The 132258-nt window shown below is 40.1% G+C and overlaps 2 protein-coding genes, 2 long non-coding RNA genes and 1 pseudogene across 10 annotated transcripts; 3 read left to right on the top strand and 2 right to left on the bottom strand.

Moving 5' to 3' along the window:
* Positions 1-11544: 11544 nt before the first annotated feature.
* On the top strand, positions 11545-13795 carry LOC123385519. Its single transcript, XR_006598197.1, has 2 exons — positions 11545-11881; positions 13540-13795. It is a non-coding gene; the product is annotated as an uncharacterized LOC123385519 (long non-coding RNA).
* Positions 13796-18681: 4886 nt separating this feature from the next.
* On the bottom strand, positions 18682-20405 carry CALHM6 (calcium homeostasis modulator family member 6). Its single transcript, XM_023254277.2, has 2 exons — positions 19875-20405; positions 18682-19244 (listed from the first exon to the last, which is right to left on the bottom strand). Exons 1-2 carry the CDS (start codon positions 20403-20405, stop codon positions 18822-18824), a joined length of 954 nt encoding a protein of 317 aa, XP_023110045.2. The 3' UTR covers positions 18682-18821.
* Positions 20406-20988: 583 nt separating this feature from the next.
* On the top strand, positions 20989-34697 carry LOC109499856. 2 transcript variants are annotated; one of them, XR_006598200.1, is made up of 5 exons: positions 20989-21128; positions 25157-25241; positions 26484-26670; positions 29991-30093; positions 34211-34697. It is a non-coding gene; the product is annotated as an uncharacterized LOC109499856 (long non-coding RNA). The 2 variants fall into 2 exon arrangements; XR_006598199.1 differs by lacking the exon at positions 34211-34697 and adding an exon at positions 24465-24718 and having other exon boundaries at positions 21012-21128; positions 29991-30662.
* Positions 26512-131594, bottom strand: DSE (dermatan sulfate epimerase). 6 transcript variants are annotated; one of them, XM_045057929.1, is made up of 6 exons: positions 131435-131594; positions 102323-102791; positions 61319-61572; positions 56522-56761; positions 53930-54137; positions 26512-26536 (listed from the first exon to the last, which is right to left on the bottom strand). In XM_045057929.1, the coding sequence occupies exons 1-6, from the start codon at positions 131556-131558 to the stop codon at positions 26527-26529; spliced, it is 1305 nt and encodes a 434-aa protein (XP_044913864.1). In that variant the 5' UTR covers positions 131559-131594; the 3' UTR covers positions 26512-26526. The 6 variants fall into 6 exon arrangements, with proteins under 6 accessions (XP_044913864.1, XP_019686664.3, XP_003986530.2 ...); XM_019831105.3 differs by lacking the exon at positions 26512-26536 and adding an exon at positions 48939-51617 and having other exon boundaries at positions 131435-131582; XM_003986481.6 differs by lacking the exons at positions 26512-26536; positions 131435-131594 and adding exons at positions 48939-51617; positions 131090-131215.
* Positions 35969-37338, top strand: LOC101095661 (annotated as a pseudogene).
* Positions 131595-132258: the final 664 nt, after the last annotated feature.

Below are 132258 nucleotides of genomic sequence, written 5' to 3'. Positions count from 1 at the left end.
CTCTTGATCTTTCTTTTGCCCTCAGTCCAGGGCCTCATCTGTTCTCCTTAAGTTGCCTCCTGATGTGATTTTTAATTTCTATTTCACTCTCCACTCTGGAATCAAGTGAGCTCTATAATATACAATACAGCCACACTGCAAACTTCTCAGTTTTCCTGTCGGCAAGATAGAGCTTCTAGTACATACTAGACTCCTTATCCATCCAGTGAAGTCCAACTCAATCTCTCCTACTTGGTGAAGACTATCCTAAGTGACCCATCTCCCCACCCCATCACTGGACCAAATGAGTTGCCTACTAATTTCTGGTCTCTTTAGTACCTTTTACACGTCTCTACACTATATGCTGAGTATTTGCCTACATGTCTCTTTCTTCCCAACTAGCCTGTGAGTTCTTCTTTGGCAAAGAGCACATCTTTTTTACCTTTGTATTCCCAGCACCTGGCACAGTTCCTGACAATCAATACTTCTTAATATTTTTTGAGTGGCAAGTATACAGAGTGAATGAGTGAATGAATGAATGAATGAATGAATGAAATGGTATTGGCCCATTTTGGAAGATTGTTCTCCATTTCATCTTCATGTGAGCTTCTATTGCTAACGTCAAGCTTTTAGGGGAAAGTTCTCTGAAATACTGTATAAAACACATGGAATGCATCTGTGATACAGACTTCTTTGACCCTGAGGATACCTAGGGTGCCTTGACTCATCAAGCTAGGAACTGTGGACTCTGCTTTGCTCAAGAAGGTGAGATTAGGCTGGAGACCATAACATCACTGCACCTTTGCTCTGCCCCTTAATTTTCTGGTGTAACCAGAGTCTCCATGACAAAAGGGTAAATAAATGTTGGTTATTCTACTTGTCCTTTGGCTCCCTCCAGGGCTCATTGTCCTCAAGGCATATGCTCTAAAATTAGAAACCATACGGGCTATAATAGAATGAATGTGCACACATTATCCAAAGAGATTTTATTCACCCTCATAGGTAAATTGAAATAATCTTAAAAGAGCCACAGTAAAAGTGCTCGTTGTATTACCAAGTCGTGCTAAATAATACCTCTACCTGTTGTCTATATATCTCTTGAATCAAGTTCGCTTCCCTATACACTGCCACTGCCTTTGCTTTCATCCTGATCACCACAGCAGTGATTTTCTCATCCTGCAATCCCTGGAAACCAACCACTATTTTCTTCATTATGTTATGTGTGAGAGTAGTATTGTAGTTATTCAGGATATTATCATCTCTTGACAGATATATGTTAAAAATTTTTGGAAAAAGATGACATATTTGTGTTTTTCTTTAATTCACAAAAGCATTAATCAAATGGCAAAATATTAATTGTAGATGTCTGCACAGGCTATTCATTTGTAATAACTAAAAAATAAAAACAATCAAATGTCTACCTGTAGAGGGCTGATTGAATGAACTATTTCCACATAATGGAGTACTATACTGCCATAAAAAAAGAAATGAGTAATATCTTATTTATTGTATGGCATGATGACTTCTAGAATATATTGTCAAGTAATAAAAAGGAAAGTAGAAAAAAGTGTACATATGTATTTTTTTAATGGGCTAAATCAAAAACATTTTTTAAAAGGGCACCACTGAGAGAGAGAACAGTATGAAAACAATAAGGATAAAAGCTAGATTTCTCAAAATATACCTTTTGGGGTGATTTAGTTTTGTTGCCATGTAATCACTTTACATAATAATTAAACATTTGAAATTAAAAGCAGTTCTTAACAAATGAAAGCAAAATTAAATAAATGAATGTAACTACATATTGAATTAGTGGCATAGAGAGAACTAATTCAGGCGACTTTAAACACAGTAATTTGATTGTAAAACCTTAAAGGATATACCTTAAGGACAAAAAGGAGCAGAAAAACAAAAAAATAAAAATCCTAAACTTCTCCCAAAAATCAAATTGTCTATGGCAGTGTTGGTGTTGTTATTTTGAGTCTTTTGGGTATGTATTGTGGTATAAAGAAATGGAGAGGCTCATTCGGTTCAGCATCCAACTCTTGATTTTGGCTCAGGTCATGACCTCACAGTTCGTGAGTTCGAGCCACACATCAGGCTCTGAGCTAACAGCGCAGACCTGCTTAGGATTCTCTCTCTCTCCCTCTCTCTGCCCCTTCCCCACTCTTGTGTGCTCTCTCTCTCTAAAAACAAAAACAAACAAACAAACAAAAAAACTTAAAAGAAATGTAGTCATCATGTGGTTATTAGGACTTGGGGTTTTGGAAACGAGGAAAAAGAGACAAAAGGTCAATTAGAGTTAAATTTAATTTTTAAAAAGCACTGTAGTCCAGAATTTGAATAGAAAACTATCAGTATATTTTTATTTAAAAAAATCCAGATATGATACCAAAAACACAGGCAACAAAAAATAATAAATTGTAGTACATCAAAATTAAAAACTATGTGCATCAAAGGACACAACAGGGGTACCTGGGTGGCTCAGTTGATTAAGCGTCTGACTCTTGATTTCAGCTCAGGTCATGATCTCACAGTTCGTGAGTTCAAGCCCCAGCTCAGGCTCTGTGTTAACAGTGTGGAGCCTGCCTGGGATTCTCTCTCTCCCTCTCTCTCTGCTCCCAACCCCCCCCAAATGAATATATAAACTTTAAAAATATATATTTAAAAAGGACACATTAACAGAATGAAAAGGCACCCTATGGAATAGTACAAAATATTTGCAAATAATATATCTGATAAGGGGTTAACATCCAGAATATATGAAGAACTCCTACAGTTCAACACCAAAAAATAAACAACTCAATGAAAAAAGTAGGCAAATACCTTGAACATTTTTCCATAAAGGATATACAAATGGCCACATGAAAAGATGCTCAACATCAAACCATTAGGGGAATGCAAATTAAAACTGCAATGAGATAACCACCTCACACTCATTAGGATGGCTATTACAAAACAAAAACAAAAACAAAAAAGCAAAAAACAAAACAAAACAGAAAATAACAAGTATGTTGAAGAGTCAAGAAATTAGAATCCTTGTGCACACACTGTTAGTGGGACTATGAAATGGTGCAGCCCCATGGAAAACAGTGTGGTGATTCTTCAAAAAGTTAAAAATTGAACTAAAAATATGATTCAGCAATTCCATTTCTGGGTTCACACCCAAAAGAATCAAAAGCAGGACTTCAAAAAGATATATCTGTACATCCATGTCCACAGCAGCATTATTCACAATAACCAAAAAGTAGAAACAGCCCAAGTGTTCATCAAAGGATAAATGAATAAACAAAATGTGATATATACTTATAATGGAATATTATTCAGCCTTAAAAAAGGAAGGAAATTCTGACAGAAGCTACAACATGGATGAACCTTCCATGAGGTACCTAGAGTAGTCAAATGCATAGAAACAGAAAATAGAATGGCGGTTGCCAGGGGCTGGGGAAAGGGGGTTTGGGGAGTCATTGTTTAATGAGTATGGAGTTTTGGTTCTGCAAGATGCTGAAAGTTCTGGAGATGGATGGTGGTGATGGTTACACAACATTGTGAAATACTTAGTACTACTAAGTACACTTAGTAATGGTTAAGATGGTAAATTTTAACCACAATTAAAATTTTTCTGAGCAACGAATCAAATGACTAAAATAAAGAACTGATATTTTATTTTTTAATGTTTATTTATTTATGTTGAGAGAGAGAAAGAGAGAGGGAGAGGGAGAGAGTGAGCATGGGGGAGGGAAAGAGAGAGAGAGGGAGAGAATGCCAAGCAGGCTCTGCACCACCAGCACAGAGCCTGATGAGGGACTTGAACTCATGAACCATGAGATCATGACCTGAGCCAAAATCAAAAGCCAGACACTCAACTGACTGAGCCATCCAGGTGCCCTGAGAATTTATATTTTAAAAAGACATTTAAGGGGCACACCAATTTTACAGTATATGGACCTTATTTGAATCCCAATTCAAACAAGTAATACTTTTATGAGGCAAGTAGGAACTTAAATACTGACTGGATACTTGATGATATTAAGAAATTATTGTTGTTTTTTAAGTGTGATAATGATATTGAGGGCTTTGCTTTTTGGAGTAGTTTTTGTTTTAATTGAGACTTTGGTTTTATAGAGCAGTTTTAGGTTCACAGCAAAATTGGGGGAGAAGGTACAGAACTTTTCCCTTTATCCCTTGCCCCTACACATGCACAGCTTTCCCCATTACCAACATTCTCCACCAGAGTGGTATATGTTACAACTCACAAAGCTATACTGACACATCATAATCACGCAGAGTCTGTAGTTCACATAATGGTTCACTCTTGGTGGTGTACCTTCTGTGGATGTTTTACGTATTCTTTTCTAAAATATATACTTTACAGAAGGAATTGTATGACATTTGGGTTGTGTCTCAACATAATCTGGGAATGGAGGGAAGTGTGTTGGAGAGTAGATAAGATTGGTAATGAGTTGATAATTGTTGAAACTGACTTAGAGGTACAAGAGGCTTCCTTATGTTATTTTTTCTACTTATGTTTATTCTTGAAATTTCCCATAATAAACACTTTTTTAAAATGTTTACAATTCTGAAATCTATGTTTATAGTGGTTCATTACACAGAGAAACACATTTCTCTGTGTTTATATAATATATATAATTTTCATAATATCTACTTTAAAAATCCTTCACCAGAATGATCCATCTATATCCAATGGTATCACCAATTTCCTTACTACCTCTCCGTTGTCTACAGGGCTAAGTAAGTGTAAGTTCCGTATGATGACAAATGAAGCGCTCGGTAAGCGGCCCTCTGCTTTGCTGTCCAGCCTGCATTCAGAGCAATGCTAAAGTAATTCGGTTCCTAAATACACAATGCTGTTCGTGCCTCTGTGCCTTTTCACATGGTCTTCCTTGTTCCTGGAATGCTCTTCCCCTGCTTGTACACCTGACAAACAATTCATCTTCCAAAAACCTCTTCAGGGCTCATGTTCTCTAAAACCTTCCTTTATCATCTCTCACAACTCTTTAGTCAGTTTGTATCTTGCTTCATTCCATAAATATCCAATGCAGCTCCCAGAAAAATTATCACTCTACTATTTCTTGGACATGTATAAACATTAATAATCTTCACACAAATTTCATTGCATTATAGTTATTTGATTATGGGGTTGCCCCCCTCACTAGACTATGATAGTATAATGGATGCTTGATAAATATTTATTAAATCAAACTGGCTCCTGCTTCAAAAACTTTTGGGTGACATTGCAAAGAGAAGGCAAGGCTAAAATGAACAAAACCTATTCAATAATTAGAATATTGCTTTCCATACTCTACATCAATAGAGAAAACAAAATAGTCACAAGAACTGATTAAATAGATAACAAAAGATCTTGTTTCATCTCAGAACACAAAAAAATTCTTCTCAAAGAGCAAATCACTAAAAGTCCAGTCATTTTTAATGATTATTTAAGTGATTATTTTAATCACTTCAGAAAACACGGAAAAATCTTAAGCAGAAGTTAATAAGTAGATATTCCTCTCTGTAGATGTGAGAACCTTATTTGGAGGACACCTGAAAGAGAATTTGGCACTCCAAAAGATGTAAAGCACCAATTAGTAACATTGGTAACATTTGCAGATTCTCACCATACATTTTAATGATTATTTTAGTAATTCTCCTGTTTCTCTTTTCTTAAGTTTTACTTTTTAAAAATGTATTCACACAAACAATTTAAAGAGCCAGATAAGAATATAAATCATTTCCTACCACTCCTTGACCTTCACCAGTCCTGCTTTCCACCATTTCCTGCTTCATATCAGCACCTCCTTTCTACTCTTGTCAACCGGTTCTTCTGGAATCTACTTCATTTTTGTCCATAATATGCTTATATAAGCTCTTTCTTGATTTTTCAGTTTGAGGCACCATTTTTTTAAATTTCCACATAGAAATGCAAGGCTTTCTCACACCCAGCCTTCATCCTAACCACACACATATACAAACTTCCTGACCCTCTTCCCTCCTATTATGTGGAATTGGACTTAGACCAGTATTCTGAGGTTCCACTACCATGACTGTGTAAACACTATAGACCACTGGACCATGTAGCATACCAAGAGTAGATTTCCCTGGAGTTAACGATAGAATCATTTTCACATTTTCTGAGCTTTCTTTATTCTTATCACTAGTCTTCAAACTCTTCCCCCATTTGAATATTTCTCAATATTATTCAGTACATTAACTTTTCTATCAATGTATCTTCTTAAAGAAGTCTCAAGCCTTCTGATGTTGTCTCCCTACTTAGCTGTTGCAGTGGGGGGAAAAAACTGACTCAAAATTTAAACTGAGATTTTAATATTGCTGAGAACTGCACACAGGAAGGAAGGAGAGGTTCTCCCCAGCCAGTGGCTGGGCATATTCAAATTCCATTTCCTTAACCCATCAAAGTTATAGCTCTTTTTACTCATGAGTACATTCTAAAACGCTCTTGAAAAATTGCCTCATGGCCAGCAGCAGAAGAGGAGCCTATGATGCTCAGGTGGAGAAAATGAGATGTAATGTCACTTAGGAACGTTAGGGAAGGGGGACCTTATAGTAGTCGAGTTACCAAATTTCAGTAGGCTGTGTATTAGTTACTTTTTGCTGTGTAACCAATATCCTCAAAACTCAGCGACTTGTGACAACAATTTATTATCTCACAGTCTCTGTGGGCCATGAATTCGGGAACAGCTCAGCAGGGTGGTTCTGGTTCAGGGTTTCCCTCAAGGCTGCAATCGGGACATCAGTGAAGCCTGCAGCCAATATGAAGACTTGAGGATTTTACTCTAAGACAAGCCACACCCGTGGCTGTGGGCAGGAGGTTTTAGTTTCTCACCACAGGGGCCTCTCCAGGGGCTGCTTCATGATCCTCACAGCCTGGCCATGAATTCCATCAAAAGAGCAGTCCAGGAGAGAGTGAGAGAAAGGAGGCTGCAACATCTTTTACGGTCCATTCTCTGAAGGCACATATCATCCTTTCCACTTTTTCCTATTCTTCAGAAGTGAGTCAGTAAGTCCAGCATACAACCAGGGGAGAGAATTCATCTCTACCTCTTGATGGTAGGCATGTCACAGAATCTGGGGATCCATTGTAAAGCCACCACACATTGTTTGAAAGAGGTTGCGATGATTTTTTTTTAGTGAAATATTAAAAACTCATAATTTTGTCAAAAATTTGACTTTCTTCCTGTCTAACCCTTGACTAACCCACCCGGGGCTAATCTTGTTATGGAGGGCTGAACTGCCATCATATTTTTTTTTTTTTTGTCTATTTATTTATTTTGAGGCAGGGGGAGGGACAGAGAGAGAGGGAGAGAGAGAATCCCACGCAGGCTCCGTGTGGTCAGCACGGAGCCCAATCTCATAAGGCACAGCACAATCTCACAAGGACACCTAAACCCAGTGTTCCAAAATTGCACCATGATGCACTTCACTGTGGGTCTGTATCCTTCCACTGTACTGATCACTCGATGGAACTCTTCAATCTAGAAATCCGTGTCCTTTCATCTGGGGAAAACATTGAATTATTTCTTTGGTGATATCTTATTCTATCCTACCTCTTTCTCCTGTTTCTCCTAGAATCTTATTAGTAGGGTGATAGATATCTTAGACTAGTTTTCTAATTTTTTTCTTACTTTTCTCTCTCTTGTCCATCTCTTTATCTCTATCCATACTTCCTGTGAGGTTTCCTCCAAGTCTATCTTCCAATCCTTCTACTGAATTTTTAATTTCTGCTGTCATGTTAATCTCCAAGAACTCTTTTGTTCTCCAATTGTTTTCTTAATACTATTCTATTCTCATTTCATACATGTAATGTCTCCTCTTATATCTCTAAAATCATTATGGTAAGGTTTTTTAAGTTTTCTAAAAAATATAATTTCTGCTTCTTCTAAGTAGCCTTTTTCTTTGTTTTGACTTCTGTCTTTCATACTTTTTTCAAATCTCTGGAGATCCTTGGTTAGCCTCTCAAATTGGATAAAATATGAACTTTGGTAGAGTTTGGAGGTTATGGACTACAACATAGGATAATAACTGGGGGGGGGCACTTAAATGTGAATCTTAAAATGTGTTGTTTTATTGAAATATCTTTTCTTGGGCAGTAAGATTTGCTAGATATAGATCCTCTGACCTACTGCCTAGAGAATAAAGGCCTGAATGCCAGTATTCTGGAAACCAGGTTGGGTAAGAAGGCTAGGGGGGAAAAAAATTCGGTGTGTACATTTTAGCTTAATTCCCATTTGCTCAATATACTGACTCTGCCTTCAACTAGCCTAGTGTTCCCCAGTTCAGAAATCTCTTCTAGGGGCATCTGGGTAGCTCAGTTGGTTGAGCATGTGAATCTTGATTTCAACTCTCCTGGTTTGTGGGTTTGAGCCCTGTATCAGGCTCTGGGCCGGCAACAGAGCCTACTTCAGATCCTCTGTCTCCCTCTTTCTCTGGCTCTCCCCAGCTCACACTTTCTCTCTCCCAAAAGTAAATTGGGGCGCCTGGGTGGCGCAGTCGGTTAAGCGTCCGACTTCAGCCAGGTCACGATCTCGCGGTCCTTGAGTTCGAGCCCCGCGTCAGGCTCTGGGCTGATGGCTCGGAGCCTGGAGCCTGTTTCCGATTCTGTGTCTCCCTCTCTCTCTGCCCCTCCCCCGTTCATGCTCTGTCTCTCTCTGTCCCAAAAATAAATAAACGTTGAAAAAAAAAATTAAAAAAAAAAAGTAAATAAACATTTTCTTAAATAAATAAATAAACATAGAAATTAATAGAAAAAAAATCTGCTCAAAAAACTGTATCTAGAGATTGAAATTGCCATCTTTTTCTAGGTTACAGAGAAGCAGTTGTCCAGCCACTTGGAATGGGGACAGAGATCTGAGGGACCAATTCTTAAAGAAGCTTTCAACCAATGCTGTTTTTTGCCCCCAGCACCAGAGGTGACTGGTGCGGCTAATTCCTGAGCTTTTTTTTTTTTTTTTTACAAATTCCATGGTAAAAATTATTTCATTTCTTTTTTAATTTTTTAAAAATGTTTATTTATTTTCGAGAGAGAGAGCACAATCATGGGAGGGGCAGAGAGAAAGGGAGACAGAATCTGAAGCAGGCTCCAGGCTCTGGGCTGTTAGCACAGAGCCCAATGTGGGGCTTGAACTCATGAACTGTGAGATCATGACCTGAGCCGAAGTCAGACACTTAACCAACTGAGCCACCCAGGCACCCCAAAATCATTTCATTTCTTATCTTTCTCAAGTTCTGGCTTGGGATTTAGATTTTTCAAGTCCATTAGGAAAATTGCCATTTACCATCTGCTTTCTAACTTCTAAAAATTGTGTTACTTTCTTCTCTCCTGTTCTCCATTTGCTTTCTGATGTAAAAAAAAGATCTCTACACTTTTGTTTTATTGTGGTGGAATACGTACTTTCAAACCAACAATTTTAACCAGAAGTACCTCTTTCAGTTGTCTTTCACTGCCAATAATCATATTTACCAAGCATTGATTTTAATAAGTGTAAATTGTTCAACCTCAAGTTGGAGTGAGAACATAGAGGACCTGTAATAAAGGTTTAGATTTTAGGAAAATAAAAAACTTTGATAGAAGAGCTTCCTTGTGTATCTGCAGGGAGAGATAGGCAGTTTCTAGCTGGGATAGATGTGATTATGAGGCTGGAAAATTGTGGAATTCTGTTGGTATTAACAGTGGCAAACAGATTTAAAGTTAAAGAATGTGAACTCATTTAATGTTAGTCTTCTTAGGGGCACCGGGGTGACTCAGTTGGTTAAGCATCCGACTTCAGCTCAGGTCATGATCTCAAGGTTTGTGAATTTGAGCCCCACATTGGACTTTGTGCTGACAGCTCAGAGCCTAAAATCTGCTTCTGATTCTGTGTCTCCCTCTCTCTCTGCCCCTCCCCCACTCACACTCTGTCTATCTCTCTCACTCTCTCTCAAAAGTAAACAAACATAAAAAAATAAAAAATAAATAAAGTTAGTCTTCTTGGATTGCATAGGAATTGAACAGGAACAATCATCTCATCAAGAAATCTTGAGCAGAGCTGGGAGCTGAGAAAGGATTTAAGATTATTTTGATTTTTGAGAGGAAAAACATCTGGTTTTGATTTTATGCACTGCCCTCTCTCCAAGCGTTTTTAAGTACCTTTAAAGATGCCTAGACAGATGACGATCTTGTCTCTGTGAAATAAAGTGTCATTTAATGAATCCGGAATGTACCCATCTACTTGTTTGGCCACTGAAACAAGTTGCCCTACAGCTTGACCATGTCTCAGACTTGAGTTTATTCAAGCTGCTATTTTTGGACAGACCATGTGATTTAAGAATACTATGAAGTAAGCCAAACAACAGTTGATTTTCCATCTGCCTCTCATTATCTAAGGTAATGCTTCCCAAACTGTGTCCTGTAGAACATCAGAAACCCAAATTGTTGATGCGTACTCCTTGGGAAAAAACAAACAAACAAACAAACAGAATTTTGTCTATTAAGTTTTGTTTCTTTACTATATGTAAGTAAAATATTAAATATATTTATACAATTATTTTTCTTACTCTATAATCAGCCTTTAAGAAATGCAGTGCCAGAGTGCTTGGGTGGCTCAGTCAGTTAAGGTTCCAACTCTTGATTTCAGCTCAGGTTATGATCTCATGGTTCCTGAGATCAACCCCACGTCAGGCTCTGCCCTGACAGCGTGGAGCTTGCTTGGGATTCTCTCTCTCTCTCAATGTCTCTTTGCCCCTCCCCTGCTCATTCTCTCTGTCTCTCTCTCTGTCTCTCTTTATATATATATATATATATATATATATATATATATATAAACATTAAAAAAATAAAATGTTTTATCTCAATAAGTTTTAAAAATATTTGGTCTTTCTCAGTTGTTTTTATCAGTTGTTTTGCTGTATTGTGACATTTGTAAGACAATCAGTTTTTTTTTTTAAGTCTTTATAAGGCATAAAATCATGCTGAGGAGAGAAAACACAGTTCATATGACACAAAGAGGTATGTGACCAAGTGCTACAGTGAGTTTCAGAGATGAAGTCATTAAGAGCTCAGGGAAAGAAGTTATGTGGACGGATGTCATCAGGGAATGCTTTGAATAGAAAGCGTGATTTGAAAGAGGGCTTGAGGGCGCCTGGTGGCTCAGTTGGTTAAGCGTCTGACTCTTGGTTTCAGCTCAGGTCACGATCTCATGGTTTGTGAGTCTGAGCTCCATGTCAGGCTCTGGACTGCCAGTGTGGAGCCTGCTTGGGATTCTCTCTCTCTCCCTTTCTCTGCCCCTACTCTGAACTCTCTCCCCACCCCCCTCTCAAAATAAATAAACCTAAAAAAAAAAAGAAAGGGGGCTTGAAAGACAGAAAATTATGTGCACGTTCCTACATGTCTCACTAGTATGCCAAGAATGCAAGGCTATGATTGCTTTTTACCCAGGCCATTTCTCAGAGTGTGTTTGCAGCAAGCAACATGGAGAGGTGAAATAGTTTCCTTCTTGGACAAAGAGCAGGCTTGATTACTATTTGTTATACGATGGTGGTACCCCAAGCTCTGTGTTCTCTCAAGTAACATAATCCACTCAGTGTGATGGAATTTGGAGGTGATTAGGTCATAAGGGCAGAGAACTCATTAATGGGATTAGTGCCCTTATATAAGAGACTCCAGAGAGCTCCCTTGTGCCCTCTACCATGTGAGAAGACCCCTATCTATGAAACAGGAAATGGGCACCCACCCGACACGGAATTTGATGATATCTTAATCTTGGACTTCCCAGCCTCCAGAACTGTGAGAAATAAGTTTCTATTGCTCATAAGCCACTCAGTCTACAGTACTTTGTCTCCAGTGACTAAGCTGTTAATCATGGTATTACAAAGACTCCCACACACAGTAGGTATCCTCAATATATGTTTGGATGTTTCTTGAATGACTGAAAATGAATATATTAAGAAGATGATGGTGACCATGAGGGGATTGGTTAATGAGGCCCAAAACTTGACAAGGAGAATTACTTTAAAGTGATTTGCAGAGTTTTAAAAGCAATTTGTAATTATACAATTTCTTTTGAGTATATAAGCTCATTTATCCCATTAATAATCTTATCAAACCAAGTTTTCTTAAATTAATATTCTCCTAGCAAAAAGAAACGAAAAAAAAACTATCAAAAACGTACTAAAGGCACCATAAAAGAACTCATGTACATACTCACACACACACACACACACACACACACACACACACTCATGTACACACACACACACACATGCACACACACACATACACATATACTTTTCACCTGACTTTAATTCCACAGTAACATATGCTATTAAGTCTTGGGCATCATTTTTCTAATTCCAGGGCATCTATAGTCTTTGTTTTAAATGTTTTTTAACGTTTTTATTTATTTTTGAGACAGAGACAGAGCATGAGCAGGGGAGGGGCAGAGAGAGAGGGAGACACAGAATCTGAAGCAGGCTCCAGGCTTTGAGTTGTCAGCATAGAGCCGGACGCGGGGCTCGACGCGGGGCTCGACGCGGGGCTCGACGCGGGGCTCGACGCGGGGCTCGAACTCATGGACTGTGAGATCCTGACCTGAGCCAAAGTCAGACGCTTAACCAACTGAGCCACCCAGGCGCCCCCAGGCCATCTATAGTCTAAAAGGGAGTATCACTTCCTCTTTTTGGAATCAGCATGTTCTTGCCTTCCATTGATTACCCCAGTGTATCCAACGGTCTTGCTCAGTAATCAATTGATTTAGGCTTTGTAGGGAATGTGTGAGGTGGTTATTCAGTTCATTTAGGGTAAAACCCAAAGCGCTTATTCTGGCCCAAATGCTTTTTATGAACTACTGGCTAACTTCTCACCCCTTCCAGTCTCTGCCCAAAGGTGACTTCTCAGTGAGGACAACAACTCTCTAAATTCCAGCATTTCTAATGCCTCTTAGAGTGTTCTCCTTTTTCTTTTTTTCCTCACAGTATTCTTCTCTTCCTTACCTTCAATTATTTGCTTATTTATTATCGTTACTGTTTGTTATCTCTCTCTCCCCCCTTAGAATGTAAGCCTCACAAAGTCAGGGTCTTTGCTGTTGGTTCACTGATGTATCCCAAGTACCTAGTACATGCTGGAAGCAAAGCAGGCGCTAAATAAATATTTGTTAGTCTAAATGAGTGAATAATAATGAAATCATAGAAATCAATACGAAATATTTGCCCAAATTAATCAATATTTGCCCAAATATTAAAAAATGGGCAAAAGGCTTAAATAGGCATTTCATAAAAGAGGATATCCAAATGACTAGTAAACCTAGGAAAAGATGCCGAAAACCTTTCATGGTTAGGGAGATGACAATTAAACACACAATGAGAAATACCATTACATACTCACTAGAATGACAAACAATAAATAATTGGAAATACCAAGTGTGGCAGAGGTGAGAAGCAGTAGGAACCCTCATAGTAGTGTACATTGGTATAACACTTATGGCAAACATTTGATATTATCTAGCAAACTGGAATATATACATGACCTCATGCTTTCATCTATTCCAGGAACACACCTTGAAGCAACACTTGCACATACCTACCAGAATTCAAATACAGGAACGGTCACTCCAGCATTGCTCACAAGCGCCGGAAATTGGGAGCAAACCAAATGTCCATCAGCAGTTAAATGGATAACCAGATTGTGGTATATTCAGGTAGTAGAATACTATCCAGCAATCAAGACAAATAAGTTGTTCTAGGCATACTATGGATGAATCTATCAAATAAAAGCAAAAAAGATGATAAAACAATTCGTAGAGAACCAATTAGAAAGTGATTTCATTCATACAAAGTTCCAAAACAGACAAAAATAAACACTAATAATTTAGGAATGCACACATAGGTGGTAAAACTATAAATAAAAGTAAGGTAATGAGGGCGCCAGGGTGGCTTAGTTAAGCATCTGACTTCAGTTCAGGTAATGATCTCACAGTTCATGAATTCAAGTCCCACATCGGGCTCTCTGCCATCAGCACAGAGCTTGCTTCAGATCCTCTGTCCCCCTCTCTCTCTGCCCCTCCTCTGCTTGTTCTCTTTTCTCTCTCAAAACTAAATAAACTAAAAAAAAAAAAAGTAAGAGAATGATCTCTCCCCGCACCCCTGACCGCCTGCCGCCCACATTTAGGCAGAGAGAGTTGACCCTGTGAAGTGACACTCGGGCAGGTGTTTTCTGGGTTGCTGGAGATGTCCTCTCTCTTTCCCCTCTGTGGCGGTTACGTAGATGTTTACTGTGTAATTATTTTTTTAAATGGACACAAATGTTTCATATACTCTTCTCTATGTTTGATAACCCACAATTTTTAAAATGACAATAAATTGCCCAATTTTATAGAGATTTCTTTCATTCAGAAGTTTTTCATGTTTTATTCCTTGTGGCAAAGGATCTTGATAGACAATACCCCTTTTTTGATACAGGTCTCTTTCTTTAGATAAGAATATAATATCATCAGTTCCACAGCCCTTATATTGCAATTCACAGGAGATATTTCATAAGGCGGCAATGAGGAGGAAGGGACAAAATAAGATCAACTACAGGCTTAGCTTTCAGGGCAGACCCAGTTTTGGACACATGGTAAGCACCCAATGGAAGCTTGCTGCTGACTAAATAGGCAGTGGCGGCTGGGGCTGACTCAGACAGGGAGTATTTCTCAATCTTTGTTTTAGGAAGAATTCTTTACAATAGGCCACCTGGTAGGTAAGATGTTGTGAAACTTAGGGTTCCCAGATGTTTTCCAGCCAGAGACATTTGTGAGGACATTGTGTAGACATCTGTCTACAAATGTAGACAGTTGTATATAATTCTGTTTGCAGATGCTCCCTCAGGACTTGCTTCTTTAGTTTGCAGAGCATTGATATTTTGATCTATGGCTTTGGATGGAGCAAAGAGATCATGCCTAATCTTATGAGGCTCTGTAAACTGTATCATCTTGCCTAACTCAACACAGTGTGGAGTCATCTCTTAGAACAATATGGTTGTTTTGCAGCAAATATTATTAGCAGATGCTGTGTCTGAATCTCTTCTAAGCTGAAGCCTTTAGGGCAGCATAAAGCCAGGGTGATCATAAAGAATCAGTTGGTGAGCCAGCAAATAAATACAGTTGACCCGTGGACAACATAAATATGAACTGCACAGCTCCACTTGTACACAGATTTTTTCAATACAGTATAATTCAGTAAATGTATTTTCTCTTCCTTATGATTTTCTCACCTTATGATTTTCTTTAGATACGGTAAATAATACATATAACATATAAAATGTGTGTTAATCAACTGTTTATGTTATCATGAATGCTTCCAGTCAACAATAGGCTATTCGTACTTAAGTTTTAGGGGAGTCAAGGGTTATACATGGATTTTCGACTGTACGAGGGTCAGCGCTTTGAAGCCCCAATTGTTCAAGGATCAACTGTATACACCCAGTGGAGAAATGCTTCGTAAGCCCATGATGTGGCCTGTTTGTGGCTGGACTCCAAGGAGTAGTGATAGTGGTGACCATGTTCCCACCATGAAATAACTTCTGTGTCCTGATTCCCTATGTTTATTCAAAGTGGTCTCAGGTATCAAGAGTTGCCAAGTTCCTGGATGAGATGAAAAATAGTAGGGGTCACTAAGGACATCTGCATCTTTTCTGCCCACAAGGGCACATGGGCTAAAAAGGGACAAAACTGGCCCAGTAATAAGGACAACAGGTGGCCACTCTGAACCACACTATCCAGACAGGCTCAGTCCACTAACTTTAGTTCTGCCTGCCATTGACTGTATGACCTTGGTCTAGTAATGTAACCACTCCAACCTTCAATTCCTCACTTGTACGTGTGAGTGATGTGTTTTGTGGGTACCCTACAACGTTGTAAAAATGAACTGAAGAGAAAGATATAAAGCTTCCTGTTGACTGCAAAGCCCTACACCATTGTAAGGGTTCTTTTTAATCTTTTCTAACTACACAGGTAACATTTATTATTCATTACAAAAAACATCCAAAGATCAAAAACACCTGAGGTTTTTGTTTGTTTGCTCTGGAGCGGGTTGTTTTTTTGTTTTTGTTTTTTGGTTTTATGTGGGTTTTTTTGTGTTTTTGTTTTTGTTTTTGTTTTGAGAGAGAGAGAGCGGGGGAGAGGGGCATAGAAAGAGAGAGAGGGAGAGAGAGAGAGAGAGAGAGAGAGAGAGAGAGAGAGAGAGAGAGAGAGAGAATCCCAAGTAGGCTCCACACTCAGCATGGAGCCCAATGGGGGCTCGATCCATGACCCTGGAATCATGACTTAAGCCAAAATCAAGAATCAGACGCTCAACCGACTGAACCACCCAGGTGCCCCCAAAACACATAAGACTTAAAGAAAAACTCCTCTGCCTTATTACTAGTCTTTAGAATTGACCAAATTTGACAATTTGTTGCTTATCTTTATATACTTTATGAATGCATGTGTTTATATATATGTAGGTGTATTTTTTTTAACAAAAAAGAAAGCATAACTCTTTTCTAATTCTAAAAATTCTAATCAGCAGAATTTTTTATGAGAGAAACTGTTATATAGGGACATGGAACAATGATATTTAATGTGAAAAAGTTGCAGAACCACATTTATAATACGATAATATTTGTGTAGATGCAGAGCCTATGGCTTCCTCTGGTAAAACTATATTGCAAAGGAATGAGGTAAGTGTACGTTTTACTTCACATAGTTCTCCATTGTTATCATTTTTTTCTTAAGCATATATACTTGAACGATAATTAATACTGTGCAAGAGGAAGTAAACAAAATGGAGACAATATACTGTAAGATGTAAGTGCCCATGTTAGACCAGAGGTGGGGGAAAGCATTGAAAGAGAAGAATATACAAATGAAATGGGAAGATGAAATAAAGGAAGCAAAAATGAAAGTAAGGATGATACGATTTTCAAAATTATTCATTAGGGAATAGAAAATAAAACCGATCTGTAGTTTCTGCCACTAACCTTCTTATAATATAGACTCACTAACAGGATATTCAGTTCTGCTGACAAGTTCTTTTAAACGATCCTGTGCAACAAAGGGCAAATAGAGCCCAAGACAGAGATCTGCTCAGAGAGGAAGAAGGGCTAAATAGGCCCAGTGCTCAATTCCTTTACAGTTTAAAGTTTTCATATTTTATTTTTTTCAAATGCACAAAACAGCCATAAATTTGGGAGATGTGCAGGAATGACAAGCTAATGTCCCCTGATATTGTCAAGCACCCGACTCGATTTCAGCTCAGGTCATGATCTCACAGTTCATGAGTTTGAGCCCCATGTCGTGCAGAGCCTGCTTGGGATCCCCTCTTTCTCCCTCTCTCTCTGCCCCTTCCCCCCACCTCTCTTTCCTTCTCTCTCTCTCTCAAAAAGAAATAAACTTAAAAAAAATAATTTTGTGGGGTGCCTGGGTGGCTCAGTTGGTTAAGCGTCGGACTTCGGCTCAGGTCATGATGTCACCGCTTGTGGGTTTGAGCCCCGCGTCGGGCTCTGTGCTGACGGCTCAGAGCCTGGAGCCTGCTTCGGATTCTGCGTCTCCCCCTTGCTCTCTGCCCCTCCCCCGCTCACACGCTCTCTGTCTCTCAAAAATAAATAAACATTAAAAACTAAATAATTTTGTCTACAGATACTGTGGCTCTCAATAAATGTTTGCCTTCTCTCCATCAACAAATCCTGTCATGTCTATGTTCAAAATTTACCTTGACTCTATCCACTTTTCCTATCTTCATCACGATCGACCCACTTCAAATTCACTCCTACCTATTTTCACTGCAGTGGCCTCCTGACGAGGCTTTCTGTTTCCATGTTGGCTCTGTGTCTTCCCCCATGCCATTCCTTTTTCCACAAGAAAATCAGAACAGTCTTCCGAAAATGCTCATGGGGTGAAAACCAAAACCCTTCGCATGAATTCGAGGACCCGCACCACCTGTCCCTTGTTCCTTTCTTCCAGTCACCTCTAACTAAGGCTTCCAGCTGCGCTCAGGTCTTTCTCACCTTAGTCTTTGCCATGCTGTTCCGCAAACTGAAATGCTCTTCCGTTCCTCAGGTTTCAGTTTCTCACAGAGTTCCCAGCCCCCTCCTGTACTCTAAATCAGGCCACAATTGGTATTTCTATATTTACTTGCATGCTATGGGTTTCATCTGACTTCCCTACACTGTCAAAACTGTATAATGACTATACAGGGGCTCAGAACATGATCCTTTCTACTTTTGTGCATATTTGAAATTTACCAAAATAAAGTTTTAAAATCTGCCCTCTGACCCTACAAACTCAAACCAACAGTTAGGCTTGCAATTGTCGTTTTCCATATTTTGTATTTTTAAAAAATTGACTTTCCTGTTCATGATAATTTTTTGTTTGTTTAGTACCCACATTAGAGCCGTCAGGGCGGTATTTTAAAGTTTGAAACAATGTATTATCTTCAAGAAAGTGAATTTGAAACTAACATCAGATAACCTAACAGAAAGGTCAAAAGTTCAATCATTCTTCCGCCGTTTCTGCTACTGTCTCTGCTACTTAAAGTCTTTCATCTGACAACGTTCTTATTCAGTGAAAAGGACCCTAAACCAGGAGTGTAAAACTTTTGATCTAGTTCCAGTTTGCCCCTTGGACAGAATCATTTGACTTTGCTTCCTTTTTCATAACTAATATAATAAATAGGTAAAGTTCTCAATTTTTTATTTGATTTAAAATTGTTTCCACAATTTGAAAAATCGAAAAAAAAGTCATAAAAATACCAAAGTTGATTTTTTAAAATGAAGCGATAACTCAAAAGAACTTTCCTCATATCCATTAATAAGGTCATAAGTCAGCAGTAGTGTGCATACCAGGTGTATCCACAAAGCCAAGAATGGGAATCACTGTATCTCCTTCTTTAGATTTGATGCTCTCACTCTTCTCTGTTCTATGAACATACTTGTGCAACATGCTATAGTACTGCTCCTTTGGATTGAAAGTATATAGTGATGAAATCTGCTGCCAGTCTCTAATGCTTGGGGTATTGTATTCCTTCGGATGTGAGCACTCAAAGAAACATTTAACATTCTCTTTGGCCAATTCTGTCGCATGCTCTGTGGCTTGACTCTTAAGGATCTGCTGCTCCTGTTCCAAATAGATTTTCCAAAATTTCAGCTGCAGAAAACTAACTGGAGATAGGCATCGGATGATAGATGTAAAAATCAAAAGGAAGATGATAACAACTGCGATTAGGATCCAGCCCAGCACCTGAGGAAAACACAACAAAACAGCAACTTAGTGACATTTTTTCGTAAAAAAATTTTAAATCCTTACATAAAGGTTGAACTACTCACAGTTATGCTGATGAACAAGCAACCGTTTTAGGTCTTAGTCTCTTAAGAGAAAGAAGAGACAACCTCCCAAACGCCTCAACCACTTGACCGGTCATTTTCCAAGTCCCGTCGAGGGCCCAGGGAAAAGCCTACTTACTCGTCACTCGGCTAGAATTCAACACGTGGAATTTCGGCAAATCCAATGAAACAAGCATTCATTTTCAAGAGTCTCCGGGCTTTATATGCCCAGAAGCAGTGTGGGGCGGGGGCTTTAGAGCCAGGGAGGCCCATTTTATTGTAACAATTCTGCCTTCTTCCGGCCGGACAAACAACTCGATCTGGACTTGGTGTACTGGCTAAAAAGAGAGTAAGTAAGGCAGGACGGGAGCTGAACGGCCAGGCGCGGTACCCGGCACAGAGCAGGTGCCTTCCCTCCTTTTCGTTCGTTTTACTGAAATTGTCGCCGTTCCAGCTTGTCGCCCGGGGTCCCGTGTCTGGGGCGAGGGTACCGGCCCAGCCGGCCCCGCTCCCATCCTCCCAACCGCGTCCAGCGCCCGCGCCTGACCTGAGACTGGGCCTTGAGCTCCTTCAGGAGGTCCTGCGCGTCGGGCGCCCGGGCCTGGTGGCAGGGCGCCAGCGGCAGCTGGGCCTCGCAGGCGGGGTCGCGGCCCCGGCACAGCAGCCGCGCCAGTGGGGCGCTCCCGCTGGCCGCGCACTCGTAGAAGGCGCCCCAGAGCAGCGCCACGGCCACCCAGGTGAGCGGCGCGACGGCGGCGGTGGCGCTGAGCTGCACGCACACCAGGGCGGCCCGCAGCCGCGGCCCGCAGCCCCCGGGGCGGGCGCCGCGCGCGCAGCAGCCGGTCAGCAGGCGCCAGGTGCGCGCGCTCAGCACGTAGCCCAGCAGGAAGAGCGCCAGCGCGGGCACCAGCAGGAAGACCAGGCCGTACGGCAGGTTCCAGGCGGCGCTGCAGGGGCACTGGAACACCGCGACGGAGAACAGGCGCTCCCCGCCCGCCGTCAGGAGCGTCACCAGGCCGTAGCCCAGCGCGCGGGGATGCTGCAGGTGCAGGTTTAGCACCGCCTGAAACTTATCCATGGGCCTCGTGCCGTGGACGGGGCGCCCTGGACGGGGCCGGATGCTTCTGCCTCTTCACCGCCCTGCACTTTTCACTGCCCTGCGCTTGCAGTGGTTTGGGTGGACTGAGGTCTAGGGCTTCCCACTCTACGAAGCAGCAGCTTCCGGACAGGGGGAAAGGGCCTCTCCGGGCTCCGAGAGCTTTCGCTTTCTTATTTCAGGCAGAGCAGCTGTGGCCAACACACACCTTTGACGTCCGCAGGACCCCTGGTGACTTCTCTCTCGCAGTTCAGGAACCTGACTGAGGATAGACCCCATTCCATTGTTACCTTTGTTTCCCCCCAACTTATAAGAAACTAGGGGGCTTTCCTTGGCATCCTGATTCAATGCAGCTACCCAAATGAAAAGAATACATTGTATTTGGGCAGAAAGGAAAACACTCCATCTTCCCTTATTGCGGCCACCCTACTTAGTTCCTAAGCCAACTCCAAGTCAGATCAAATGATTACGAAAAAACCTGGTCATTTACGGGAAACATTACTCAAGGACAAATTTTCTAGTTTCTCTTTCATAAGCGAAATCACCACAAAGCCCAGCTCAAGTTCGGGTACCTCTGTGATCTTCTGTTCCCCTCCTGTTCTCCTGGACAGAATCACCAGCATAATTCACACGGACTTCTCTGATCTCCCACAGGTCGTTAGACTGGATATATTGTATTGATTTCTGCCTCCTTTATTCCCCCAGGTATGTGCTAGCATTGTCAGTACTTTGACAAATGTCCAATTTTTACTCAGTGACCACCAAGGTGATCAGAGGTGGGTGGTGAGGCAGCGGAGACATGGTTATTCGGAAAACACTGATTGAACCCCCAAAATTCCAATTGCTGCCACATCCAACTAACATGTTGTTTCCTCCACCTTTCTCAAAAAGCAGCATTGCTCTGACTCAAACTGTCACCATTTCGGTGAAATTGAGCCGTTTTGGTGTGTGGCTGCAGAGTGAGGTGAGAGGTGCTTGAAAGAACATAGGCTTTGGAGTCGGGTGCATCGTGTCTGTGCGTGTATTTAATAAGTGCGCCCTGGGGCGCCTGGGTGGCGCAGTCGGTTAAGCGTCCGACTTCAGCCAGGTCACGATCTCGCGGTCCGTGAGTTCGAGCCCCGCGTTGGGCTCTGGGCTGATGGCTCAGAGCCTGGAGCCTGTTTCCGATTCTGTGTCTCCCTCTCTCTCTGCCCCTCCCCCGTTCATGCTCTGTCTCTCTCTGTCCCAAAAATAAATAAACGTTGAAAAAAAAATTAAAAAAAAAATAAGTGCACCCCTCTGAGACTCTGCATCCCCATTTGTAAAAGCAGAATAGTCCTCACTTTTCAAGATTGTTGAGACAAGTAAATTGAGTAGCATATGTAAAACACCTTTATATATAAGGTGTGCCCATTGAATGTTTTTTTTTAATTTTTTTAATGTTTATTTATTTTTGAGAGAGAGAGAGAGAGACAGAGCATGCGTGGGGGGAGGGTCAGGGAGAGAGGGAGACACAGAATCTGAAGCAGGCTCCAGGCTCTGAGTGGTCAGCACAGAGCCCATCGCGGGGCTGGAACTCATGAACTGTGAGATCATGACCTGAGCTGAAGTTGGACGCTTAACCTACTGAGCCACCCAGGCGCCCCGAATGAATGTTTAATGTGAGGGATTGCCTCTTATATCGCAACGCTGGGAAGAGACAACAAATAACTGTGTTGTACATGATTTAAGAATGCATATTAATGCTCAGTTTTAGACCAAGGATTGTATTCAGTGAGTTGATGATCCTCTCTTGCCTTAGGAGAATTGCTGTGCCCTTTGAGGTCCACCTCACTACAAGGAGGGTATTTGGTTATGGAGTCTGGGTGGACAGGTCATAGTGAACTGGTTACTGTCAGCACCCGTCCACCAGGTTTGCCTTATTCACCTGGGAAGAGTAAGTAGGCTAAAGAACCATGTGGACTGTTAGAGCACGGAAAAGAAATGTATTATTCTTGTCTTAGTCCAGCGTGCCTTCTTAGCAACCTCCCAGTACCAGTGCCTGGCCCCAAATCACCATTCCCAAGCATTTTGATGAAAAGCTGTCCTCTCTGTGTCAGTCTTAAGAAGCTACCCCCAGATCAGAGTCTAAATTGTCATGCAGGACAGTTGGGGACCATTTCTCTGAGATTAAACCAGGTACTGCTGGGCTCCCTGTAAACTTGCAGCAAAAGTCCGTATTTGAGGCACATCGCTTCTTCTATGACTATCATCTCTTTATTCCTACATCTCAAAAAAATTTTTTTTCCTCTCCCGTTGTCCTTCAGGTGATTCTGCCCTTTTACTGCTAGACTCTTCTTCACTCCCACCACACGTCTCCTAAAGATGTTGTCTTCCCCCTCCTCGCTTTCCATAGATCACCATGAACAAATTCTTTTATATACACCTTTATGCAGATGGCTTTACCGAAATCTCCCTTAACTGTAACCAAACTAAAATGTGCCCCCTCTGTCCTCTTGAGTGAGGTTTATTTTATTCTCCCACATTTCTCAAAACAAGGAGGACGGTTGGCTGGCATTCTCCCATTACAATGTCCAAACCCAGGCTTTCCTGTCATCTTCTAATACTTTATTCTCCACTGAGAGTCAAGCTATTCAGCACAACTTCCTCCCCCACTTCACTCCTGCCACCCGTGCTCATTCCCTGCATTTATCAAGACTTTCGCATCTGGTGACAGCCTTCCTCGTCTCCCTAGCTCCTGTTATTTAGTCAAGGATTTGGTTTCATATCTTTTTAGTTATGGAAACTTTCATTTTGCCAGTCCCCTATCTGTCTAATTTGTTTATTTAAACAGTTTATTTGTTCATTTGTTCATTCAGTCGCTCATCTAAAATGTGTAATAAGCCCCCATGATACGCTAGGAACTTATAAAAGTGCCTGGTATTATTGGGTACCACAAGGAATAACACAAATAGATACCCTCCTTTCATTGAGCTTGTATTAGTGAGGAGATAGATAGAGGAGGCAAGTCTCAAGGGTATGCAAATAATTAAAATGGAATCATGTAGTAGAGAGTCTCCTGAAAAAGCCTTTGTAAGGGGAGGACATTTAAGGGTCCATCTGAATGACCAAGGCTCTGGGGTTCAAGGGATCTTGGCATTCTGTGGTTGGAAAGAAAGCCAGAGTGATGGGACATTAAAGGTGAAAAGGAGGGGCGCCTGGGTGGCGCAGTCGGTTAAGCGTCCGACTTCAGCCAGGTCACGATCTCGCGGTCTGTGAGTTCGAGCCCCGCGTCAGGCTCTGGGCTGATGGCTCAGAGCCTGGAGCCTGTTTCCGATTCTGTGTCTCCCTCTCTCTCTGCCCCTCCCCCGTTCATGCTCTGTCTCTCGCTGTCCCAAAAATAAATAAACGTTGAAAAAAAATTAAAAAAAAAAAAGGTGAAAAGGAAGTTGGCACATTTTGAGGGCAGAGGTGCAGGTGAGTGGTTGGGTTTAGGGGCTTTATAGACCAGAGTATGTGGCTGAGAACCCTGCCCCTGCAACTCATTACAGGCTGAGCTGCTTCCTGACCGATTATCCTATCAGCTTGTGTCTCCAAACACTACCTCCTGGGGTTGCCACCACCGTACTCCCCAACTCTGCACTTATTACACGTTACCGTAATTGTGAGTCTGGGTTCTGCCTGCCAGTCTGAATTTTCTCCCAGAACCAGCAGATGAGTCTAGTACCCTGATATCTATCCCTGCCATCTCTGGAGCAGCGGGTGGTTCTAGTTCTGAGTCTATTGAAGATGGTTCAGCCCTTTATACCCAGCTCCGTTTGGAGAAAATATTGCTGAGAAGTTCAGTGTTTAGTGGAAATAGAGTAACATCCTAATGGTGTGGAGAGGATTCAAGAATTGTCTCTTGAAAGTAGACTAAATAATATTTGAAAGACCTTTACACTTTGGGAAATCTGTAATTTAACACCAATTTACTTTAGCTTTTAAAAAATGCATGAGAGATTCTCATGGTAAGCATGTTGGAAAACCAATGGTTATGGGGTTTGTTTTGTCTTGTTTTAACTGTCATACTTTCTTTCTCAGCACTTTCATTACCACTGTCAGGAATGGGTTTCAGAAACCACAAAAAATTTCATGGAAGAGACAGGAAAAGAAACTTGAAGGAATTTCACACTGAATGGAAAAGTTCCTTCTAGTCGTCTTCGAGTGAGCTAGTTCTCAAACATTATTCTCTGTAGTCTTCCTGAGAACTCAGACTACTGGTATAACCCTGCTTGGAATATGACTGCTGGATTCTAGCAATGTGTTGATCCCGGCCCCAAGACCCGCCCACGAAAGTAAAGTCAAATCAAAATTTGTCTAGATTTTAAGTATCCACCATGTACAAGACAAAACTTTAGATGCCAAAAATAACACGTAAATTTAGAAAAATCTGACAATCTTAGAGAATACCTTTCTGTGAGCTGTAATTTATGGATTTATTATTTGTTATGTATTTGAAAATCTTAACCTGATATTATCTGAAGATTTTTGAATGTTTATAAAAGTTCTTCCAGTGGAAGTTTAAAGCCGAAGGAGGGAAAGATCATACCCTTCCCCAGACACAGGATGTCGTTTGTTAAATGGCAATCCCATGACGGTTCAAGTAACCTTTTTACGGATTATTTTCTCTTTTTCTTAGCATGAATTTTCTAAACCTGTCACAAAATTTTAAGTATTCACTGATTCACACACTAAGAATACTTTTTTTTTTTTTTTTTTTTTTTTTACAAAAGATGATTATTTTAACCCTGAGGACCTAGATGTGGCCAGTCTTTGCTGGGACCACTGTCGTCATCGTCATCGTCACCATCTGACACTGTAAGTCTATTAAAGGTTCTAGTTTTCCCACCGTGGTTCTTAGAACCTATGTCTATTAAGGATTTTGGTAAATTAAATTATGTTTTTCCCTCGACTCAAATTATTTCACAGGTGATTTTACTGTGTGCTAGAGTTTCATGGTCAATGGGCACTTACTTACACTTTGCTTCATCCCGAGCCTCAGTTCCCCTGCCGTGCCGATTTGGTTTACCAGTTTGCGAACTATGATGAAAGGTTTGGATTTCCAAAGATAATAATGGTGAATCGCAAATAAGATTAAAGGACAAGAATAAAGAAGAAAAGTAATTTAATAGGAGGAAATTTGGGTTTCTTCAAATTATAAATAACATTATCGCAAAGTCTCAAAAAAATTTACATTAATGGAGAACTTAAAAAGTGTTGTGGAAGGTCTTTCCTAAAAGAATATATCACATGAGGGGCACCTGGCTGGCTCAATTGGTAGAGCATGCTACTCTTGATCTGAGGGTCATGAGTTTAAGCCCCACATTGGGTATAGAGGTTACTTAAAAATAATAAGATAGATAAGATAAAAAATAAGTCACATGAAATACGCCACATATTGAAAACACTCACATCTATGCAAATGGAATACAAAGTAAGTACACATGATTGAGGTAGATCTGTATGTGCTAGTATGGTGAAAAGGCAGAGTTGACCTGTTAATTGGAAAAGGTAAACCAAAATTCTGCCTGTCATACATTTGTGTAAAAAAAGGAAAGGAAAAGAAAATGTATATATGTCCCTTGCAGATGTGTACGCTATTCTGCAAGATTAAAAAAATACTGTCAAGGGATGCCTTGATGCCTCAGTTCGTTAAGCATCTGACTGGGGCTCAGGTCATGATCTCACGGTTCGTGGGTTTGAGCCGCACATGGGGCTCTGGGCGACCAGCACAGAGCTTGCTTCAGACCCTCTGTCCCCCTTTCTCTCTGCCCCTCCCCACATCTCTCTCTCTCTCTCAAAAATAAATAAACATTAAAAAAATACTGTCAAATGTTTACCTCTGAGAAGTAACGGAGACGGTTGGGAATGAATGCAGGGAGAGAGACTGGTTGGATATCTTTCTTCACTGTTTGCCTTTTTAAAAACATGCATATGTTTCTTCTACAATTAAAAAACACTAACATGAAATGTCTTGATCTAATGGAGAATCTCTGAGGAACAAGTCTGGAAAGAGGCTTTTTCATAGGCTCTTCTTTGTCCTTCCTTCTCTGTACACAGGGCTTTTATCAAGGGTTGCTCCCCGAGCCTGGATGCCAATCATTCACCTCTCCCTGGCAAAAGTAATAAATCATAGCGAGAAACTGACTGCTTTTGAAGAATATAGAAGATAAAGAAACTGAGTGTTTGAGAACTGGAAGGTGGCAAAAAGCAGCAGGAGGCGAAGAGGAAAAGATCAAGTGGAAAGGTTGGGATTGGGTGACATTTGTCCAAATTCTGAGGGAAACATTTGTCCAAATTCTGTCTCCTTCAGAGAGGGCTTCAGCTCTACTCTGTAGAGTCTCCTATGTATCCATTACTGTCACAGAAACAAGGCAGAGAGGAAAGCCAGGTGGTAAAGAAAGAAGGTGGGTGAGAGTTTAGATTGTGGAGCTTTTGAAGGGCAATAGGGAGTTCAGCTTCCAGCAGTTTAGAAACCACTATTGCTTCTTTTAAATGTTGATCCAGACAAGTTTTTCCTGGGTTTCCAGGAGCTACCTGTTTTGGTCTAGCTTCCTTAAAAACCATGTATGTACGGGGGGAATCCAGAAAACCAATAGTGTTTGGTGAGTTAAGATATTGTTTAATGGAGGCTGGGAACTGCTCCTAACTGAGCAACAGATTTAAGGAAAGAGAAGTGATTCCTAGTAAAGAGAATTCCAATTTATCCCAGGATCTCTTTCCTGGGGGGCTATTATCAAGTTGCAAGAACAGTAAGAAAAGAAATACCATTAAAGCACTACTCTCTTTCCATGGAAGGAGGAGGAAGTTGGAGCAGATATTAGAAAGCACTCTGGGAATTGATTACTGAATTGAAATGGCTTCTTATCTGTACACACTGACAGATAATCTTCAGGGATACTAGAAAACCAGGTTGGAGGGACACCACTGTCTTCTAGATGGAGTCTTGGCTTCTTCCCAGGAACCCCACACTCTCCTTCCTCCAGCTCTGGGAGCTGAGTACTCTGCTCCTATAGGAAGCAACTCTCTCCTCTTTAGGGATTGCTTTTCAATGATGAACATATAGATCATCTTCTCTGTGTCTACATTCTTCTACTAGGCAGCGTTTGCATCTTGGGAAAGTTTGGGTAATACCATAATATCCTGTCTCCAAGACATTTTCTGTTCCTTCTTTCTGTTCATTATAGACAGTGATGTGATCAGAATATGTCCCCCAAAATTCATACATTGAAACCCTAACCCCCAAAAGTGATGGTATTAGTAAGTAGGGCCATTCTGAGGTGTTTAAGTCATGAGAGTTTTTAAGAGTAGGATTAGTGCTCTTATAAAAGAGGCTCCAGAAAGATCCCTCGCTCCTGAGGGGTGGGGATCTCCCAATAGCTATTAAATACTTCAGTGAATTCTTGTGGTCCACTTTACTGTACGGGGACAAGTACATGTAATCTTTCCATTTGCCATAAGGAAAGGAAGGATCATTAGTTCTACTATAGGCTACTCTTTTGTTTCACTCCTCTTCCCACCCCAGAACTCACAAACCTTCTTTCCACCCCTTCTAACTGCCCCCCCCCCCGCCACAATAAAAACACAAAGAACAAAAAAGCAGAAGTCCAAACATGGAGCTCACAGTCCAGAGTTTGGGTAGTGCATGGTAGTCTCTACATTAGGTCTTCATGTGGCCCTTCTTGGGCTACAGACCCATGAACTCACAGTAATAGATTAATCTGTCCCTCCACAGACAATGTAGAGTGGAGGAACAGGGCCAGAACAACCACAAGAAATACTCCATTCTGAAAGGGAAAAATGGAAGCCAGAAGCAGGCACTGATTGACCTCTTATGTTTCTGGGCAAATACCAGAAAGGCCTCTACCCGAAACAAGGCTGTTGAAAAATGTTCCTTGAATCTCGACTCTACCCTCTGGAGAGTCTTCTTATGTTACTGTCCTTGGCCACATATTCAATGAGTATATGCTCTTCTGGGAGCAGACTAGTGTTCTTAGTTCATGTGCTACTTGTACAATGTTGGAAGACCACAAGTCCAGTTGGGTTTTTGATTCCTTTGACTGTAAATGTCTCCCCAAATTATTTAGTAAGCTTCTTGTCTCTGATTTCAGTAAAATATATTTGCCAATACTGTTACTCACAGTTCTTTTCAAAACATAGTTCTCAGATATACTATATGCTTTTGCTTTCTTGCCCCATTCTCTCTCTTCTTCCCTCTGCCCCCACTAATTTGTACATACCTGTCTTTTTCTCTTGCCAGTACAGGTACTCTGAGTAAACATGAGACTATAGTTTTCTGTGGGAAAGCTACACCTTTATTTTGATCTTTCTGTGGCTCTTTGCCAATTGAATACCTTAATTTTATCTTTGCGCCAAAGTTCTGAACTTACTGAGAGGTATTGCCAATAGGTGTAGAAGCCACACTTAATTTGGCCTTTCCATGAGTTTATTTTAATGGACTTGGTCTTCCAAGGCTTCCCCAAATTCTCTCTTTGAGTTTGGCGTCTAAAACCTGTCAGGTTTTCCGGTTTTGCAAGTCCTCATTTTTCTGAAATATTTCTATTCCTTGTTATTTCTTCTTACAAATCAACCAGTTCTTTCTTAAGATCATAAAGTCTTGCCAAAATGTAGCCAGCAGCAATCAACACACACTAGAAACATTGTTTTCTAATTTTTTCTCCTAGAGCCACATTTTCTTTAGCTATATATATATATATATATATATATATATATATATATAATCTTTATATATATATATATATATATATATATATATATATATATAATCTTTCCAAATTAATGCAGAAGTTCATTTTATCAGCAACCAAGTAAGAACTGTGGCCTCACTGGCCTCCATTATCAGCTTCTATGCTGTTCACCACTGGCTTGCTAAACTAACACCACAAATTTTAGGAAGGGAAGTGAAACTTTTTCAAGCAATCTAACAATAAGAGATAGAAAAAGTTACTTCCTTTTGGTTGTTGTCTACAGCTGAAGTAAGAAAGAAAAATGCCTCCCTTATTTCATCCTCTTCTGTTTGGGTTTGGGAAGACAGGGGAACAATGGGGCAGATAGTGAGGACGATGACAAATGATTTTTATCATGGAAGTGCCCCACGTCAAATACCAATATTTGGTCCAAACTGGTCATAAGGCTCCACCAAACTGCAAGGGAAAGGGGGAGTATGGTCCTCTCCTGTGCCTTAAAGGTGAACAGAACTGCACAAACATGAATGCGTGAGGTCTACCGTGCGTTACACGATCAGTTTTTCTAAATTCCCCCATCCACCCCTGAATCTTTTTAAGCCTCCTATTTGTCTTCCTATTACATATGACAGTTTTATCATCTTTTATTTGCTGCTTACGATTTTTTCCATCTCCCCAACTAGATTATAGGTTTCGTGACAGCAAGATCTAACTCCTCTTTGGTTACACAAGTCTTAGCACAGTACCCAGGACATTATAGGTGTTCAATAAATATCTGTGGGTATAAGGAGTGAATCAATGGATGAATGAATGAATGAATGAATGGGAAGCAGACTTGGATTTTTCTCTTCTCTTACTGCAGAGTCAGCACCATGTGTACTTTGCTCAGCTCGGAACTTGAACCCTTCTACAGAGATCACGTCTGTCTGAGCCTCTTGAATCGCCAACCTTGTGAAAAACAATAGGTAAACGTATCCAGGGAGAAATAGGGCAACACCAAGGAGACAACAGGGCCATAGGACAGGTTCCAGGTACAGCTGAAGGGCCATCTGGACACCCACTCCCACCCACTTTCGTCAGAGTCACCAAGCACAGTGGGGGGTCGGGGTGGAGCCACAGGCACTGACAGAGTAGTGACTCCCCCACAACTTCCTCCTTCCTGTCCAGCTCAGCCTGTTTACTCAGCAGACTTGTCTGGTGTAAAGCTCTCATCTTCCCCACAACAGGCCCCATTTCTCCACCACCTTCCCATACCACACATAGCTGTATTTCTTAAGGGAGGGATTTTTCTTTTTACGTTAGCTGTAGACAGCAACCAAAGGTAAATAACAATTTGTCTATATTTTATTATTCGATTCCTTAAAGAGGTTTCACTTCCTTTCTTGGGAGCAATGAGCCAAGCATGAATAGGTTTTGTGGACACTAAGTCTCAAGTTTGACTGTGACTCCACTTTGGCACTCTACCTGACCTTCTCCGGTAGTGCTGGGCACCTGCCTTACCTTATTAAGTTAATTAAAGTTTGGCTACTAATGACACTCTTCTGGTTCTCCTCCTAACTTGGTGGCTGTCCATCTAAGTGTCCTTCCCAGGCTCCTCCTCCAATCATTAATATTGGTAGTCACTAGAATTCAGTCCTTTCCACATACACTTCCCAAATAATCTCCTTTTGGTGCACCACTAGCTAGATGTGTGACCTGGGGCAAGTTATTGGCCTCTGTGTGCCTCAGTTCTTTCATCTGTGAAATGAAAATAATAGTATTATGTGCCTCCTTGGGTTGTTGTGAAGATTACATGGGTTGATATAAGTAACATTCTTTTTTTGAATTTTACTAAGTTTTTAATTTTAATTCCAGTGTAGTTAACATACAGTGTTCTATTAGTTGCAGTTGTATGACACAGTAATTCAGTAATTCTATACACTACTCAATACTTATCATGATAAGGGTACTCTTAATCCTCATCACCTATTTCACTCATCTCCCCACCCACCTCCCATCTGGTAACCATCTGTTTGTTCCCTATAGTTAAGGGTCTGTTTCTTGGGGTACCTGGGTGGCTCAGTTGATTAAGTGTCTCACTCTTGGTTTTAGCTCAGGTCATGATCTCATGACTCGCGAATTCAAGTCCCACATCGGGCTCTGCGCTGACAGCACAGAGCCTGCTTGGGATTCTCTGTCTCCCTCTCTCTCTGCCCCTCCTACCCCCTCTCACACTCTCTCTCTGTCTCAAAAATAAATAAACATTTTTTAAAAACTGAGTCTGTTTCTCGGTTTGTCTCTCTCCCTTTTTCCTTTGTTCATTTGTTTTGTTTCTTAAATTTCATGGGTGAAATCATAGGGTATTTGTCTTTCTCTGACTGACTTATTTCTCTTAGTATAATACTCTTTAACTCCATCCATGTCATTGCAAATGGCAAGATTTCATTCTTTTTTTTTTATGGCTGAATAATATATATTCTATTGTATATAAATATATCACCTCTTCTTTATCCATTCATCTATCAGTGGACACTCGGGCCACTTCCATAATTTGGTTATGGTAAATAATGCTGCAATAAACATAGGGGTGTATGTATCCTTTCAAATTAGGTTTTCATATTCTTTGGGTAAATACTTAGTAGCGTGATTACTGGATCACAGTGTAGTCCTATTTTTAAATTTTTGAGGAAACTCTATACTGTTTTCCACAGTGGCTGCACCAGTTTGCATTCCCACCAACGTGCACAAGAGTTTCTTTTTCTCCACATCCTCACCAACACTTGTTGTTTCTTGAGATACATGTAACGTTCTCAGACTAGTGCCAGCCACGTGGTAAATGCTCAGAACGTGCTGTCAATTACTTGTTACTCTCTTTTCCCATGGCTTTGACAACCAACTGTATGTTACCATTGCCAAATCCCCATCTCCAGTCCTTCCCTTTCCTAAGTTCTCTATGGGTATTTCTGATTTCCTATAGCAGACATTTTTGCTTATGTCCAGCAATCATCTCAAACCCAAAATAGAACTCATTTTTCCCCAAAACTTACTTTTCCTCCAGAATTCTGATGTCACTTAAGGATATCAGCCTTTCAAGCTGGAAAACTGAGGGTCACCTGTAAGTGCCACTCCATTTCCTGTGCAGCTCGGTGCTGCCCCAGGACCGTCCCTCATATTGGACCTCTTCTCCACCCTCACTGAAAGTGGACCGGGCCCTTATTCCCTCACTCCACTCTAGCTGATGCCACACGGTCCTATCAGACAGAATTAACTTCCTGAAAGAAATCTGATTTAGGCTGGAGAAACTGTTGTGCACATGTGAAAAGTACAAAGTACAAAAGCTCATAGCAGTATTGTTTGTATTAGGAAAAAACTGGTTTAAAAAATGTCAATAAGTATCCAACAGTGTCACACAGGAGAAATTGCAAAATATTCAAACAGGAGAATGCTATACAGCAGCGTAAATAAACGCTGACACAGCGACAACCAACAAGGATGCATGTTAAAAACGTTATGTTGTTGGGCTGTCTGGGTGGCTCAGTCAGTCAGTTAAACATCTGAGTTCAGTTCAGGTCATGATCTCGCAGATCGTGAGTTCAAACCCCATGTCCGCCTCTGTGCTGACAGCTCAGAGCCTGGAGACTGCTTCAGGTTCTGTGTCTCCCTCTCTCTCTGCCCCTCTTCCCCCCTCAAGAAGTAAATATTAACAAAAAATATTTTTTAAAAAACATTATGTTGAGCAAGAAAAATCAAACACAAAGAAAAATTTAAGTATGACTCCATTTATAAAAAGTTCACAAACAGTTAAAATGAAATTTTATTTTCTGAGGATGTTTATAAAAGTCATGAAACAGTAAAGAAAAAGAAAGTGTTGAGGAAGAATCACAGACACAGTGATTACTGTCTTTGGGGCTTGAATGGGATTATGACTGGGATAGAAAGAAGGGGGAGTGTTCACAAAGTTCTATTTCTATACCAGGGTGAGGGGCACAGAAGTATTGGCTTTATAACTATGCTTTATACAGTATATTTCTTTTACTAGTTTTCTGACTGTGGCTTATGTTTCTTAACTTATCAGGCAGAAAAAGAAAGAAATACAGTCACATTATTTTCTGGTTGAATATCCTCAATATTCCCATTGTCAAGAGGACAAGTTCTGTATTCCCAACTATATGGGATCTCTTCCCAGTCGTGCTCCAGACACCTCTGTCCCCTCCATCCCGTGCACCCCAGTTTCCCACAGCGCTGCCCCCTACATTACCTGTACTGATTATCACAGTGTTCCTCAGTTGTGTGTCTTTTCATTAGCTCTGCTTGCTGCTTGGAATGCTGTTTCTCTGTTCTTCACCTGGCAAACTACTCTCCTCCTTTAATACTTAGTCCAATGTCATGTTTTCATTGAGGCTATCCTTAAAACCCCCAAGTGGAGTTAGTAGTTCTGTTTCCTTGCTCCACACTATTAAATAAATAAATAAATAAATAAATAAATAAATAAGTCTGCAACAGTCCTTACGGTGCCTACTGCAGCAATCCTTTCCAGAATTCTGTCTCCCCTATTAACCTGGGAGCTCCCAGAGGGCCAGGGCCTCTTCGTATTCATCACTGTGTCACTGAGCAAAGTCCGTCGTTGCCTGTCCAGCGCTCTTCTCACTCCTGAGGGAGCTCTCACCACACCACATATTAGCTGCCTCTCTTTACTTGGCTGTCTCCGTTGATCATACAATTTTTGTGAGAATTGAAGCGAGATGGTGGAAAGAACCCAGCACAGTACTTAGGTCATTTTGGTTTTACAGTTAGATTTTATAAAAGATTTTTTTTTAGCAGTGGTGACTCAGAAATGTGCTAGAGGGCGCTAGTTCACTGCCATAATAGGCTCTTAGGCTCTACGGGGTGTTAACGTTTGACTTGATCATCTAACAGAGAATCAAAGACAGTTTAGTAAACAAATTATCAGCCATCTTTATTCAGGGAAATAAATGAATACAGCTCAAAAATTTAAGTCTGCAACTTGCTTGAAATTATTTGGGGGAAGAACAATCCAACAGCTGGATTGATGGCATCATAAACTTGTTTTCATCCCTGTTTTGTTTATTCTCCCCAACCAAGGGTTGGTCTAACTTACAGTTGGAAATGTCAAAGCAGGCAATGTTGGTTTTGGTGACGCCTTCACCTGCACCAAAGTGAAGAAATGCCAAGCAAGGTGACTCCTTAACTGTGAAATTAAAGGATTGGACTAGATCATCTGCAGAGTCCCTTTCAACTCTAACATTTTGTAATCCACAATTCTGGTTCTGGAAGGAAACAGGCATGATCTCCAGAAATTACAAACATTCAACCAAAAAGTGCCAAAATTCAATCAAAAGTAAAAAAACAAATAATTCTTTAAATCTTCCAAAACAGGAAGATAAAACAAAACAAAACAAAAAACAGTTTCATTCTTTCCTTCCATTGAATGCTGGGGTTTAAAAAGCAGTGTGAGCATCCCCAAAGGCAAGGGAATTAAAAGCAAAAATGAATTACTCGGACCTTATGAAGATAAAAAGCTTCTGCACAGCAAAGGAAACAACCAACAAAACTAAAAGGCAACCAATGGAATGGGAAAAGATATTTGCAAATGACATATCGGACAAAGGGCTAGTATCCAAAATCTATAAAGAGCTCACCAAACTCCACACCCGAAAAACAAATAACCCAGTGAAGAAATGGGCAGAAAACATGAATAGACACTTCTCTAAAGAAGACATCCGGATGGCCAACAGGCACATGAAAAGATGCTCAACATCGCTCCTCATCAGGGAAATACAAATCAAAACCACACTCAGATATCACCTCACGCCAGTCAGAGTGGCCAAAATGAACAAATCAGGAGACTATAGATGCTGGAGAGGATATGGACAAACGGGAACCCTCTTGCACTGTTGGTGGGAATGAAAACTGGTGCAGCCACTCTGGAAAACAGTGTGGAGGTTCCTCAGAAAATTAAAAATAGACCTACCCTATGATCCAGCAATAGCACTACTAGGAATTTACCCAAGGGATACAGGAGTACTGATGCATAGGCGCACTTGTACCCCAATGTTTATAGCAGCACTCTCAACAATAGCCAAATTATGGAAAGAGCCTAAATGTCCATCAACTGATGAATGGATAAAGAAATTGTGGTTTATATACACAATGGAGTACTACATGGCAATGAGAAAGAACGAAATATGGCCCTTTGTAGCAACGTGGATGGAACTGGAGAGTGTGATGCTAAGTGAAATAAGCCATACAGAGAAAGACAGATACCATATGTTTTCACTCTTATGTGGATCCTGAGAAACTTAACAGAAACCCATGGGGGAGGGGAAGGGGAAAAAAAAAAGAGGTTAGAGCAGGAGAGAGCCAAAGCATAAGAGACCCTTAACAACTGAGAACAAACTGAGGGTTGATGGGGGTGGGAGGGACGGGAGGGTGGGTGATGGGTATTGAGGAGGGCACCTTTTGGGATGAGCACTGGGTGTTGTATGGAAACCAATTTGACAATAAATTTCGTATATTGAAAAAAAAAAATAAAATAAAATAAAATAAAAAAATAAAAAAATAAAAAGCAGTGTGAGTAACAAGTGATTGGCTGTCTCAAAGATGTATTGATTGTGAAGTATTTTCTAGCTTCTTTTATATCTCCACACCTGTTAATAATTATTTCAGACAAATATTTGTCTTTAAGAGAGGGAGATGAGGTAGTCTTCTTTTATATAAAGTATTAGCCAGCCAATATAAGCCAGCATTATAGTTTTACAATGACTTCATTCATTTCAAACAACCTGAAAAACCCACAAACATTTATGAGTAAGAGCAAAATCCAGATAACAATATTAAGGGATGAATATGAAGAAATCAGTAAATAATTTGTTTTTATGTTTATGAAGCATTGCTACTTCATAAGAATCAAAGTGACTCGCAGTTTGGGTGTAAGATGAGACCAGAAACAAAAAGCAGAAGTCTGATTTTGCACTGATGATATATCTGATGCCCTGTGCAAGCCGTGCTGCAGAATCTTAAACTACGACAAATAGTTGTAATTTCTAGAATATGGGGTTGTCTTTTAGAGGACAAGCCAGGCTGGGACCCGAGAAGGTAACGGGGTAAAAATAGTGCTCTGGTGGGCAGCGAGGTGCAGGTTCAGAAGGGCATTCATTACAGTGTTGCTGAAGCATGGGGAAAATCGAACTGTGGCAGAAGATGGGAAAGAGCCCAAGACTGAGCCAGAAGTCAAGAGGAGTAAGGCAGGAGCAAAGGAAAATGGAAAAAAGGCAGCAGGAGAGGGGGAGTCCTGTACGAGGACCCCCATCCCCACAGATGGGAAAACCTTGCCCAGTGGCAAATCGGACATGTTCAAGATCTGCACCTGGAATGTGGGTGGGCTTCAAGTCTGGATTAAGAAGAAAGGTTGAGACTGGGCAAAGGAAGAAGCCCCAGATATCCTGTGCCTCCACCAGACCAAATGTTCAGAGAACAAACTACCAGCTGAACTTTAAGAACTGCCTGAGCTATCCCATCAGTACTGGTCCGCGGCGTGAGACAAGGAAGGTACGGTGGCGTGGTCCTGCCCTCCCACCAGTGCCCACTCAAAGTCTCCAAGGGCATCGGTGAGGAGGAGCATGATCAGGAAGGCTGAGTGACTGGCTGAATTGGACACCTCTGTGCTGGTAACAGCCTAGGGACCTAACCCAGGCAAGGTCTAATGCATCTGGAGTACCAGCCACGCAGGGGGGAAGCCTTTCACAACTTCCTGAAGGGCTTGGCTGCCCGTGAACCCCTTGGGCTATGTGCGGCCTCACTGTGGCTCAGGAAGAAATGGACCTTTAAAACCCCAAGAGAAACAAAAAGAATGCTGGCTTCTCTCCCCAAGAGCATCAAGACTTTGGGGGAATTGCTACAGGCCGTACCACTGACTGACAGTTTGGGGCACCTCTGGACCTACATGATGAATGCCTACCAAAGTGTTCGTTGGCAATCTTGATTACATTTTTTGTTGTGTCACTCTCTGTTACCTTGCACTGTGTGACAGCAAGTTCTGTTCCACAATCCTGGGTGACCAGTGTCCCATCACCCTATACCTAGCACTTTGACACCTTCCCTAAATTAAGCCTGGGAAGTAAGTTCCCCAAGCTAGCCTTAAAACTTAACACCCATCCCCAACTTCTTTAAAAACTGCTCTCTGAAGAGGGGTGCCTGCGTGGCTCAGTCGGTTAAGCACTGGGCTCTTGATTTCCACTCAGGTCATGATCTCCTAGTTTGTGAGTTTTAGCCCCGTGTGGGGCTCTGTGCTGACAGTGGGAAGCCTGCTTGGGATTCTCTCTCGTGCACATGCTCTCTCTCTCTCTCTCTCTCTCTCTCTCTCTCTCTCTAAATAAACTTAAAAAAAAACCCGCTCTCTGGAGAAATCTGCACTGTATTTCCCTTCTAAAAATGTGAATCCTTCAACCAGGCTCTTAGTGATACTCAGGTTTCCTTTAAACCCAAAAGTTCTCTCTATTTTGGTGGGTTTTTTCTCCTTCTCCTTCTCCTTTTCTCCTCACCCTCCTCCTCCTCCTCCTCCTCCTCCTCCTCCTCCTCCTCCTTCTACTTCTCTTTCTTCTTCTTTTTGCATTAAACAAAAGCTACTGATGACTTCCTCTGAACTGTCCACTTGAAAATAAAGAGCCGTAGTTTAAAAAAATAAGTAAATAAAATACGGGGGTGTCTTTTAGTCTTTTTTTAATGTTTATTTATTTTTGAGCGAGAGCAAGCAGTGGAGGGACAGAGAGAGGGGGAGACAGAGGATCCAAAATGGGCTCTGTGCTGACAGCAGAGAGCCCGGTGTGGGGGCTCAAACTCTAGAACCTGTGAGATCATGACCTGAGCTGAAGTCACTTAACCTACTGAGCCATCCAGGTGCCCCAAGTCTATCTTATTTTTTAAAGTCTACTTTGACAAAAAACAAAACAAAACAAAACAAAAAACCCTTTTGTTGCTGTTTTCAGTTTCACAAGATTAAAGGTAGAAACTGCAGTGACACTTTAGTTTTCGCATGATTATGCTCATAACTCAATTAATAGTTTAAATTGTTACAATGAGGCATTTTGAACATTTCAAGTATTAGAAGCAAATATTAAAATATTGTTTTACCTTTTTGATTTATTTTGAGAGAGAGAGACAGAGAGAGAGGGGGAGAGAGAGAGAGAGAGAGAGAGAGAGAGAGGAGAGAGAGAGAGAGAGAGAGAGAGAGAGAGAGAGAGAATCCCAAGCAGGCTCCTCACTGTCAGCACAGAGCCCCATGTGGGGCCTGAACTCACGAACCACACAAGATCATGACCTGAGCCAAAATCAAGAGTTGCCATTTAAATGATGAGCCACCCAGGTGCCCCAAAACATTGTTGTATTTTGAGGTTCATAAAATAGTCCATAATGATTTCTGTGCATCTCTAGTCCCATTTCTTAACTTTGCTGAGCCTAGCTTCCTAATTTATAAGATGGGGCTATAGCTTATGTCTTCCTTACATCCTTACCGAAGTGGTGTGCAGATGTCTGCAAAATTCTTGCTCTACAGGTCTCGGTAAGATGGCTATTATTATCACTGCTCGCCCATATGCTTTAACATAGTAATGGTGAAAACATGGAGAGGACAGTGTTTTCATGAATTGTGGGCTCTTTATATCTATCCTATTTAAAAATATTTTTTTCAAATGTTTATTTATTTGAGAGGGAGAGAGAAAGAGCAGAGGAGGGGCAGAGAGGGAGACACAGAATCCGAAGCAGACTCCAGGCTCTGAGCTGTCAGCACAGAGCCCGACATGGGGCTCAAAACCACGAACTGTGAGATCATGACCTGAGCCGAAGGCAGACACTGAACCGACTGAGCCCCTCTGTCTGAGCCCCACTGAACCAACTGAGCCCAGGCGCCCCTCTTTATATCTTATTTTAAAAACAAGACTTATTTTACAGAATTATCAAATGCCCTTTCATTCCCTATTTCTTCCTCTGGCATCCAAATTATTTTTTTAAATAAAAAAATGACCTCTCCTAAGCAGTAAATTCACAAAGGTCCTCTCATCATCTATAAGACTTTTAAAACATCCACTAAGCAACACAGAAACTCTATTTAGAAGTAGAGAAAACATGCAGTAACTTATATGAGCTCCTCCGCTTGCCAGTTTTCTCCAGGAAGTCCGATGTTCTCCTAGGTGCCCTGGCGTGACTCTCCACGTGTGTAGGTGTGGCTGCAAAGCCAGCTGAATAATCAACCCTCCTGGCCACACTGCCTGCCCACATCCCCTGCACCCACACCACATTGTCCTGTGTTCTCTAGGAAGTCAGCTGTGCTGGCGTTGCCTTGCTTGCTGCATTGCACAATGTCGTGAACTCAAAAGGCATTCTCCTGGGCAATTCCTGAAGCTTAGCAACACTCTGTTGATTACTGGTGGTTTACAACATCCCACACAAATGGTGTGTTATTTTAAGTCGTGCTTTGGCATCTGGGCTTTCTATCCCACTTGGGACCACCACATGTATTACAGCCATAGCGCAGCAGTTCACATCTGTCTTTCTCATGTGGCTTGTCCTGGAGATTGAATTTTAGAACCACCACATAGCCCAGAGATTTCAACGCTGAAACAGCTCTAGGGTCTAGTTGGAGCATCTCTCAGGGCCAAAGTTCACAGCGATGTGGGAGGTTAGTGATGTTAGCTCATTGCACCAGCTGGAGTTCTATATGTTAAGGTCTTCTGAGACTACGTTCCATTCATGTATTCCGTCAGTCAGTTTGTCAAATATTGTTTGAATACCATGGATGTGCCAGGCACTGTGTAACAATCATGTATATACAATGAGCAGGACGGGCACCTGGGTGGCTCAGCTGGTTGAACATCTGCTTCTTGATTTCAGCTCAGGTCATGATCCCAGGGTCGTGGGATTGAGCCCTGTGTTGGGCTCCCTGCTCAGCATGGGGCCCGCTTGAGATTCTTTCTCTCTCTCCTTCTCTCTCTCCCTCTGCCCCTCTCCCCTGCCCCTCCTCTCTCTCTCTCTTTCAAAATAAACAATAAATAAAAATTAAAAAATAAAAAACACAATGAGCAGGAGACCTAATCGCTGCCCTCAAGGTTTGTAGTGTAGTGGGGAAGTCAGAGTAGTGATTTTCATGTTCTCTTTATGTCTTCTAAGTGTGAGGTACCCAAGGGCAATTTTCAGTAATAGTGATGTTTTCAGTTGTTATTTCAATTTACAGTTCAACTTTGATAAAAAGTTCTGTGAATTCATCTTTCAAAATAATCACATTTTCCTTCCTTCAGTCCTTTTTGTATAAGGAACAGAGCTTTAAATATATACAGTGCTCCAAGAATTCTCCTCAGAACTCGAATAAATGGCATGGATATGCTTTGTCACTAAAACAGATTCCTTAGAGAGTGGGGTGAGGGAACTAAGGAATCAAGATTATCTGCATAGGAAGGCAATAAATGAGAATTTCCTGTATTTTACCTGTGGTCTCTTACCCTGGACAAAATTAAAAAGTGGTAAACAACAAATGCTAAAAAGTGAAAAGCAGAAAAGACTGCTAGTATGTCCCCTTCACAGAGAAGGGTAATTCCAATATCCTGTTCTTACACTTTATTTGAAAGGAAAAGAAGGTGCCTAAACCATTGGAAACTTTTTTTATTCAGAAAATAATTCCTAAATATATACTAAAATCACTTCTCCTTGTTTAATTTGGAAAGTGTGAGCTGACTGAAATGTTTTTAGAAGCTCTTGCCTTAAGAAAATCCACCTTGGGGCGCCTGGGTGGCTCAGTCAGTTAAGCGGCTGACTTTGGCTCAGGTCATGATCTCACAGTCCATGAGTTCGAGCCCTGCGTCGGGCTCTGGGCTGATGGCTCAGAGCCTGGAGCCTGTTTCCGATTCTGTGTCTCCCTCTCTCTGACCCTCCCCCGTTCATGCTCTGTCTCTCTCTGTCTCAAAAATAAATAAACGTTAAAAAAGAAAATCCACCTTAAACCAAAGCTTCAATAGCCCATCCCTAATCATTCGTGTTTCCTTTGGGGCTCACCATTAAAGTCACATGATCCTTCCATGACAAAGTTGCCCTATAACTTCCAGAGACAGCAGGAGGAGGAAGGAGCACCTCTAATTTTCCCATTTAGAAGGTATTTCGACTGCCTGCATTAATCAAAATGCCCATACAATTGGTACTATTTAAAAAATTAAGGGGAGAGAAGGGGCATCTCCTCTACCCCACTGTCTAATGTTTTTAAATTTTTTAATGTTTATTTATTTTTGAGAGAGAGAGAGAGAGAGAGCAAGCAGGGGAGGGACAGAGAGAGGGAGACACCGAATCCAAAGCAGGCTCCAGGCTCTGAGCTGTCAGCACAGAGCCCGACTTGGGGCTCGAACTCACAAGCTGTGAGATCATGACCTGAGCCAAAATTGGAAGCTTAACCGACTGAGCCACCCAGGCACCCATCACTGTCTAATTTTTTAGTCTTGTTTTCCACTACCCTCCATCGTACACCCTCTACCCCAACCACACCAATCTATGTGGAGTCACTGAAACAGGCAGGCTGAAAATAGAAGTGGCAGGAAGACTTGGACAATTTCCGAAGCTTATTAAGGGACAGTCAAGAGGATCGGAGCAGAGGTGTGCCAGGCAACTGTGCTCTTCTACAGTAAATGGGACGCAGAGACACATACATCCTGAGGGCCCCTGGATTTATCATCTTTTGACCTATCCTTCCACAAAATATATATCCCTTTGGTCACATGTTTTGCCTGTGAGCTGGATCTTAAATATTCCCTCTCTAGACTTAAAGAGCGAATTATCTCCTACCTATGGAAGGACTGTGCAAAAAACTTCCTGTCTCTTCCCTATTGGGTCCATCCTGTGTTGAAGCTAAAGCTGTCTTTCTAAAATGCAAATCTGTGAGGTGTCTGGGTGGCTCAGTCGGTTGAGTGTCCAACTTCAGCTCAGGTCATGATCTCACAGTCCGTGGGTTCAAGCCCTGCATTGGGCTCTGTGCTGACAGCTCAGAGCCTACAGCCTGCTTCTGATTCTGTCTCCTTCTTTTTCTGCCCCTCTCCTGCCCATGCTCTGTCTCTTTCTGTCTCTCAAAAAATAATAAATAAATGCTCAAAAAATTTAATGAAAATAAAATGCAAATCTGTCTATTTAAAAAGAAAATCTTTCAATGGTTCTCCATTGCTTGCAGTGATTTCCAACTAGAGGGAAAACTTCCACTAGAGTGAATGGGTGGGAAATGGGGCATATGAGCACCACTTCAAGGATTTTTCAAAACCTCACACACACACACACACATACACACATGGATGTGTGCTATCATTACCTCCCTTCCTTCAAGTCCCCTTAGCCACCCTATCCACACGTCCCACCTGGTAAAAATTACTGCCATGTTGGTTCAGTAATAGGCATTGTTTGTATCCCTCAGTTATGCTGAAGCATAAGAAAGGTTGAGGAGCCCTCACTGCAGAATGAAGTCCAAACTCCTTAACGTGCCATACAAAGTCCTCTTTACTTATTTATTTTTTCAAAGTCCACTTTAATATTCTCCCGGCTTTCCATTCCAGTCTCATCTTCAACCACTCCCCATTTCATGCCCTATGAGCCAACCACATCAATCTGGGTCAATCCTTGAATAGGTCTTGGTTTTTCATACATCTGTTTATGCTATTCCACTTACCAAGAATGCATTTCTCCCCTTACACAGCTAGGGATTTTCCATTTAACCTTTAAAAAGATATCAACAACTGAGGCGCCTGGGCGGCTTAGTCAGTTAAGCGTCTGACTCTTGATTTTGGCTCAGGTCGTGATCTCATGGTTCGTGGGATCAAGCCCCACGTCTGGCTCTGTGCTGACAGCATGGAGCCGGCTTGGGATTCTCTCTCTCTCTCCCTCTCTCTCTGACCCTCCCCCACTCTCTCTCTCTCTCTCTCTCAAAATAAATAAACTTAAAAAAAAAGGCACCAACAACTCTATCTACAGCCACAGCCTCTTCCTGGATTCTAGGACCATTTGGGTGTCTAGAAAATATACAAGCTCCTGGACTCACCTCTCCCTGGCTATTTCTCCTGCAGCTGGCCACATCTCCCACTGACTTCTCCCCCTCAAAATCCAAGGCTTTGCTACAATCCATGAAGGAATGTATAATCAGATCTTGCTTCCCAATATTCTCCCCTTTCCCATTCTGCTCCAGCCACACTGGCCTCCTGTTCTTGAAACACATCAAACACATAGTGACCTCAGGGCCTTTGTAACTTCTGTTCCATCTGGAACACACTTCTCCTAGAAATCTTCCTTTCTGTCAAGTGTCTGCTCATATGTATCACACATGAAACCACTTTTTATAGAACAGTACCAGCTCACCATCACTTTACATCCCTTCCCATTATTCTCCATAATGCTTACCCTACTGGACATATTATATTTTTATTGTGGTTGTTACTTGCCTCTCCCTCTCACCCCCTCATATCAGAACATAAACTACCCAAGGACCAGGTTCTATTTTGTTGTTCTCTACCAAATTTCTAGCTCCTAAAACAGTACCTGGAACATAGTAGGTGCTCAGTAAAAGTGTGCTGTTGTCATTCTTATTTACCAACTCACTTAAAAAGTGATATGGTGCTTCCAGTTAAACATACTGGGTTCAATATCAATTTATATCTGTTTCTTCCTGAGACTCCACTAAATTGACAGTAAAAGCATTTTAAAAATGAAAAGGAGAACGGGAGTGGGGACATCAATGGAGCCTACCCTGACCACCCTATTTAAAATTACACCCTTCCCTTCTCAGTCTCAATTACATCCTCCAGCACCTATCATCCTTTAATAGGCTATGTAATTCACTTATAAATTATGCTAATTTGTCAGACCCATCCCTAGAACATAAGCAACAAGAAGGCAGAATCTTTGTTTCACTAATGTAATATTCTAAGTAATAGAACAGTGCCTGGCACTAAGTGGGTTCTCAAAAAAAATAAATAAAAAATAAAAAAAATAATTATATATATATATATATATATATATATATATATATATATATTTGTAGAATGAATGAATGGAGAATGGAATAAGACTGTGGAAGCTGAGAGAAGATGGATGGATGGATGGTAACTAAAGAGGAGGCTGGAATCCAAGCAAGAAGAGAATGGGGTTGTCAACAGAAATAAGCCAGTTTGCTCTGCAGCACTGCAAGGGGGCTCAGGAATTGGCAGGAGGCGCCCCTGATCGGGGGTGGGGGTGGGGGAAATGCAGTTGGAAGTGGAAAATCCAACCATAGAGCAGGCAGAGGCACACTTGGACTCCAGCAGAAGATGAGGCTTTGCCTCTCCAGAGAGACTGAGAAGAGGGATTCTGAATTAAAGACACGACACAGCTGAGAGTGGAGATGCTGAGCTTAATCAGAGACTAAGTGAGACTTCTAGCTCCCTTCCTCCATGACCTTGAGAACACAGTTAGTTAGGTTTACTAAGCGCCTCCTTCCCCCAGCATCCCTCCGCTGAAGTAACCAGGGAGGAGAGTGGAGACTTTGCTGAAAATTGCTCTGTCCAGGAGAAAACTCAGTAACATTTGGGAAGTCATGGAGCTACGCCATCACAATTTTCAGTAAAAGTTATTTCCAACCTGCAGTAGTTGTTGGCTAAGTGATTGATCAAAAGGAGAGAATAAAAATTTTTTTCAGATATGCAAAGGGGCAAGATATTTACCACTCACGTGTTCTTCCTCAGAAATCTCAGGGAGGAGGGGCAACTGGGTGGCTCAGTCTGTTAAGCATCCAACTTCAGCTCAGGTCATGATCTTGTGGTCCTTGGGTTCGAGCCCCACACCGGGCTCTGTGCTGACAGTTCAGAGCCTGGACCCTGCTTCTGATTCTGTGTCTCCCTCTCTCTCTGTCCCATCCCCACTTATGCTCTGGCTTTTGCTCTATCTCTCAATTCTTAAAAATGAATGTTTTTAAAAAAAGAGATATTAATGAAGAAAAAGGAAGCATGAAGTTCAAGCAGCAGAAGATCTACACAGAAAAAGGCACACAGAATCCTCAGAATGATGGAGAAAAGAGATCTGAGCACAACTAACATGTAAGGAGGGCTGGTCCCAAGAACACAAAGGGCTATCCGATTACATAGAGGTGACTGAACATAGAGGGAGGAGAGTCCCACCCCTATTGGAAAAACTGGGAGATGAAATGAAATTGCTTGACAACTAAGCAAATGGAAAAAAGAAATAGTCATTAACCTTGGGGAAACTTTGGTTTCCAAGTTCTACATGGAAAGAAGCAAGATAGTGCTCTACATGGCTAACCCGCAGGTCCTACTTATGGTGGTAAGTATGGAAATGCTGAATGGTGACTTAACCAAAAATTATGATAGCTCTGTTAGAAGGTTGGGGGTGAATGAAACAGGTGTGAAGAGAGAGGAGATGGACAAGGGAGCTAAATCCTCTTCTTCACTGGTAAGAAGTTTTAGACCTTATCATAAACAAGGACATAACGGACAGGGCAGCTAAGACAATCAAAAATTAGTTACTTCTGGAAAGCATGAACCTAGAGTGAAAAACGAGTGGGCAGGATGTGTTTAAAATTACATGCCTTTTGAGGCACCTGGATGGCTCAGCTGATTAAGAGTCTGCCTTTTGTTTTTTTAATTTTTAAAAAATGTTTATTTATTTAGGGAGAGAGAGAACACGTGTGGGGGAGGGGCAGAGACAGAAAGGAGAGATTCCCAAGCAGGCTCCTTACTGTCAGTGCAGAAGAGCCTGACACGGGGCTGGATCTCACGAACTGTAAGATCATGACTTGAGCTGAAATCAAGAGTCAGACGCTTAGCCGATTGAGCCACCCAGGCTCCCCTAAGTGTCCAAGTCTTGATTTCAGCTCAGATCATGGTCTCATGATTCGTGAGATCAAGCTCTGTGTTGGGCTCTACACTGACAGTTTGGAGCCTGCTTGGGATTCTTCCTCTCCATCTCTCCCTGCCCCTCCCCCTCTTGCGCTTTTCTGCACACTCTCTCAAAATAAACATTTAAAAATAAATAAAAATGCAAGGCTCTTAGTACGATTTTACCTTTTTAATCATGTATGTGTATAACTTGGGGAAAAAATCTAAAACTAAAAAAGAAACCCCCAAAAACCTCTTTCCCCAAAAGAGAGGGAAACTATACAGCCCAGAAGAACAAGAAAGTCACAGTGCAACTTCGACCTTTGTTCTTCAAGTGGTGATGTGTCTGAACCTGTTAAAATAGAGGACCGAAAATTAACTATTTAGACTATGGAGTGGATTGCATGATTCCTTGCAGTCATTTCCTGAGAAATGTCAGCAGTTCATCTGTGTTACAGCATAAAGCAAATAGCTGAAACACTGCTGGGAAAGTATTTATCTTTGCCAGTAAGCTAAACAAGCTGCAGAAACTGACCTCTTCTCAACATGATCCTAAAGACAGGAGAATCAAGCCAATGGACTTGGCCAATGGAAATGGAATGAGCGCAGGAATAAGCATGACAGGAAGTGAGAGAGAGGAAAGCCCCTTTGCTGAAGACTGTTTCCCCACCTGTAGAATTTGGAGGCACAATCAGATCATCTCAAGTTCCTTTTTTAGCACTAAAGTACAAGTGAGACCTTTGCACGCACCTCCCTAACCTCTTTCATTTCCTGAGTTAACTAATTGTCTATGGCATAGATGACCATATGTCCTAGTGTTCCCAGAACATTCTTGGTTTATATCTGTAGTTTGCTCTTCCTTTAACTCTCCAAAGTGCCTAGTTCAGATGATAAATTACATGGGCCTATTCCCCATCGTCATATCCATTTTAATCTTGTTTATATTTCTAAGGAAAAACATGAATGTAGTTTTTAACTTACAAATACAACATTTCACAACTTGGTTTCTCTGAAAAATTTGGAGAAATCTCAAATTCCTTTGTGGGCAGTTTTGTAAACTATCAAGATTTTTTTTTTTAACAGATTAAATCATAATGTAAATTTTTCTTTCAAAAAAACATTCAGTGTGCATGATATTCTGTTAAAACTATCAAACTTAGGACATTTGCTACTTCTTTAAAATCATGACTAAATATTCGTGGAAGAATTAATTCAATATTCTAGGCAATACAGTAAGTTTTAATCATTAAAACAGTTCCAGAACAAGGCCTGCCACCGACTTTATTAACAATTATAACAATGATCTCAAAAGAATGTTCTTAGTAGATACGTCTCATCCATCTTCATGGCTGTTTGTAAGCTAATCAGTTACCAACCAGGGAATACGCATGCCCCTTCCACTGCACAAAATGTGTATGCTATTAATTCCCAAACTTTTTTTAAGGTTAAGGCTAGAGTCCTGCCAATCCCCTGAAAAACAGCTTACATATTATTCAGTGAACTTGAAACACTCCTTTCAGTGAGCAGCCCTGAAACAGATTCCATAATTGATTACTCCGTTACAAGGGAGATTTAACATTGCTTGGTTTTCTGGGACAAAGAGTTGCTTAGTTTTATTCAAGTATGCACTATCCCTGATATAAAACATGTCTCACTATCAAGAGCTGTGATTTGTTTCAGCATTTTCTTTTTTATTTAACCACTTAAGACACTGCCTCTGGAAGTTTCTTTTAAGTGAAATATGAGGTCCAAGTAGAAGGGGAAAAAAACCCAGTTAATGAATTTTGCTTCGAGGACGCATGATTACCATATTTTTAAAAATTGCTTAAAAAATGAGCTAATGTGTTAGACTGGGCCATGCTGTGATGACTAATTCACTGTCTGCCCCAACCTAACGAAAACAAAAGGAGAGCTGAATGTGGCACTCGCTTGCGCTTTTAATCGGTATTAGAAAGTATGCCTTGAGTTTTTGGATCTGAGATCAGGTTGGCTTGGTAGCCTCAAAGAGCAATTTTCCCTTTTTTTTTCTTCCTAAATTTGCTTTTGATCATTTCAGACAATTCATCCTTTTGAATGAAAAACAGAAGAGAGGAATCTTGAATGAGGTTAAGTAAACGGAGAAACTGTCACATAAAGCAAGTTTAAATCCCAGTAACAGCATCCATGCAGGACAAACGGAAGCATTATTCTTTTGAAAACATTATTCTTTTAAACAGTGTGTAATGACATCCTCCCTAGAGACTTCTTCCATGAAAGAAGGAAAAATACTTCCTCAGAAGTCATTTTCTAGATTCCAAGTGTAATGAGTGAAACACAGTTAAAAGTTAAAACCTGGGTTTACTTTACGTAAGAAGGTTCAAAATTGAACCGCAAAAAAGGTGATTCTAAGAGTTTCTCCATTTCCTTGTTTTCTGTTACTTACTGATATGTCCATGAACGAAAGGGACAAGGAAAAAGACCGCCATTACTATTTTAAACCTACAAATCAGTGCATGCGTTCTTACTGTAAACTTTGAGCTAAGCATATTTTCTGTTTTCAAGGAGGAAATCTGCAAGACTCAACTATGTGGAATGTCAGATAATTTACTCGTAACTTCCCTGGAAGTAGATAATTTTCTTACGCTGAAATATAAACTGTGGAATATGTTTTCAAGTACTCTGTGCTCCTGTTACCACCTGAGAACTTAACTAAAATAACTATAGCAAGTTTATGTTTTTAAGTTTGGTATTTAAGTATCAGAAGTTGGCTTTTGTTCCAAATGTTTAAAATAGGATTAGACAACAAAAAGGTACATAGCAGAGAAAGTACTTCTTTCAATTCAAACACTACTTTATAAGTGATGCATGGTCCAAATAAACAGCTCTCTTCAAAGATTTCAAAACTGTTGCACACACATTTAATGTAATCCAACAATGAAGAAAGACACTACAGATAAATCATAATTATGATGTTTATTTAGCAAAATAAACTTAAAGTTTTCTATTAAAAAAACATAAGAATCATATCCAAACTTTAGCTTCCCCCATCTTCTTTGGTATTGAAATCAACGTTCGGGGTATAAAATATTTTATTCTGAAGTTGAGTCACTGGGTCTATAACAGTTTTCCATATAAGGAAAATAGAAAATTAAATTGCCTGTAACTGTCTTATTTATTGAACAACAAATGGATGCATTATGTGTGCGCAGAGACCAACATCAAGGAAATATTCATTCACTGATGTGTTTTCTACAGAAAAATATATTTCAATTTTTTAATGATCATCTGTCATCATTTTATTATGTTGTCCGAATAGTAATCCATTATGCAGATCCTGCTGTCACTTCCCTGATGAACTACCCTCCAAGGAAGTGAACACTGCCATCCCAGGACTTAGCAATACTTATTTTTCAACATGATTCCACCATTAAAATTTTTCTGAATTTCTCATTATTGTGGGCTTCAGTCTTTGCCATAAAATAGTATCTGGAAACTGCTAAACATCATTAAATTAATATTAATAAAACCCAAATCTATCTAAATCCTTTTCTCTCAAGAAAAAATATCACTTAAAATCAGACTTGTTGTTTCTTCTAAGGGTAGTATTATATGCATTGCTAACTTAGCCAAGCCAGTTACTTCCAGAAACACCATGGGACAACCAAGCTACTCTTCTTCCTCTGATAAACCTTTGCCTTTCCAATTCCGATTTCTCCATATCCCTGCTTTCTTGTATGAAAAAATCTTCCCCTTAATTTGTTAAAATGAATCTGAGATAAAAATTCCAGTAACAAACTAGGGCAATTTTTTTTTTTTTTTTTTTTTTTTTTTTTGCATAGACTCTTGTGACCACACAACGATCCGGCAACGCATGGCTTTAGCGCTAACACTGTGACTGGGAACAGGACGAGTACAACCACAGTAAAATACAGCTGTCTATGAGAAGGACTGCGTAAAGGCATCTTTGGCCATGCAGGCTCTGGGCCCTCTGGAAATAAGTCAGCTGCATTGCCAACATGACAAAGAAAATAGCGATGTTCAGGATCAGGAATAGTTTGGTGTACGAAGCGGAAGGGGCTCTGCTGCGAGTTGTCATCATCCGCGTCTGTCCAAACCGGCCTTTCATCAAGCCCCCGTTTTTGTGTTTCTCATACGTTACATCTGCAAAATCTAAAAGGTCTTTCATCTCTTCATCTTCATCTATGGGCAGTTCTTTCTGTGCTAGAATCTGAGCTTTCTGTCGAATCTTTTTTTCATTGACCTCAATCTGTGCAAAAATATCAGGGACCGCGTCCACAAATTTATAGCGTTTGCCTGCCCTTCGGTTTTTCTTTGACTTGCTCTGCTGCTGCTGCTGCTGCGATATGGCAAAAATCCTATCAATGGCCTCCTCCGTCTGCCTCTTGTCTGAAAACCTCAGCAGGCGCTCAGCGGTCTTCCGAAAGCTAGCTGTGTTCCGGACTCGGGACAGGATCTGCTTCTCCAGCAGCTGGAACACTGGCTTAAAATGCTGCAGGTTCTGTTCCACAATAGCAGCGTAGTCCTTCACCTCGGGCACAGTGGTGCTCTTGATGGCTGAACTCCGGTCGAACAGAATTTTCTGACGATCTGCAATGACCTGTGCAAAGGCAGACTGTCCCGTGGTCTCTCCTGTCCAAAGGTAAGTGGCGTAGGCATGCTGGCTGGTGGCTACGAACACATCCAGTTGCTGGGAGTCCCCGTGGATGCTGAAACTCTGAACATCTACAGACGGCCCTATAAAGAGGTAAGCGGTCCTGGTGATGGGACTCCGGAGGTGCATGGTGACATTCACGTAGTTTGTCCCGTTGTAGGGATAGCCCCGAGGGTATGTCACTGAAGCAAAGGTTGCTTTCTCACTGTAGCCGGTATCATCCATCCAGTACATTTTGTACAGACCATCCCGTTGCCTGATAAAAGCCCCGTGGACCCCATCTACCACTGTTTCCTCAAAGGGAACATCCACATTGTGGAAGAAGCTTGCGGCGGTCTCCAAGGGGCTGTCCTCTCCCAGGTGTATTTGGTCCACGAGGAGGAGGAGCTGTGGATGAAGGAGGATCAGATTCCTCTGCACACTCCTCAGATTAAGCTGGGGGTTATAAGCTCCCACACCTTCCCCTCGGATGAAAACCACTCCATTTTTCTCCACTGCTGCAACCACTCTCCCCTGGCAGCTGGCGGCCAGGTCATGCTTGTATTTAGACCATTTCGATGAGCAGTCTTCCGTGACCTGACCCTCCCAGGGAGAAAAGCAGCTCTTTGACACAGCTGGGGAAAACATCAAAACGTTGTTGAAGAAGGTGTACTTTGGCCCATAGAGAGCCTCAGTGATGAAAGGCACACCATTGGGAGCAAAAGTAAATGAGTTTTGATCAGGATGCTCGTGCCCGGCATTAAAATTTCTCCATCCTTTGATCCAATCTTTGTATTTGTTTCTGTGGACAATGTCATATATTGCACGGCCCCCCAGTTTTCCTGACTTGAAGGAAAGAAACGATCTATTGATTTCTGCAGGCAGGGCACTTCCGTAAGTCACAACACCCCAGTCTTCAAAATAATGCAACGTAGGGGTGCCAAAATCCGGAGGAGGAACAGATTTCAAGCTGGCATCATACCTGAAAGGATTCATTTTTAAACAATGAAATGGGTTTCTGGTGGAAGTTAAAATAACACATCAGGACTGTGATGCCACTTTGTGACGTGGCTGGAGGAAACAACACAATGCTCCCCAGAGGGCCGGCAGTGTATTCTGTATTCGGGACATTTCCGGAAACACCCGTGGATAAGCATGCACAGGGGAGCACCCTTGCTGAGTGGGAGAGGAGTACTTCACACCGTGGGATCCTCGGGCTTGAGCCTGAAATGGCTGCTGCTGTTCATACTACAGGGACGTTCTTCACGTAACGATTTCAGAACTGCCATCCAAATGACCAGGGCTCACAGAATTAAGTTGCCATCTAAACTAGTCCAGGGGTGCCTATTCTAGAGAACCCCGTGTTAGGATCTAGACTCTAACAAGCCTCAAGTTGTTAGGAAGTACTGTTCTGTCATGGCTGATATTACTGGAAGTTTGGTAGAGTACTTTCACCTTCTAAAAAAATAGATTTAAATAGAATTGAATTTCACACCCTAGATAAAATTTACTACCAATACCACACGTAAGAATGTAAGTGGATGACAGGCGCCTGGGTGGCGCAGCCGGTTAAGTATCTGACTCTGGATCTCAGCTCACGTCATGATCTCATGGTTCATGAGTTCGAGCCCCACATCGGGCCCTGTGCTGATGGGGTGGAGCCTGCTTAGGATTCTGTCTTTCCTTCTCTCTGCGCCTCCCCCGCTTGTGTGCACTCTCTCTCAAAATAAATAAATAAACTTAAAAAAAAAAAAAAAAAAAAAACAAATGCAAGTGGATGAAATTCAAGAAACTATTAATACCAGGAGATTTATAATTGTGGCTACTAGTACCTACCCATACTCACAGGTTTTGTTTTAATCTGCAGATGATGTCATGCATTTTGGACAATAAATGGCCTCTCATTTTTTTATTTATGACAAATGCTAATTGTCAAATTTATACAATAATTAACATTAAACTTTCACAGTGATTAAGAACACAGGTTTGTGGCTCAGAGAGGCCCCCAAAGTAATCATAAACAAGACTGTTTGCTTTTGATGATTTGAGATAACATTTCTGACAGGTCTGGATGATTTACTGCTCAAGGGAAGAAAGGCAGGCCTAGATTATTAGCTCTTAGATACTTTTCTCTGAAATGAATCAATCACCAATGGTAGAGTTAATCTTACTGGTGTTTGGTTTTGGCCGTTTTGTCTCTTGTTCTAGAATCTCAGGCCATCAGAAATTGTGTCTCTTTTCAGGTCTAGTTAATAATGTTGACTTAATTATTGTGATTTAACAAATCTAGATATAAAACAAATTGGTAATACTTCTCTGACTTTGGTCACTTTGCATATTCCTATAAATGGCAGAATTTGAACCAAGTGAGATTTAGCATCAATCTGACTCCTAGAGTCAGCTTTATAGGGCTCTCCTGGTCATATATTTAGGGTAAGTGAAATCACATCAAATTACTATTTTATCTGTGACAACAGTCTTTTAAAATGCTGGTTAAAGGATAACCAGTTTTAACTTTATTAATGTCTTTGTCCTCTCTTAATTTTTTAAATTAAAAAAAAAATAATGAAGAGAAGTAGAGCAAACCACAGAAGCTGATCTTGGAGTTGAATACACATTTCAATAGCTTGAAAAGACATCAAGGATTAATGATTAACCAGTTCCCTGTAATTTTTATTTTAACTTATTGGATGCCAACAATATACTTGGCAGAACTTTAAACAGGAGGCCCTGGCTTCTCTTTCTGGGCTTAAAAGATTAAGGCAAAAAAAATTACATGGTTCTTTTATTATCAAAGTGAAACTGTCAAATACTGTCAAACACTTTTAAATAGTTTTGAAAATTTAGTAACAGCTTTGCTATTAGAAGATTATAATGCTCCATTTACTAAAACAAAACATTTTACTACCTTTATTTATTTATTTCTTTGGTGTGATTGTCGGAGTAAATTCCAGTCTAAATTTTGTGCTTTTCTCTTTATATGATTTCAAAAATGATGGAAATCAAAACATGCACATCTATTAAATATGTGAGCCCAAGACATCTCCCAGCATGAGAAAATCAAAAACCGCAAACAGTGATGAGATCTTACATGTAAGGAACTGTTTCTAAATGTTTCTAGCAGTGTCAAAGGCTGTGATATGAATTGAAGCTGCAAGGCGGGAGGGGGCATGGAGAAAGGGTTACAAAGTACTTTAGATAGTTGTTCTTTTTAATTGCAATAAACTAGCACCCTGTATCCCCAGGGCCCAATTCCCCCCTCCCTGCCCCCCTAGACAGCCCCACGTGTCATACCAGAGAAATTCCGTGTGAAGAGTGCACCAACGCTGGCCTTTGGATGGTGTTCCTGGACCTTCCACCACACGGTTCCTCCTGATTTGGTCAGCCAGCCAGTTACCACTGCCATTACGCATGACAAATTTATCCAGGAACACTAATTGGCTTTCTGGACCATAAAACCAGTTGTAATTGGAGTCTGCAATAGCCACAGTTCTTTGAAACCCTGGGGTAAGAGGTTTGACAGAATTAAGATAAATGTAAGACTGCATATTCCCATGAAGATCTAAACAATGATTTTCAATGCTGGTTGCAAATTAGAATCAATTCTGTATCCTGGATTAAAAAACCCAAAACACAATGTCCAGGCTTTATTCCAGCCCAGTTAATCAGAATCCCTCTGAAGCCCTTCCACAAATCTTGTGTACAAGTTTGTGTCTGTTATGTGGCAGCTTATTATAGGTAATGGAAGTGCCACAATTCCTAATGCACATGTATACGGCCCCCTTCCTCATTTTCCAATGTCCATGCTACGTGTAATTATATTTGCGTAGACACACAGGCTATCTATCCTCTGGTGCATGGTGAGCTCCAGAACCTGGAATGAACATCAGCTCTCCTACCAACTCAACCCACGTTCTACGCCAAGATAATGACAGAAGGTGCTTCAATCTTGCATCCAATAAAGTGGAAGTGATAAGGTTTAAGGGAGAAACTCCAGTTCTATAGGAAGAAAACAATTCCCATAGAAGAGCCTGCTAATACATACTGCTGGAAGTTAGAAAATGCAAAGATCATACAGGAATAGGTCAGCAAAACAAAAGCAGGTAAGACTGGATATGATCCAGGTGTTCTTGAAGAATGGGAGGCAACTCTGAGCCAGACAGGAATAATTGGTACTAGAACAGACATTGTAGAGGGAACAAAAAGAGAAATGCTGTTGAGAACAGGCTGACTTTTAACACACAATCCCTCCTAAAAAGATGCCATGACTGTATTTACAGAATTTACAGCTAGTGTTTTCACTTCTACCAGCTTCGTAGATGCTACTGCAAATAAGTCTTATGATAAAATGTGACTTCTGAATCTTCTATTAATCTGTGAATTCCCTGAAAGCAGATGATATGCTTTATTTCTCTTTGAATCCCCTGCCTTGGACAATGCCTGGCATGTAGATGTTTAATAAAGATTTGCTGGATTAATTGGCACAAATACACGCATCTTTCTCTTAGAGGTATTTATACTGTCTTCCAGTTTAGGATGCAGTCAGGGACACAGCTCACAGCAGTGATGTGGCTGGCTGTTAGATCTCAGCTCAAATTACAAAGCAGTGAGACCTCTTCAAGATCCCTTGCTTTAGATGGCCTTTGTTTATCAAGATAAACTACAAAACAGACCTCTCCTCTATCTAAGAATATGCAGTGAAACAATAGGGTTCTGAATGTTAAGTCTCAACTAAACTTTAAGAATCTTAGGGTTCTTTTGCTCTGTAATGTTTTCTAGATAACTAATCCAATAATGGAAGTACTATTCAGTTCATGTGTAAACAACCAGAGCAAAAGATTTAAAGACTGGATTATTTACTAGAGGTCTAGAATCACCATCTAAAAATTGCATTTCACTGGGGTAAAAAAAAAATCCCCATCCTGATGAAAATCTACATCCTAAACTTTTTCAAACATCTTAGTCTTGTTTAGAAATGAGAGTTATAAGGCTGTCCTAGAAATGAATGCGTTCTTGAATCAAATACATCTGTTTTTAGAGCCAGTTCTCTTAGAAGCCTAAGCTACATAGCAACACAGAATTTAGAAGTTTTATAGCAATACATTTTTTTTGACTTTTCAAATGTTTATTTATTTTTGAGTCATACAGAGAGAGAGAGAGACACAGCATGAGCAGGGGAAGGGCAGAAAGAGAGAGAGAGAGAGAGAGAGAGAGAGAGAGCGAGAGACAGAATGCAAAGCAGGCTCTAGGCTCTGAGCTGTCAGCACAGAGTCCAACGTGAGGCTCGAACTCACAGACCGTGAGATCATGACCTGAGCCGAAGTCAGACCTGACTGAGTCACCCGGATGCCCTTACAGCAATTCATTTTTTTATTTTTTATGTAATTTTTTTCAATAAACTGTTTAAAGAAAACACCAAAGCTCTAGCAAATACATAGGTGTAATCTTTCATTTTGAATATATATATAGTTCGGAAATAAAAACTAAAAACTAAAAAATGAAAGAGACTCAAGTTATGATCATACGTCAAGAAAAATTACCATGTAATCATAAATGTTTATATTTTGTGAAGACTCATGAAAAGTAATTTGTATACGTACCCAAGTTTTACATCTACAAAAATAAAAGTACTATGGGGGCTATGAATTGTATCTGATCCATTATGCTCCAAGTTTTAGAGTGTGTAAATCACAAATCCTCGCATTAATTCCCCGAATGTTCTGGTGAGACATAACTCTTGAATTCTTTATTTTTTTGACAACAAGCCTAACCTCAATATGACTCAAACCTCACATTTCTTCTCCTCATCTAGCCCATTTTCATAATCAGAAACAAACATAATAGCTAATGCTTTCCCACTTTCCCACTTCTGATTCCTCACCGTACCTGGTAGGATGGTTCTATACATAAACGCAAAGTGTTGTTTTAGCCATGGGTGGCCAAAGTGGTTGATATCAAAGTGCCTCTGAACGAGAAACATATACTGGAAGAGGGATCGAGTGGTGTAGCTGCCATAGGCAACTCCTTCATAGAGGGAGCCATCCGTCACCTCTCGGAGCAGGACCAGAGACTTCTCCATGATGGTCAGAACTTGTTTGGTCCATAAGTATGCTTCTTGGAGATACCCTGAAGAATGAAAACACACGGATACAATCACTATGGCTCTAATAAAGCATAAACAAAATTTGGCAAAATGATAGCCGAATAAAACCCTTTGAGTCATCTGGCTAGTTTATATTACAAATGGCATTTTGCAAAACTCATCTGTCAACATTACAAACAGCGTTCTGCTAATCTAGGTTTGGGTCGGGTCCATGATGTGGGTTAAAAAGTTCTTGAATACAAGTCCCTTATTAAATGAAGATAAACCTTGAAATGAGTACCGCTGTTAAATAAACTGAAACCTCATCGCATCTAAGATAACTTTATGTCTGTATATAAAGATCTGTATATTGAGATTTAATTCAATTTTTCTAAATTAAAAAAAATGTATCTATTTGTTTTTGGGAGAGACAGAGTGTGAGCGGGGGAGGGGCAGAGAGAGAGAGACACAGAATCCGAAGCAGGCTCCAGGCCCTGAGCTGTCAGCACAGAGCCTGACGTGGGGCTCGAACTCACTAAGTGAGAGATCATGACCTGAGTCGAAGTCGGACATTCAACGGACTGAGCCCCTCGGGCACTCCTTCAAGTTTTTTACACTTGATCTTAGCCAAAAGGCCGAGAAGCGATACCTTCAAGTTTTTTTAAAAACTACTACTTGAAAATATTTTTGAAGCTTAATACTTCATACAACCTGCACCATTATTTTATAGGATTTTTAATAAGCTGCAAATACGATAAAGCCTAAGCAGACAGTCTTCAGTTTGACCTGTCATTAAAGACAGTTTCTCATTCTTCATGTGCTTTTAGATTCCAGAGGATCTCAGAAGGCAGCACAGCGGGGTAGAGAGACCATTGGAGTGACAATCTCATGGTAAAAATAATCAACTTGGAGTCCTGAACCTACCTAAAATGAGGTCCAAAATTTGGTTCAAGCGCTCAAGCTGTCACATTTTTCAATTTCTGCAACTGAAAATTAGAGGCCTACAAACTTTATAAAATTCTTTTGACTCAAAAATGCTAGTTTTCTATAATTCTTGCAAGGCTAGCATTTTGGTAACAGTAACAACTCACATTTCTAAAACATTTGTAATCTCCACAGCACTGAACACAATCTTACTTAATCCTTTTAACAATTCAATTAGGCACTGTTACTCCAAAATTACAGAAAGCTTGCCTTGTTCAAGACCTCTGACACATGACTAAAAGTGAACAGTACTTTGATCTGAACCTAGGTCTTTAGATTTCAGGTTTGTTTTGTTTGCTTATATTTAAAACATAGAACCAGTGAGGATAAAATTAAGCTCATTGCCTCCTGATGTGGATGGAGTTTTGTGGCTTCACCCCCACAGACATGTGTGTGATCACCAGTGCCAAACACTGCCACAGCTTACTACATGTGCTGGGGGTGAGGGCTTCCAGGGGCCCCGGGACCACAGACCCCAGCCTAAATCCAAGGTCCCAGGCTATGCAGGACCCGGCTCCCATCTCATGAGGGCAGCCCTGTTCTCAGGCTCAGCTTTGCAGAGGTGACTGTTAATTGTACATTGACTCCTCCTATCCAGCTCTACACCTGACATGCCAGTCTTCTGGAGAGTTTTCAGTTTCCATTCTCTAATCATTAGGGTTTAAAATTCCAGGGGTGTCCGGGTGGCTCAGTCAGTTGAGCATCCAACTTCGGCTCAGGTCATGATCTCACAGTTCGAGGACTGCTGGAGCCCCACATCAGGGGCAAAATACGCCAGCACGGAGCCTGCTTCGGATTCTCTGTCTCCCTCTCTCTCTGCCCCTCCCCTGCTTGCGTGCCCTCTCTCAAAAATAAATAAACATTAAAAAAATAAAAATTCCAGTCATCATCTTTTTCTTCTCCATATCTACCATCTCCAACCAGACACTAATGTGATGCTTAAAATCAGGCTGGCTAACTTACTGCTCCCTGATATCGCATTACCTAGCTTTTCCTTATTTTTTCCTTACAACAACCTTGTTCAGGAGACATGAGGCAATGTTCACCTTTGTGAACTTCAAATCTGTCAATATGAGGCGCTGGGATTGTTATTGATGCTATGCTCTGTGTTTATCTACCATCCATATAGACCTTGCCTGGAATGTGCTTCATTATTTTCATTATCCATACACCCTGTCAATCTTTCAAAGTTCTATGAACCTTCTCTAACCCACCTAAAGAAGACTGTTTTCCTGAATTCAAACTTAATACACTCAATTGATATTTAACCATAGCCTCATGGTACCTCTTGCTTTATTCTCTGTTGCTATTATAACTATTGCATAATCACTTAAACATTTCACATCTATCTTCTTTGCAACTGATGTGTAAACTGCTTATGTGTGATCTTGCGGTCCCTGTGCACCAAGTTCTGATTCTCCCACTTTTGAGATTTTATGTCAGTCTGCTGAGAACTACCGATACACTAAGCTACCTAGTCAGTATCTACGAGGCTGGTCTGGAGGACGCAGGATTGTTGAAACAGCCTGTGAGGTAGCCCCTAAAGGTAGTGGGTATGCCAACAAAGCCAGGACTGTAAGCCTGATTATTAACTGAGATGTGCAGGGCCAGAGATTTCACCTCTTCGTCTGTCCAATCGTCTCATAAATGTGTACACTGCTGGGGCACCTGAAAGGCTCAGTCGGTTAAGCCTCCGACTTCGGCTCAAGTCACGATCTCACAGTTTGTGAGTTCAAGCCCCGCATCGGGCTCTCTACTATCAGCACAGAGCCCACTTCAGATCCTCTGTGCCCTTCTCCTCTGCCCCTCCCCAGCTGTCTCTCTCTCAAAAATAAATAAACTTACAAAAAAAAAAAGGCGTACACTGCCTATGTGGGGGTTCTGTAAGACTGTATCCCATAGTTCTGAGCAACCAGAACTGTAATCACAAAATAAATGCACAATGAAAACTCCTGCCAGGGGAGAACTACACATTTTGATCCAATCTGAACCAGTATTTTCGATGCCTGCATACTTTCTGGAACAATTTTATCTACCACAAAGAATGAAGAAGTAAGCTCTCTTCCTGCTACTAAAGAACTAAACATTTATATAAAGAAATAACACTATATTGGGCTAAAACCAAGGACCCGGGCTGAGACCTAGCTCATCTTGGGTTCCTTCCACCATTTCATGATGATGTCATTCCACAGGCATTGGGATTTATAAATACTTTGAAGGTTTGCATTTTAATCTTTCATTTTTTTAATTAATTAATTTGCATTTTCATCTTTTAAATCTTGTTTGTTTTTGTAAGAGTAGGGGACAAAGGGAGCTAGGATGAAACTCTACCCTCTTAAAGCTTTCCTTAAATTACTATAAATTGAATCTCTATTCCAAGAGAGGCAACAAAATGTAATGGAAAGAGAGTGAACTTTGAGTTTGGCCAGAACTAGGTCCAAATCCCAGCTACCTTATATGGCTAGTGCGATAATTAAATAAAACAGGGACAAGGATTAGCACGTGTCATATGCTTAGGCAATGTTAGTTTCTTTTCCTCTAAGACTAATTAAAAGTGATGGCTGGTTGGTAAGACAAGGCAGAAAGCTAGACTTGAGGAAATCTGATGTTGGATAATCTACAAAATGCATACTAAATCTCATGGGGAAGTAGTCAAGAGTTCTGTTAGATTTGCCTATTCCAAGTATATATTTAGTATCCTAATAATTCACTGTGATCTTAGGGCTGCTTTTCTTAAATACAGTCTTATTTAATCATTTGTAGACTTTCACAGGTGTTGTAATTAAGTCAGAATTATAGAAGCAGAGAAAATGTAATATCAGCAATTACATAATACGTTAATGCAAAGTAGCTATGTGATCCACAAAAGTCACTTCCAAATTTGAGCTAAAAGATCTAGATTGGTTGTTTCAAGTCTTTAGAGAAAAAAAATAGTGTTGTAATGATAGACATCTATTTGCAAAGAACAGTCATTTCAAATAATAAACCACCCACTTAGGTTTTAAAAAGATGAACATATGGGAAGGGAGAAAAATAAAAAGGGAGAGAGAGAAGGAGATCACGAGAGTCTCTTAAAGACAGGGAACAAACTGAGGGTTGAAGGAGAGACGTACGTGGGAGACGGGTAAGATGGGTGACGGGTATTATGGAAGACAGCACTGGGTGTTATGTTTAAGTGCTGAATCACTAGGTTCTACTCCTGAAACCAATATTATACTGCATGTTAACGAACTACAATTTAAATACAAATTTGAATGAATGAATGAATGAATGAATGAATAAAACTAAAAACTCCATTTATCCAGGACAGCTGTCTTCACTGTCAAAATTCTCTGGGAAAATGAATTTTCACCACTGACGGTGCGCTGTAAGGATATGGCTTGGCACAATCAGAAGCCTTACTTAAATAACCTGCAGGCTAATATAACTAGCAGAAATGAGGAAAGAGATGTGTCTCAATTCTCTAAGGGATGTCCTAGGTATTACTTCATCTCATGAACTTAGTTGGGATCTGATTATGAACATATATACTAAGGCTAGGTACAAAAATGCTCTGCTCTCAAGGCAACTGTGACTGATATTGGCTTGGGCATCCCCTCGATTGTATCCACACGCACCTTGATTCATCAGAACTAGGCTTCCCGTGAGCAAGGCCATGCAGTTGGTGGGTTGGTGATTGTGGAGGTACTGAAATCCCCATCCTCTTCGGTATGAAGTTTCATACATATATCCCGAGACATTGGCAATCACTTCAAGAAACTTCTCCTGCTGTGTCTTACTCAAGTAGTTGTACAAGAAGTCATAGGCAGTGGCAAAACCAACCAGGGAGTGAGCAAGCGGGACTTCATCCCAAGGAGCGTCTTTCACCAGCCTGCAGAGGAAAAGCAACCACGTGACTGAGTGCAAGGGTCTTATAGCGTTCATCCCACTTTTCGAGTATCTGTTTCTTAGAAGGAAAGGGCACCACTGAAGACACAATCCAAGAGGTTTAGTGCCTCACAATTAGCTTCCTTCCACAGTAGACACAAGCATAAGGCTCATCTCATGGGAAACTTACAGAACAAATGATTTTTTTTCTCTCAGATTTCTGGCAACATCAAGATGCTGAGAATTTTTACTTTCGACTTTTTACTTTCGACGAGAGGTAGAAGGATATGGTCAAAGAGATCTAAAGCATATAACATGTAGTGGCAGGGCAAAATTCTCAGGAGTACCCATTTCACCAATACTCACCCTCCCCTTTTTACCTGTGTAAGAGGTTCTCAGTTTTATTCTTAGGGCTTCCTTGCCAAACCAGTGGAACATGTACATCCCATCTCATTTCCCCTAGGCAGGTCAAGGTGAAGGTATCACAGCCTATGAAATCTAGTTAAAGTGAGTGAAATGAACTGATTCTAACTCAGATTTCTACATCTTGTTCTTTCTCTTAAGATGAACGGCACTGCCTTTAGGTCCTCTGAGTAATAACTTCCAGAGAAATGTAAAAGCTGACCTGTGAAATATGAAACCGTCACTTTCTAGGAAGCCAACTTTCTGCTTAACTTGCTACATTATTCTGCAAGTGTTTTAATACTGTGTGGCCCGCATTACAGAGGAAGCTTTTTAAAAGGGATCTTTCACAATCACAATGCTACGGAACTATCCAGAAAGCCCAAACCATCTCAAGATGTATGTGACTAATCTCTAGGAGAAGGACACAAGTGAAGGAAGTGCTGTACGGTTGGGAGGTTGAAGAAAATTTTCGATTGGGGATTAAATGAAAGCTTAATATTTCTATGCCAGGAACCTCCTGACCTCTTGGCAATCTGGTGAAGCCTCAGCCTCTTTCTCAACGCTCTAAAATTCATAAGATAGAATACGTAGGGATATAAGGAAAACTATTACTTTGACATCTAACTATTAATACAGAGTTTTTAAAAATTGCCATCTCTGTGCTTCTTTATTATGGCACTAAAAACCAAGATTTAACAGTAGAGATAGGAACTACCATAATTTGTAAGTCGTGATGAGCATAAGCAAGAGTGTCTACAATACCTATAATGGGACACGAAAATATCTCTCTGCAACAAAGTTACAAGTTCTCCCAATATTACTATAGCGGTTACCTATGTACATCATTTGGAAGAAATGCTAAACTTCAGTTAGAGTCCATGAAAACTAAGATGCAGCATTTCTCCCATGCAAACCCCAGAGATCCCAGGACAAGGATACTTAAAAATGTTCTGAAAGGGGCACCTGAGCAGCTCCGTCAGCTGAGCGGCCAACTCTTGATTTCGGCTCAGGTCATGATCCCAAGATGATGGGTTCAAGCCCCACATCAGGCTCTGGGCTGACCATTCTCTCTCTCTTCACATACACACAAATGTCCTGAGAGACCACTTCCTCTAGACTATAGCCTTCTTTTAGGAGTTTGTATGAAAGACATGATCTTATGCTGGAGAGGATGTGGAGAAACAGGAACCCTCTTGCACTGTTGGTGGGAATGCAAATTGGCGCAGCCACTCTGGAAAGCAGTGTGGAGGTTCCTCAGAAAATTAAAAATAGACCTACCCTATGACCCAGCAATAGCACTGCTAGGAATTTACCCAAGGGATACAGGAGTACTGATGCATAGGGGCACTTGTACCCCAATGTTTATAGCAGCACTCTCAACAATAGCCAAATTATAGAAAGAGCCTAAATGTCCATTAACTGATGAATGGATAAAGAAATTGTGGTTTGTATACACAATGGAGTACTATATGGCAATGAGAAAAAATGAAATATGGCCTTTTGTAGCAACGTGGATGGAACTGGAGAGTGTGATGCTAAGTGAAATAAGCCATACAGAGAAAGACAGATACCATATGGTTTCACTCTTATGTGGATCCTGAGAAACTTAACAGAAACCCATGGGGGAGGGGAAGGAAAAAAAAAGAGGTTAGAGTGGGAGAGAGCCAAAGCATAAGAGACTGTTAAGAACTGAGAACAAACTGAGGGTTGATGGGGGGTGGGAGGGAGGGGAGGTGGGTAATGGGTATTGAGGAGGGCACCTTTTGGGATGAGCACTGGGTGTTGTATGGAAACGAATTTGACAATAAATTTCATATATTGAAAAAAAAAAAAAGACATGATCTTAATGTTGCCTTCTATGGTCACCCTGCAGAATTCCAACTAACAGTATCTCATTTCCCTTTGTCACTTTTTTTGTCCTCTTAGCATTTGTGTATGTATACATGTATGTATGTGTGATTGTGTATGTACATGTACATGTATATGTATGTATACATATACATATGTATATGTATCCTCTACCAGGTGTTAAGTTCTACAAGTGCAGGGTTTTACTTTTGCCTCTATTGTATTCACTATAGGATCCCTAACCCTACAACAGTGTCTGACACACCGCAGATACTCAGTAAACATTTTTGGAAAAAAAGGAAAAAAGAAGGAACAGGCCTACAAAACCAGGCCACACTGTTAACAGTGTGAAGAGTATGAATGCAAGCTCACTGTTAGGGAGTTAGGAACACAGTCTTCACTGACTCCTGGTGGTTGCTAAGCAAGCCAGGCAGAGTCCAGGCCATTTGTTTCCCAGCCCCTGTCTCTGCGCCATGTCACGATGCATCTATAAATGACAGCATACGTACCTGGCCATGGTAGAGCCGACATCAGTGAACCGCTACCATCGCCCCAATCCTGACACATCTGATTGACCAGGGAACTTATTTTCGTAGATCAAAGAACACTTATTATTATGACTCATCCTTCAGGAAGTATTATTATGCAATTTATGAAATTAGGCAAACTATGAAATCCCCAAGATGCCCCCATATACTTGCTTATTCCAGGCAGTTCCCAACTCAACAAAATGCTAGTATACTGACTTTGAAAAAAAGCTGATACCATCCAGCTCATCACTGTATCATTATGAAATCTGACCTGTAAGAGTTATATTTCTAAAAGGTTATCTAAATACTTTACCAACACAATTTGACCCAGCCACAGATTCAAGGTGCAATGATGGGAGAGAGCATATTTTACTATCATGGAAACCAAAGGAAATTTGCTTCTAGCACATGGATAGCCGCAAAGTAACTATCTGATTCAATGTGACTCTCACTACTGGTCAGCAAATCTACTGGAAAAGTTGGTTAAGTGGTGAATCATTAAAAAAAAAGATACAGGTATTAATCTATGAATTTTACTTCAGATTAACATATCCGTATGTACATACATTCATTAATCTTTTGAAGGTGAGATAAAAGCCTTTTTTAAAAAAAAATGTGAGGGTCGCCTGGGTGGCTCAGTTGGTTGGGCGACCGACTTCGGCTCAGGTCATGATCTCACAGTCTGTGAGTTCGAGCCCCGCATCGGGCTCTGCGCTGACAGCTTGGAGCCTGGAGCCTGTTTCAGATTCTGTGTCTCCCTCTCTCTCTGACCCTCCCCCATTCATGCTCTGTCTCTCTATGTCTCAAAAATAAATAAACGTCAAATGAAAAAAATTTTTTTTAATTAAAAAAATAAGTAAATAAATAAAAAATAAAAAAAAAATGTGAGTCTAAAGATTGGTTTCATTGTTCTTTCCTGCAAAGAACACACACAACACATCATCATAATTGCAAGCTTTAGTTTCTTTATAATATAGAAATCAAAGATATTTGTGAAGGAATGCAGAATCCTTCCAGATTTGCATGTTTTTCCCTAACCTTTTACAAATCTCATCCACAGTAAATTATATGATAGCAATCTTTTACAGTAAGTCATTCCAAAGCATTTAAGTTAGTTTTAGAAACACTAAGTTTTTTCTTTTTGAACTCCTACTTACTCACATAATATTAAAATTGTGTAACTAAAGTATTGATGGCATTGGCATAAAGTCATTTGAGAATACAACTGGTATTTGCAAAAACACTTCACTCTGCTGGTGGGAACAGAGATGAATGGACATAGCAGAGGACAGCTGACCAACCTTGACATTTAGCATTTTGTGAGAGTTGCTGCCAGATGACACAAGGAATGGAGGCTAATTTCACTGGCGAGTCAGTTAAGAGGGGGGTTAGAGAAATGTTTACTGTAGCCCTCTTTTTATAAACTATACCTTCTTCCCTTACGGGCCATTCTTAAAGTAAGGTCCATGGATCTCCAGGGCCTTAGAGACTCTTTGAGGAAATCCTCAAGTAAAAATTAGTTTCCTGATAATACAAATACATTATATGCTGACATTTGCACTGATGGTGCCACAGCACTTACAGGTTAAAAACACTGGCACCTTAAGCAAGAGTGCAGCAGAGGTACCAAACTGCTCTAGCAATCCTTGCCTGATTCTGCATACTGTCATGAACTCTAAGCTACACACACAGACACACACACAGGCCAGTTTCACTTAAGAATATTCTTCATAAAGGGGGCACCTGGGTGGCTCAGTCAGTTAAGTGTTTGACTTAGGCTCAGGTCACGATCCCACAGTTTGCAAGTTTGAGCCCCCTTTGGGCTCTGTGCTGACAGCTTGGAGCCTGCGTGGGATTCTCTGTCTCCCCCGTTCTCTGCCTCTCCCCTGCTTGTGCTCTCTCTCTCCCTCAAAAATAAATAAACATTAAAAAAAATTAAAAAAAAGAATATCCTTGATAAAGTGTAAAGATGATTAATTTTATCAAATCTTTGAGTATATCTCTTTTCCATATTCTGTGTGATGAAATGAAAACTATGTAAAAAGCACAGTGGACACCAAAGTGCAGTAACTATCACAATGAAAAGAAACTATGCATTAAGAGCTGAAGTAGCTCCTTTTTTTTTTTTTCCATGAAACATCATTTTTTAGGTGAGAAAATGACAAACTGACAAATTGCAATTATTTAGACTTAGGTATTTAAGTGGAAGTTTTCTTGAAGATGAAGAAGCCTGCCGGCTCAAAGAAAATTGAAAGCCTTTGCTGCCAATGACTAAATTGGAGCTTCCAAGAGAAAATAAGAATTTTAGAAAACGTGTATCTACCATGTACTTAAGAGTTTACCAATGCATAAAAGTTTTTCTGATGAGGTCAGTAATAACAAATGTGATTTTTTTTTAATTTTTTTTTCAACTTTTTAATTTATTTTTGGGACAGAGAGAGAGAGAGAGCATGAACGGGGGAGGGGCAGAGAGAGAGGGAGACACAGAATCAGAAACAGGCTCCAGGCTCCGAGCCATCAGCCCAGAGCCTGATGCGGGGCTCGAACTCACAGACCGCGAGATCGTGACCTGGCTGAAGTCAGACGCTTAACCGACTGCGCCACCCAGGCGCCCCAAATGTGATTTGTTTTTATACTGTATAACTAAATACATCAACACTTGGAAGGCTGGAATAACTCAGCAAGCAAACATTCAAAATAAAAAAGGCAAGGTATTATAAAACCATGCACAGATAAAAGATCCCCTGGACGTGCAAAATCTACCAATGGATTAGTCTACTAATTAAAAGATGGGAGTTCATTAACATGGCTTCAGATCCCATGCTTTTATGAATCAGAGTCCATTTAAAACCAACTTTTATGCAACTACTACTTGTCAACTTCTAGTATAGAATCAAAGAATGTCCATAATTTTCTGAAAAGATTCTTAAAAACTCTGTCCTTTTCAAGCACATACTGATACGAAGCGGTTGTGTTTTCTTCATATACAGAAACCAAAACACCACACTGCGACAGACTGAATACAGCAGACATGCAAAATCTGCAAGAATGAGCAACCAAGATCTCTTTTGTGCTAAATGCTTTGTTTTAAAAAAGCATAGTTATTTCTTCCTAAAATTATGTTAATGCTAAGACAAAATGGACCTCTCACCCTAAAAGGAAAAAAAATGAACCTTTAAAATGAACACATACATATTTTAAACATCTTTCGGCTTTAATTTTTAATATAGTAAATATCAATAGGTATAGTCTTCACAAAGCTCTTTGATGTTTTCATTAATTTTTAAGAGTGTAAAAGAGTTCTGACTCTAAAAAGTTTTTAAAAAGCTGCCTAGACCACTTTCAGAGATAAGTTTAAGTGAATTTATGTGAAACAGAAGGATACGAACACAAAAATGAACTATCAATGGCCTGGGTTGGGGGTACGGTGTTGGTGAGGAGAGGAACAGAGGTTATCAAGATGCGCTGCTTCCATGAATCAAGATGGCTACAAAAGGAAGAAAAGTGGCATAAAAATCTTTCCAAAATGCAATAGCTTCATTGATCCAAATTTTTATAATAGTTTTATATGAACAGATTGCCTCCATTATCATAAACGCCTTTTGAACCATCTATTATGCACAGAGTACAGTGGGCATTCTAAGAAGTCATACTTAAAATTGGACAGTTCACTTGATAAAACGAGTAAAAAGAAGCTTAATAATAATATTGGCAGCTATTTTTATTTCTATAGATTTATGATCAAATGACTGCATTTAAATATTTTTCTTATAGCTCTAATAGATACATAGTCTTTCAAAATAACCATCTGTGAAAAGATTAACATTTAGTATTACAAGGTTCACAGAATACTCTACTTTTATGTTATTTCACTTACACAAACACTGTTAAGGTAAATGCTTGGAATAACAGAAGTTTGGTGTTTAAAATCTAAGAGGGGTCAAAAAAATCACTGATATTTATTTAAATGAATCAATAGTATAGAAAAAATAAATACTAGAAACAATGGGACAACTCGTAACTCCCTTTACAATGTTATCATGGTTATTAGTCCTGTTTTCTAGCACATTTTACAGCCTAACAATTTTATGTCATACTTTTCCATAGGTAACTATATCTTGAAGGTCATGATTTGATCCATGGTATAGGCAAATTCATACATTTTTATAAGCATGTTTAAATGAAGCTCTACTGCTTGTTTAGCTTTTACAAAAAGCAGAACTCAAAAACAATCCTTTTTCTCATTTTGAGATAACATTTAGTTTTATTAACCTATAAAATATTTAGTAAATTCATACAGAAAATTCATGTTAAAAAATCTGGCTTAGGGGCTTTCGGGTGGCTCAGTCGGTTAAGCATCCAACTTCGGCTCAGGTCACGATCTCACAGTTCACGAGTTCGAGCCCCATGTCAGGCTCTGTGCTGACCCCTCAGAGCCTGGAGCCTGCTTTAGATTCTTTGCCCCTCCCCCGCTCCTGCTCTGTCTGTCTCTCTCTCTCTCTCTCTCAAAAATAAACATTAAAAAAATTTTCTTTTTATGTTAACAAAATCTGGTTTTAGACACTTGATATTTATAGCAATATAAATTTAAGAAAAATGAAAGAAGCTTTAAAATAATTAGGAATTTAAATGTAGAACATAGCAATGAACACTTCAGAAATTATTCCCAAGGGTAAACTTTACAGGCTGGAGCAGTACCAACTTCACTTTTACCAGCTTCACGGCTGTTGTGTCTACTGTATATTAGCCACACCTCTGCCTACTGGGTGCCCTGGGTCACACCACCCAAATATGCCAAAATAAGGTCAATTCTACCTTAAGATGTAAATTAGTCTATTCACTCTAAAAGCACCCTGAAGACAGTAATCTGATAGAAAGTCATTCAGTTTTCAATCAATTGCCTTTGTGTGCTTAGAAACAACTTCCAATAAGTTAGGAGAATCATGTAGTACCACTGTTTTTAAAACATGACTAATGGCAGCTGTGATTCATCTTTTTTCCTTCCGTAAGTTAAACATGAAAACTAACTATGAATGTTAAATGTCAGTAATACATTAAATATTGTAACTTATTCCTATAAAATTTAGCCAAAGGAAGTGGATTTCTAAGCCGTGTGGCCTTGCCTGTGAAGCACACTGGGGCCTCGACAGTGACTTTCCAAGGAGAGCAGAATAAACCTGGAATTTAGAGAGACTTGATGTGGGGGCCTCTGAGTGGGTGGCCAGGTATCCAAGGGGCACATTCAGCTAAATTCTGGCCTGCCTTGGTGTCCATATTCCAAGTGTTTGATCAGGTGGCTAAGAGTGGCATTTGCATCATCAAGCAAAATTCACTATTTATACCTGGGAGGAAACAGAGATGTTGTACTTCATATTAAGCACATGGCATGTGCCAAGCCCTTTATGTACTTTATTTCATCTAATCTTCAAAACTCACATTAGGTATTACATGTCCATTTTATAAGCTGTAAAAGTAGTATTTAGAGACAGGAAAATTACATGCTTAAGATCACACAGTTAAGTTAAATGGGTGGAGCCAAGAATGGCATCCAAGATCATCTGAATCTAAAATCATTTTACTTCTTTGTGAGGAAAAGCACAGTGCTTTCAAAGAAAAGTCACCAAGTTTGCAATAAGAACCCGGCCAAGGGACGCCTGGGTGGCGCAGTCGGTTAAGCGTCTGACTTCAGCCAGTTCACGATCTCGCGGTCCGTGAGTTCGAGCCCCGCGTCAGGCTCTGGGCTGATGGCTCGGAGCCTAGAGCCTGTTTCCGATTCTGTGTCTCCCTCTCTCTCTGCCCCTCCCCCGTTCATGCTCTGTCTCTCTCTGTCCCAAAAATAAATAAACGTTGAAAAAAAAAATTAAAAAAAAAAAAAAAAAAAAAAAGAACCCGGACAGAAGAAAGTTCTAGAGTTAATAGACCTACCAAGAGCCAGGCAGAAGGGCACTTAGGCTGAAATACATTACAGGGTTCCAAGTCCTGCCATTTTCATGACACCAAGGCAGATACAAGGCAAGAAATGTGGGGGGGAAAAGGCAGACATTAGAAGAGATACCATGATTCTGTGTCTATATGGTTGCTCAACACCCACCCAAGGAACATGAGATACCAATCATGAAGAATGCCTGAAACAACTCTTTCTCTCTCCACAGACATCCACTGAGCCTGGGGCTCCCAATATTCTACTCCAGGTACGGTTGGTGAAGGGGATAGTGGGCCTGAACTTGCATGCTCAGAACCTTTAGCCCCTTAAGCAGGACAGGGCTACAATAAACAGAAATGGTCAGTGAGCTTCCTTTTTAACATCTACTTTATTCCCTACTTGGTAAAAAGTATTGCTGGAAGGAATATATATACATTAAGAGATCTTCAGGAAAAATATCTTATCACCCCTAAAAAATAAAAGACATTTTCTCCCACTATCTGTATTTCTATATTCATTAAGTTACTGGATTCAGTACAGCAAAACATTACCACTTAATTTCATTTTAAAGATGAGAATTCAGTATCCCAAATTTTAAAATCTAAAATACAAAAATTTAGTTTAGGTTGGCTTCACTCAAGCAGAATATTGAGGAATCACTTATGTGAAAGCAGAAATTAAAGAGAATATTCTTTTTTACTTAAGAAAATATTCTAAATAATGTGTAGAGAAAATTAATTAATTTGAATGTCAAAATATACCAAGCTAAATGAGTAGTGTTGTTAAATGGGAAAAGGCACTGCTATGCCATTATTCCAATGTTTAGTTCACTGACACAAGTCTTAACCAAACATCCAAGTGTGCCATCCAAGCATAATCTATTTAAATAGAATCAAATAGCTTTTATTATTGTAATCCCTTTTAGCTGACCAGTGGGCTAGTGTCCAGCCTGGGCTAGTGTCCAGCCTGAAAAGATAAGGGGGAGAAACATGATAGGCAAGATGATTCGAATTTGATAACAAGACCTCTGTTTCATTGGAATGGCAGAGCTCAAAGGACCCTAGTCCTTACCTATCAAATTCTAATGAGAAACTATCAAAGAACCCATTATAATGGAAAAATTGTGAAACCTACAAAGAATAGGAGAGAATAACACAGACTTGCCTATATTGTTCACAAAGTTTATTCGAATGATTTTTGCACATTTAAAAAAGTATCTTGGTATTTTATAAGTAGAAACACACTTATATGTTACACACATACACATTTATACGTTAACAATGTAAAATACGTTTCAAAGGGTTCAGCAGGACAGCTTATTGCGTCATTGCTTCAGTCAATGACTATGCAAGCATACAACGATCATGTAAGAAACAATGCCTTAAAATCGTCAACTTGATTACAAAAATTAAGCATGCAAGAATAGCCAAGGAGGTCAATTAAAAGAACAATGATGGAGGGTAACTAGCTCAGCAGAGAAGAAAACATGCTCTAAAGATTCACTAATCAAAACAGAGTGGTACTGACATATGAACAGAAAGACACACAAATGAAGCAAAACAGAAATGTGGAAATTTGGCACATGATAAAGGTGGCATCAAAAATCAACAGGAAAAAGAAGTATCTTTAAACAAGTTTCTTGGAACAACTGGACAGTCATTTGAAAAAAGATAAAACTGAATCCAAACCTCATGGAATACAACAAAATAAACTCTAAATAAATTAGGCCTCTAAATGTAAAACATGAAATCACAGTACTCTTAGAAGAAAAAATGGATGAATTCCTTTGTGACCTAAGGAAGGAAAACCTTTCCAACCATGACTCAAAAACAGAAAGCACAGAAAAATAAAGTGATCGTTTTGGCCATATAGAACTTTAAAAAGAACTTTTGCATAGGGGAAAAAAATACCACAAGCAAAGTCAAACACAAATAACAAATTGGGAAAAAATACCTGCATCATATACCTTGAATACAACTACACTTATCCAAACATACAAAAAACTCTTAAAATTAAAAAAAAAATCATAATGTCATTAGAAAAATGAACAGAAAACAAGACAGTTAACAAAAAAGAAAGGTAAATATATCTCCCCTCCCAAATTCTCATCTCATAATAAAAGAAATGTAAATTAAATCAACAATAAGGTAACATCCAGATTAGTAAAATATCAAACTATGACAAACACTCTAGTAAAAGCTGTAGAGAAATGAGGTCACTGTCAAAATGCTGTTAGAGGTGCAAAATAGTACAAATCCTATAGGGTAGAGTTTAGCAATAATTTAACAAAATTATACAAACATTTTATCTTTTGACCTACTTCTATTACTTACAGAAATACAGCTCCACAAAGACAAAAGCACATATGTACAAGGTTGTTTTCTCAAGGATCGGATGTAATAGGATTCTGATATGGCACATTGTGAACTATGTAAATGTTTCAAATATTTCAAATTAAATATATGTCAAATAAATACTAAAGTGAAATGAATGTTTGGGATTTGATTCAAAACGAAATGAACAAACAGGGCAATATGTTCCCCAAAAGAATGAGATAAATCTCTAGGAAGCAATCTTAATGAAATACAGATGAATGCTTGCCTGATAGAGAGTTTAAAATAATAGTCATAAAGATGTTTACCAAAGTCAGGAGGGCAATGTATGAAATAAGTAAGCATTTCAACAAAAAGAAAATATTAAAAGTACCAAACGGAAATCACAGGGCTGAAAAATATAACAATGAAACCGAAAAATTTGATAGAAGGATTCATCAGCAGACTAGCTCAAGTGGAAAAAAGGAACAGTAAACTTAGAGACAGGGTAGTGGAATTCATCCAGCCAGAGAAGAAAAAAAAAGAAAAAAAGGAAAGATAGCTTAAGGGACTTCAAGGACACTATGAAGAGGACCAATAGAAACATTATAGTGGTATCAGAAAGAAAAAAGGGAGAAAGGGACAGAAGTTTATTCAAAGAAATAATGGCTAAATTGGGGGAGAAATGAACAGACATCCAGATACAGATAGCTCAAAGGGTTAAAAAAAGATGAATCTAAAGAGACCCACAAGATACATTTAAATTGTCAAAAATAAAAGATAAAGAAAGAATCATAAAGTAGCAATAGAAAAGTAAGTCGTTAACATACTTAGGAACCCCCCTAAGACTATGAGCAGATTTATCTGCAGAAACCTTTCAGGTCAGAAGGGAGTGGGATGACATATTCAAAATGTTTTAATAATAATACTAACAACAACAACAACAACAACAACAAAGACCCTGCCAATCAAAAAATACTCTACCCAGCAAAGTCATCCTTCAGAAATGAAGAAGAGATAAAGCTGACCAAAACAAAAGCTGAAGGAGCTCATCACCACTAACCAGCCTTACAGGAAGTATTAAAGGGAATTCTTCAAGTTGAAACGAAAGGATGCTAATTACTAACACGAAGACATAGGAAAGTATAAAACTCACAGGTAAAAATAAATATATACCCAAATTCAGAATACTCTAATGTTGTAATGGTTGTGAGTAGATCACTTAGAACTTTAGTATAAATTTTAAAAGAACATAAAAAATAATTATATAATAATTTTTTAATAGATGCACAATATTTAAAAATGTAAATGGGGGTAAAGAAATGTAAATTTTGACATCAAAAACATAAAATGTGGTGGGGAAGAGTATAAAAATGTAGAGCTTTTGTATATGTTAAAAGTAAAGTTATCAGGGGTGCCTGGGTGGCTCAGTCAGTTAAGTGTCCTGACTTCAGCTCAGGTCATAATCTCACTGTTTCAAGTTTGAGCCCGCGTCAGACTCTGTGCTGATGCCTCAAATGGTAACAAGAGACAAAGAAGGTCGATACATAATGATAAAGGAGTCAATTCACCAAGACGATATAACATTTATAAGTATGCACCTAATGTAGAAACACCTAAATGTATGAAGCAAATATTAACAGATCATTAGCAATACAGTAATCAGCAATGAACAGCAATACAGTAATAGTAGGAAATTTCAATACCCCACTTTCAACAATGAATAGATCATCCAGACAAAAAAAAAATCAGTAAGGAAAATTGTACTTAAACTACACATTAGACCAGATGACTCCACATATGCATCTAGAAAACATTCCATCCAACAGTAACAGAATACACAGTCTTCTCAAGCCCATGTGGAACATTCTCCAGCATAGATCATATGTTAGGTCACAAAACAACTCTTAATAAATTTAAGAAAATTGAAATCATAGTAAGCATCTTTTCTTGTTTTAAATGTTTATTTTTGAAAGAGAGAGAGACAGAGTGTGCATGGGGGAGGGGTGGAGAGAGAGGGAGACACAAAATCCGAAGCGGGCTCCAGGCTCTGAGCTGTCAGCACAGAGCCCGACTCGGGGCTCGAACTCATGGACCACGAGATCATAACCTGAGCCCAAGTCAGATGCTTAAATGACTGAGCCACCCAGGAGCTGGAGCAGTAAGCATCTTTTCCAACCACAATGGTATAAAACTGGAAATCAATTATAGATGGAAATTAAACAACATGCTCCTAAGTAACCAGCGAGTTAAAGATGAAAACAAAAGGAAAATAAAAAAACACCTTGAGACAAATGAAAATGGAAACACAACATACCAAAACATATTGGATACAGCAAAAACTGTTCTAAGAGGGAGGTTCACAGAGGTGCCTAGGTGGCTCAGTTGGTTAAGTGGCCAACTCTTTATTTTGGCTCAGGTCATGATCTCATGGTTCATGAGTTTGAGCCCCACATCAGGCTCTACGCTGACAGTTGTGGGCCTGCTTGGGATTCCCTCTCTCCCTCTCTCTCTGTTCCTCCCCCACTTATGCTCTCTCTTAAAAATAAATAAACTTAAAACATTTTTTAAATAAAAATATAAGAGGGAAGTTCACAGCGATAAAAGCCTACACTAAGAAAAAAGAAAGCTCCCCAATAAACAAGCTAACTTTACATCTCAAGGAATTAGAAAAAGAACAAATTAAGTCCAAAATTAATGGACATATGGAAATAATGAAGATGAGGCAGGAATAAATAAAACAGAATAAAAAGACCATAGAAAAGATCAATGAAACTAAGAGCCGTTTTTTTTTTAAAGATAATATTGTCCAACCTTTAGACTAATAAAAAGCAAGGAAGACTCAAAATCAGAAATGATAGATGTTACAACTGATGACACAAAAATACCAAGGCTCATAAGAAATTACTATGAACAGGGTGCCTGGGTGGCTCAGTTGGTTAAACGTCAGACTTTGGAACTGGTCACGATCTCAGGGGATCATGAGTTTGGGTCCCGCATTGGGCTCTGTGCTATACTGACAACTCTAAGCCTGGAGCCTATTCCAGATTCTGTGTACACATGTCCCTCTGTCTCTCTCTGCCCCTCCCCCACCTTTGTCTCTCAAAAATAAACATTAAAGAAATTTGTTTTAAAGAAATCACTATGAACTATTATACACCAACAAATTAGATAACCTAAAGGAATAGACAAATTCCTAGAAATACACAACCTACCAAGACTGAACCATGAAGAAACAGAAAATCTGAACAGACCAACTACTAGCAAGATTTAATCAGTAATCAAAAAGCTCTCAGCAAAGAAAAGTCCAGGACTAGATAGTTTCACTGATGAATGCTTTCAAACATTTAAAGAATTGAAACCAATTCTGTTCCAACTCTTTCAAAAAAATAAAAGAGAATGGAATACTTCCAAACTCATTTTATGAGGTCAGCATTAGCCTGATACCAAGGGAAGACAAGAACATTGTAAAAAAAAAAAGAAAATTATAGGCCAATATCCCTGATGAACATAGATTCAAAAATCCTCAACAAAATATTGGCAAATTGAATTCAATGGCACATTAAAAAGATCATCACCATGACCAAGTAGGATTTATTTTAGGGATGGAGGGATGGCTCAATATGTAAAAATCAATAAATGTGATACACCACATTTACTAAAATGAAGGTAAAAATCATATGATCACTTCAACAGATGAAGAAAAAGCATTTGACTAAATTCAGTATCTTTTTATCATAAAAGTTCAACAAACTGGGTATAAAAGGAACATACCTAAACATAATAAGAGCCATATATGACAAGCCCACAGCTAACATTACACTCAACAGGGAAAAGTTAGAAGCTTTTCCTCTAAGATCAGGTACAAAACAATGATGCCGATTCTCACCATTTTTATTCAATGTAATGTCAGAAGTACTAGCCAGAGCAGGGGTGCCTGGGTGGCTCAGTCAGTTAAGCGTCCAACTTCGGCTCAGGTCATGATCTGAGTTGGTAAGTTGGAGCCCCACACTGGGCTCTGTGCTGACTGCACAGAGCCTGGAGCCAGCTTTGGTTCTGTGTTTCCCTCTCTCAGCCCCTTACCCACTCAACTTTGTGTGTGTGTCTTTCTCAAAAATAAATAAACATTAAAAAAAAAGAAGTACTAGCCAGAGCAATTAGGCAAACAAAAAAAAAAAAAACAAAAAACAAAAAAAAAAAAAAAAGAAAAGAAAAAGAAGAAGAAGAAGAAGAAAAAGAAAAAGAAAAAAAAGAAAGAGTATCCAAATCAGAAGGAAGTAAAGCTGCCTCTATTTAAAGATGACATGATATTATATAAAGGACACTTTATAGGTATCTTTTAGGGATACTTAAAGATTCCACCAAAAAAAACCCAAAAAAGCAAAAAAACAAAAAACAAAACAACCAAACAAATCTGTTAAAATTAATAAGTGAATTCAATAAAGTTGCAAGATACAAAATCAATTTATAAAAATCAGCTGTTTCTGTACACTAACAACTATCAGAAAGAGAAATTAAAAAAAACATTTATAATAGCATCAAAAAATACTTAGGAATAAATTTAATCAGGTAAGTGATCTCAACACTGAAAATTATAAAACATTGATGAAAGAAATTAAAGAACATACAAATACATGGAGAACTATCCCATGCTCATGAATTGAAATAACTAATATTGTTTAAAATGTCCATACTATCCAAAACCACTCATAGGTTCAATGCAATCCCCATCAAAATTCCAAAGGCATTTTTCACAGAAATAGAAAAAAAAATCCTAAAATTCATAGGAAACCACAAAAGACTGAATAGACTAAGCAGTCTTGAGAAAGAACAACAAGCTGGAGGCATCATCACACTTCCTGATTTCAAATAGTATTACAAAGCCACAGTAATCAGACAGTATTGTCCTGGCATAAAAACAGACATATAGACCAATGGAGAATAGACAGCCCAGAAATAAACCCATGCGTATACAGCAAATTAGTTTCTGACAGAAGAGACAAGAATATACAATAGGGAAAGAATAGTGTCTTCAATGGATGGTGTTGAGAAAACCGGATAGCTTCACGCAAAGGAACTATACTGAATCTCTATCTTATACTGTACACAAAAATCAACTCAAAATGGATCAAACTTGAACATAAGAACTAACACCATAAAACTACTAGGAAAAAAACAGCAAAAATGCTCTCTGATACCGGTCTTAGTAAGGCTATTTTGGATTTGACACCAAAAGCACAAGCACATAGGACATCAAAACCAAACGCTTCAGAAAAAAAAAAAAAATAGCAAAGGAAACCATCAGCAAAATGAAAAGGCAACCTATGGGATTCAAGAAAATATTTGCAAAATACTTATCTGATAATGGGTTAATATCCAAGATATATAAGGAACTCACACAACTTAAAAAAATAATAATAATAACCCAATTAATAAATGGGCAGAGGAACTGAACAGACATTTTCCCAAACAATGTATAAAAACAGGCAACAGGGGCGCCTGGGTGGCGCAGTCGGTTAAGCGTCCGACTTCAGCCAGGTCACGATCTCGCGGTCCGAGAGTTCGAGCCCCGCATCGGGCTCTGGGCTGATGGCTCAGAGCCTGGAGCCTGTTTCCGATTCTGTGTCTCCCTCTCTCTCTGCCCCTCCCCCGTTCATGCTCTGTCTCTCTCTGTCCCAAAAAAAAATAAATAAACGTTGAAAGAAAAAAAAAATTAAAAACAGGCAACATGTAAATGAAAAGGTACTCAAATCATTAATCACCAGGAAAATGCAAATCAAAACCACTACGAGACATCACCTTACACCTATTATAATGGCTGTTATCAAAAAGACAAGAAAAAAACGCTGGTGAGAATGTGGAGAAAAGGGAATTTTCCTACACTGCTGGTGGGAATGTAAACTGATACAGACACATGGAAAATGGAATAGTTTTTCCTCAAAAAATTAAAAACAGAAATACCCTATGATCTACCAATCCCACTTCTGGGTAAATATGCGAAGGGAACTAAATCAATATGTTGCAGAGATATCTGTACTCTCATGTTTATTGCAGCATTATTCACAATACCCAAGGTATGGAAGCAACCCATGTCCATCAGCAGAGGAATGGATAAAAAAAATTTGACACACACACACACACACACACACACACACACACAAGAATATTATTCAGCCATAAAAAGAAATTTATCATCTGTGACAAGATGGATGAACCTGGAGGACATTAAGTGAAATAATTCACACAGAGAAAGACAAATACTACATAGTATAACTTCTATGTAAAATCTTAAAAATAAAAAAGTCAAACTCACAGGAACAGGGTAGAATGATGGTTGCCAGGGTCTAGGGAGCAGGCAAAACAAGGAGAGGCTAATAAACAGGTACAAATTTTCAGCTATAATATGAATAAGGTCTGAGGAGCTAAAGTGTAACATAGGGACTATGGTTGACACAACTGTATTGCATAATTGAAATTTGCTAAGAGCGTAGAACTCAAGTGTTCTCATTTTAAAAAAGGTAAATATGTGAGGTGATGGATGTGTTAATTAATTGGATGATGGGTATTTTTCCACAATATATACGCATGTCAAATCATCATGCTGTACACCTTAAATACATTACAATTTTACTTTTCAATTATACCTCAATAAAGGTGAAAAAAATTGAATGTGAAATAAAGAATTTTAAGATAAATTAAAAGGTGACAGAATTTGTTACCAGCAAGCTTGTGCTAAATGAAATGGTAAAAGATTTCCTTCAGGCTGATGGAAATGATAAATGAAAACCAGACTCTATTCAGAGGAATCAAGAATACCAAAAAGGATAACCATGGGGGCAAATATAAAAAGACATTTTTCTCTAATATTTATATTTATATATGTGTATGGATAGTCATTCATTCTAAACTTTTAAGAAAGATGAGTGTCTGTTTGAAGAGAATATAAGTAACAATGGAATGTGAAGTCTGCAACAAATGTAGAAGCATAATATATTATAGGAGCAAAAAGGGGAGGGGAAGTAAATAGAATTATACTGCTGTAAGGTTTCTACATTTTTTCTGATGTATAATTTGTATCTTGTAAATAATGTAATTCATAGCAAGCACTGGGGTAACTCAAAGTAGTATAGCTAAAAGCCAAAAGAAACAATAGAACGAAATACTAAAAAATGCCTTACATAAAAGAGGACAGGAGAGGAAAAACAGAGGAACAAAAACAGAAGGGATAAATAGAAAACAAATACCAAGTTAGTACACTTGAACCCAATCATCAATGATTACAGTATACGTAAACAGACAAATCCACCATGTAAAAAGATTGCCAGGCTGTATTTAAAAAAAGCAAAATGGAAACTTACAGATACAACAAACAGATTTTAAGCAAAGGATGAGAAAAGATAAACACTGAGAAAAAATGTGGGAATGGTTATATTAATGTCAATGTAGGCTTTGAGATAAGGAATATGACCAGAAATTAAAAAAAAATGTTTTATAATGAAAATGTGTTGATTCGCCATGAAAATATAACAATCCCACATGTTTATGCACCCTATGAATTGGCCTTCAGAAATATATAAAGCAAAAACTGGAAAAACTAAAGAAAGAAAAAATAGATCTGCAATTGTGGTTGGAGATATTAATACTCTTCTACAGACTGATAGAACAAGAAGGAAAAAACTAGTAAGGATATAAAAGATCTGAACAGCATTACCAACCAACTTAACTTAATTGACGCTTTTATTTTTTTTATTTTAAATAGGCTCCATGCCCAACATGGGGCTTGAAGTCAATACCCTGAGATTAAGAGTCACATGCTTACACTATCAACAATAGTCTAAGTATGGAAAGAGCCCAGATGTCCATTTACTGATGAACTGATACACACACACACACACACACACACACACACACACACACACATATGTATGTATGTATACATACATACATACAATGGACTATTACTCGGCAATCAAAAAGAATGAAATCTTGCCATTTGCAACAATGTGGATGAACTAGAGTATATTATGCTAAGCAAAATAAGTCAGAGAAGGACAAATATCATATGATTTCACTCATATGTGGAATTTAAGAAATAAAACAGGTGAACATAGGAGAAGGGAAGCAAAAAGAAGACAAAATCACAGAGGGAGACAAACCGTAAGAGACTCTTTAATACAGAGAATAAACTGAGGGTTGCTGGAGGTGAGGTGAGGAGGGGATGGGCTAAATGGGTGATGGACATTAAGGAGGGCACTTGTTGACATGAGCACTGGGTGTTATATGTAAGTAATGAATCACTAAATTCTCCTCCTGAAGTCATTATTACACTATATGTTAACTAACTTGGATTTAAATTAAAAAATTAAGAAATTTTTTAAAAATGAAAAAGAGTCACATACTCAACCAACCAAGCCAGCTAGGTGCTCCTTAATTGACTTTTATAAAACACTACATCCAACAACTGTAGAAAGCACACACATTCTTTTTTTTTAATTTGATGAAGTTTTTTCATTTTAATTCCAGTATAGTTAACTGCAGTGTTATATTAGTTTCAGGTGTATAATATAGTGATTCAACAATTCTATACATTATTCAATGGTCATCATAAGTGTACTCTTAATCCCTATCACCTATTTCACCCATCCCCCTGACCTACCTCCCCTCTGGTAACCTTCAGTTTACTCTCTATAGTTAAAATCTGATTCTTGGTTTTTCTCTCTCTTTTCTTCTTTGCACATTAGTCTCTTAAATGCCACATATGAGTGAAATCATATGGTATTTGTCCTTCTCTCACTGACTATTTCACTAACATTATACTCTTGAGCTCCATCCACGTTGTTGCAAATGACAAGACCCCACTTTTCTTATGGCTCAATAATATTCTATTTCATACACACACACACACACACACACACACACACACACACACACCCCACATCCTCCCCATCCGCTCATCCATCAATGGACACTTGGGCTGCTTCCATAATTTGATTATTGTAAATATGCTGCAATCAACATAAGGGTGCATGAATTAGTGCTTTTGAACTTTGGGGTGCAATTACTAGGTCATAGGATAGTTTTACTTTTAACTTTTTGAGGAACTTCCATGCTGCTTTCCAGAGTGGCTGCACTAGTTTGCATTCCCACCAACAGTGCAGGACGGTTCCTTTTTTCTCCACATCTTCACCAACACTTGTTTTTTCTTGTATTTTTAATTTTAGTCATTCTGACAGATTGAGATGGTATCTTATTGCTGTTTTGATTTTCATTTCCCTGATGATGAGTGATGCCTAGCATCCTTTCATGTGTCTGTTGGCTATCTGGATGTCTTGTTTGGAGAAATGTTCATATCTTCTGCCCATTTTTTAATTGGATTATTTGGGGTGTTTTGGTGTTGAGTTGTGTACGTCTGTTATATATTATGGATACTTTATTGGATATGTCATTTGCAGCATCTTCTCCCATTCAGTAAATTGCCTTTCAGTTTTGTTGATTGTTTCCTTCAGCTGTGAAGAAGCTTTTTTATTTTGATGTGGTCCCAATTGTTTACTTTGACTTTTATTTCCCTGACCTCAGAAGACATATCTAGAAAACTGTTGCTACAGCCAATGTCAGAGAAATTACTGCCTGTGCTCTCTTTTAGGATTTTTATGGTTTCAGGTCTCACATTTTAGGTCCATGACCCATTTTGAATTTATTTTTGTGTATGGTGAAAGAAAGTGGTCCAGTTTCATTCTTTCACATGTTGCTGTCCAGTTTTCCCAACACCATTTGTTGAAGAGACTGTCTTTTTCCCATTGGATATTCATTCCTCCTTTGTCAAAGATTAACGGACCATATAACTGTAGGTTTATTTCTGGGTTTTCTGTTTTGTTCTATTGATCTGTGTGTCTAAGATCTGTGTGCCAGTATCACACTGTTTTGATGACCACAGCTTTGTAACATAACTTGAAGCCCAGAATTGTGGATTTCAAGCTTTGCTTGAATGCCTCCAGCTTTACTTTTCCTTCTCAAGACTGCTGTGGCTATTCGGGGTCTTCTGTGGCTCCATATAAATTTTAGGACTGTGTGTTCTAGTTCTGTGAAAAATGCTATTGGTATTTTGATAGGGATTGCGTTAAATGTGTTAGACTGCTTTGGGTAGTATAGACATTTTAACAATATTTGTTCTTCCAACCCATGAGCATGGAATGTCTCTCCATTTCTTTGTGTTGTCAATTTCTTTCATTAATATTTTATAGTTTTCAGAGTGCAGACCTTTGACCTCTTTGGTTAAGTTTATTCCTAGGCATTTTATTGCTTTTGGTGCAATTGTAAATGGGATTGTTTTCTTAATTACTCTTTCTGCTGCTTCATTATTAGTGTATAGAAATGCAACAGATTTCTGAACACTGATTTTGTATCCTGTGACTTTACTGAATTTATTTATCAGTTCTTGTAGTATTTTGAGCACACACATTCTTTTAAGGGTACATGGAGTATTCACCAAAACCTACTTAATGCTGGGCTATAAAAACAAGTCTCAATCAATGTCAAAGGACTGAAATCATTTTAAGTATGCTTCTGCAACAAAGGCAATAAGAAGATAGCTAAAAGTTGAATGTATATAAAAATCAACCCACTTCTTTTTTAAAAAATTTTTTTAACATTTTTATTTATTTTTGAGAGAGGGAGAGCAACGAGTGGGGAAGGGACAGAGAGAGAGGGAGACACAGAATCCAAAGTAGGCTCTAGGCTCCAACCTGTCAGCACAGAGCCCGACACGGGGCTCGAACCCACAAACCGTGAGATCATGACCTGAGCCGAAGTCGGACACTCAACCGACTGAGCCACCCAGGCGCCCCAAAATCAACTCACTTCTAAATAACTCATGGGTCAAAGAACAAATCACAGACAATTATAAATTAGTGCAAAAACAAATGATAATGAGAATAGAATGTATCTGAATTTGGGGGATGCAGCTAATGCAGTCCTTAGAATAAATTTTATGACACTATAAAGTTTATATTAGGAAACAAAAAGGTATAAAATCAATGATCTAAGCTTCCACATTAAGAAGCTAAAAAGGAATTAAATCCAACATTAATAGTAGTAAACAAATAATAAAGACAAAAATCTATGAAATACAAGAGACAAGTAGTAAGAGAAAATCAACCAAGGGAAAATTGACTCTAGAAATACAAATAATTGTTGAATACAGGAAATGAATATGTAAGTAGATATAACTACATAATTCCTTAACTTCTATGCATTTATGAAAGTTTTCAAATTAAGTTCAGAAAAAAACAAAAATTTATAAATGTTGGCTCTGACAGTGGCTCATCAGTTATAATAATTGTGTTTATCTTTATATATTTATTTTTCTTCTAAAATTCAATATGAATTTCATGACATACAAAATTAAAAATGTCATCTATTGCAAACATAACATGATACATAAAGCTTAAGTACTCTATGACCTAGATTAAAGATCTAAAGATTCTGACATCAAAGTTTCCAAAGGAAAGAGACGGAACCAAATTGTTATCAACCTTATAGTACATGAAACTTCCTCCCCAACACAAGCATAGAATGGATAATCAGCTGTTTAGAACCTGTGGTAGGCAGAACAATGGTCCCCTCAAAGATGTCCACATCCTAACTCACAGATGGTGTGATTAAATTAAGGGCTGTGGTGACAGATTATCCTAGTTTATCAAGATGAACCAAATCCAATCACATGAGTCTTCAAAAACAAAGAACCTTTCCTGGCTGTGGTCATAGAGACATGTGACCAGAGAAAAAAATCAGAGAGATGCGATGTTGCTGGCTTAGAAGATGTAGGAAGGGAGCCAAGAGCAAAGGAATTTATGTGGCCTCTAGAAGCTAGATAAAGCTCATCCCAGAGCCTCCAAAAAGAAATGGAGTCCTACTAACACCTTAATTTTATCCCTGTGAGACCCAAGTCAGAATCTAACCTTATATCTTGTCTTGTGTAAGATAAGTCTGTATTGTTTTAGTCACTATGTTTGTGGTGATTTGTTTCAACCACAACAGGAAACTAATATAAAGCTCCACACATATGAATAGGCAGTCAATTACTACCAGAGACTTAAGGAAATCCCATAATAGGAAAGAGGAGGCCCAGATTAACAAAATGATAAATGCAGCTAGAAAAAATTTTAAAACAAAAAGGAACTCTTGAAAATGAAAAGTAACAGAAAGACAAGCTTAATTAGAAAGGTTAAATGAAAGTTGAAGAAATATCAAGAAACAGAGATATGAGACAATGACATAGAAAACAGAAAAGAACATCAGAGGATTGGTCCTAGAGGTTGAATATCTCACCAAGAAGAGAAGCAAGCAAGCAAGCAAGCAAGTAAGCGAGAAAGAGAGAGAGAAAGAAAGAAAAACAAAGAGGAAGAAATCAAACGTATCAAGAAAATTTCCTAGAACTACAATGCAGGAGTTTCTAGACTGAAAGAGTCGGTCAGGTGCAACAGGACAGGGATGCAAAGAGAACCATTCCAAACCAACACCCAGAATTTCATAACAGTGGTGACAGAAAAGACCCAAAAAAGCCTCAGAGAGAAAAAAAAGTTTCGTTCAAACCATCAAGAATCAGAGTTACATCAGATATCTCAACAGCACACTAAAAGTTCGAAGACAATGGAACAACACCTTCGAAACTCAGGGAGACAATTTCCAGAGTATAATTCCATACCCAGCCAAGTTACATTAAGCTGGAGGACAGAATAAACACATGCAGATATGTGAGGCTTCAAAATCTACCTCTCGTGAACACTTTCTCTGGAAACCAATGGAGAATTGCTCCACCAAATGAGGATATGTACCCCAAAAGAAGACAGCACAAGGAATCCAACACAAGATAGAAAAGGAGAACAAATCAACAGCTTTACAGCAGAGCCACATCATCACAAGTCAAAAGGCTCTGGAGGCTACTTCTTCAAGATCAATGGTTAAGAATACAGGCTCCTTCCATCTTTCCAAAGTCTGAATTATGCAACTTTACTTTTACGAAAGACCTACATTAGTACGCATTTTTTGCTAGCTGAAGGAAATTTCAAGATTTTCCCTTTGACAAAAAAAAAGCGGAAAAGTCAAAATAGCGTTCAGCACTTGTCTTGTAGCAAGCCATTAGAGGCAGCACACGCCCCAAGCAGCAAGAGTGGCACCACCAGGATCCTTCCCTGGGAACCACACTTGGTATCTCAGCATCCACATGCCAAAACTTGAATTGTGTCTATGAGCATCTTTGCTTTATTTGGATGTCTTTTGCACATCATTAGCAAGACGTGCCCTAAGTTATCAGAACAGCCTAAGACAGGTTATTTTTTGGGTCTGGGAACACTAAAAAATATTTCCATATAAATTAATGGAACTGGTTCTTTGCTTTATGCCATTCCAGCATAAAGAATTCAGAATTTCATAAAGGATTTCAGATCCTTTTCTACCTGAACATGAGGTTACTCCCATTTATTTATAAACGTTTTTTAAAATTATGTTTATTTATTTTGAGGGGGGGGAGGGGCAGAGAGAGAGAGGGAGACACAGAGTCCGAAGCAGGCTCCAGGCTCTGAGCTGTCAGCACAGAGCCCGACGTGGGGCTCGAACTCACGGACCGAGAGATCATGACCTGAGCCAAAGTCAGATATTTAACCGACTGAGCCACCGAGGCGCTCCTAGTCCCATTTATTTTAAAGAGCAATCCCCTAATATTCTGACAACACCACATGCAAAAAAGTAAAGAATTATTTGCAATAGAAAGTTTAAAAAGTAAAGGACACCTTAACAATGGCAAAAACTGCATTCAAATTGCTAAATCTTGTTGCCCTAATGGTAGGAAAATATCAAAACCAAAATGAGGCAGACTTTAAGGTGTTAGGATACATGAAAAGATATTTAACTTTCCCTTATGATTTCCTCAGTAAGGTTAATATTTACTCCAAATTCCCATTTTTTAATGCTTTGTCAAAATTTTTCTATTTTACAGTATGCCTTTTTAAAGGTTTTATAACAGTAAATGAGCTGTGGCTGATTTTATTCTGGGCACCAATTGGAAACAATGTGCTGCAGAATTTATTCCACTTAGTGCTGGAAACCTGAAATGTAATCATTAATCACAGATTTGCACTCTTTCCTAATGAATAAAAGATCCTTCCTAATATATTTTAGGAACAAGTACTCTAAACACTCAAAATAAGGAATAAAGAGGCCACCTCACAGAGTGAAACAGTCCCCTCACTGGTGATATTTACGAAGAAGGATATTAAGAAAGGGTTCTCTGAAAAGGAATCATGTTTATCAGAATGTTAGGGAGAGTTTTCAAATCTTAAATCAGAAGCTATTAACAGATTATGAAGTAAATACAATGGGCTATGACCAACACATTTTAGTGGAATTTAATGAAATGGAACAGAATAGAAAACTGTCGAGTGCGAAGCATGACTTAAATGCAAGGGCCAAATCGTGCAACTTTCACTTACATATTTACAAATGTGGAGTTAAAGGTACCTGTGTATTGAGTTGTGATGCCAACATTTTTTTCTTCCTATGCGTCACAGTCAGAAAGGTTTGCAAAGGTCTCAGAGGATAAACTCCACACCAAACAAGCAGCTGGCCAGATGCATCCTGCAGGCAGAGAGGACCTGGGCCCAGGGCCTGCTTCAATGGGTGGAGCTTGGTTGAGACCCAGCCTGCCCAGAACACTTTCCAGCACAGGGCCAAGCCAACACTGGGAAATCCCATCGTGAGATCACCAGGAAGGAACCCAGAACACTAGACAAGTTCAGTCGGGTTCAAAGCAGAGGGCAGAAGGTACCGTAGGATAAAGGCGGACAGAATACACCACACAGGCACAGGCAGTCAATTCAGGAATGAAAAATAATTTATCACTATGCAGAAAAACATCTCTCATCCTCCCCAAAGCAATTGTGTTTTGCTTTGAAGCCAATTACATTCAAGAGAGACAATGAAATAATGCCTATGAACAGCGGTCGGTACCAATAACGTTTATTTTATTTCATGTCCTCAAGACACAGCTTAAGTACTTCTTAAAAAGTAATCTGGCAGTAAAGTGGAAAAAGTCACTTTAAGATTTTTCTTTGTGAACCATAACAAATTTGGAAGATGTGCTAGCTCACATGTTGCCAGAAAACAAAAGTAATGAATAAACTAAATTTCAATTGTGAGCCAAACTTGTAAACTATAGACAACATGCCATGAGCATTAAACACTCCCAAGTTTTAGATCGAGAGTTACATCATTTTGAAAATAAAAGTTGACCCCACCCCAAATGCTGAAAGCAACCACATCCCCTCCATCTTCTGTGACCAGTGACAGGCCATAGTAGAAAAGCAAGAGGAAAAGATTCAAACTGGATTCACTAATACTTCAAAATCTCTCCCAGGTCAACAAACTCTCTAAGGAAGGTAAAATACTAAACTCCATCTGGTTTTTCAAAATTATGGCCACAAGTTTAGGGCAGGAAGATATTCAAGTTAATATAAAGTTTTCAGAATATCTCTGGATTTATTCTTTTGTTTTGTTTTTAGTTATTTTCATTTCTTTGTGTGTATTTATTATCTTTTTCCTTTCCCCAGATTTTTTTCTTCTAAGAGTGAATTTCCTGTAAATGAATCAACAGAAACGAACTCAGAATTGCTCACTCAATTGTTATAAGCCCAATGGTTATCCACACTTCCTCAAGAATCTTTTCTTTTTCTTTCTTTAACTTAAAAGAAAAAAATTTTTTAATGTTTATTTATTTTTGAGAGAGAGAGAGAGAGACAGAGTGTGAGCTGGGGAAGGGGCAGAGAGAGGGAGACACAGAATCTGAAGCAGGCTCCGGGCTCTGAGCTGTCCGCACAGAGCCTGACATGGGGCTCGAACCCATGAACCACGAGATCATGACCCGAGCCAAAATCAAACACTTAACCGACTGAGTCACCCAGGCGCCCCTCTTCCTTTAACTTTAGAAGAAAGAGGCCAATCCGCGCCAATTGATGCTTTCCTCCTGCAGTGCCGCCTGTATGATGTTTCATTTTGGCTTCAGCTCCAAAAGAGCAACGTGAAGACACCCAAGTGGCTATAATGCTCCATTAGGGCCTTGCCTTTTCATTCTTCCAATTGTTATTCATTTATTTATTATGGTAGGCCTACTTTAATTACATCTGACCTTCTTTGAACTTTCCTTCTACATTTTTTCTATCATCAACAGAAACTGTATATTGTACTTGAAGCGCATTTTTCTCTTGGAAAAAATCTTTTTTTGTGGTGACATTTTTTTTTTTTAAGTCACAATACACTGACGATAAACTGGAAGTGGCTAAAAACATGCTTGACAGTGGCAAACTCGACTTCTCCTCTTGGGCTCACAGGTGCTTCATACTCAGTATATCTAGAACCAACCTTTTATTGGCATTCTCTAACAGTTCCAAATGTTGCAATCTCACTGAAAGGTCTGGCCATTCTCTCAGCATCCCAGAAAGAAATTCCTCCGTCCTGTCTTCCCATACAGTTGTCAAGTCTTATACACTTGAATTCTTGAGATTTTCTGGAGCCCAGCATTGCTTTCCATTCTCAGAGCCCCTATTCCAGGCTCTCATCTGGATACACACAAAAGGCCTAACTGGTCTTTCTGGTCTGACCTCTGCAAGCTAGTCTCCACATGTGGCCAGACTCTTCCTAAAACACATATCTGTCACATGGAGAAAACAGCAGCCCTTTTATGTCCCCTGATGAGAAAACAACCACCACCTACGCTTGTGTCACAGGGATCACAACAGTTGGCTCCAGCTCAGCATCCTGCCGTCAGTTTCAAGAAATACCCAGGGTGGAGGGACTCCTTGAACATACAATCAGCAACATCCAGACTGCGGGAGGCTGCACAGATCAAAGGGCCCAGGTTCTTCCACAGATGAATTGTAACAAAAGTACAGAGATGGTGGAGAAACGGCACACAGAAAAAGACTGAAGACTGAACTTGTACCTAGGGAGGCACAACTGAATGAAGTATAACAGAACACGAGGGCACGATGACTGAAGTCAGGGTAAGCTTTGTGGGGACAGCTATGACTTCTCAGCTGTGGAGGCAGGCAAAGTGCTATTTCTGGGTCTGTGCTGTGGTTACCAGGGAATTTCCTTCAGTTGCCTTATGAAACTACACACTTGTTCATATGGTATTCTCTTTTATTTTGCACTGAACAGGTTAAAACATGCACACACACAAATTGGACCATGTCACTGCCCTGTTAAAACCCTTCAATGGCCTCACAGTGCTTGGGAGGAAAAGTCCAAGCTCCTTCCTTCACATGGCAGAGGAGGCCTTGTAGCACCTGGCTTCCTACTCAGAGCCTCCACACATGCTAGTCTCCTCCCTACATGACATTTTCAGTTCTTCAAAAGCATTGTGCTTTCTTATGGCATGGCCTCTGAACATCAGTGACTTCTGCTTGAAACAATCAAACACACTCTCTTTCCCCTTCACTTGGCTGATTCCTATTTGTCTGCCAGCCCCTAGTGTGAAAGTCTTCCCTGATGCTCTAATGTTGAGTGAAAGTACCTCTCTACGTACCCATTACACACTGTACTTTCCCAGTCACAGCACTTATCATCTGCATTCATACTTGTTCACTAGTGGCTATCTTCCATACGTCAACAACAAGGCAAGATGTAGAACACGCCCTCAAATTTTCATATCCCCAATCCCTAGCACGATGCCTAGAACAGAATAAGTACACAGTACACATACATAAAATGAATATGTACATATATTTATTATAAATGAAAATTACCTTTGTTGGCATCAACTTATAAGAAAACAAAATATAAGCAAAGTAATAAAGGTAACAACCTTATGCTAGGTAATCTTTCATTAACTCATTTAATGCTCTGCTATGACGTATTATATTTATCATCAATTCATAGGTGAGGAAACTGAACCATGAGAAGCCAACTAACATGCTACAGGTCACAGAATCCATAAATGGGATTAGAACACAGGCAGTCAGGCTCCCCAGCCCTTGCTCTAATTCCAATAAATTATCACCTCCCACTGCCTAATATCACTACCAAACATTTAGAAGACTGAAGCGGGTGGCTTTAATGGGAAAACAGAAACAAAAACAAAATGCCTACTGAGGTTACCTGAGAGGGAACACCCATGAATATTACATACATATTAAGATGTCAGATGCCAAAATTTGAGGACCTGGGGAGAAGAGAATACCAGGTTCGGGAGCACTTCAAAGAGCAGGTAATCTGACTCTCCTGGTAAACTATCCACTGAGATGTCAAATCCTGACATACCTTCTACTGGCCTTCAACTGGGCCAAGGAACAATACCTCTGTGATTACAGGCTGATGACATGCAGGCCTGAGGAGCTAAAGTGAGGCAGACAAATGTGAGCATCCACGGTGTACAAGATGTGTACAGATGCAAAGATGTGTACAGATCCAGGACTTCAGCTCTTGGTAAGCTCAGACTCTCAATAAAAATTCATTCATTCATTCATTCATTCATTCAGTATAATTTATTAGCATCTTGGTGACCATATTATAGCTCTCAGGACTCAAAAGTAAAACATGATGATGGTGCTACCCTCATTAAGCCTATGTGCCAGTGGGATAGGCAAACAAATAAAGCAAGAATTACTGGACAGACAAAACATCCTATAAGAAGTCTGCATGGCTCCCTTGGCATATCTGAATCAGTGGAGAAGGTATGGGTAGAAGCTACAGCCCCGCATGTTTCTGGAAAAACACTGTGAGTAGGCTGCATCTTGAAGATATATATTCCTGATCAGAGAACCAAGTAGTAAACAACCCACTTACCATTGCAAACCCACAAGTCACATGAAAAGTCATAACTGTGGGATTTGAGAAGGATAATGGGCTAGAGAAAATGTTATGGAGAAAGGAGAAATTAAACTGGATTTTGAAGTCTGGGTAGGGTTGGAGGGAAAGGAGGAAGGAAAGGAACAGATACATCTTTCTGTAGGCAGAAAGACCAACTCAGAGCTGGTTTGTAAATTTACTGCCAGTAGACTAAGGGCAGAGTTGAAAATGCCGGTCACGTATGATCCAAGTGGACCACAGGGGAAATGCACATCAATGCCTGTCAGTGAAAAGCTTAAAACGCTAAAATCACAAAATTCTAGGAAAAATAAGACCAAAAATCTGTAAGCTCTGGACAGGGACATGTTTTATGATGACAATAGGTTGACCTTTTTTTTTTGACACCTAAAGATATTTTTTCCTGAGAAGCTTACCCACATTCAACAATGACACAAACAACGATAGCAAAATGCAATCACAGAGTGGCAAGAGTGAACAACAGAATAAACGAGGGAGGAGTAAAATGGTGGAGGTAGAGACCAGCAGCGGCAGTGCAGAAGCCACAGGACAGGTGAAAGTGTAAGACACTGAACTTACAGGAGGCCCAAGTATGTACAGTAATAAATATACACAAGATATCCACCAAGGGTATCTCTGAGCCTCTGTGCTGGTTAACCGAGGCAGAGGGCTTTGAAATGCATCTGTCCACATCATTGGCTGATATCAACAGAGACAAAGTGAGACAGATAAAGTAGACAGAAGAAACAGTGACGCCAAAAGATGTGAAAAAGTGAACTATCTTCTCTCTCCCATATTCCCTAACTCATCTGGGCATCGGTGTGCAACCATTTCACCCAAGACAAAAGCCAAGTACCATTTTTTAAAACGTCCCTTTCCTTCCCTTTTTAAATTTTAGTGTGTCTCAGAATCACATGGGGTTGGGGGTGGTTTGGCTGGCTCCAAGAGACGGTGATTCACGGAGTCTGTGTAGGGCCCAGGGATCTGTCTTTTTAAGAATACCTATATGTTACCTCATATCAGTCAGAATGGCTAGTGACAAAAAGACAAGAAATATTAAGTGTTGGTGAAGATATGGAGGAAAGAGAACCCTCATGCACTTTTGGTGAGAATGTAGTTTGCTACAGCCACTATGGTATGGAGGTTCCTCAAAAAATTAAAAATCAAAATGCCATATGATCAAGTAATTCCACTTCTGGGTATTTGCCCAAAGAAAACAAAAATACTTATTCAAAAAGATGTATGTACCCCATGTTTCTTCCAGCATTATTTACAATAACCAAGATCGGGAAGCAACCTAAGTGTCCACTGATAGATAAATGGATAAAGAAGATGTGGTGTGTATAGAGACGGACTATTACTCAGCCATAAAAAGAATGAAACCTTGCCATTCTTGACAACATGGATGGGTGTAGAGGCTATTATGCTAAGTGAAATAAATCAGACAAAAAAAGACACATGAATAAACAAACACACATACACAAAACAAAAACAGACTCATAAATACAGAGAACTGGTAGGTACCAGAGGGGAAGAATGTGGGGGGGATGGGCAAAATAGGTAAAGGGGATTAAGAGGTACAAACTTCTAGAAATAAAATAGTCACAGGGATGAAAAGTACAGCACAGGGAATATAGTCAATAATATTATAATAACTTCATATGGTGACAGATGGTAACTATACTCCTTGTGGTGAACATTTTATAACATATAATTGTTGAGTTATTTTGTTATACAGCTAAAACTAATATAATATTGTATGTCAACTGTACTTCAATTAAAAAAAAACTTGGGGCACCCGAGTGGCTCAGTTGGTTAAGCAGCTGACTTCAGCTCAGGTCATGATCTCACAGTTTGTGGGTTCAGGCCCCACATCAGGCTCTGTGCTGACAGCCTGGAGCCTGCTTCAGATTCTGTGTCTCCCTCTCTCTCTGCCCCTCCCCTGCTTGCTCTGTCTCTCAAAAATAAATAAATGTTAAAAAAAAAAACCCTAATCTATTTGTATATTTGTTATAAATGAATTGGACCTGTAGTATGATTTTTTGCAGATATGAAATAGACCATTGTTTAAGTTTTCATTTTTTTTTTAATTTTTTTTTTCAACGTTTATTTATTTTTTTGGGGGACAGAGAGAGACAGAGCATGAACAGGGGAGGGGCAGAGAGAGAGGGAGACACAGAATCGGAAACAGGCTACAGGCTCTGAGCCATCAGCCCAGAGCCTGACGCGGGGCTCGAACTCCCGGACCGCGAGATCGTGACCTGGCTGAAGTCGGACGCTCAACCGACTGCGCCACCCAGGCACCCCATAATTTTTCATTTTTTAAGTAGGCTCTGTGTCCAATGTGATGCCCAAACTCATGACCTAAGATTAAGAGGAAATAAAGACAATTTTTAACTCCCCCTACCCAAAAAAAGGACATCTATAGAATTCTGATGAAAGAACTACATGGTGAGAAAGTATCTCGTATCCAATCAATCCCTGTGCAGCTTCTCTGTCCTAAGTGTCTTTTAAAATCATTCCTTCTCTCCACCCTCACGGTCCTTTTTTTTTTTTTTTTTATTTTGTTTATTTATTTTGCGAGAGAGGGTGGGGAGAGAGAAAGAGAGAGAGAGAGAGAGAGAGAGAGAGAGAGAGAAAGAGAGGAGAGAGAATCCCAAGCAGGCTCTGTGCTGTCAGCACAGAGCCCAATGCAGGGCTCGATCTTGCGAGCTGTGACGTCATGACCTGAGCTGAAATCAAGAGCCAGATGCTTAACCAACTGAGCCACCCAGGTGCCCCTCTCCACCCTCACTGTCTTAACTGTGGTCTTCATTTCCTTCCTGGACTAATATTATAAGCTTCTACCTATTTTCCCTCCTCCTGATTCCTCCCCTCCAAGCCATCCCACACACAAAGCTTCTTCTAAATCACAGGCTTATGTGGGATAAGCAGTGATCTGGAGGCCCCTGACAATGTCTCCTCCTGCTGTCCCAATGCAGCATATTGACACTGGAAAGGAAAAGGAAAGATGGATGAGGCAGACTGTGTTAAGCATGGCTAAAACATGTTCCCTCAATGGATATGGCAGAAGGAGAGGAAGAAATAAAAAGCCACTCTGAAGATCACTAAGGTAAAATGAACTATTCACTTATAAGAGACTCCACGGGCATACTCATGTCATTATTACTCTCTAGGAGTTAGAAATATCTGTACGGCGTTAGTAAGAACCTAATGTCGGCAAGACCCCCCCCTTTTTTTTTAAGATTTATTTATTGTTGAGAGAGCATGGGGTGGGGAGGGGCAGAAAGAGGGAGACAGAGGATCCAAAGCGGGCTCTGTGTGGACAAGCTGACAGTAGAGAGCCTGACATGGGGCTCGAACTCATGAACTGTGAGATCGTGACCTGAGCAGAAGTTGGATGCTCAACCAACTGAGCCACCCAGGTGCCTGAAGACCCTACATCTTAAGTAGTATTAAATTGATTGCTATTTTACCTGACAGAGAAAGCCAACCTTTAAAAAAAATGACTATGAAGCATCATTGGAACAGAATACAGACACATGAGCAGCACTTGTCAATTAATGTTTTCCCTTCAGATAAGGGGCAAGAAATGCACAAAATTCAAACATCATGCTTGGCAAGTTTCTCATATTAGAAAAATTTAAGCGTCCAGATTGTAAAGACCACATGGACCACTTGTGTTGCCCCTGTTTGTATATATGGGGTGAGGAGCACTGACTTAGAGCTCTATCAAAAGATGAACAAGAATTCCTCTGGCCTTAAGCATGGCTCCCTCTGGGAACTCTAGAAGCCCATGTTACACTTAAAAAGGCAAAATGACACTAAAAGGGCAGGAGGGGTAGGAGAGAGAGTCACTCATCACCAATACGGACTCTGAGAGTCAAACAACAAGAAAACCAGAAAAATTAACTTGGGATTTCTGCTCACTTGTGTATGATCATAGCTGCTGTAGAACGTCTAAAGTTGTTGTTAGAAAGAAGCATTGTTAAAACTACTTTATCCCCACCAGCAGTTGAAATAATAGGTGGAGAACGCTTTGCTTGTTGTGTATCGAACAATCATACCCCAAAGGAGATGCTCGGCTAACCCGCACACCCGATGTCACCTCTCAATTAGCCACTCTTCACATGCTTCCTCCCACTATGGGTCACCTGACCTCAATCCTTACCCAATGTCTTCGTTTATTATTATACCGGCAACAACCCGCTTATTAAATAGCCTTCAAGAAGAGAATTCCCAGTGGCCAGGTTCCTAACATGTGTTTCTATACATTGTTAAGAATTTGATCATCGGGGAGCCTGGCTGGCTCAGTCAGGAAAGCATGCAGCGCTTGGTCTCAGGGTCATGAGTTCAAGCCCCACATTGGGGGTAGAGTTTACTTAAAAAAATAAATAAATAAAATAAATGTAGGCTCTCTTTTATAAAACATCTGACTATCATCAAAAGCCTCATAGTCATCAGTTTTAGCCTTCTATTTCCAAGGATCTGAAGTAGGGTAAAAAGGGATCACTTCTTTTAGATCACAGAATGAGAAGAACAGAGAAAAAGAGCGGCAAATCGATAAGGGAAAGGGTAAAAGGAAGGAGAAACAGGAATGACAAAAAGGCAGAAGAACTGGGGGCTGGGTTTTCTGAGAGCCCAACATTTGTTTCCCAGGAATCCAATGGTTTCCAGGTGCATTCTGGGCTAAGCCTCCCAGTCTTCACCACTGTAAAGTCAGGAGAGGAAAACCTGATCTTTTTACTCGCTGTGCCGTGGCTCCGCGTGTTGGGACCCAGCTACACCCTCCCCCTTCCTTTGATTCCCAGCCTTACCGAACAACTTAGAAAAGTAAAAAGTCTGCAAAACAGCTGTAGGGAACTGCACTCGGAGCCAGCAGGCCACACTGAGAAAGACAGGCACACACTTCATTTTGGAATGTACAGGAATAAGACTGATTGGTTCATTTCCATATGCCAGAGGCTTTCCTTTCTTTTTTCTTTTTTCCTCTCCTTCATTTTATTATTTTATTTTATTTTATTTTATTTTGCAAATACACTCTCGGATATCACTGTCCAGAAGTTGCGATTCATAGGCAAGGATTTAGTACTCAGTCTGTGGCAAATCAAAGTACAATTACTTCTCTGTCCCAAAGTTCAACTTTCTTTGTTTCCCTCACCAGTTCTGATTTCCTGTAGCTGACTGGCTCCAATGCAAGAATGAAGTAATTTCTTTCCTCTGTGATTTATTTTCTGACGATAAGTAAGCAAAAATACTATAAAGAAAGGAAGAAAGCATGATTCACAATGAATCCTTCTCAAAAACACAACTCCGGAGTGACAGAGCAGGTAAAACGGAGTAGTGTGTATCAAGAAACTTGAGAATCAAACTGCATGTTCATATCTAAAGATAATAGACTTTTTAGTAAAGCTACAGGCCAGGTACATAACGCTAAAAGCTTTACATGCATTATCTCATTTAATCCCGAGAACTATCTTGCACAGGAAGGCTCATCCACATTTTATAGATGAAGAAACTGAGGTTTCTACAGGGTAAAACACCTGCCAAAGGATGCATGGCAAATAAAATGGCAGGTTTTTAAACCTGTGGAAACCTCAGTTTCTTGCCAGCACTGTTTTGCCTCCAAAGACCACTATGCAAGGCCCGTTCCCCAGGGTGTACAATGCTTAGACAAAAAAGCCTGTTGCCTGGAAATGCACACAGGATCGCTATATGCTATCAACTAGAGCTGAACAACAAATCCTTTTTGTTACAATCTTATCTTAAATCTCTTTTAAATGCATTCCTCTCTTCACGTTATTAAGTAAAATAGGATCAACTTAACTGCACGTTTCTTAAGCGGTTAAGGATCTGTAGTGTTTTCCAATAATCACGAGTGAGTTTTTTTCTACTTCCTTTGTTTGTTTTTAGCTATAGATCCCTGCAAGAACTTCCTAAGGAGTGTAATGGTATCTACTGATCGCTAGCTTGAGTGAGGTACACAATGTACAGGGAGCCTGCCCGATACATATACAAAATTCTACTGAAGGATTAAGCTAGACTAGGGGAAAAAAAAGTGGTCTGAGGCTGAACCATACATCCCTGTATTTCAATGAACTTCACTTTGGAGATGCTTTATCCAGGGATGCTATGGTATATTCATTCACTGGACAGAAATCTACTTCATGCCATGCTACGAGCTGGAGGATACATGCGTGAGCCAAAGACACAACCCTGCCTTTAACATTAGTCTGGTCTGGCGTAAAAAACAGCACCATGCAAGCAACTCATCACACGTGCACTGTAAGGGTGTTCATGAGATCATTGGGAAGATTCTTCCCCCAAACCCCAGGAGACATTTCTGTCTGGCGCTTGGCTCAAAGGTAGTAGTTCTGTAAAATAACTGATCCGTTTTTGATATCATGGACACCCTACACTTCAGAACTAACGAAGCCTACTCTCTTTGCTGTCAAAAAACGCCGGGCCCACTTTGGCCCACCCATGGTCTGTGAGGGACAACATTTTACAACGGTCTCATTCTTAATTCAGCTGATATCCCCAACCTTTTTCTTTCCCTTTCTTTCTCAGCTACTTCTAATTTCAATCTTATATTTTGTATTTTGTTTCCTCAGTCTTGTGGGAGGAAAGGTATAATAGAAATAAGTAAATGAAAATATACACATGAAAATTTTAAGAAAGTAGAGTAATATATGCTGACTCCCAAAACTCCAAAAATTGACTTTCTGGATATTTCTTTAAATCCCTACTAAGAACTGCTTTTATTTTTTTCCTACCTTAAATTTTAAGCTTCTGGGAGGTGGGGTTGGGGGGGAACTGAAGGAGAATATTTATTTGAAATCTAGCTGTGTTCTTTTTTTTTTTTAATGTTTATTTATTCATTTATTTTTGGGAGACAGAGACAGAGAACACAAGTGGGCAGAGAGAGAATCCCAAGCAGATCCCATGCTGTCAGTGCAGGGTCCAGTACGGGGCTCAAATGTGGGGCTCAGACTCACAAACCGTGAGGTCATGACCTCAGCTGAGATCCAGAGTCAGATGAGTAACCAGCTGAGCCACCCAGGCACCCCCTGGCTGTGTTCTTTTTAACTATGTAAGGTCTGAAGGCAGAAAGCAACCATTTATAAATGAGAATACCCCCACAGGCCAATTGACATACACAGAACTTGCTCTAGTGACTAGGTGACACTATATAAAAACTGAATTATATAAAAAATGAATTTACTTTAAATGAATCAATGCATTTCTATTGTTACCAGTTCTAGATTTAGGGTATCAGGTCATTAAGCTTTCTCCAAATGATTTCATATTAAGTTTTTTTTTTTTTTTTTTGAGGTAGGGAGGGGCAGTGAAAGAAGGAGAGAATCTCAAATAGGATCCACGCTCAGTGCAGAGTCGGATGCAAGGCTCGATCCCACAATCATGAGATCATGACCTGAGCAAAATCAAGAGTTGGATGCTTAACCGACTGAGCCACCAGGCATCCCAAGGTCTCATCAAGCTTTCATCTAATACAGAGCCAACTGCAGCCCAAATTCTAGCTCTCATTTGGAAGATGAGATCTACAGCTGAAAATGATTTGCCACTTTATATAGAGGTTAAAAATGACATCTTTTCAAATTTATTTTATTTAAAAAATTTTTTAAACATTTATTTATTTTTGAGAGACAGAGACAGAGCACGAACAGGACAGGGACAGGGAGAGAGGGAGACACAGAATCCAAAGCAGGCTCCAGGCTCTGAGCTGTAGCACAGAGTCTGATGCGGGGCTCAAACCCACAAACTATGAGATCATGACCTGAGCTGAAGTCAGACACTTAACTGACTGAGCCACCCAGGGGCCCCTAAATTTGATTTTTAGAACTAAGTTAAGAACAAGCTTAAATTACTCTGCTACTTTTACTACTATGAAGAAGTCAGAAGAACCAAGGAGAGTGTGAGAGAGAATGTGGCATCTCTGCAAAGGCACATACAGCACACAGACAGGACTCATCTTTCTGTGGAGCCCACGCATTGGGGTACTGGGAGACACACGCAAGTATGATGCTAAAAGAAGAAAGAAGTTTTTTTTTAAAAAAAAATTTTTTTTTCAACGTTTATTTATTTTTGGGACAGAGAGAGACAGAGCATGAACGGGGGAGGGGCAGAGAGAGAGGGAGACACAGAATCGGAAACAGGCTCCAGGCTCTGAGCCATCAACCCAGAGCCCAACGTGGGGCTCGAACTCACAGACCACGAGATCATGACCTGGCTGAAGTCGGACGCTTAACCGACTGCGCCACCCAGGCGCCCCAAGAAGAAAGAAGTTTTGCACGCTCTTGTTTTTCAATCACTACCACCCTTGGGATCAATCTTTCAGACTCCCTTTGTACTTTATGGTATGCATTATATAAAATGGACACGTAACAGTTATATCAGTATAATTATATTAGTATTATATATTATATCAAATATATAATTATATATTATACATAATATTATATATCAGTATAATTAGTATTTTCCTGTAAGTTTTCTTTTGCGATGGCCCCAAAGCCTTAAATAAGTGAATATAGAGATGTTACCTTTTAGCTCTTTACCTACAAAATACTCAACTGAAAAATAAACCACATTAAGAACTTATGTGCATGTACACCTCAGATGTACTTCTTCTTAATACCAGATAAAAGACACACCACCATTATGTTCCCCTAAGCCTTCTTTGTTGGCGTTACCTTCAGATTCTTATAGGCATAAGAAAAGGGCCCAGGGGAGCATCACTGAGCATTTTAATGGAACAAGGCCAAAAGGAAAACTTTGTGAATTAAACAGATGTTCTAGTTTAGAAAGTCATTTGAACAATGAGTAAAATCTCCAAATAAATTTCAAACACAGGGGCGCTGGGTGGCTCAGTCAGTTAAGCATCCAATCAGGTCATGATCTCGTGGTTTGCGGATCAAGCCCTTGTCAGTGTGTGAGCTGACAGTGCGGAGCCTGCTTGGGATTCTCTCTCTTCCTCTCTCTCTGCTCCTCCACTGCTTGTGCATACTCTCTCCCTCTCAAATTTAAATAAACATTAAACAAACAAACAAGAAAGGGCACCTGGGTGGTTCAGTCAGTTAAGTGTCAGCTCTTGACTTCAGCTCAGGTCACGATCTCATGGTTTGTGGGTTCAAGCCCCACATCAGGCTCTGTGCTAACAGTGCAGAGCCAGCTTGGGATTTTCTCTCTCTCCCTCTTTTTCTACCCTTCCCCATCTTGTGTGCTTTCTCTCTCTCTCAAAATAAATAAACTTTTTTTAAAAAAGAAAAGAAAAACAGCTTTATAGGCAACAGGTTTTTTTTCCTAAATAAAGTATTTAATGGGTGCCATTTTTAACCAATGGCACAATGTCAAATGAGTAATTATAACATTTGATAATATAATCTTGTAGTTCAAATATCAAATAAATTTCACACATATTTTGTTTTCTTTCTTGGTGTCAGGAATAGAGTAAAATCAGTTAATTAAAATCAAAATCAGAAACAGCTGCATACATGGCTCAATTTTGAAACAAACCAAATAAAAAGGTTGTTTCCAACCTAAAATATTATAAGCTTCAAAATGATTATACACACCTAACAACGAATCTTAAAAAGTCAGCTCTGATATGGATTTAACACCAGGTCTTCCATAATGTTCTTCATTAAGAAATTCCAGAAAACCCTTCAAACTCTATAAGCAAACAGCATTCTTGATGATACTGGCAGAAATTTAGGAAGAATTAAATTTCATTAGCATATTGACTGAATTCAGGAAGCTTGCAAATGACCATTTTTTACCCCTGTGATGTGTGGGATATAACTCATCACAGCATTATATGTATTCACTGATTTTTTTCTAAGCATTTAAAAATGAGCTGTCTATAGCCCTATAAAAAAGTAGCAGCCTCTGTAATTTTAAAAGGATATTTCATATAATTTGTATTTTTTTGGTGCAATTATACCATGAATATGCATTAAAACACAGTTTAAGTATGCAAGTGATGAATCACAGGAATCTACCCCCAAAACCAAGAGCACACTGTATACACTGTATGTGAGCCAACTTCACAATAAATTATATTAAAAATAAATAAAATAAAAATGTGGTAACAGCAAAAAAGAAAACAAAAAAAAAACACAAAAAAACAAAAAACACAGTTCAAGTAAGAATACCCACAGGATCCCTAATCAACTCATTGCCTATCTTTCTGACAGCAGGTAGACACATTCACTATAAACAAATAAAATAAATTTAAACTAGTCAACAAGGAAGTAGTAAGTTTGTTTTCAAATCTTGGAAATCTGAAGTAAATTATTATGTAATTAGAATTCCTCACATAATTACACAACACTGGTTTTCCTAATGTTGGTAGTTCTTGGATAAGTATAGTTTGGTAGTTATTGGATAAGATCTTGTTTATAAATTGCCAGTTAATCCTATCACATTCATTTTAGCTCCTAATTGTCATAAAATGTAAAGAGATCTTAACTGGCTAAAATCTCTTGTTGGCAAAAGTCTTAATCACTTGGGGCTCAAGCAAAATCTAAAGCCAGATGACCATAATACATGCTTGTTAAACAGGGGGGAAAGAATTCTCAACAATCGAGATGATAGTATTTACTCAATTCAACAAATTATGTTTTCTTTGGCTAGGCTATAGCTAAATATTTTCGTGCTAACTTTAAACATGGATGTTACTGGGTCTTTTGAAACTGTGGACCATTCATAAGCCGCTGACACCACAAATAACAAGCAACTCCTCCCCTCCACTCACACACACCTATGTGAAAATCTGGCCTCTGAAATCTCAACTGAGTATGAATTCATTTCTTTAAATTACAGAGTTAATACAGTAAGAAGAAAAAGACAAAAATCTACCAACTAGGCTGAGCTGCCATCCTCTCCATGTAGTCTTTGGCCATGTCTCGAGCTTCAATGTTTTCAGGATACAGCACACAGAACATTGCCAAGGCGCCCAAGTTGTTGCCGTAAATTTCATTCCAGCGGGCGCTGTAGTCCTTGGGGTCCCAGGGAGGGAGGTACTCCAAGGGGCTGGACAGCATGGTGTGCACGGCCTCGGTAAGCCGGGCGGCAATGTGCTCATGGGAGCCCGCAGCCCTGAGCTGGAGCTCCGCCACCTCGTCCCTGGAGAAGAACAGCATCGGGTGACTGTCGTAGTGGGCATTGGTGAAGGGAATCATGACTTCTGGGTTCTCGTCGGTGACGTAGGCTGACACAAAGCAAAACAAATATATGAAAAACACACTGGGAGCCCCCCGTGTGTGAGTCCTCATCGTGGCATCAGATCTCCAAGTCTCCAAGGCAGCCAAACCATCTTCGAAAGATCCTACATGAGGAAAAAGGAAGAAAAGGGTATGTCAACCAGGGGAACATGACCAATAGGAAACACAACCTTGCTTGTATTATGAGGTCTAAATATCTAAAAAATAAAGCTTATGGATTTAGATTTTTTTAAAAAATGCAACAAAAATCTGAGCTAGGAAGAGACTTACTAAAACCTAATAATTTAGTCATGGGAATAAAAGGTACAACATAATAGGTAATACGGTCAATGATATTATGATAGCGTTGTATGGTGACAGATGGTAGCTACGTTTGTGGTGAGCACAGCATAATGTCCAAAACTGCCAAGTCACTAAGTTGTTCACCTGAAACTAATGTAACACTGTCTCTCAACCATACTTAAATAAAAATAATCTAATTTTATTAATTAATCAATTAAACATGATACATCAGATATATATTCACTGAGGGAAACAGAACTTTGGACTTGGGGAAACCATGTAATATATTTGCTCAAGCAGGGAAGAAAAACTCTCCTTGGTATTTTTCTCACACTTTGTCATACAAAAAAAGTTTAGATTTTATGGTATTTTTTAGACATTAATATGAAAACCACAGTAACCAAAAGCTGGTGGTGAAATGTTGTCTGGGAATCTGAATGGACATTAGGAAAGAAGAAAAATCCTGTCTTTCCTTCTTTTTTTTTTTAAGTAGGCCTCACCCCCAGTGTGGAGCCCAATGCAGGGCTTGAATTCACGACCCTGAGATCAAGACTTGAGCTCGGATCAAGAGCCGGATGCTTAACCCACTGAGCCACCCAGGCATCCTAATCCTGTCTTTCTTCATATAGGCTCCTTTACTCTGGCCTCTCCCAGCTTCCTAACAATCTGCATTCTAAAGCAGGGATTAGGATCAATACATCTGTAAGAATGTGAGCAGACAAAATATTACGAGTAAGGCTATATTCTCTTTGTGTCAGCAGAAGGTGGGGACGGAGAAGACAAAGCAGGGTAAACCGTCAGCCAAGCCCTTGCAATCCCTGGGCTGACATCAGCCAAGTATGCAGTGAAAGACCAGACAAGGAGCTGCTGGGACTAGAAACTGACAGGCCTTCACTCAGAAAATAAAACCCCAGAATCAAAAGGCTGAAAGAACATGTGTGCATTTTCCCCTTATTATTTGACACTGCTGCCCACTTTTTCATTTTGCACATGGGATTTTGGTATGTCATCCAGTAAGTCAGACATTGAAACCAAGCTCATATTTTCTTAACCACTTAACTTTCTTAAAAACCCTTTTTTTCAGTGGCACAGGTTAAAAGAACATCTTTCAAATACAAGAACATTTAAAAAAAAGAGAGAAAAGAAAAAAGAAAACCTCAGCCTAGTCTATGTCCTACATCTGGGATAAAGCAGGCATAAAATCCCCCAGAGGAAAGTCAGGGAATTCTTAAAATTCTTCAGAGGGGAAAGGTTATAGAAAGCAGACCAGAAAAAGACAGTTTTATGTAAATAATGAACAGTAGTTTTCAATTATTAAAGAGAGAAACTGATGGAGAAAAATCAACCTCCCCAGCTGAACATAAACTATTTTTCCAAGGAAAAACTGCCTCATCAAATTCACAAGAAAGAAAACTAAAGATTTAACACACATTGGAGATCAATCCACATTCTCAGCTTGCTGTATCTCCAAGAAAAAAGCAATATGGCATCACTTATGGACGCTGCCATTAATTCTAATATTCTTTATTTCTGAATGTGTTTTAGACTATATGTATGAAATTCAATGGCAGCAATTTTGCAAAGCATTTTAGATGTATTTCAAGAGTAGAACTTGTGATGAATTAAAAAAAAATTAGTAGAGCCATGCTAAATAAAATATATGAAATAGAAATAACTCTTGGAATCTACTCATATTATGTCTAGCACCCAAAGCTTCACGGCGGCTGGCTAGACCCTTCAAGGTCAGAGGCCTGGCCAAAAGAAATAGTCCTCCGTGGTTATGTCTGAGGAGGGGTGTGGTCTCTGGCAACACAGAGACATGGCTGGGTCTGAAGTCATGCTTAGTCCCCACTGCCCCCACCTCCACTCCGAGGCTTATTTTTTGCTCTTTTTCATTGAATATCCGTGCAAACAATTAAAAAAAGAGCTTGCATATGTTAAATCCCCCCAAAGTCTAAGACTGGATGCAGTTACCAATGCAATTAACACTCTGGAGGTTTTAGGCACCCAGTGTGAGGATGGATTAGGAGTTTTTCCTTTGATGCTTAATTGAAGATCTTCTCTCAACTACTCATTTTTGAATGTGTAGCTCACGTTCTAGGTGTTTGTGAGGTGCTGGATTTTGCAGGGATGGCTAAGAACCCACTGGGAGACTAGAATTTGTCTTAGATCCTATACCAACATTCCCTAAACGTAGCTACAGGCAGACTGGTTTTATTCTCTTCCTCCTCCTGTTATCCATACTATCCTCCTACTCAGGTCCAGAGTTACTGAGGTAGTGGGGCGCTCCAGAGGATCCCTTACAATGTAGGACTCACGCTGTGATCCCAGGCACTTCTGCCACATTGCGTCCAGTTACGTAGGTCATGGCTAAGTGTATTTAAGCAAGAAGAGTTGCTCCTGAAGCACAGGACCTCATTAAGATGTTGTTTTGGGAATGATGCCATCTCAACATGCCAACTGTTATTGAAAGTTCCCTAGTTATTGCTTCAAATTCACATGCGGGTATGAGGGCAGAAAGGCCGTGAGCTACCTACCACACATTTAAGACATTAATTCTTGTTGGAATACCATGTGGACCAATGCAGAACCCACAGAAATTCCACAGAACAATCACAAAGACTGCCTGAAAAGAAAGGACCACAGCGCTCATCATGTCACAGACTATGTTGCCTTCTTATTACATTGCACTCAACCACCCAGCCTTCGCAGCTCTCCCGGTGATTAAGGCCTTTGTTGACCTATCCAAGAGTTCATTTCTTCTGTATTTGGCACATCCTTGTATCACATGGAACTATTCTGGCGGTTTATATGCTGTGCCTCACAGAAGGTGGGACCATAGCTTCCTCTTTGTATCACAGGGCTTAACACTGTGCTTGACGAGGAAAAGGCAGCTCCTGACGCTGGCTGAACTGAATTAACCCTTGGGCTTAGGACTGGCAGAGTAGATATCATCACTAAAAATGAGAAAGGAGAAACCTTATTCCCCCTTATTTGAAGCCAAAGCAAGTTTAGAATTTTTCAGAAAAAAATTCTGCTAGGAAACTTATAGAGGAAACAAACTATTTACAAGGCCTAGAAACTCCTGCAGCCTAAAAATAATTTTGAAAGAAAGATAAAAAAGAAATTAAACCTAATTAAAGCCTAACCCAAACTACTGAGGCTGATAACCTAAAAGGATACGTCTACCATCTTAAGTCTGTCTAGAAAATTCCATTGAAAAGCCCCTATTTCTAGTCTTTGGGTTTCCTCTTTAAACTTCTACCTTCTGGGGGGCACTTGGGTGGCTCAGGTGGTTAAGCTCTGACCTTAGCTCACATCATGATCTCACAATTCGTGGGTTCGAGCCCCTCATCAGGCTCTGCATTGACAGCTTGGGGCCTGGAGCCTGCTTCAGATTCTGTGTCTCCTCACTCTCTCTGCCCCTCCCCGACTTGTGTTCTCTGTCTCTGTCTCTCTCTCTAAAAAATAAATACATATTAAAAAAATTATTTTAATATATACATATTTAAACTTCTACCTTCAGCATTCTGTGTACCACTCTGTGAAGAGTTGGAATAACATGAAAGGAACATTTCTCAAGATAATTTTAGGTAGACCACAGATGGACAGGTTTTATGCCAACTTATTTCAATGTATGTTAGGAAAAACTATAACTAGTACATCTAACCTGAATTTTTAACAGCAGATATAAAATTCCTATTTACAACAAATTTAAGTTTAAAAGTTTATATTAAAAAAAAGTAAATAGATAAGGCAAAAATTGTTGAAGGTGATAGCTGAATGACTACTGGAAGATGTTGAAATGCTGAGTAAAACAATGGCCACTGAGTTTACCAGAACGGCCAACTCGGAGGCATCTAGGGGGCTCAGTATGTTATGCGTCCGACTTTGGCTCAGGTCATGATCTCACAGTTCCTGAATTCGAGCCCCGTGTTGGGCTGTGGGCTGACAGCTCAGAGCACACACACCACACACACACACACACACACACACACGCACATGCACGCGCGCGCGCACACACACACACACACACACTCATTCACACACAGACACACAGACACAAGTCTATACTTTCAGAGGTCTGTGGATGATCTCTCAAGCCATTCTCCCCCCAGTTCAGTGTGTTGCAGACACAGCAGAGCACTGTCAACTCCCTTCAATCTTCAGGCTGCATTTGGCCCAGCTCAGAGCATAGCATTTTCAATACGGCAAAATCACGAGCAACCCTCAGCAGGTGCCGCTAATATTTCAGTTTACCCATAGTTCAATTCTCAGGATAGTTCTAAATGACTCTACTGAGCCTCATTTCCCCTAAAAGTCTTTCTCTTCTCCTATAACACACTAAGTTTCCTTATCCAGCTTTTCTTCCCATTCTTTTGTCTCACTCAACACAGCTCGGAAAGGAAAACATTCCTAAATTTTGACCTAATCAATGACTGTAATATACTGTAGTCATTTAAGAATTAACCTGTCACTACCAGATAATTGAGACAGCAATTTAATCATCTCCACCCTGCTTATATCAGTAGCAGTCCAAATTTTGACATTATGCTTAGGCCAAGCCAAATAACACAACAGGTGTCTAAGAAGATGCCTGAATTCTAATTGTTTTAAGTAGGTCCTCACAAAGCAACAATAAGCCTAAAATTATTTTGCTTTAATCCTGGTTCCAACAATCCACTGCAGCTGTTATGGTTACTGACACACAGAGAAATTTTGTGTAAAATGCTTTTCACACATTTGATCTTTAATTTATAATAACTTAATATTACAAACAGTATTTAGAGTTAGTGTCTACTGATACTCTAACAGTATCTTACAGGCAAAACTAGAACCCAATCTCTTAAATGCTAAGCCAACATTCTTTTCTTTAATGAAATTTTTAACAATATTCAGTGACATTAAAAGTTCCATTTTTGCCATCCTTACACAAAGAAATCACAGAAAGAATATGCTGAGAAGAAAAAGAACTAGAAACTAGACTAGTAACATGGAGTTTCAAAAATGAAGGTTTCCAAAAGGTCTGGGACAGTTTATAAATGAAACACATGATGATACAAAAGGTCTTTCAATTTCCTTGGCTTCAGAAAATGTAGAAAGTATAAGGATTGAAGACTGAGATGACCCTGTAGAAAGTAAAACATGTCCCAAATTAAGATGGATTAAAAACACTCTTACATTATGATTAACACCGGGCATGGAGCTGGGCAGACATGAATATAAACCCCTGCTCTGCTGTCTGCTAGTTTTGATCAACTGACTCCTGCTCTCAAAGTCTCCATTCTCTCATCCATCAATGATCCCAACTTCACAGAGTGATTAAATATTATGTGATGCACTTCACATAGAACCTGACATGAAGGAAGGGCTCTATAAATAATTTTTCTAATGTTTATTTATTTTTGAGGGTGGGGAGAGAGACAAGGAGACATAATCTGAAACAGACTCCAGGCTCTGAGCTGTCAGCACAGAGCCTGACACAGGTCTCGAACCCGGGAACTGAGATCATGACCTGAGCCGAAGTCAGACGCTTAACCGACTGAGCCACCAGGCACCCCAGAGCTCTATAAATATTTTTAATAAAAGGGAAGAAGTTTGGGGCATGCAAGGTTATATTAATCCATCCATAAAAGTTTTTTTGAAAGAAAAAGGAGCAAAAAAAGGAGAATCACAGATATTAACTGACTGAGCAAGGTCGAGCGCTTGTTAGAAACTTAACTGAACCTTGGGGCGCCTGGGTGGCTCAGTCGGTTGAGCGTCCGACTTCAGCTCAGGTCACGATCTGAGTTCGTGAGTTCGTGAGTTCGAGCCCTGCGTCAGGCTCTGGGCTGATGGCTCAGAGCCTGGAGCCTGCTTCCGAGTCTGTGTCTCCCTCTCTCTCTGCCCCTCCCCCATTCATGCTCTGTCTCTCTCTGTCTCAAAAATAAATAAACATTAAAAAAAAAAAAAAGAAACTTAGCTGAAACTCAAACACAATGCTCCTGACTCTAACACATATTTCATTAGCTCGCTCAATACTCACTGGAAAAGAATGAATATAACCCTTGAGATTTTCAAGTACTGGGCAGGGGTTTGGCCCTCAAAGAAAAGAATAATGATTAAATAAATGATTATCTGAGTTTGACTGCCTCCCAAGGTCTGTAATTCTTGGGTGTATAAAAGGTGACTGCTTCTTACTGTATTCTTTCAAAAGGGCCAGAATATAACAGGGACTAGAAAAGAAAATCTCTGGCTGGGGAGTGTTTCCTAGTAACAAATTTATATGACTGAAGGGATGCGTGAGTACTTGGGAGACATCTGTTGCCACTGCCTGAGTTGATAAGACCCTAACCTCAAGGGTCTGCTGTTGGCTCAGGCAATGTCATCAGTATTCCAGCTGATCATCCTGGGATGTGCTATCTGATGATAATAAAACTAAAACCCTTCTCTCCCAGGATATCAGTGCATTCATTCATAAGAAATACAACCACCAGTCAGATTGGGAGATATTTTCTGACTTCATCAGAAATGTACACAAGGAGTAAAATTATTAGATAATTGCTGGGGGAGAGGCCCTGGGATTGGGGTAACTCAACCAGTCAAGAGCATAATTTGCTTGAAAGGAGGCTGTGTTGTCAGCATATATCACAGATGCCCTTGGGGTATCATTAAGAACAAACATTTTTTAATTGAATCATTTAGGAAAGAAGAGCAAAATACACATGTCCCACAGCTCCTGCCACCAAGCCCATCAAGCTCAGCTCAAGAGTACTGGCTCCAGTTTGCCCAAGCCAATGGATGGGCCCAGCAGTCAGTTAGTTACGTGATTAGGACAAATACCTCCCACAGTAGAACTGGATGTGCCCATATCCATGAAGGGCTAAAGCAGAACTGCTGACCAGACAACAGAACACTCTTCCTTGGAAAATGCATAGACACTGTAGAAGTCAGCAATTCTTTCTCGTGTGTTCTTCCACTGAAAACCAAGTTCCCTCATTTTTAGGCCTCTAATTGGGTTTTAGACAACTCTGATGCCCTGAGAGCACTAACGTATTGTAACATAGCCGCACATTTCCTTCTCTGATCTATTTTGGGATTTAACTCTCAGAGAAACCTATATCCAAGTATTTGAGAAACAACTTGCTGTGGTCTCACACACACTACTCCACTGTTTCCACGGATTTTTTAACTAACGGAATGTACATATTTTTAAGGTTCTCCTTACTTGTCTATTTCAATTTTTATTAAATGTATAATTTGGATAATTTTTTGAAAAATAATTTTACCTCAATATCAAAATAAAACCTTATATGTCCTTCATAAATTTCTGTAGTGAAATAAATCTAACATTATTCTTACATACATCAAATCCTAAGAAAACATATGGTTTTGGTACTATACAATCATTCCCTAAAATTATACTCCCTGATGTGTAAAGCCTATAGACTCAGCCAAAAAAGAAAAATTTCAAAACCAAGGGCTCTTAATCAAATTGAAAGTTCCTTTTACTGAGGGCTTATTGTTTTCCTTATTTAGGATGAAATGAAATATATCTCCCCAAAAAGTCATTTCTAAACAAAAATCCACGATATGAAATTACAGCATATGGAACCCCTAAGAATTTACACGCACTACTGAGGGAGTAATTACAACCCTGAACCCACACAGCAAAACCACACCATGTATAATCATGGCACACATCACCTTCATGCTCAACACTGGAGGAACTTGAAGTTAGGTTTGTAAGTTAAGTGCAGCTCTGTGCAGTCCAACACTGTCCCCGGGAAAGTGTTTGTGAAGATAACACATTTCCTCACAATATAATCTGGACCTCACTTCTTTCTTAGGCCAACAATGATAACTATAACTTTCTTCTGTGAGAATGGTTAACCGAAATTATGTTTAAAATGAAGGCTCCAGATCCCATTCACCAGAGGGCTACTTGAGTAAGTAATTTAGTGGTTCTCAAACTGAAGGCATCATTTAGCAGTAGAGTTCTGTCTGCCTGGTGCACCTTACTACAAAACTAAGAACCATTAAGATCCAGCTTTCGGGGCACCTGGCTGGCTCAGTTGGTAGAGTACGTGACTCTCGATCTCAGAGTTGTGAGTTCAAGCCCCATGATGGGCATAGAGCTTACTTTAAAAAACAAATAAATGAAGGTATTACCTAAATAAATAAGCGAATAAGTCAGATCCAGCTTTTGAGAGCATGGCTGTCTTACAGAAAATAGAAAGAAAGTAAAATCTGTACTTTCACGGAGGCAAAGTGAAAGCAGGGTAGAGGTGTGGTGGAGGATCTACAAATCACTTGGGAGAACACTGAAGTAGCTAATTTTGCTTACAAAGAGGAAATGAAATGGTTCTACTTTTTTAAAAGTTGTACTTATTTAAGTAATCTCTTCATCCATTGTGGGGCTCAAACTCATGACCCTGAGACCAAGAGTTGCATGCTCCTCTGACTGAGCCAGCCAGGAGTCCCGAAACGGTTCTACTTTCTAAGCTATAAATCAGTTGTAATTTATCTAGCAGTCTAACAACTGGACATCTTCTAATTGGTACCTCTTCATTACAATTTTGATTTTCTTTAAAAAAATTTTTTTTCACATTCATTTAATTTTGAGAGAGAGAGAGAGAGAGAGAGAGAGACAGACAGACAGACAGTGTGCGAGCAGGAGAGGGGCAGAGAGAGAGGGAGACACAGAATCCAAAGCAGGCTCCAGGCTCTGAGCTGTCAGCACAGAGCCCAACACAGGGCTTGAACTCATGAACCATGAGATCATGACCTGAGCTGAAGTTGGACACTTAACCAACTGAGATACCCAGGCACCCCTTGATTGATTTTAATGATGGTATTGGAATACCATATCCTACAGTATTTTCAGAACTTTTTACTCTGATACTATTTTCAGAATAATATAATGTTGAGTATAATTAACTCTATTTCTTTTTGGTATTCCAAAACTTTTAAGAAGTAGTAACTTATGAACATGAAGTTTTCCAATACACTTTTTTCCACAACTGGAATATCCATGTAGGGGCTAAGAATTACTTGTAAACATTAATTAACTCAGTTATGTATTGAGCAGCTATTAAATCAAAGAACCATGCTAGGCATGGGGTAAAAACTAAACAAGACAGGTGCCCAGGTGGCTCAGTTGGTTGAGTCACTGACTCTTGATTTGGGTTGGGGTCACGATTCCCACGTTGTGGGATCAATCCCCACACCAGGCTCTGCACTAAGTGTGGAGTCTGCTTAACATTCTCTCTCTTTCAGGGCACCTACTTTCGTGGCTCAGTCGGTTAAGCTGTGAGTTCAAGCCCAGCATCAGGCTCACTGTTGTCAGTGCAGACCCCACTTCAGATCCTCTGTCCCCCTCTCTCACTGTCCCTCCCCTGCTTGTGCTCTCTCTCTCAAAAATAAATAAACATTAAACAAAGATTCTCTCTCCCTCCTCTGCCCCTCTCCCCGCTGCTCACATATTCTCTCTTTCTAAAAAAAAAAAGACAAAAAACAAACCAAAAAAATGTAAAAAAGAAAAACTATGCTTTTCAATTAATAACTATAGGATAAAAGTCTAAAAAAATGTTTCTGAGTTGTGTTTTTTTAACTGCAGAGCTTATATTACTCTGACAATAAAGATGAATAGAATTCTCCCTTAGTCCAACATAATTTATTTAACTGATTATTGACTATACCTGGTCCAAAAAGAAAATTAAAAATATTTTTTTTTCCAAAATTTTTCTCAACAGTAAGTAACCAAAGCTTTCCTGGAAGGGTATGCAAAACCACCTATGGCCTTCCCAGCAATAGCTTTAACCATGAAAACACTCTTTTCTGGCATTACTAGCTAAAAATATAAAGCATAGAAAGGAAGATAAAGATACCGAAGCCCATGGCTGAATGCAACTGCATATAGCTTCAAATAACAATTAAACTAAACCATAAATACTCATGAAAACTAAAATACAATTTTTCTTCTTGCCATAGATTGATGAAGGCAGACTGGTGAGGTGGCTAAGAGGGGTATCAGAGTGGCCTCGGTTTACTGCTCTGTGACTCTGGACAAGTCAACTATAACTATCTAAAAACCTAGTCCCTTATTTCAAATGAAGATGAAAATAGTATTTGTGTCATATAACAGTTGGGGGATTAAATAACACCTATAAAGCATTTACCACTTTCTGGTAAGAGTTCCCCCAAAATACTTGTCCATCACCATTCACCTCAGAACATGGTTAGTGGCTGAGCACCTGGGTGGCTCAGTCATTAAGCATTTGACTGGCTCAGATCATGATTTCACAGTTCGTGAGTTCAAGTCCCACATCGGGTGTGCTCGAGCCCTGCTTAGGGTGAGCTTGAGCCCCGTTTCAGGTGAGCCCCACTACTCTCTCTTTCCTCCTCCCTCTCTCTTTCTGCCCTCCTGGTATATTCTCTTTCTCTCTCTCTCAATCTGGCTTTCACTCACTTGCACCTTCTCTCTCTCTCAAAAAAAAAAAAAAAAAGGAAAGAACATGATTGGTGGCTGTGGGCACAAGTTGGAACCAGACTTCCAAGGTCTGAATGAATCCCAGCACCACCACAGCCCTAGCTATGCCCCTGTTTTCTCTTCTGTAAACTGGATAATACCTTCCTCATAGGGTTTCTGTGATCTTTAAGTAGCTGATTTACTTAAAACATTAAAAGGGTGTCTAGGATTTAGGAGGTGTTCTGTAAGTGCTAGCAGTCATCATCTTCTTATCGATGAGACTGCCAAGGTCAGTCCAACTGAGAGCAAGGGGGCCATGACAGCAGGAGGAAACGCTCACAGAACTAACACACGAAGAATGTTATTTTTAAAATAGGTACAATGCATTGTGTGTTCAGAATCTTGCAGAGTCATCAGGAGCCTAAAAATATCAAAATATTTTGACAAATATAAAGTATGTGAAGCCAAGAGGTTTCTCCTTCCTGCTCAACTGCATATTTATAATTTTTAGGCGACATATTTCAAGTAACTGAACACATCTGAGAAGAAAAGACATCTTCAAATCTAACACAATTTCTTCATCAACCAATTATTTATATAGAGAGATAAAGCTTACAGATATACCATAATGACGCATGTGTTTACAGTCAGAAAAACATTCTAAACCTAGAAACCCCAGTCTTGATGAAATTTAAAAGATGAAAAAAATCACTTCTAAACCTAAATACAACTTCAAAAATCTGATGTTTGATTGAAATACATTTTCTACTTCCCCTAAATGGCAATATGCACTAACTTTCAGTTGTTAATGTAATTCCTTGTATTTATGGACCTTTAATTCTGTGACCAATGCTCCCCTTTGATTTTTAGGTATGTGACTTCCTTTCTTACCATTTGTGATGGTTAATTTTATATGTCAACTTGACTGGCCATTTCTGGATCGTCCGTGATGGGGTTTCCACAAAACTTAGCATTTGAGTAGACCAAGTAAACGAGACTGTTCTCTTTGATGTGGGTGAGCCTCAGTCAATCCACTGAGGGTCTGAACCGAACAAAAAGGTAGAGGAAGGGAGAATTCATTCTCATTCGTGTGCACACTCACTCTCCTGCTCTCTTGTCTGCCCGCCTGCCTGAGCTGGGCCATCAGCCTTCTCCTGTCCCTGGACTGGGGTTACACAACCAGCCTTCCTCGGCTCCAGCTTGCAGACAGCAGTTCATGGAACTTCTCCAGAGTTGAATGAACCAATTCCTCTGCCTCGACATTAACTTCAGGGCTACCTTCTTCCTTTCCACCTCTTCCCTGATCTTAGGCAATACCACATGTACTTGCAGGTTCATTCTTCTAGTAAACTTCTGTATCTGCAAACTTCTGTGGAATGAGTCATGACATCAATTATAGATTCTCAGGCTAAGTACCACAAAACACATTTAACCTCTCACGTGTAATCTACTTAGTTTCACTCATTTATGAATTTAGCTAAGACTGTATATTTTGGGTATGTCCTTATATCATTCTCCTCCAAGATCAGGTCCTAGAGGTTTACCCTCTTAATGATAATGACTCTAAGAAACACTAATACCATGTTCAAAGCCCTACCACACTATGCAGGAATGGGTTAACTCAATAGGCCTTTTACTCAAACCCTACAAAATTTCTAAGAAAGGCCTGTCTTCAGGATTGGCCCTTGTCTGGCTCATAGAAGATGGGCTCTGAGCCTTTGTAATATTTTGCCTGATAAAAAGCCTTTGTATACCTGATGCCTCAGGCCATCTAGTACCCAGCATGACCAGATGGTTTGTACTAACAATGTGACTTATGACAAACTCCTATCTTTGCTCTGAGGGGCTAGAGTCTGAAGAGCCGAAGTCAGCCAAGCAGGTGCTGCACGTCTACATGACTGGACCACAAGCTGGGGTGAGCTTCCCTGGCTGGCAACACTTTGCACCTGCTGTCCCATACTGTTGCCAGAGTACAACTCCACTGAGAGAGGACACCTGGAAGCCTATGCCTGGTGTCTCCTGGACTTTGCCCCATGTACCATGTCCCTTTGCTGATTTTAATCTGTATCTTTGGCTTTGTTAAACCATATTCATGATTAAAACAGCTTCTTGTGAGTACTTTCTAGTGGATCACTGGGCCCAATGGTGGTCAGCGGGAAGCCCCCACCCAACCTTCTTTTTAGTCCAATCATCTAAATTCCCATTAGAATCATGAAAGTCTTGCCACACACTTTGCCCCATTAGAAAATGTGGTGATACTCTTCACCAAATCTTCTTTTCCACTCAACTTTTGCTGATTTTTTCTCCCCAGGAAAATGATTCTGTCTCTGTCCAAGGATGTTGCCATTGAAGCACAGGACACAGCAGACTATACAGTGTTGTACTTACCGACCGCCTGAATGCTTTAGGTAGTATCTAAAAAAAGAAATACACAGGGGCGCCTGGGTGGCTCAGTCAGTTGAACATTGGACTTCGGTTCAGGTCATGATCTTGCGGTTCATGAGTTCGAACCCCGCATCAGGCTCTGTGCTGATAGCTCAGAGCCTGGAGCCTGCTTTGGATTCTATGTCTCCCACTCTCTCAGCTCCTACCCTGTTCACACTGTCTGTCTCTCTCTCTCTCCAAAATAAATATTTAAAAATATTTAAAAAATAAAAAACGAAATACACAGAAGTTAGGCAAAAAGCTTAAAAGAATTTCATGGGAAAGTAATTTGCTGGCATCAAACCCATAATTCCAGCATAATCAAAATTAAAATTTCATTTACTGGATACGTATATACGTATATACATTCATGAGTATGTCTACTGAGTATATACTGCAGAGTGATGTTTTTCTCGCTATATTTAAAGTTCTTTTTCATTCCTTACTTATATTCAAGCACTCTTCCATGTTTCCAATCTTCAAATACTCACCAATGACAAAATTTAATTTTTTCTTTTTACTGCCTTTCACATTCTCAACCATTTTTATATGTACTTTTTTTGATTCTCATTTTTGTCTCACAGATCATAGTTCTTTGGCACCAAAATCCCTGAGTACTTTCCAAATGTCCTCTCATGAATCATAATCAAAACTCAGAATACCACAGACTTGGTCTGTGAAACAATGATACATACATGTAATTAACCCAAAGATGCAGGCACTGTCTTCTCAGGACTTGCCCATCTCAGTTATTGGCAACCAATCCTGCCAGCAATTCAGGCCCAAACTCCCACTCCTTCCCTTACCTACTCTGTCTCTATGTTTAAACCATCAGCCAATTTTGTTGACTCCATCCTCAAAATATACCTAGAATCCAGACACTTTCGCCACTGCCATAATGCCTAAGCCACACCGTGTCTTGCCTGAATCACTGCAAAAGCTTCCAAACTAGTCTGCCTGACTTCACCCTTACCTCCCAATGGCCATTCTCAACACAGGAGCCGGAGCCATCCTTGTTCGATCACAATTCAGATTATGTCACTGCTCCATTTAAAACCCTCCAACGGCTTCCCCATCATTCAGAGTAAGAACCAAAGTGCTTACAATTGCTCTCAAGATACAACATGGCCTGGCCCCGTTGCCTCTCTGCCTTCACAACCTACAGCTCTTTCTCTCTTTCCCCATTCTAGCCATGTGGCATCCTTGCTCTTCTGGTACACATGGGACACGCTCCCTCCTCAGCATCTGTGTGCTTGTTCTTTCTGCTTAGAACGCTACCCCCAGACATCTACATGGCTTGCTCTCTCACCTCCTTTAAGTTTTTGTTCAATGTCACCTTCTCAGTGAGGTTGGCTGTGTTCATTTTACTTAAGTCAATCATCACCATCCCCTAACTCCCTTCCGGGTTTCATTTTTTCTTTATAGCACTAATAATCTTCTAATCTACTATATAATTTACTTATTTCTTTTGTGTGCCTAGCTCCATCCTCTAGAATTAAGCTCCAGGGGATCACTTTGCTTCCTGCTATATCCCTAACACCTAGAAGAGTGCCCAGCTCTTAAGAAACATGCAAAGATCATTTACTGAATAGATTAACTAATGTGTCAAGATGTAAACCTTTAAAAACTGAGGGATAATTATGTATATAATCATATAACTATACAAACATAACTACATATAGAGAAGTGATAAAATTCTTTGTGTACCAAGACAAACCCTTTGGAGGTAAAATGTACTACAACCTTGACCCTTTCAAGGTTACGCAGGGCAATGATTACGGTTTACTGACAGCTGGCACCATAGCCTCTGCCTTCTCAACCCTCCCTTGAGCACAAAGCTCGCACTGTAAGTGAGAGGTGCTGCTGTGCCCCTAAGTCTTGCCACGTCCTTGTTAAGGTGCCTGGCCCACCTCAGATCTCACTCCTCACCCAGAGTATCTCATTTGGTTTCCCAACAGTCCATGGATGGTTTGCATGGGTTTTTCTCAGAGCCTTTTTCTAAACACCACCTCAAAACTTTCAGCCCATTTTACATGGGGTTAGACATTCCACCACTTTTCCCATCCGCTCCTGCCCAGACCGGGCAGGCCTCTCCTTCCACTGGCTAGTTGTCTTGGTGCTAAGACTTTCACTGAGGTTGTTCTGTTTTGAAATTTAGAGTGATTCCCTTCATGTCCCTCCTTTTAACTATATTCCCAAAGATTATTATTATTATTATTTAATGGTTTGGTCTAAGGGCTTTATTAGTGCTGCTATTTACAAATTAAAAAAAATTTCCTGTACTGCTGACATTTCTTTTACCTGGAGAATTTAAAAGAATAAAGATGCTTTCTAATGAATTATTATTTCTTGTACATCTATACCACTCCTGTTAGTTTGTGCTAAATATCTTATTATGGTGAGTTTCTAGACATATATAAAGTGTTACTACTAGGAAACAATCTTTAAGGAAAAGAAAAGCTTTACTAAACTGCTGGAGACTCTGATAACTGGGCAGAAAAGAATAAGCACTGGCCACAGATCCACAGGCCAAAAAAAAAAGTGTCCTGCCAGAAATACCCCAAGTCAGAGCCTATAATATGGCCAGATAGTTAACGTTTGTGTCTGTATGTCCAAGGTCATGCATGCTTAACTGGGTATCTTGGTGAATATCTAGTTGACTTGACTGTCTACATTTCGTACTATCTTTAGCATCTGGGAATCTGGCCCCATTCTCCACATCTCCTAATCTACACATGTGCCTCTCATATCTGCCCTACCCATTTCACCCAATCTCTGCTCACAGCCAGGTCCCACCTAGCTGTTTCTTTTGGTCAAACCTGATGGCATTCTCTTCGTTGAGCTGGATGCTGGAGAAAACGCCTTTTGTGCTAATCCTTTTGTAAACTTTCTTCTCAGGTCTAGTCCTAAATGAATGTGGAGGCTAGATGACCACTTGTCAGGCAATTCCTGAGGTAAACGAGGCAGGGGAGGGGGACCAGGTGTTCATTTTACCTCAATCCCAACTATAAACCTGAGGCATCAACTTCTATCTTACCTCTGCATATCTACCCACTCACTCATCTCCAATCGACTCTTTAGTAAAATCCTTGCTGTTGATACTGTGGATTTTTGCCTCTTTCCAAAAGTATTCACTTCTTCCTTTATCACCTATACTTTGGGACAGTGATATGTCTTTCAAATTTATAGGAAAGACTGAAATTATCCAGTGCAAGTATAATGTCCCTAAACTTATCTCTAATCCCCAAATGGAAAGAAGTCACAGAGACTGCCATGCTGAGAAGAAGAAAGAAATGCAAAAGATCCTTTCAGAAGACAGGGACATATTGATATCCCAAGGCTCTTTGTGGCATGTCCATCACTGTGACTATTCAGGGAATGGTGCAGGTCTAAGGCAAAGAGGAGACAGAAGAGCCAATGAAAGCCTGTTGTTTCTCATATAGACTTACAGATTCCTCCCCTTTCCCACAATCCTTTTGGCACACCATGGTCACTGTATGGTAGACTCAAAAGATCTGACTTGGAATCTGTTATGAGTTGAACCATGTCTTCTAAAAGTTCACTAAGTAAAAGTCCTAATCCCCAGTACCTCAGAATGTGACCTTATTTGGAAACAGGTTGTTGCAGATACAATTAAGATAAGGTCATACTAGAGTAGAACGGGCTCCTAATGCAGTATGACTGGTATTTTTAAAAAATAGGAAATTTGGAGACAGACACACAGGGAGAATGCCACATGACGATGAAGGTAGAGATAGGAGTGAAGTATTGCCAAGTCTAGGAACACCAAAGATTGACAGGAACCACCAGAAGCTAGCAGAAAGCCATGGAATAAAGAGTCTCTTCCATGGCCTTCCCAGGAACCAAACTGATCAACACCTTGATTCTGGACTTCTAGCCTCTAGAATTGTGAGATGATAAATTTCTGTTGTGAAAGCCACTCAGAAGCACTTTGTTACAGCAGCTCTAACAAACTAACATACAGTCCTAGCTCCACAATTCTCTCATTTCTAAAGTAGAGGTTGTATTTCTTATATCTGAACCAGAGGCTGCTATAAACAATAAATATATATAGCGCTTACCAAATTCCAGGAACCATGTTAAGTATTTCACATGGATTAACTCATTTAATCTCACCACAGCCCATAACGTAGATACTAATATCATCCTCTTTTTACAGATGAGGAAACTGAGGCATAGGTGGTTGAGTACGTTACCCAAGGTCACATAGAAAGCGAAGGAGCTGAGAGAGAAACCCACAGTCTGACCATACTACCTACAAAACAAGTATGTTTGTAAACTACAAAATTCCTTATAAATTAAAGAATCACCATTATACCACTTTCCTACTCAAGAGCCTCTATTCCAACAACAAAACAAACAAATTTCTCATGCAAGAGCTTCCATAACCTAACACTTACCTACCTTCATTTCATCACTCATTTCTTCCCTATACAAATTCTCTCTTCACACTTACCTGCTCTTCCTTGAGTACAACTCACATTTTGTTCTTTATTCCCACTATCACTCTCTTTCATGGGGCTCCCCCTCTGTGCTGCTCCACACCCGACCTCTTTTCTTTTTCAAAGAACACAAGGTTCTTGATGAAGCCTTCCCTGGCAACTCCATCCATAAGTGGTCTCCCCTGTGGCCTCATACCTGCATTGTTCAATATTCTTTGAGAAATCAGAAATAATGCCAGCCAAGAAGATGCTTACACCATCTTAGAAGATGGCAAAAGAAATAAAATTTTTACACACACCACTAAAATAAAAAGGAGGATGTATGCAAGAGAATGACAAAGTACTACTGAGATTTAGAGAAGTTGACACATCTGGCTAGGGTGGAGAAAGAAGGATGTACTGAGAAGGGGGTACCTGAATTGGACCTAAAAAGGTGTCAATAAAAATGTCTATAGCTTTATATGTGTTTACTAATGTATGCATTTAGTACTAATTGGTCTTTTCCTATAGTGTCATGTACCACTGACTACATGCAATACGACCTTCAAGAAGTACTTGTGAAAACAATGAAAGAGTAGATGCAGAATGAAGAAAGGAAACAGAATGTTATAGGAGAAGTGAATTCCCACACTTCTCCCATGTTCTCCCCAACCTTCTCCTTTCTCAGCCACTCCCTTTCTCTGCTGACTCCTCTTCCAGTGCTTTGGTTCAGCTGCCCTGTTTGTGATGCTTTCTCCCTTCCCCTTTTTGGCATAAAGTCCCCTGAGGCCCAATTCATTCTCCGCTCCTAGATGGGTATTCTCTGCCCATGTAATCCTACAGCTCTCTCCTTCCTGCAATTCTACTGCATGCATTCGGCCCTTTCAGCACTTAGTTGTTCTCATAAAGTTTCATACTTGATTATCCTTCTCCAACCAGATTTTATAGCTCCCCAAGGCTGGAAACCTATGTCATATTTATTTTGTATGTTTCCCCTCTTCGCCTCCACACAGACGTCCCTTCAAACACAGAAGTACCTGGCAAATACTTGCTGAATGACTAAACCCTTTCAGTATTTCTATCGCTAAAGTATAATGTTCTTTCATCTAACTCTCCAGGTTCAAAAGTACACTGGAAGAAGTTATATATCAAAGCATTCATTCCCAAGTAACACAGACTTATCTCTTCTAAAACTTGCAATCACTGAACCAAACTTCAGTGGCTTCACCAACAAGAAAAAAAAGGTGTAGGCACACAAAGAAGGATCTGTTATATAACCACCCTGATGCTGCCAGCTCAATTCAGCTTCTTTAGGCACAGGATTTATCATTTTATGGCAATTTAGTAGTATAAATACTATGCACATTGCTTCCCCAAGAAAGAGATACTGAGTAGACCAACTTAACCTGAAACTTGGAAGATGAAATCCAACAAGTAGAAGTGAAATTGAATTTGTAAAGTTCCCACGTTCCCACAGCAGATACTCAAAATACTATTAGTTAATTTGAATCTTATATGGAATAATTCTATACAAGTCACAGTAAGCCTAAAAATGTTAACGGTGAAAATCCTAGAACTCAAACATAGCACATGGTTATTAACATGTGATGAATCCAATCTGAACAATGCTGATTTTCTCAGAGGAAACAGAGGTGCTTAAAATTTCACACCAGTGTTTAAAAACATTTTTTAATGTTTATTTATTTTTGAGAGAGACAGACAGACAGACAGACAGAGTGCCAGCGGGGGAGGGGCAGAGAGAGAGGGGAGACAGAGATTCTGAAGCAGGCTCCAGGCTCTGAGCTGTCAGCACAGAACCGAACACGGGGCTCAAACTCAACCAACGTGAGATCATGACCTGAGGCGAAGTAGGACACTGACTAAGCCACCCAGGCACCCCTAAATTTCACACTAATGTTTAAGAAAGGACAAATTGGGAGTATTGCATAAAAGCAACAGATTGATTCTTATTTTGCTCTCTACTTCTACTGGGTTTCTCAGTAGAATCAATAGGCTCTAACTTGTGGAAGACTTAAAAGTAAAGATAAAGGAGGGAGAGAAGAAATTAACCTTACCACCAAAGGGGCAGCAAAAAGACACTTGTACCTAAGATAACTCTGCAGGTTTTTCAGTGCTTCCAAGAATCAGAGTTGTCTTTGAAAAGGGTCATGGTGAAAACATTTCAAAACTGCTTTAAAACCATGGGCTGTAAAAGTAAGTTGAAACACTTAATTCCAATTGCCTAAGACACTGACTTTGCTGGGCTTCACTTCTTGCCCAGTGACCCAATAATGGCTGAGAGTGCTTTTTCCAACACCTAACGTCGCAGCCAAATGAACCTGCTTTTAAGATAATTACATCTTAAGGACTAATTTTAATATTGAGAAAAAACAGAACCACCGGCCTGACACCACAGAATCAATTCTCTTGGAGATTCTATCTTCCTAAAGAAAAACGAAGTTCACATTCTGTTTTTATAAATACCATTATTATTTTTAACCATATATACTGTAATAAGAAGTCTGGTAAATGAGGAAAGTTTCCAGACTCTTTCCGACATAGGCAACCTCTGTATTTTGACCAAATAACTGATGAATGCCCCATATGTTCCTGTGGCCACTACTGACAGTCTAGTTATACTATAAAAAATGGAGCAGAAAAACAGAAAAGATATTACTGAAAAGCCCAAATGGAATACTAGAGTCTGATGCCAAAATCTTTTAAGGTTTTCTAGATTAAAAAAGAAGTGTGGGGAAAACCGACCTGTTTGGGGGAGAACAGATTAAGCAGAGACAAGAGGAATTTTCAGATATTACAATGTGTACCTGAATAAAGGCTGCGGGACTCTTACACATGATCAACATTTAGCCAGTGAGCAAATACTTTGTTCTAATAAACAAAAATGCTAAGTAGAAACTATGAAGGCAACTTGTGTTTCAAACACAAAAACTGACCATTTCTTCTATATTCCTATACTTAAATCCTTTTTAATTCCTATGATTTTCATATCCAGATGAGCCAAACTCATAAATTTAGAACCTGAGAAGACAAAAGCTAATATCCCTCCAGGATGGCCTCACTTAAATCTTTCTAAACACAGAAAAACTCAAAGGCCTCCTTCAGAAAGCCATTCTAAAGGTTAAAACATTCAGAAAAACTTCCCTGTATTTAGCATAAATCCCTCTTGATGCTTGCTGTAAGTCGATTTCCTCTATTTTTTCTTCAGGGAAGATGGAAAACAGCTGTTCAACATTCCCTTTCAGGCTACTTTTTCCTTCCGGCCAGGCCCATTCCCCCCCAGGGAGAAGTGTAAACACTGCAGGTGATTCCAAAATGCAGCTGGCCCCCAGGCTGCATGGTTGGTGAGTCTGGCCCCTTTTGTACCTCCTGGAATGATATCATTAAACAGCAAAGGCCCCAAGAAAAGTTCTTCACCAGAATTTGTGGAATTCTAGAAATCCATTACTTACAGTCTATTCTCAGTAGACTCTAACAATAAAAGTGCTGTTCAAGAAGAAAGAATTACAGTCAGAACTGTGAAGAAGGTAAGCAGTATTGTCCCGCAGCCAGGCTGTCTTCACTACTGCTCTACCCGGTGTGTCAGGGTGTTGAGTGTACCTTGGCATGGGACACTTTTAAAGTACTTGGTGATTTTTATCATGCAATTCTTGAGTTTCTTGTCACTGACGCAACTTTCTGGATGCAAGCTAACTTTAGCAATGCAATAACCCTTTCCATACTTCAACCTAAGGGAGTATCCTAATTTTTTAAAATTTAATTTAAGGAAGGTCCACATCCAACATGGGGCTTGAACTCACAGCCCTCAGATCAAAAGTCACACTCTCTACCGACTGAGCCAGCCAGGCGCCTAAGGGAGTATCCTAAATCAAAGTGTCAATCTGTAGTCTGTTACTTTTGTAAATGAGTAATTCCTGCTAGATTCACAACATAATCTAGAGATTACTATGTTTTACACTAAAACTTATATAACCAACCTAATGTTTTTACCTCCCACTTCATGAATTGCTAACAAATACCCCCATTTTTCTTGCAATAGCCATTAGACTCCCAACAGTAAAGTCAGTATATGGCCTGTGTACTTCATCAATAAAAATATTATAGACCCACAAGCTTGGTAAGCCCATTTCCTTTACAAATTCCTTTTAAGAGTTATGAAATGCTGATTCAACTTTGTTGTGGTATAACATCTGCATGCATTAAGTGCCTTTTGCTTAGTAGCTAAGTTTGTTACACATGAGAAAAATGCAGAAGCATTGATTTAATCAACAAATACAAATTTACAACGCTAAGCCATCTGCGTATGCAATGAATATTTCAAATAGAAAGATTTCAATGACAGCAATTTAACTGATTGCGGACCTATTCAATTTCTATTAAAAGAGCAATGTGTACCATTTTAAACACACACAGGGAATCCTACTAGGTTTATCTTGCTACTTTTTTCACATTAACTGGGGGAAAGAGAGGCACTATTAATTCCTTAAATAATATGAAAAAAATTTGGTGGGGTTGGGGGGCACCCGGGTGGCTCAGTCTGATGTCTGCTCAGGTCATGATCCCACAGTTCATGGGTTTGAGCTCCACATCAGGCTCTCTGCTGTCAGCACGGAGCCTGCTTCAGATCCTCTGTCCCCTCCGTCGCTCTCTGCCCCTCCCCTACTGGTTCTCTCTCTCTTTCTTTGTTTCAAAAGAAATAATAAACTTAAAAAAAATTTTTTTTGGCATGCAGACATATGCGTTCAGTTGCAAACTCTCTCTGACCCTGTCTAGTAGGAAGCAGATGGACACAAATAACCTACAGTGGATACGTCGTATATATGTTAATTAACTGTATATATGCCTTCTATTTTTTAAAAACAGGACCATACTTACCTGATGGTTATAACCATTCCCAAATATAAAATGTCAAACAAACTACACTTATTATCAGTATGTTTATAGTTCTACCTATTACTGAAGAGGCAAATCTGTTCTTTCAGGAATTGTTTACTAACATTTGATGACACCAAGTTCATGCTTACAGAATCTCTCAAAGGAGTTGAAACAACTAGAAGGAAATCCAGTGGTAATCTTAACACACATTAAAACTCACAGTGTTATTCTGAATTAAGAACTGAACAAACTATTTTATTCAAGAAATAAACAGATGGCTTCAACTCTCTTTTCTTCTCTTGCCAAATTAAAATCATTCCCTTTTCTCCTTTGTGATCTCCACCAGGCTCTGCAAACACTCTGCCTCCTGCAGGTTTATACTCTTCTGGGCGTCTGAAAGAGGATCTGGATTCCACACCCTCAACAGGCTGGAGCTTGCCTTGAGAGGCAGGAGCAAGCCACGCCATGGGTAAAGCACCCAAAGACCTGAAGTCAGCTAATGAGGACTGAGCGGTGAGCCTAGGGCTCTGCAGGAATTCGAGAATTAGAAGAGAATTCCATTCCCACAATGGAATCCTTACAAAGCCCAGAGTGGAAGTGGAGGGAGCTGTAGGAAGGGGGTCTGTAAAAACCAGTGTACAGAAGTCTGGAAAGCACATAGGCATTTGACAGGAGCTGACAGTCCCTGGACAGTAGTGAGTAGTAAAGGAGATAATAAACTAGATCTGTAGGAAAATGAAATGTAAGAGTCTTTAATAACATGCACTTGGAGTCATAAAGGAGCAAAGTAGAATTAAATGTGTAACATAGTTTCCTCTCATGTTTAAGGTAGACCACTAATTACTTGTAAAATGATTGACAAGTCTCTTACCCTCACAGTACTTTCATTTCCACGTCCCTAAAATGAGGATAAGACACCTGCTCTATATCACTCTCCATTTCCACTATGCTAAAATATGAAAATATAAAATTTGAAAAAAAATTTAAAGTACTAAGCTATTTAAAAAAAATTTTTTTAATGTTTTATTTATTTTTGAGACAGAGAGAGACAGAACGTGAGCAGGGGAGGGGCAGAGAGAGAGGGAGACACAGAATCTGAAACAGGCTCCAGGCTCTGAGCCGTCAGCATAGAGCCGGACGCGGGGCTCGAACTCACGGACCGTGAGATCATGACCTGAGCCGAAGTCGGACCCTTAACCGACTGAGCCACCCAGGCGCCCCCTAAGCGATTTGTAAATGCAAGTATTAGTATAGCCATATGATCTATCAGGGACTTTTCCATTCCTTCAATTGTCTACACACATATGAATTTGTAAGCAAGAATTTATTAATCCTAATGGCCCCTCTTGACCTAATACATTCCACTGGTTTGAATCTTTTCTGTAACACTTCTCCACTGCGAGCTAACCAAACCAATCTTCTATACGAAACTAGAAGTTCTTAAACAGTAAGTTTAGATGGGCCAGAATATGGGACTGAGTTTATTCGGTAACAGATTTTCTTCAAAGAACAATTACTTCAATTAAAGATATTATCCACTTAATGCAGAGTTTAATTTTTAAAAGGGAATTTCCTCTTAGAATTGGGCATTAGAGTTGGCAAGACTTTTTGAAATTCATCCATTTCCAATTATTGCTGTCACCAAATGGACGCATGGATCAGTGCCTCAGGAATCTGGGATTTTTAATCTCTATTTCCTATTCTGCCACTACTAACTCACCAAATGAATTGCATGGGGAAATAATTTCTCTTTATGGTACTCTGGGCTTATACACTTGCCTAATTGCTATGTTGGGCACTGATTCTAGGTTTAGAGAATTTTATTGTGTCATCCAAACATCTGCTGGTAATTTGGTGACCCCCAGTTAGGGGAAGATAATGTCATTCCAAGATGAGAAAACCCTAAGGCTCAGTAACAAGAACTGTTCTGTCCTCTGTTTGCACACACTCCTTCAGAAGGCTGACCATCGAACCTCATCACGTGCCCTACCCAATCCTTCAGAATAGTAAAGGTCCAGCCCCTTTCAGTAAATAAAATACCAATATCCACCATGATGATGCTCTTCACCTCCTCAAAAACCTGCCACAAACACATCCCAGGACAATAACAGTATTTCTGTTTCACTGGGGAGGAAGGGGTGAAAAAGAGTAAGAATACCAATTATATTTTAGACTCAAACATGTTAATGGTTAAGTAATACTTCACATATGCGGCAATGATGAAATGCTAGTCTTTTACTAGTTCTTTACCCCCTTTGAAAACATTGATTACTGATATACTGAAATGCAAATTTAAATATTTTATCCTTGGGGCGCCTGGGTGGCACAGTCGGTTAAGCGTCCGACTTCAGCCAGGTCACGATCTCGCGGTCCGTGAGTTCAAGCCCCGCGTCGGGCTCTGGGCTGATGGCTCAGAGCCTGGAGCCTATCTCCGATTCTGTGTCTCCCTCTCTCTCTGCCCCTCCCCCGTTCATGCTCTGTCTCTCTCTGTCCCAAAAATAAATAAATGTTGAAAAAAAAAATTAAAAAAAATAAATAAATAAAAATAAATATTTTATCCTTTATTCCTTTCCAATCATTGCTGTAATTGTAATACTGAATGGGAATAATGTAATATCATTCACACAACACAGTGTGATCCAAAGCAGTACAAATAAATACCAAAATAATCCACTAAAGAGTACATTAAGATATATATAAATATTTTATTATGTAATTGCAGAATGCATTTTCACCTATGATACAAAACACTTTTTCAGAAATTAAATAATCTTTAAAAAAAAAGCACAGCAGGGGAGGGTGCCTCGGTGGCTCAGTTAGCTAAGTGTCCCACTCTTGATTTTGGCTCAGGTCATGATCCCAGGGTCATGGGATCAAGACCCACATCAGGCTCAGTGCTGAATGTGGTGTCTGCTTGGGATTCTTCCTCTCCTTCACTCAAGGGCAAGCATACACACACACACACTCTCTCTCTCTCTCTCTCATCCTCTAATTGAAATAAATAACAGACAAACAAAAACAAGTACTGGAGGAGGAAGGACATCTGTAAAGTTAAGAACTTCATGGATGACCACCATGTCCCCTCCAGGCAGCACTGCAAGATACTGAGTAGCCAGACCACAAATCTCATTGAAAACCTGTATTTGCTAATCTGTGGACTAATTTTATAAATACTAAAGTAGTTGCTCACGTAAATGTTAGTCACTATAATGGTCCTGACCTCATGTGGCCAACCCAGCTGACTTCTCACCAGGTGTCTTCCCACACTAGGTCCCTAACCTCAGAGGGAGGAACATTAAACAGCTTTCACCCAGCAGAACCAGCAAAATCCTAATAATCCTCAGGGTGGCAAAGGCCTATACTGTGTTTGTTGCAAATTTCCCTTTTTGTCCAAATTCTTTTTTTTTTTTTTTTTTTGGAGAACTCCCTTTTATTTGGTGACTGTACTATCAATAGTTATTAATCTGAATGTAAAAATGTACTTTGCAGGCCACTGTTTTTATTTAATTAGCCAAAAATTGATGAAACTGATACTGACATGATATGCCCATCAATGGACAATGACACTTCCCAAGCTCAAACTCTCAGGTGCTTTTTATTTATGTTTTCTCCCTTTCCACGTTGGAAGCTTCAGGAGAATTAGGGCAGTTTCTTATACATCTCTGTATATCCCCTCAATTACCAGCAGTGTCTTGCACTTTTTGCTGTTCTCACACAAAGGGGTCACTAGATGCTGGAGGCATTAAATTTCATCTTTTCTCCATTTTTACTAAAACACATACACACTTCATAAAAGGACTTGTGCCTGTATGGTGAACTTGAAAGAAAAAAGTTAACACATGACAGACAAATGGTCAGATAATCCTGTATTTTATTCTTTCATGAGCATTACATTTTTGTGATCCCATTTTGGGAGTACTGTCTGAACATTCTACCAAATACTGCACATATAGCATTTCAGAGGTTATCACTTACTAAGACATAAAAAAAAAAAACAAAAAAAACAAAAAAAACAAAAAAACTGAAGGGGACTCCCGAAAAATTAAATTCTGTCAAAATTCTAAGTGAGAACGTCCATTCTCAAATTTAATGTATCATTAACTAAGCCATGACTAACAACAACAACAAATTTAAGAACTTCATTACACGAAGATCCCTAGAAATTAAAAGTGTCACTTCCTGACCTAAGGAATTCCAGGTAAACTAGGCTCACCTCCTGCTTTTAAGCAGTGGATTTGGTTTCAACCTTTAATGCCAGCCAGCCAGCCTAAGCGGAGGCTGCTGCCTCAAATGAGCGATGAAAACGAGAAAGTTCTCGGGTCACAAACTTAGCTCGGATTCCAGCCGCGACAGATCTCGAGCCCATGTGGCATTGCTTACAGAGCTTCCCAGCCTGTGAGTCAGGCGTCCCACCACCACCACCACCACCACCACCACCAGGAGCTGCCTGCGAGTGAGGTTTACCCACAATTTCTCCCGGTTCGGGGGAGCCAAGCGGCGCTGGAATCCAGCATCTGGGGGGGGGGGGGGCGCTCGGGACAGGCTCCCCGGGCTTCCGCAGCCGCACAGAGAGGCTACCCGCGCCGGGGTCCGCACACACGACAATCACCAACCCCTCCCCAACTAGCAGGGCACGCAGGGAAAGCAGGGCGCGAGGCTGTGCCACCCAGCCGGCCGAAGAAGCTGGAGCCCCGTGGGCTGGCCGGGAAATCGCGGCGCCGAGGCACCGAAAGCGATCTCGGGGTCCTCACCGTGCGCCGACTCTGCGCTGGGCGCTCAAGGGCTGGGAAGGGGCTAGGAGCTGCCCGGACGCGGGAAGCCCACGGCGCCGGCTCCACGCCTCGCGCGCCCTCCAGCAGCCCAGCCGCGCAGGGCCCGGGCGCGCAGCCCGCGCCGCTCCGCGCGGGGCAGGGGACGTGGCTTTCCGCCTCCCGCCGGCACCCTACGACCCGCCCGAGACCCCGGAAGAAAGATGAGCCGCGCGGGGCCCAGAACGGCGACCGCCGCCGCCCCTCCGCTTACCGCTCCCCGCCGCGGCTTCGTCCTCCCGGGCGTCGCCTCCCCAGCCTCGGCCCCGGCTCCGCGGCCCCCTCACTCCACGGCGCCCGGGCCCCCCGGCGCCCTCTGAGCCGAGCCCTCAGCGCGCCCGCCGCGCCTCGGGTGCCGGTGGGCGCCGCGCCACGGGATGCGCCGCTTCAGCCTCGGGCGGCGCTACTGCGAGCCGAGCGGGCGGGTGGGTGAGGGGTGTGGGCGAAGGAGGAGGAGGAGGGCGGGACGCGGCGGGCGCTGAGGCTCGGCTAGAGGGAGGAAACCGCAACGTCACCAGAACCCGGGGAGGCGAGATGGGGAGGGGGAAACGGGGACCCCCTTCCCCGCCGGACCCCGACCTCCGGCCCGCCCTCCTTCTTCTCCGCTCCTCCTCTCCTGGGACTCGCGGCTCGGCGCTGAGTTCGGCCTTCCCCTCCACTGGGGCCCCAACTCCAGGCACCCCTGCCTTGCCGGGCCTCTTTGGCTCCAACTTGCTCTCGTTTCTAAGTGACCCACACGTTTCGGGTTCGACTCTGGAATCGCCCCGAACAGAAAGATACTTTTGGAGGCCCAGAGGGGAGGAGCTGATGCTTCCGTCCAGCCCGGGGAAGGAAATCGAGGAAAACGCGGAGAACCTTGCTACCCGGGCTGTTGCCCACTCCCCTCCCCTTCTCCACAAGTTACTCCTCCTTTCCTCCAGCATTTGGTTTTACTCTCAGAGAGTAAGGGAGGAAATCACCTACTTAGACGCAGTTCTCCCCTTTAACTGCACTAACGATCTTAAGATCACTAAAGCCGAAAGCACTGAACCCCGCAAACTGAACGGATTTTAATCATCAAAGGTAAAGGGGTCAGGGACAGAGCAGTTGTATGCAGTTTTTACCTTATCGCCCAGGCCCGCGTGGCGGGGAGAGGGAGGGAGTAGGAAGGAGAGGACAGAGATCTCTTATCCAACAGTTTTTCAGGTGGAGGATTTGTAACCTTAGTAGTCGTCGTCGTCGTCGTCGTCGTCGTCGTCGTCGTCACAATCCCCCTTGGAGAAGTTTCCACTCTTTTCTTAAGCAGCCACTGAGCGCAGCCTGGTCTAACCTGGCTCCAGGGAGGTGTTCTAAATGACCTAAGGCCTAACTTGCTTCCCTCCATATTAGCGTGTAATCAAACCTACCAGAGCCAGGCTGTACAAAAGTGACAGATGTTTACCCATTCATTAGAATTGGAGATGTTTTACCTGAGAGCAGTGTCTTTTCTTCGTTCACTTCCAAGTGCTTTGTTTGAGCTCTAAAGGGCCACCTCCATTTCCCCGGTCTTCGCAGGTTCTCAAGACCTTCAGAGAAGTTTCCACCAGGCCACATTAGGGGGAAAAAGTGGATGTCTCCTCTTGTGCTTCTCTTTTTCAGAAAATGCATATGAAGAGAGATTACTTACCAACAGGTCAAGAGGAAGTGGTTTTATTAAATTTTTAAATGTTCACACAGGTAAACCACTGTTTTGCATAAACTTCCAAAAGGTTTAAAGGTGACCTGTGGGGCTGAGGAGAAAGGACTTTCTAATTTAGATCTGGCTGTAATCTGGTTTAAATGCTTATCTCGCAGTTTCCTACCAGAGGCCTTAGAAAACTGCAGAGCTTTAGTTTCCTCATCTGTAATGTAGAGATACAATCCCTCCACTGAACCCTTATACAGAGGATACAATAAAAATAGCTAATATTTGAGAGTTACGACATGCCAGACGCTGTGCTAAGGGATTTAAATGTATTAATTCAATTATTAGGAATAATTGTGAAAGTGCCTAGCTGTAAAAGGTAATCCAGAAGTTAATTTCCACTGATCTTCTCAAACTTGGGAGACACTTTGGAAAAAGCATCTGGTTTGATTTATTTAATTTCTCAACAAAGTAGTCATCTAGTTCAGTGTGTTTCCAACCTAGATCATTAAATTAGCAGAGGGGCTTTGATAAAAATACTTTTTTTAATGAGGGCTCCATACCAAACCAATAAATCAGAATCTCTAGGGGTAGTAGTATCTAAGCATAAGCATTTAAAATCTCTTCCCA

This window comes from Felis catus, chromosome B2, assembly GCF_018350175.1.
Source record: "Felis catus isolate Fca126 chromosome B2, F.catus_Fca126_mat1.0, whole genome shotgun sequence".
In the NCBI taxonomy this organism is placed as follows: Eukaryota; Metazoa; Chordata; class Mammalia; order Carnivora; family Felidae; genus Felis; species Felis catus.
The sequence above is the reverse complement of the archived record's forward strand: the minus strand, read 5'-3'. Positions and strand labels throughout refer to the sequence as shown.

What these genes read in the sequence shown, in the direction of transcription:
- CALHM6 (XM_023254277.2), bottom strand. Translation starts at nt 20,405, where the DNA reads ATGGATAAGTTTCAGGCGGTGCTAAACCTGCACCTGCAGCATCCCCGC. An exon ending in AGCTCAAGGCCCAGTCTCAG is followed by an intron (nt 19,245 to 19,874) that starts GTCAGGCGCGGG and finishes TGTTTTCCTCAG; the next exon opens with GTGCTGGGCTGGATCCTAAT.
- DSE (XM_019831105.3), bottom strand. Translation starts at nt 131,558, where the DNA reads ATGTGGCCTGGTGGAAACTTCTCTGAAGGTCTTGAGAACCTGCGAAGA. An exon ending in ATGGCAGCTCAGCCTAGTTG is followed by an intron (nt 61,573 to 102,322) that starts GTAGATTTTTGT and finishes TTTCCTCTGCAG; the next exon opens with GCTGGTGAAAGACGCTCCTT. An exon ending in CCTAGTTCTGATGAATCAAG is followed by an intron (nt 56,762 to 61,318) that starts GTGCGTGTGGAT and finishes TTCATTCTTCAG; the next exon opens with GGTATCTCCAAGAAGCATAC.